Source organism: Bos grunniens, chromosome 4 (assembly GCF_055505025.1).
Source record: "Bos grunniens cultivar Pamir isolate PY7600 chromosome 4, Bosgru_T2T1.0, whole genome shotgun sequence".
NCBI classification, from domain to species: domain Eukaryota; kingdom Metazoa; phylum Chordata; class Mammalia; order Artiodactyla; family Bovidae; genus Bos; species Bos grunniens.
The window spans coordinates 91,156,749-91,278,689 of NC_141168.1; the positions used below are offsets into that span (position 1 = coordinate 91,156,749).

Consider the following 121,941-nt stretch of genomic DNA (forward strand, 5'->3'; position numbering starts at 1 on the left):
CCTTCCCTCCCTCCTTTCCTTCCATCCTTATTTTCAATCAAATAGTGTTTAGTAAGAGAAGTTTTGAATTTGCAAATAGAGACTTTCTTCCTTCTAGTCATTTACAGTTAGTTAAAATGCTGCTAAAATTCTACCTAAAGGTATTTCTTTGAAAGTTAAATTTCTGTACTTTTTGAAAAAAATACTCAATACTTAGTATTCTTGAGCAAAAATAATGAAGCTGTTTTTTAATCTCTTTATTTTTTATGCCTAGCGTTCCTCCAGAAGCTTAGCAAAATGCTTTATAATCTAGCTGTGTAATAATCAGATCCAGAATTTTATACTCTTCATATCCCAAGCATGCAGCCCAAGGCAGTTCAGAAATGTGTGGGTATTGAGCCAAGCTCCTTGTGAAAGCAATTCTTGCTCTGTTCTTTCTTGTCATCAAATGGAGTGAAAGCAGTAGCTAGATGGAGACCTGGACAGGGGCCAGGTTGATAAGTGGGGAGGCCACTGGAGATCAGAGCCTTGCCTAATTATCATTGTAGAAGACAGAACAGATTTGTTTGGTATTTCCCCAGCCAACATTAATAGGTTTGTTTGTATCTTACCTCCACGGGCTTAAAACAACCCCAGCCTTTTTTTAATGCTGGTATATTTTCTTCTTTCTCCTTTAATACATTATCTCAATTAAATATCCTCCTATAAAGGATCTGATTAGTAAATTCACACTAATAAACTGATAATGATTTTAATAAGACCCAAATAAGTTCTTACTATCCCAGAAGGATATTACTCCTTAGAGACACTGCTTTGATTCAAAGAAATAAACAATGATAGAATTTTATGTAGGTGGAAGATGATAATTTTTACATATGATTTGGTTATAACCTAGAGAAGCACATGAAAATAATGCTTAGAATTAAAAAGATAGATTGGATAAAATAAGAGGAAGTTTTAAAAATCAATGACTTTCTTATATGCAGCTTTATACCTAACTAAAAGATATAATAAAGAGAGGGTATGGGATATTCTTTACTGAATAGCAAAAAAGAAAGCCATATACCATATCCAGAAATAATCCTCCAAAACACTTTTGTGTCCTGTGAATAAAGCTACAACAATATATTAAGAGGTAGAAAAAAAGAGTTCAATTTGAAGATTTGTACAGGAAGACTGATTTTGTCCTTTAAGAGGTTAATTCTTACTAAATTCATTTTTTAAAAAATCCTAATATATAATCCCTAACAGGATTTCTGTCTTTGATGGGTGTGGGACTTGAGGCAAAAAATCTGATTTTCATTTGGAAGAATGAGATTAACTAACAACATTCTGAAGAAAAATATAAAAAAGAAGGATTTGTCCTAAAATACCTAACTGTTGTGGTTAAAATATCAAAGTAGTACGAGAGTTGATTGACAGAGTGATAGAATAAGTAATCACCCTAGAATAGATAGAATGGATAAAGTAGATGGATAGATCATACTGAAAAGTAGTCATATTTCTATCACTGCAATCACAAGGGACTCATTCCTAAAGGTTTCTCATAATTCAGTAACTCATTTGAGATGAACACTGACTAATGGCGTTTTTATTTAGCAGTGGAGCAGAAAGAAGCCCGAAGTCCCTATCCCAATTCCCCGAGCTCACTATTATAGTGCACCCTACATTCTCTCTGCAGTCATCTGGCTGCTGAAGCCAGGTCTGTCTCCAGAGGCATCTGGACTTATAGAAGTGACACCACTGCCAGTAGATTTTAACCCCAGACTGATGAGAATTGCTGCATAAAATGTCCAGGTCCCTCATCCTTAGGGTAGACATTTCCAAGGAGTGAGGTCTACCATGACTTAGGCTTAAACTTTGCCCATAGCAGTAGAGTTTTATAAGGCATTCTTCCTTGGTCATTTTCCATTTCTCTTTTAATTCCCCATTTGCCTACCAGTGTTTCTTCAGGTTACCTCTCAAATAAACCACCTCCATTTGAATTTTGAGGAGAGAGGGAGGTGTCTTCTGGGGGAGCCCAAACTAACCAGTTGCTGTTTACAGGGCTTCACAGACCAGAGTTGTACAGGGCAGGGTCATCATTTAAGAATACACAGCACTGTGCTATAGGCACCCTGCAGCATGGGGACATAGATGGTCTATCGTTTTTTCCTACTTCTCTTTTTGCAATTACCATATTCTTCTGAGATTTTAAAGTGTAGGTATTGAATTTTCTGCTCAAATGATGCTTTGCTAATGTTTTCATATTCCTGTAATTCAAATTTATAAAGAAAAATGTACCTTCAGTTTGTGTGATTACAGTGAATTCACATATTAGTAAAAAAAGAATTATGTGATAAATGGTGCTGGGACAGTTGGTTAATTATTTGGAGGTGAAAATCAAGTTATCCCTAACCTCATATTAAAAACATGAATACCAATTGATCAATGAATTAAATGTGGTTTAAAAACACTCTAAAGCAACTAGAAAATATTGCAGAATATCTTATCTTAGGGTGGAAAGTGACTTTCTAATCATAAAAACAATGAAAGAAACTACAAAACATTGTTAGACCTTACTACATAAAATGAAACATTTGTGTATCATAATTAAGGAAAGCTAAAAGGCAAATTATAGAGTGTGAAATATTTAAGAAGTTTTGATAGGGACCTCTCTGTTGGTTCAGTGGTTAAGTGTACTGCAGGGGACATGGGTTTGATCCCTGTTCAGGGAACTGAATTCCACATGCTATGCAGTGCCTCCACAAAAAAAAGAAAAAAAGAAAATGTTTTGACAAAGGGCACTAAACACAATATTAATACTATGAACTTTAGAGACAGAAGTTGATAAATTCATTGGTGTAAGATGTCTTTACTTTCCAGTTTTGAGGCCTTGGGGAAACTAATTAAACATGATAAATCTCCATTTTCTTATCTGTTAAAGTGACATAATAACATATCTACTCATAAGGTTGTTTTGAGTTTTAAATAAGATTACCTAGATAAAGTACTTTGCAGAATGCCTAGGAAATGGCAAGAGTTCAATAAAGTCTAATTCTAAGTATTATTATCTTTATAACTGGTTTATGTCTTTTATAAATGGTGAATGTTTACAGCGTTATTTAAAAAAATAAACATGTCTAGAGAACTCATAAAAGAATAGGAACAATTTACAAAAGAAAAGATTCAAATGATTAAGTACTAAGCATTTATTCTAAGCACTTCACATGCATTAGTTATTTTAATACTTATAACAACCTTTTGAGATAGGTACTATCAGTATATTCATTTTTAAGAAATGAGGAAACTGAGGCACATAGGGGTTAAGGAACTTGATTACACATCTAGTATTACTATATTTCTATCTCAAGGAGTTTCAGTGATTATCAAAACATAATTTGAAAATTCCTTTACATGATGCAAAGTACCAAAAAGCCACTTTTAACTATTTCTATAATAATAAAATGCTTTAAATGTTTTTTGGTATAAATTGGTTAAATTATTTCCTTTTTTCCTCTCTAGACTTTGGAATAATGTAAAAATTAAATTTGGTTGAGTGACTTGGGTCATTCTTTTTGGTCTACTTTCTCCTACTCAAAAAACTGAAAATATTTGGTCTTTGTGGAGGAGGAGACTGTGTGACTAGAAATAGGAGTGGGAGGAAGACTCAATAATTAATAAAAGTTTTTTCCAATAATGATCTAAAATATAAAAAAAATATTTATGACAAAACTAATAAAATGGAAAACGGGCAACCTAAACATCAGAAAGAAATCGGAGATTATGTAAGGAAAATTAATCTACTTGATAAAAAGTGCCTCAAGTATAGGGAAGTGCTTTGTTATTTAGGTGCAGATGACAGCAAGAGGGTCTAAGGCCAGAGCTCAACAGCATCAACAAGAACTTCCTGGACTCCTTAGATACCTGTCATAGTCTACACCAAACAGGACAGCAAGGCTGAGAGTCAACATTGGAGGTGGTGGGGATGGGGTGTCATATGGGAAAGTTACCTTGATTCAACGGAAGCCTGCAAGTATACAACCAGAGAAGCTTTCCCAGAGGTCACATAGCAGAAAGACTCGGAGACTAAACTCAAATCATCAAAGCTTAGGATGTGTTGAATCAACTTAAAATGAAGAGTGAGAAATGAGAGAAAGAGATTGGATAGGTTTATACATTAAGGAAAGGGTAGAGAGTTGGAAGGACCACTATATGTGAATTCTGTGCTATACATTTTTTTCTATGTCTTATCTTTCTCTCTGCCTTGTCAGTCAGCTGTTAGCGTAATTACAAGGACCAGAGTTGAGAGTGAGCAAGGAACTCAGCCAATGAAAAGTGCCTGAAGTCAATAAATTCTTATGTTATAGGAGAGACACAGGGGCAAATGTTTCTGGCCACAACTGTAACTTGCCCAATAGCTGGCTGAGCAGTTGTAGATTTTATCTGCAGAGGTCTTGTGAGTCAGAATGAATGTCACCAGTGGGTGGGGAGCAACTTTAAAGCCCATGAGCATTAAGTATCTCATAAATATTTGGTTTCTTTTTTGCCTCATAAATATTAGGTAAAGTATTACGTTTTAGTGTCTCATGTGCCATATGAATATTTGGTATTTTGTTCTTTATATCTCTAACTGTATTTATCATTATGTCCTTCTTATTTTATCTATGTCTAATGTATCTCACAGGTTACTAACTTACAATCTATGCTTAATCCTGTGTCTCACAGCTACTTTTATACTTCCTGTTTATATTTAATAGTTCTCATGAGTTTCACTGATTCCATTTGCTTTCCTTGTCTTCCATAGAAGAATTGAATATTCTTAAATAATACACTAAACATACCTAACAAACACACCTTACAGGAATGAATCAAAGGTTATATTTAGGGAAGACAGCATTTGTGGAGATTATTTCCTCCTCAGTGTGATATGGCTCTGCAGGAGCTGGCAAAGGGTGAATAAGGTATTTCTCTTTCTTTTCTTTTTTTTTTTTTTAGTGGCAGGGCCGGCGCGCGGGGGGCCCTGCGCGAGCGCGGAAAGCGGGCGGCCCCCCAGCTGCAGCAGCGGGCCCATGGCGGAGGCCACTCTCCTTAGGAGGGCGGTGGCCATGTCGTGGCTGGACCTGGAAAGACCGCGCCCGGCTCGACTGTGGCGCGCGTCCCCAGCCCGTGCGCCTGCCGGTATTTCTCTTTCTTGTGGGTGATTCCTATATTTCTTCTCAGGTGAAATACTCTGAACTCCCTGTACCGGTTTTCGTGGATGACTTACAGATAGTGACTGAAGAAGACTCTACATAGCTTAGACTTTTGAACCATTCATTTTATAAACTGTTTTATGTTATTTCTTCTTTTATCATCATATCTTAACTGTAACTAATGAATTATTTACTTTAAGTTGATAAGTCTTAACTAGAAAAACATGGCAGAAAATCAGAGTGTCAGGGGATAGGAGGAAGTATGTTCACACAGACTTTTCATGCAAATGATTCCTAAATTATTCAAGGTAGAATTAAGACTTGCCCACAGAATTTGATAGTGAGTAATGTGTAAAGCTGGGATTCATCCAGTATCCTGGTCTGTAACTAACTCAATGCAGTTGACTTCTGTTTGTAGTTCAAGTCATGCATTTGATTTTGACCATTGAGTACTGTAAATTCCAGCTGAACTTTAATTAGTGGAGTTTTAATATAAAGGAGAAAAATCCCCACTATCATTTACAGTATCAGACTTTCTTCTTTGTTTTTCATCTTGGATCATGGAAATCACCAAAGTTTTACTGTTGTGTCTTGAGATTCTGATCTGAGGGGGTAGTGCTAATCCAGCATTTGGCAATATTTGTTTGCTCAGGCAGTTACTCTGTACTATGTTTGTCACACTAAGACAAATAAATTTAAAAAATAAATATTTAACAATTTGCAGTTCCTTATCCAGGTAATTTAATAATCATCTGGAGACTGTTATTAAGGCCAGAACCGCAAATGTCCGAAAGCATAAGTGGCAAAATACTTTCATGAAAACAGGTGCCAGTTTCATCACAGGGAATCCTGACAGAGCCAAAAGCTGCACTATCAGAGCTCCCATATGGTTTTAATTCTAAAAGCTGGCTTTAAACAAGGTTCTTTTTATTTTTAATTTTTATTAAAAACAGTTCGCTATGTTTTAAGTGGGTTTTCTACTCAAAGATTATGACAAAATATTCAAAATGATTTTTAAAGTTTAAGGATTATATTTCACAATAGTTTGATAATAAAACTGGCTTTGTAAACCTATGCAAAATAGATGTTAATAATGTGTTTATGTGATAATATATTTTAGTATTTTTATACTGAATAGTAGTTTTTCATAGGTGGAAGGAAGCTGTGTGTTTCTGGGGTGGGGGAACTACAGAGGAATAGAGATTTCAACACAAGAAAGAATAAGTAAACATAAGTATACATAAATTGCATCATGTGTAATTTAAATTCAGAGATGTCAAACAGTTTTTATCTTTGTTTCCCCTACAAAATTTAACACAGTGTTTCATATGAGGTACTGCTGGGCATTTATTGAATAAATAAATGCAGTATTTTATCTTTATTTTATCCATATTTTTACAGAGGATTTTCAGAGAAACAGGAGGTTTTCTTTGTCTTTACAGTTCTACCAAAAAAAAAGCAAATGAGCACAATCTTTCGGAATTTCTCCAACAACAGTGAGGGTGGGAGGAGGATTATCTATGAGCATAAGATGACTGGAATCTCCCCAGAACTAGAACTAGAAATTCCCTGTATTATTGTACTAGGAGAAAAATGCCAATTGTGATACTCAGATATTATTATACCCTACTCTCTTCTACTGACATTTATCTCCATTACTGATCCCCAGCAGTTTTTCTTTCTTCTTGATATTGCTTCTTGCCAATAAAATATTTGGAGGAGTGCTCATGTTCAAATAATTGGCCCATGGAGAGAGAGCTTAGGTAACTGGAGAAAGGCTCACAGAGAAGGTGGAATTGACTTGGACCTTGAAGGGAGACAGGGATCCAGATAGGTGAAGGAAAAAGAGGATTATGAGTCGGGGTGAGCATCAGTTGATCAAGATAGGGAGGTCCCACAGCTTAGGGTTTGTGATTGCAGCTTCTGCAAAATTTGGCTGAATATATATAGAGTAAGGTTATATTGTGGAGGGTCTTTACAAATAGCTGGGTTAGTTAACATTCAAAAAATCAGTAAATGTAAATAACCATATCAACAAGCTGAAAGAAAATATGATCATGTCAATAGATGAGGTAAAGACATTTGAAAAAGTCAACAACCATCATGAGGGAACTCTTTAGCAAATGTGGAACAGAAGGGAATTTCCTCAAGTTGATAAAGAGCATAAATATAAAAGTCTACAGCTCATAACTTACTTAACAGTGAAAGACAAATGCCTTCGCCCAAGAGTTGGAAACAGCAAAGTGCATATTCTCATTATTCTTATTCAATATCGTACTGAAGGTCCAAGCCAGTACAGTTGGGTAAGATAAATAAATTAAAGCCATACAAATTAGAAAGGAAGAAATATTATCTTTATTTATAGGTGACATGATTGCCTAAATGGGAAATCACAAAAAACCTAAAAAAGTGCAAAAACTAAGAAGTAAGTTTAGAAAAATCATAGGATAAAAGGTGAATGCACAAAAATCAATTGCATTTTTCTAGACTGAGAATGGAAAATTAAAATTGAAACCTAATTTAAAAAATTTTTTAAATTGAATTAAAATATAAAATGCATAGGGATAAAAGTCTACAAGCAATAAATGCTGGAGAAGGTGTGGAGAAAAGGGAACCCTCTTACACTGTTGGTGGGAATGCAAACTAGTACAGCCACTATGGAGAACAGTGTGGAGATTCCTTAAAAAACTGGAAATAGAATTGCCTTATGACCCAGCAATCCCACTGCTGGGCATACACACTGAGGAAACCAGAATTGAAAGAGACATGTGTACCCCAATGTTCATCGCAGCACTGTTTATAATAGCCAGGACATGGAAGCAACCTAGATGCCCATCAGCAGATGAATGGATAAGAAAGCTGTGGTACATATACACAATGGAGTATTACTCAGCCATTAAAAAGAATACATTTGAATCAGTTCTAATGAGGTGGATGAAACTGGAGCCTATTATACAGAGTGAAGTAAGCCAGAAAGAAAAACACCAATACAGTATACTAATGCATATATATGGAATTTAGAAAGATGGTAAAGATAACCCTGTATGTGAGACAGCAAAAGAGACACAGATGTATAGAACAGTCTTTTGGACTCTGTGGGACAGGGAGAGGGTGGGATGATTTGAGAGCATGGCATTGAAACATGTATAATATCATATATGAAATGATTCGCCAGTCCAGGTTCTATGCACGATACTGGATGCCTAGGGCTGGTGCACTGAGAGTACCCAGAGGGATGGTATGGGGAGGGAGGTGGGAGGGGGGTTCAGAATGGGGAACACGTGTACACCCGTGATGAATTCATGTTGATGTATGGCAAAACCAATACAATATTGTAACTAAGTATAAGTATAAATAAGTGTAAGTATTGTAATACTCCAACTAAGTAAATAAGTTTATAATAAAAAAATAAATAAAAAATGCATAGGGATAAGTCTAATAAAATATGTGTAGGATTTTTATTTTGAAAACTAAAAATCATTGAGAAAAATCAAAGACCATCTAAATAAGTGGAGAGATGTATATTGTTCATGTACTAGAGGAATCAAGATTGTAAAGATTTCAATTCACCCCACATTGATCTATATATTTAATAGAGTCCTGATTAAAACTTCATCAGGCTTTTTTACAGAAACTGAAAAATGTATGTTATAAAATGCATGTGGAAAACAAAGTACTAAAAATAGCCAAAGAACTTTTGATAAAGAAAAACAAAGTTGGAAAATCCATAGTGATTTCAAGATTTATACTCTAAAGCTAGAGTAATAAAATATTGGTAAAGGATATACAAATAGACAAACAAAATAGAATAGAGACTAGAAATAGAACCACATCCATGTATGGTTGACCCTAGAACAACATTTGAGTTTGAACTGCTCAGGTCCACTTATACATAGACTTTTTTCCATAGTAAATACTGTAGTGTTTCATGATGCATGGTTGGTTGAACATGCAGATACCAAATCACAGACAAGGAGGAATCGTGCACAATGAGGGCTGACTATAAATTATGCCCAAATTTTGGACTGTGCAACTGACCAGTTCCCACAACCCCTGCATTGTTTGAGAGTCTACTGCAGTCAATTGATTACTATTTTTTTTTTACAAAGATACCAAATTTATTTAAGGGATAAAGAATAGTATTTCTAAGAAGTGTTGCTAGAATAATTAGACTGAAAAAAATGAGCACTGTATTTTTTAAGAATTTAAAAATGGATTGTATATCTAAAAGTAAGACCTAAGTTTATAAAAATTCCAAAAGAAATATGATAAAACTGTTTTGACCTTTCATAGGGTGATTTCTTAGCTATGAGACCAAAAACATGAACCACAGAGTAAAAATGTAGACAAATTAGGCTTCATCAAAATATGAAATTTATTTTCTTGAAAGAGTCTGTTAAGAAAATGAAAGAAAGCAAGCCAAAATGCTGGGAGAAAACATTTGATAAACACCTATCTTAAAAAGGATTTACACCCAAAGGATATATATAAAGAAATCTTTTAACTCATTAACAAGAAGATAGCCCATTAAAAACAATAGACTGAAGGCATGAGCATACATTTTACCAAAGAAAAGATATAGGAACGGTGTGTTAATTATCTATTATCACATAATAATTTACTAAATAACTTGATTTCTTAAAATAATAATAAAAATTTGTCTCACAGCTTTTGTAGATCAAGGAGTCAGTTTAACTGGTGGTGTTTAACTGGTGTTTAACTGGCGCAGTTTAACTGGTGGTGTTTTTTTTTTTTGACTGGGGCTGCAGTTAATTGAAACCTTAACTGGGGTTTGAGGATCTGCCTTCAGAATGGCTCACATGGCTGACAAATTGGTGCTGGGTAATTTAGTGTCTGCAGGCCTGAGTTCTTTATCAGGTGGGTCTCTCCATAGGGTTTTCTCTTTAAGCTTTCTTTTTTCTTTTTTTAATTTAGCCTCTATGTCCACTATGTGGGAACTTAGTTTCACCACCAGGGATTGAACCTTTGGCATGTGCAGTGGAAATACAGTCCCTCCACAGGGTTTTCTGAATGTCCTCATTATATGGCAGCTGGCTTACCTCAAAGTCTGTTAGCTAAGAGCAATCGAGGAGGCAACAGTGGCATTTATGACTTAGCCTCAGAAGTCACGTTGAATCATTTTCATGATTTGATTCATGAAAATCAAATTTGCTACAAAGCCCTATTGAATTTAGGAGAAAAGTACATAGAGATGTGAATACCAGTATCTCAGGGTCATGTGGTGGGGGGCGACTTGGGTGCTGACCACTGCAGATAGCAAAGAAGCACTTGGAAAGAAGTTCTCCATCTTTAAACATTAGGGAAGCACAAATTAAAACCACTGAGATAGAGCAGTACACAACTACTAGAAGGGTTTTGAAAAACCTGACACTACGGCACCATTTGTTGAAGAGACTTGTCTTTCCAACATAGTGTAGTTTTGCCTCCTTTGTCATAGACTATTGAACCATAGGTGCATGGGCTTATTTCTGGGTTTTCTAGTTTTCTATCCTGTTCCTTTGGTCTATATGTCTATTTTTGTGCCAGTACCATAGTTTTGATGACTGCAGCTTTGTAGTATAGTTGGAAGTCAGGGAGCCTGATTCCTCTAGCTCCATTTTTCTCGCTAAAGAATGCTTTGACTATTTGGGGTCTTTTGTATCTCCATACAAACTTTGAGTTTTTTTGTTTTTCTAGTTCTGTGAAAAATGCCATTTGTAATTTGATAGGGATTGCATTGAATCTGTAGATTGCCTTGTGTAGTATAGTCATTTTGCTAATATTGATTCTTCCAGTTCACAAACATGGTATATCTTTCCATCTGTTTCTGTCTTCTATATCTTTCATCAGCATCTTACAGTTTTCAAAGGACAGTTCTCTTGTCTCTTAGGTAGGCTTATTCCTCGGTATTTTATTTTCTTGATGTGTTATTAAATGGAATTGCTTCTTGAATTTCTTCTGATATTTTGTTGTTTGTGTGTAGAAATGCAATAGATTTCTGTGTATTAATTTTATAACCTGCAACTTTACCAAATTCATTCATGAGTTCTAGTAGTAGTAGTAGTAGTAGCATCATTAGGATCTTCTATGTATAGTATCATGTCATATGCAAACAGTGACAGTTTAACTTCTTTTTTTTTTCCAATTTGAGTTTCCTCTACTTACTTTTCTTCTCTGATTGCTGTAGCTAGAACTTCAAAAACTATGTTGATAAAAGTGGTGAGAGTGGACATCCTTGTCTTGTTCCTAATCTTGGAATACTTTCAGCTTTTCACCATTGAGTATGATGCTAGCTGTATGTTTGTCTTTTATGGCCTTTATTATGTTGAGGTGTGTACCCTCTATGCCCATTTTGTGGAGAGTTTTTATCATCAGTAGGTGCCAAATTTTGTCAAAAGCTTTTTTAATGCATCTATTGAGATGATCATGTGGTTTTTATTCTTCAGTTTTATTGATATGGTATATCACATTGATTGAATTGGGGATGTCGAAAAATCCTTGCATCCCTGGGATGAATCCCACTTGATCATTGTATATTTTAATGTATTGTTGGATGCAGATTGCTAGTATTTTGTTGAGGATTTTTGCTTCTATGTTCATCAGTCATATTGGCCTGTAGTTTTCTTTTTATGTGGTATCTGTCTGGTTTTGGTAACAGGGTGATTGTGGCCTCATTAACATGAGTTTGGAAGTTTTCCTTCATCTGAATCTTTTTGGAATAGTTTCAGAAGGATAGATGTTAACTCTTCTTTAGATGTTTGATGAAATTTGCCTGTAAAGCCATCAGACCCTGGACTTTTATTTGTTGGGAGATTTTTAATCATGGTTTCAATTTCAGTACTTGTGATTGGTCTGTTCATATTTTCTATTTCTTTCCTGTTCAGTCTAGGGAGACTATATCTAAGAATTTGCCTATTTCTTCCAGGTTGTCCATTTTATTGGCATACAGTTGTTCATAGTAGTCTCTTATGATCTTTGGTATTTGTATGGAGTCAGTTGTAACTTCTCTTTTTTCGTTTCTAATTTTATTGATTTGAGTCCTCTCCCTTTTTTTGCTTGATGAGTCTGGCTAAAGGTTTATCAATTTGGTTTATTTTTCCAAAGAACCAGCTTTTAGTTTCATTGATCTTTTTTAAAATTAATTAATTTTTTATTGAAGGGTAATTACTTCACAGAATTTTGTTGTTTTCTGTCAATAGTTTCATTGATCTTTGTGATTGATTTCTTTGTCTTTATTTTATTTATTTCTGCTCTAATATTTATGATTTTCTTCCCTCTAGTAACTTTAGGTTCTATTTGTTCTTCTTTAGCTAGTTGTTTTAAGTGTAAAGTTAAGTTGTTTATTTGAGATTTTTCTTGTTTCTTGAGGTAAGAGTGTATTGCTATAAACTTCCCTCTTAGAACTGCTTTTTATGCATCCTGTACATTTTGGATCATTGTGCTTTTGTTTTTATTTGTCTCTAGCTATTCTTCATTTCCTCTGATTTCTTCAGTGATCCAGTTCAGTGATCCAGTGGCTGTTTAGTAGCATGTTGTTTAGCTGCCACATGTTTGTGTTTCTTAGAGGTTTTTTTTTTCTTATTTACTTTTAATCTCATAGCGTTTATTTCTAATCTGATAGCCTTGTAATCAGAAAAGATGCTTGATATGGTTTCAGTTTTCGTAAATTTACCAGGGCTTGCCTTGTGGCCCAGAATGTGGTCAGTCCTGGAGAATGTTCTGTGTGCACTTGAGAAGGATCTGCATGCAGTCTGCTGCTTTTGGATGGAATGCTCTATAAAATATCAGTTAAGTCCAACTCATCTAAAGTGTCGTTTAAGGCCTGTGTTACATGTAAAAAAATGAAATTAGATCATTCCTTAACTCCATGCACCAAAATAAGGTCAAAGTGGATTAAAGGCTTAAATGTGATACCAATAATTAAAAACTCCTAGAGGAAAACACAGGCAGAACACTCTCTGACATAAACCACAGCAACATCTTTTTTTGATCCATCTTCCAGAATAATGGAAATAAAAACAAAAATAAACAAATGGGTCCCAAGTAAACTCAAAAGCTTTTGCATAGCAAAGGAAACAATAAACAAAATGAAAAGACAACCCACAAATCGAGAGAAAATATTTGTAAATAATGTGATTGATAAAGGATTAGTCTCCAAAATTTACAAACAGCTTATGATGCTTAATAGCATCAAAACAAAGAACCCACTCACGAAATGGGCAGAAGACCTGAATAGACATTGCTCCAAAGAGGACATACAGATGACAAATAGGCACATGAAAAGATGTTCAACATCACTAGTTATTAGAGAAATGCAAATCAAAACTATGGTGAGATATCACTTTTACGCTGATCAGAATCATTAAAAAGTCCATGGACAACAAATGCTAGAGAGGGTGTTGAGAAAAGGGAACCCTCCTACACTGTTGGTGGGAATGTAAATTGGTACAACCACTATCCAGGACAGTATGGAGGTTCCTTAGAAAACTAAAACTAGAGCTACGTATGATCCTGCAATACCACTCCTGGGCATATATCCAGGGGAAAAACATGATCCAAAAGGATACATGTACCCCAGTGTTCATTACAGCACTGTGTGCAATAGCTAAGACATGGAAGCAACCTAAATGTCCATTGACAGAAAAATGGATAAAGAAGGTGTGGTACATGTATACAATGGAATATTACTCAGCCACTTAAAAGAAAAATAATGCCTTTTCAGCAACATGGGTGATGTAGAGTGTCATACCAAGTGAAGTAAGTCAGACAGAGAAGGAGAAATAGTGTATGACATCCCTTATATATTGAATCTTAAAAGAAATGATACAAATGAACTTACAAAACAGAAGGAGACAGATTTGGAAGACAAACTTAAGGTTTTTTGGGGGATGGAATAGTTAGGGACTTTGGGAAGGTCTTGTATGCACTGCAATATTTAAAATGGATAACCAACAAGGACCTATTATATAGCACATGGAACTCTGCTCAATGTTATATGCTGGCCTGGATGGAAGGAGGGTTTAGGGGAGAATGGATACATGGATACATGTACATGCAATGCTGAGTCCCTTTGCTGTTCAGCTGAAACTACCTCAGCATTATTAATAGGCTATACCAGTTCAAAATGGAAAGTTTTAAGTTTTTTTTTTAAAAAAAAGAAAGAAACACCTGACACTACAAACTCCTAACATCGACGCAGAGCAACTGAAATACTCATCTGTTGCAGCTGGGAATGTAAAGTGGTATAACCGCTTTGCAAACCAAATTGGTTGTTTCTGAAAACAACTGTACTCTAACCATTTGACCTGATAGTTCTACTCCTAAGTAAGTGTGTGTATGTATGTGTGTGTAAGGGCTGGTAGGTAAGTGATGGAGATTTTTCCTGCTGTGATTTTTCTTCACCATTTGTCTCTCTTTTATTCTTGAACCACCTACACCCATCATAAAAACTCACTGATATCTTTACCCGCCATCATTTTAAAGAATGCATTTACTTTCTCCTCATATCTTGGAAGTATGTGGGTTTTTTCATTCTATTAGCTTTTGTTTTCAAATGATTTACTGACTAATTAGGCCATTATCTACTCATTACCAGAATAGAGAGTTAAGATATATGCGTATTATTACTATCTGACTAAAGAGCTAGGAAGAAGCTTAAATTGCATATATTTCTTTGATTAATAAAGGAAATTTAAAAGCTGACATAAATAGCTACCATTCTGGTTAAACAATTTTGACTTAAAGAGCCCTACATATTTTTCTTTACCCAAATAGAGTCAATGTCATTAAAGGACAAAATAATGAAATCTTAAAGCTTAATAATTGGCCTATTCACAAATTCTCCACAGACAAAAGAGAGAACTGTGGTCTTTAAATGTTGAATAATATTCTGTATTTGTAATTTTGAAAACAATAAAAACCTTAGTCAAACCAAAGGAAGTGAGAAACTTGCCAAGTAAAAAGTAACCAATATTTGCAAAATCAATTTTAGATTAAGGTGAATATTTTTAATGCACAGTAACCTCATACATATTAAATGTATTAAAAATGAACTCAAATAGTTATAAAATATAATAAACATTGTTGAAAATGTTTTCAATACATTTTTTTTGTTTTCAGATTCTCTGGTCAGGGGAGAGGGAGTTTAAGTTACATATAACATCATTTTTGAGAAGAGTCTGATAGTATTTTGATATTTGAGAGGAAAGAAAATGGCACTGTTTCAAATTATATATATAAATGTATGCATATGTGTGTGTGTGTATACATATATATGTATTCTCTAGAGTGAGAGTCACATTTTGTTCGAATTAAGACAGACATACCTAGTACTAGTCATTGATCCCCTCTGGTTTTCCTGACCCAGGCCATAGTCTTATGTGTTATGAGCACTAATCTATGATGAAGCCTCTTTCTGGCATGAGCCAGGCATCAGACTTCTGTGTCTCCCAGGAACAGGGACTACATTTAAAAGGTCCTAAGGGTTCTCTTGAAGTCCCACTAGGCTGTTAGTTGGAGGGAGTATGCTATCCTAGCCCCCAAAGAGAGCTGAAGTGGAGATTCAAATACAGGTCCCTCAGAAATTATTTTTAACAATAACCATTTCTTCCTGTCTCTGCCTTCTCTTATATCCTACTTGGCCTGAGGGGTCCAGAGTCCCAGAATATGTTCTCAGTACCACTTTTTTTATACTTGGGTTTATCTGACTCCTATGTACATGTATATGTGTTTTCTTTCCTTTTTTTCTATTCATTGTTACTGTACAGGTTGTTTTCCCTTGCCCAAGTCAACACTAAAGCAGAAATACTACCGAACTAAGTGAAAAATTTAGAGGACTAGAGATAAATTTGAACACATGACTATAAAGCTACTTTGTTTTTTTTAAAGATGAGATAAAACTAGATCTGGGATAAGGGAGAAAGGAGTGACATAGATGTTTTTCCAGAAAAGCGTAAACAAATATGATTCCTCAAAGTAAGAGGGAGCAGAAGGGTTTTCTACTCCAGTGACCAGGGAGTGGAAGGGAAAGGATGTTATACCTAGTTGTCTTTGATAGACAGCCAACAGACCTGGATACTTGCAAGTGTCTCTGGACAAAGAGGGAAAAGAGAAATTGTATACTTTGGTGGACATGAGAATGTGAGGAGAAGATTTAGTCCTCTGACCAAGATGCAACTTCACAGACCATGTTAGGAATTTTCCAATTAGGGCTGTGGTAGAGATTCTCTGCTATCTCATATACCCACACATATATCTACATGCCTTTAACTTTTGAGCAGAATAGAGAGTGTTTGCTGTGCTTAGTCGCTCAGTTGTGTCCAACTCTTTGTGACCCCATGGAATATAGCCTGCCAGGCTCCTCTGTCCACAGGGATTCTCCAGGCAAGGAAACTGGAGTGGGTTGCCATGCCCTCCTCCAGGAGATCTTCCCAACCTAGGGATCGAACCCAGGTCGCCTGCATTGCAGGTGGATTCTTTACCATCTGATCTAACAGGGAAGCCCAAGAATACTGGAGTAAATAGCCTGTCCCTTCTCCAGGAGAACTTCCCAACCCAGGAATCAAACTGGGGTCTCCTGCATTGTAGGCAGGTTCTTTACCAGTCGAGCTACCAGGGAAGCCCAGCAAGTGTTTAAGTGACAATAACAACAACAAAAAAGAATTATAGATGGGTAACAGGAATAGGTAATAGAAATTTCTAATGTGGGCTTCCTCTACATATACTGAATATGTTAGACTTGTTTGAAAGAGTTATTGAGGTCAATTTTGTTTTTTAAACAATATGCCAGACAATATTACTTTGATTTTAACTATTAATGTAACAAATGACAGACAGATTTTAAGCACAGTCTTTTCAAAGGGGCATTTCTGAAGGGCTCAAAGAAAACAGAACATTACTGACTCACTCAGCATTTAGTAAGTAAGTACTTGGACTGAGTTTTCAGTATCAGGTACTGACCGCTGTACAAGAGAAAGTATAATTTATAACTTTTGGTTTCCTGATGCTTACTTATACTGTTTATGAAAATTGATTCTTAAACTTTGGCAGACATCAGGATTACTTAGAGAATTTGTTAAAACTGCTGGGCCATTTCAGATTCAGAAGATTTGGTGTAGAGACTAAAAATCTGCATTTCGAACAAGTTTTCATGTGACACTGATGCTATTGGTCAAGGAACTACTCTTTGAAAATCATAGACTGATAAAGATTATCCTTAATTTAACAGAATGTTAAAAAAATGTTGTTAATGCAAATTAAGATTTTCTTTAGTGGATAATTATTATTCATGACTTTAATGATGGTTAGAATGTATTTTGTAGTCGTAACAATGGAAAAATAGCATGAAGTATGACAAAGCCCAATAAAGAAAGTGTTTTCCTCTCACTATTATAGACAGACTTTTTTCCTTTTCTTTTTCTTTTCTATAGCAAACTTTAAGCAATTCACTGGAAGAAGTCTAAACAGCACTGTGCCCTAAACAATGCACCAGTCCAAATAAGTGCTGAAGGATTGCAAAGTTGAAAGTCAAGGTGCCATTTGTTTTTCTTGTGCAGCCTGACACTGCTTCTAATTACGATCAAAATATTCATATATAAATAACAAGATTAGAAGGAAATATGCCTATATTGCATTTGGGCTTATTTTGATAATATTGAAAGCATTACCACAGACATGGTTTAAAATTTTTCAGCTTTAGTTTTGTCTGGCCAAATATTTTGATAAAGTTAGAATTTAGTCTAAAAGTCATGGAATGGCAAAAACAATGGGTTTGTGAGACCAGATTTGGGGTTTTATCCAATTTTGGTGGACATCTGTAGTGACTTTTAGACTATACATAAGAATTCTCTTCAACTTAATTCTTTCCTTGTCAGCTGTATCTAGTCAGTCTCCATGTTCTCGCTAATCTTCCTCATAACAGTAGCTCTTGTTCCCTTTTGTCTACTTTTGTCTAAACCATTATTTCCTCATGAAAATTCTCCAAGCTCATTTCACTGATTCCTCTTTGTCATAATTTGAAATACTCCCCTATTTTACCTTAGACCAATGCAAACCTTCCCAATATAAACAGTTCTCATTTTGTTGGCTCCTTCTCATCTGCCATTATAAATGGCAGATCTCTCACATTCAAAAATAGTTTACTTAACCAATCTCCTCCTATTGAATACTAAAATTGTTAACCATTGTTTCATGTTTGGTATCATTTCTTGGTCATTCATTTTCTCATTGAACATAAGAGCTATGACTGTGGCACATTCTTGGATGGGATAATATCCACCCATTAAAACTATAGTTTAAATCTTGACATGGAAAAATGTTTGAAATGTTTTTGAAGAAAAAGTCTCTTTATACTATACTATTTATGACATAGTTCTTTCTTGATTACAAACGCACACACATAATATATGTCAGTGGTCAACTCTAGGTGGTTGGATTGGAAAAATATTTTAATTTTAATGTCTAGGTATTTTTGGATATTTTACAACAAATATGTGTTATATGCATAATAAGTTATAAAGGGCATAGAAAAATAAAATGAAAATATGCCTATGCGTAATAGTGATTGCTGTTAGGAAGTTAGATTTTCAATTTTTTCTCCTTTTATATACTTCAGTTTTAGTACTAAATAGTGTTTAAATTGATTATTAAATAGCATTTAAAAGTTGAATAGCATTAAAAAATCAATATTTAATATTATTATGTAGTATTTATATTTAGTATTAGAAGGGATAAAATTAATGTTTAAAGATTATATTTAATTTATGTTAGTATATGCCAAACCATGTGTAATTCCAATAATACTACTTTTCTGTGTAAAAACTTTAGAGCTTGCTTTTTCCTTGTAACCGAATTTCGAATTGCTTAACCAGGGAAGCAAGCTTTCCATAGACCATTACCTGCAGATCACTGTTTTTCATTATCCAATGCTGCATCTCAACAAGCTTTCAATGTCCTTGGATAGAATCCCCACTCTTTTCTACTTTACCATTCCTTTACCGCTCCCTGACCTTACTTTTCTGCATGTCTACACTCATCTTTTCTGCAAAGCCTAGGCCAAATGCTAATCTCCATGGACCTATGTTAGTCTAATTACAACATCTGAGTGCGCTTAATATTTTGTTTTTCATTTTTAGATTCCATTCAATTCTTTCTGTGTAGTTTTTCTGTGCATATATTAGCTTTTCAACTTTATTTATTGCATGTGTTTTTTGGTTCATAAGGACATAGTTAAACTAGTAAAACTAGTTAATTTAATAAAATCTGTTCTCACAAAGCATATCGTCAGTAATTTATGGACTGAAAAACAAATCTGTTTGTGAATCTGGCCTTGGCCGCCTATAGGCTGTGCGCATTTAGACATGATGCTTAACCTCTTGTGCCTTCATTTCCCTTGAAAAATTGACAGAAATGATATTTAGTATTGCTGAAGAATTAGTGAGATAGTTTTATAAATAGCACATTATTTATTTATACAAATTATCTGCTATAACATCAAATGTTATGGTTTAGCTGAAACAGATTGTTTTCCCTACTAGGGTTCAGTTGAGAACAGCAGTTGTTGGCTGAAGAGGAAGTTCTGAATATTTCAGTACAGGGTTTCCTTTGCCAAGATAGCTCCAGTTGTCCAGATAACAAACATGAAGTGAGATGAGATGAAGTGAGATCCTAGGTTCCTCTCCCATCTGTCACACTGGCCAACATTTAGTCCTGTAACCACATTTAGCTGCAAAGGAGTCTGGATGGTTAAGTCTCAGCTGTGTGCTCTATTCAAACTCAGGGGGTGGGTCCTTTTGCCAAGGAGGGAAGAAAAGAATGAGGCCAAATAGCACTCCTACCAAAACCAGTATTCTGAGCCTAAAAGACTGTAACCCAAAGCCAAATGAGATGAATACTCAAAAACAAGGGCCTTGTTAAACCTGATGGCCCATTTGATCTCTCCAGTGAAACGTGTCTATCTATGCTACACATGCTTCCCTAGTAGCTTAGCTGGTAACGAATCTGCCTGCAATGCAGGAGACCCTGGTTCAATTCCTGGGTTGGAAAGATCTGCTGGAGACGGGATAGGCTACCCATGCCAGTGTTCTTGGGCTTCCCTGATGCCTCAGCTGGTAAAGAATCTGTCTGCAATGCGGGAGACCTGGGTTTGATCCCTGAGTTGAGAAGATCCCCTGGAGAAGGGAAAGGCTACGCACTTCAGTATTCTGGCTTAGAGAATACTGTATAGTCCATGGGGTCACAAAGAACTAGACACGACTGAGCGACTTTCACTTTCATGCTACACATACCTTTTCCCTCAAATTCTTACAACTCTTTAAAGATAGGGAATTTGTCAACATAACTTATTTAGCTGGCAGTGTATTCCCTCATCTGCTTTACTTTATTATTTTTTATTTAAAATTTATTGGAATATAGTTGCTTTACAATGTTGTATTAGTTTTTAGTGTACAGCAAAGTGAATCAACCATGCATATACCTATGTCGTTTGGTTGCATCCAGCTTTTTGTGACCCCCTGGAGTGCAGCATGCCACACTTCCCTGTCCTTCAGTATCTCTCAGAGCTTGCTCAAATTCATGTCCATTGAGTCAATGGTACTGTCCAACCATCTCATCCTCTGTCACCTGCTTCTCCTCCTGCCCTCAATCTTTCCCAGCATCAGGGTCTTTTCCAGTGAGTCAGCTCTTCACATCAGGTGGCCAAAGTATTGGAGCTTCAGCATCAGTCCTTCCAATGAATAGTCAGGGTTTTCATTTTCTTTTAGGACTGACTGGTTTGATCTCCTTGCAGTCCAACAGACTGTCAAGAGTCTTCTCCGGGAGCACAGTTCGAATGCATCCCCTCTTTTTTGGATTTCTTTCTGATTTAGGGCTTCCCTGGTACTCAGACTTTAAAAAATCTGCCTGCAATGTGGGAGATCTTGGTTCGATCCCTGGGTCAGTAAGAACCCCTGGAGAAGGGAATGGTACCCACTGTAGTATTCTTGTCTGGAGATTCCATGGATAGAGAACCCTGGTGAGCTACAGTCCATAGGGTTGCAAAGAGCTGGACACGACTGAGTGACTAACACTTTTGCTTTTCCACAGAGCATTGAGTAGAGTTCCCTGGGTTACACAGCATCATCTCATTGGCTGTCTATTTTATGTGTGTGCCTAGTCGTTCAGTTGTGTCCAGCTGTTTGCGACCCCATGGACCATAGCTTGCCAGGCTCCTCTGTCCATGGGGATTCTCCAGGCAAGAATACTTGGTGGGGGGTTGCCATGCCCTCCTCCAGAGGATATTCCCAACCCAGGGATCAAACCCAGTTCTCCCACATTGCAGGTGGATTTTTTACCTGTCTGAGACCATCTGAGCCACCAGGAAAGCCCATGTATTTTATACATAGTATCAATAATGTATACATGTCAGTCTCAGTCTCCCAATTCATCCCATTCCTGTACCCCCAGTTGGTATCCATAGGTTTCTTCTCTACCTCTGTGACTGTATTTCTGCTTTGTAAGTAAGATCATCTATAGCATTTTTTTTCAGATTCTACATATATGTGTTAGTATATGATTTTTTTTCTCTTCCTGACTTACTTCACTGTATATGACAGTCTCCAGGTCCACCTACATGTCTATAAATGATCCATTTCTTTCCTTTATATGGCTGAGTAATATACCATTCTAGGGCTTCCTAGGTGGTGCAGTGGTAAAGAATCCACCTGCCAGTGCGGGAGATACAAGAGATGTGGATTTGATCTCTGGGTTAGGAAGATCTTGTGGAGAAGGAAATGGCAACCTGTTTCAGTATTCTTGCCTGGGAAATCTCAAAGACAGAGGAGACTATCCATGGAGTTCCAAAGAGTTGGACGTGACTGAGCGACTAAGCACACACACACACCCACACACTCAAATATTCCATTGTATATGTACCACATCTTTTTTATTCATTCCTCTGCTGATGGACACTTAGGTTGTTTCCATGTCCTGGCTATTATAAATAGAGCCTTCTCCACTAGATTAAACAAAGAAAAATCACAACCAAGGGTATTCCATAAATTTCACTTGTTTAAATGTGGCTCTGGAGAATGTGCAGTTAAAGATTATGAACATGTTATGTTTGTATCAAGGTGATGGTAGAAGCCTTTGGTTGCTAAAAAAAAAAGCCCAATTTGTTTTTTAGCTAATTTTTCAGTTCTTTGTAATTAGGATATTTCTTCTGCTCTCACCACTGGGCAGCTATGGAAGGAAAATAGATCAATGAGAATGACCTTACATCTTTATTATTGACTCTACAGTTTTCCAGTAATAGGAGCTTTTTGGAATTATATGATGTCCTCTACGGATGACAATGTATGAATGTTACTACATTTCCTTGTGTGACAGTGTGCTATTTCCTGGCAGTGCTGAGGGTCACGTAGCACACAATGATAAATAAAGAAACATTCTGTGCATTCTTAGATCTTCACATTTTTATTTTGAAACATAGAATTTCATATCGGTTAACACCTACTTTTAAACAAAATGATGCATTAATTAAATGCCTTGTCATAACTGTTATAAGCTCTGTTAGAAAAATAAACATCTCACAACAAACTACAGTATCAGCTTTTTAATAAATACATAAACCAAAGTTAGTAGTCAATCAGAATTATATGAACAGGCTCATAGTATCTAAGTGAAATTATTGTATCCCCAATTTTCTATGTCATTTAAGGCAATTTAAATTTCTGTATAATTCAAAGTCAGAAATAGTAAGAAACTTGTTTAATGACAGTTTCTTTCTTAGAACTATTTTGATTTCAAATACTTTAATTTAAAAATACACTCTATATTAAAATGTTTTCTACAGAGGCAGGAGTTGTTAAATGAAACACATAGGTATATTACTGATAATTTAAAAACATTACTAATTTTTTGCAGATTTAAAAAACTTTAATGAAGTAACTGGTAAATGTAAAATAGTTTTAAACTTATGTTAAATATATACAAAATGAATTTCTATATTAATATGTGCAAATTTATATTTTATTATAATTTAGAATTAAAATATTTTATATTCAGTATTTTAAAGAAAATCTATGTGCCATATTTGTCATTGTATGGAATTGTTATCAAAATCACATTTATCTGTGGTACAGTGTAAAGTTAGTAAAGACTTTTTTACACAAATCATACATTTCCATCCTTGATGACTGCAGTTTTTTTTTTTTTTAATTGTTGAATAGATGATTTTAACTGAAATAGGCTGTGGAGCTTAGAAACCTGATTAATAGAGATAGTTTATGAAGATAAATTTTTGTGGGAAAGTAATCCAGGTAGATAAAGGAGTAGTGTTGTTACTCTCAGGTATTTCATTGACAGCTGCCCAGATAGCTGAACAATTGTTTCATGTAAGTCAAATAATTTAAATATGCAGTTTTATGAGTCATTACATGGGCTTAAGGTGAGTTTATGAAAGCCAAAGAGAAAAATCAAACAAAAGAATAGAAAGGACATAGAAAAATAAAAATGTAAGAGGACTTTAAGGGAAAATTTCCTTACAACACTGATTGGTTGTATGATACTTTTCTTCTATCATTGACATAAGACACATAAAATGGTTCAAAATCTTAAAATTGCAAAAATTTAAATCTAAATGTGATGATTTTATGTAATATTTTTCCAGTTAATTCTGTTTAAGAGTGAGATGATCACATGAAAGTATTCTTTAGAGAGTAATAGAATAAACATTTGTTAACAAACCTGGGAGAAACTCAGTCATTCTTGTCAGTTAGGTTAGGGTTTGCTGAAGCATAAACAGAAAGTTGAAAGAGCTTTTATATAAAGGTCTGCAGGATCTAAACTCATAATCAGATGGTTAGGCTTCATGTTAAGTGGTAATGTGATTCAGATGTACTGAAAACTGACTTCACGTGTTATCGTACGTGTGTTCTTAAATATTTATATAGAAATGAATGTCTCTATACCCGTGAACATTTAGTTAAAGATGAATTAGTGTAATATTTATTTAAGTAAAATTATAAAAACTGCATCTTAGAGGCCAATAATCACAAGATATATTTCAGAGATGTTAAATTGAAAAGTAGATATCTTAGACTTAATGAAATATGAACATGTATAACCCATAATAAATTGGCCATTGAAGAATTATAAGAAAAAAGGGGAATGATCTGAAAGAATGCTAGTTTCATATTTATTTGAAAATATGTCTCAGCTTGCATTGCATTAAGTGGAGTTCTTAAGGTCAGTATAAATAAGGATAGTTGTAAATTAAATGTTAAGAGTAAATAAAATAATATAATATGCACAAGATTGAACTTCCAAGTATCTGTATTTCATTAGATACTTTTATTAAAATATATGGATCTCAAATCCCTTAAAATTGAAATAAGCTTGAACAGTTGTAAACATTTAAAATTCTCAGTTTTTAATGGGTCTTTGTTTAGGTACATAGATTCAAATGACTTTTAAAATCATTAAGAGATATTTGGAAATGAAGAACTTCATTATATTATTACAGGCAGTTATTTTTCACAATTAGGCTAATTGAACTTGAAGTTTGGGGGCAATCTCTTAGGAAAAGTGAGTAGAAAAAAAATAGGGGTAAGAAAAGGAAGGAAAAGCCATTGAGTTTAACTTATTATAAAGGTATCATAAGGAATATAATTCTATGGAGAAAAATTTTCATAATCCATCATAATTATATTTCAACATTGTATGGATGTCCATTGTCATGCATAAGAATATCTTCAATAGCGATTAAGTGTATATTCAAAATGTTTGAAATTTATTCTTTAGTGGAGTATTGCATCTGATGCATCCACTAATTTTGAGTTTTGACAAATTTGCCTCTAGAGAAATCTATTCTATGTAATCTTAGATTTTTGTATTTGTTTAAACCAAACTAAATTGAACGTTTAGGACATAATCAGAGTTTTAGTGAATTTTTGAGTCTTTCAGAGAATGTCTGTACATAAATATTAATAAATTAAAAAAAGATGCTTATAAATCCACACATATTGCAGTATAAAGATATCCCCAGAGAAGTAAAATTCATACAGTTATATTGTAGTGTATATATGGCCTATTTCTAAATCATGACGTACTTTAGGGCACAGAAATGCTGTCGTACCAAAAGAGTTGTTCAAGTTCTTAACTTCGTTAACCATTTAAAGTTTCACTACTTGTGTTTAATATCAGTGAATCTCAAAAGGCTCCTCTGGTCATATTAGTTGAAATAGGCTTTGTTTACATAAATTATTTAATCTAAGAATACCCTGTTTTCCCTTAACTTTTCATTAATTCTAACTAATCAAATATTAATTATCTCTCACAAGGAAAATATCAATTATTCAAGTAAATATAAGCTCTAAAATCTTTAAGAATTAGATCTTTAAATAAAAAAGGAAAGCACAAGACATCACAAGCATAACTGCAATCACCATCTAGCATCAAACTGCCTATCAGGAAGCTTGTCCCTTCCTATGAGAAGAGACTTGTTTCATTATAAATTAGTGCAAACTAATGAGAGTGTCCAAATATCCATCCCTTTTTTTTAAGGATTTCATTTTATTATCCTCTTTTGGATAATTCAGCCCACATAGACATTAGTTAATGAACCTTGTAATGTTTTAAAAATTCTAAATGTGTCAAAGTTTTCAGTATTTCAATGAATGGATATTTTCCACTTTTTCCTTTGGGGGCTGACAGGTATTCATTTATTTCCTTTTTTAAAAGAATGTAATGTGTGACAGGCAAGCTGCTAAAACAATTATTATGTTATCCTTGGTGATCAAAGGTATTTTACATAAGTGAGTCACAATACTGAATTATGTCAATGCCGCTGATCACTCATTCGGGGAAGGAAATACTGCTCAATTTAGCATCGTAATTGCCTGGCTTCAGGGGATGGCTGATGGAACTACTGTGTCTTTTGGTTCTGGAACAACTTATTATACATTTTTGAATCTTCTTTAGGGTGGATGGGATATAGTCTTCATCGAAATGTAGACATCTGGCACTTTGATTAACTCAAGTGCTGGAAGACAGAAAATCGGGGAAGCTGATTGTAAGAGGACATTTAAAAGGAATTTAAAACAACTTCCTTTGTTGTCATATGCAAAGCTCTGTGCTGTACACAGGACTATTTGACTTCTAGCCAATAAAATCAGAGTGAATAACTCTAAGGATATGGTAGTTGTGATGAAGTTCCTGTTAGGGAAGATAAAAGTTCATCACCTCTGTATCAAGCTCTTGGACTGAGCACTGCACGACCCCAGGGGAAATGCTGTTCACACAGCCTGTGTGAATAGACTTCTCTCTGCTGCTGCTAAGTCACTTCAGTCGTGTCCGACTCTGTGCGACCCCATAGATGGCAGCCCACCAGGCTCCCCCGTCCCTGGGATTCTCCAGGCAAGAAAACTGGAGTGGGTTGCCATTTCCTTCTCCAATGCATAAAGTGAAAAGTGAAAGTGAAGTCGCCCAATCGTGTCTGACTCTTCTCGACCCCATGGACTGCAGCCCACCAGGCTCCTCCGTCCAAGGGATTTTCCAGGCAAGAGTACTGGAGTGGGGTGCCATTGCCTTCTCCGCTAGTTAGGCCATTTTGCAGTCTGTTAGAAGCTGATTAGCAGAAAGACTGGATGCCAACCATGGACAATTCGGTTTGAATTACTTTTTTCTGCTTTGTTTTAGAATTGTCATACTCATTCACTTAAGACTTCAGTAAATCACATTTAAAAATACTTGCCAATTGACTATTTTAAAGATTCAAGAGGTAGTATGACATTGTTCAGTGAGCACTGGCCTGGCAGTAAAATAGTTCTCTTTGAGTGCTGCCACTTAGTCACTGAGGGGTTTTTGAAAAATCATTTGAACTTTCTGAGCCTCAGTTCCCCTGAATAACCACAAGCGTGAATTAGCTTATTTCTAAAGATATTGTCTATTCTTCTCTAATTGTGTATTTTTAGAATTCTGGTGAGTTGGATTGAGGGGATTCAGGGAAAGAATATCCTTAGACTGCTTCAAAGGGCAAAAGTAATATAGCTTAATTTAGTTTTAATTTGAAAAATATTACTATCTGCTTTGAATAAATATTGGAGAAATAACATTCAAAACTGTGGCACTTTGCTTGAGGCAAAGTTTCTAAATATTTTGTGAATTTCAACCTGATGATTAGACAAATGAAGTGGTAAAATAATCCATCCAGTTTACCAGGTAAGAAGATCTAAAACTCTACATCAGCAAACAATGAAGCTGTTCAGATTTTGATGTTACTTGAAGTGTCCCTTATTAAACATTGAACTTTGAAAAATATTCTAATAAAGTGACATTGTATTATTATTAGTTTTTTATGGCAGTAGTAACTTAGCACTTATTAATCCAGTCATCTGTGACATATATAAACTTATCCTGTAAGAAAGAAAACCAAAATATAAAGGCAAAGAGGAAAGACTGTTAGAATTAGTATCCATCTTGTCAAAGAAAACAAACACACATGCATAAAACTACTATTTCAAAAGCAATATCCCTCAAGATTAAGGTTTTATCTGTTTATCTCTTGAACGAATGAAACACTAATCATTTATTCATCTGTCTGGTCTTGTCTGTTCACTGCTGCCAGTTGTTGAAGTGCTTGGCAACATTAGTATAACTGCATTATTCATTTGTCTGCATGTTTGGTGCAGGGATTACGGTAGCCTTGTAGTGACACAATGCCAAAACTATCTCACAGCATTGTCTCTCTGGGAAGTGTACAAATGGTGGGTACCTGTAAAGTGTAGTCAGTGCTCTTCAGATAATCTACATTCTATGCTGATCTAAATAAGTTATATATTACAGTAAAGTGCTACAATGACACTAGTATCAAACAGTAGTAAGACACATTTTTCTCTGAAAAATTCAGCAGCAGTGTGAGTCACATGATGATGAGGATGCTTGTCAGTCTTCATTCGAGTAGACAACCAGCAACTGGCATGATCTAGCAAGTTTGTCTCCTCCTGTGACTTCTAAAATAGTAAATTTTAGGAGCAATTATTTAAAATCCAGTTTCCCATAAGGTACTTTCTTTTTTTATCATTTTAGAAGTTGCACCTGAAAGTTTCATGAGCATTTAATTTGCTAATGTCCATTTTTATTTCTTCAGGTTTTTCACGTCGGTAGGTTACTGCTCTTGTGCAAACACTTTGCAGAATCAACTTGTCCTTGATAAGGAAGAAATATTATCATTAATTAAGAGCCTAAATATTGAAAGTAGACAATAACACACTGATAGTAATTCATTTTTAGAATTCACTGACCTTTTTTGAGGCTGACACCCTGTAATCTGCCGAGGACTTAATTTTATTATTATTCCATTGTAGTATCACCTGTCTAATGATCAGGACTTTAAGCAACCCAATCAAGAATGTGACTATGAAAATGATGAAAAATATTCTCAAGTAGCTTGGACTAGAGAGGCATTCTGTAAAGAAGCAAATAATACATGGTTTAAAAAACTGGAATGAGTAAATCAAAGGATTCTAACAGTAGTATTAGAAATAAATAATGTTTATCATCTCAATTAATAGGATCAGAGATATTTGCAAATCTACATTTTCAAAACGAAGGACTTCCATTGTTGTTGATTCAAAAGTAAACTAATTATTATTACACATTTATTATTCAAGTATTTTTAACAAAAAACTCTCCTTCAGAGAATAGCCACAATTAAGGTATTCAATAAGATTATTTCTTTTCAGCTTGATTCTTGTACTAACTAGAATATTTCCAAATCCTTAACTAAATGTGATTTCAACCACGACAGAGAGAAGGACAGTTTTTGTGGTATGATGTGGATCACTAAGTGGAAAATAGGATATAAGAATTATTTAACAGCTCCATGCATTAACATATGTTTTTCTTGTTATGCTTACTCCTCATTTGTTACACATCAGTAATGGAAAATAAAGTAAACATCTGCAGAAGCTAAAATTAGTACTACTCTCATAGATGAATAAATATTTCCTTTGAAACTGTAGTGTAAGTTTTCATTATTATTACACATAGCTTCTCCAGGAAATGGGAGTGTACAGTTTGGGACAATACCCAAATCTCTTTCCTCGATTGTTATTAATTTATTTTTTACTTGTCTTTTAACTAAATCTATCATATTCTGCTTCTAAAAATACCACTTTTTGTTTTTTAAGAGCAGATAATTACTAGCTGGAAAAGGAAATGCTGTATTAAGAGGGGCAGGCTAGGTCCCTGTTTTAGCACTGGACCTTTGGCAAGCTCTAGTTGGAAAGTCTACAGCCTCTGTGGCTGCCAGAGGTATTACCCTAATCTAAGAGGAACATGGTTGCATAATACACAAGTATTCCACAGAACTCATCAGCTGCCCCACACTCACAGAGTTACCTCCCAGCCTAAAGTGCCATGTGCTTTTCTGCACATTCTCCAGACTTTGGGGACTTCATCTAACTGTCTGAAAGTCTCCTTGAGAAGGCCTTTCGGGAGGCGACCTAACAAGACTTAGAAAAGCAGTCACCCAGTCATGAGTGATTTCTGTTTGAATTCCCCCGGATGACCAAGCATGCTCTTAAACAGCCAAGAATTCAGTAAAAAGGGCAAGGGCTCATCTCCAAGTGGGAAGACTTAGAGCCAGTTTTTTGTTTTTTTTTTTTTCATCATAATATTAAGGTTCCTTGAAAGAAGTGCTAAAAGGAGACTGGAGGACAACTAATTGGAGTAGAAGCACCAAATCCAAGTGTGAGTCCCCCAGTGTTATGGTCTCATACATAGAGAGAATCCAAGATGCTCTATTAAAAGGTGTTACCTTTGGTAGTGCCCAGGTTCGTGACATGCACGCCTTTCATTTCCCTTGGCCAACTTAGAATAGTAATCAGCTAAGGGGGCGCGTGGCTTGATCTCACTTTCTGGCTTCTTTCCTAGTAGGAGTTTAGCCAGGAAAAGCAAAATAACCCTTTAAGTGTGATCAAGTGGATAGATAATAGAGGTGGTTAACAAATGCCCTTTTTCCTCTCCTTGCACCAGAGTTGTGAAGGGGAGGGGAGCCCTCTAGCTATTAATACTAATACATTTTATAAATATTTCTAATGGTTTAGGGTGGAAGACATTTTCAGGATTCAAACCTGTATGCATTTAAAAATTTTTAATTTTGGAGAACCAAAAATTTAGCTCCAGCCATGCCTCTTTTCTTAGTTTAGGTCAAGCAAGGGATTTTCCTAAGGAGCTTTAAGGGAATACATTTTGTTAGCCACACTTAGGTCAAAATAGGTTTATTTACTTAACATAATAAATTACATGTTGACAGTCAGTGCTCTATTTATTAGAAAAGGCACTTGGCTTTTGGGTGTGATTGTTGCAGCCCCATCTGGCAGCACATGGGCTCTTTTCAAATCTAAATTTATTATGGGCTAAGGTTAGTATGGATATCAGGGGAGAGGAAACAAAACTCTGGAGAAAGTTTATTCTTCTGTGCAATCTCTCTAAGACCTAGAATTATTCTTACAGGTTGGAAGAGAGACCAGAAATAATAGTAGCAGTAGGAATGTTCTCAATGAATACATAATTTCAGGCTTCATTTCGAATTCTTATATAGTTTAACATCTTAAACCTGAACAAAAGGAAGGCACTGGCATTTGGGTTCTAGTTAACTTTTGTCCAAAATGGTCTTTGAATGTAGAGTTCACATGTTTCTTTCATTCATGTATCATCTTTTAAATTTTTTTAATGTTCACTGGCTTAATTTACACAGCTCTTTGAGGTTGATATTATTTTCATTTTATAGATGAGAAAACTGAGGCTCAGGGAAATTTTGTAAGATGGTTAATACTGCTTAGCTACTATTAAGAGTATCAGTAAACATGCTTAAGCCAAGGTCTTCAGACTAAAATTTCCATACCATTTCCATTGTGCCATCTTTATATTTATTCACCGTGGAAAAAAAGCTGTGCTCTGCTCTGTTGTGTCTGACTCTCTGCAGCCCCATGGACTGTAGCCTACCAGGCTCCTCTGTCCATGGAATTTTCCAGGAAAGAGTACTGGAGCAGGTTGCCATTTCTTACTCCAGGGGATCTTCCCAACCCAGGGATGGAACCCATATCTCTTGCATCTCCTGCATTGGCTAGAAGATTCTTTACCACTAGGGCCACCTGGGAAGCTCTCATTCAACTCTAGATTATATTTGCATCAGAATGAAAATTATTGCCTTTTGAAGGAAGGAATTGCCTTTTGAAGTTATATACTTCTCAAAAGCAGATCATTACTACCTAGAATTTTTTTTTTTTTTGCATCACCTGAAACATGAAAGTAAATGTTAGTTTCACATGAGGAAGCTTATGACCGGATGCAGGTTTGGGTTGTGGAGGATAATTATGGCTCCATAGACCGGAGAGTTGATGCTTTCGAACTGTGGTGTTGGAGAAGACTCTTGAGAGTCCCTTGGACTGCAAGGAGATCCAACCAGTCCATTCTAAAGGAGATCAATCCTGGTGTTCTTTGGAAGAACTGATGCTAAAGCTGAAACTCCAATACTTTGGCCACCTCATGCAAAGAGTTAACTCATTGGAAAAGACTCTGATGCTGGGAGGGATTGGGGGCAGGAGGAGAAGGGGATGACAGAGGATGAGATGGCTGGAACGCATCACTGACTTGATGGACGTGAGTCTGAGTGAACTCTGGGAGTTGGTGATGGGCAGGGAGGCCTGGCGTGCTGCAATTCATGGGGTCTCAAAGAGCTGGACACGACTGAGCGACTGAACTGAACTGAACTGAGACCTTGTCTTTAAAGGTGAAATGGACTCTACATAGGAAACGCCTATTCTTGGCTCATGAGGTCTCTCAAGAAAATCTGTTTGGTGTAATTCCATGGAGTTGCATAGCATGTGAATTTAGCTGGGTAGTTGAGATGAGAGATCGAACAGTTTAGTCATACCATGGCAAATATCCTCAAACGGTTTTATAGAGTACCATTTCTGGGAGACTGTAAACATTGAAGCAGTTATTTCTTTTTTTTAGGATGGTTGAGCTTTTTGGGAGAACATGGTTCTCTACAGATACTTCAGGACTTTGATTATTAAACTTTTGTTTACCTGATGTTTGGTCCACATAATGCTGTTCTTTGAGAGCACATGAAGTTTTACACCGATCAAGTATAGCTTGAGACAGATTGTGAGGGTGAAGGCATTGCACACAATTCCTATAAGGGGAAATAGAAGTGAAAACGTTTAATTCTTTAAAAGGTTGTAGCTTGTAGTATTTTCTGTAAACAATAAAATGTCCAAATAGGGTACTTTTTTAGGACAGCAGACTTGTTAAACTGGGAAAGAGACCTGTGACATTTATTTGTAATCTTGGCTGAATTTAATACCAAGCAAAATTACATTCTAGCCACTTAAAATATTGTAATGTATAAAATCAACATAATGATATTTTTTGTATTGAAAATAAAATTTCTAGGAAAAGAATAAGATAGTCTTACTATAAAATCAAAAACAAAACCAGCCAGCACAGCTGTTTTAGAAAATGAATATTATGATACTACTAGAAAAATTTTGCAATGAATATACAGTTCAAATTCTGATTGAGTTGACTAGAAATACCTCCATCATTATCTTCCTAATGAGTTACATAACCTCTTATGCATAATTGTGAAAACTGGAGAATATCTTTTAAAAAATGAAAAAAACAAATTGTAAGCCAGTTATATTTTGAGTAGTTGTCTTTGAGCAGTTAATTACTGGCACAAAACAACAATGCTGCCATTATTTAATATAACCTTTTACTTATCCATCACTTCTTTCTAGAGTGCTTCATAGCTACTACTCTTTTATCTTTAAAAGAATAAAAATAAAACAATAATAACAGGTAACATTTATTCTATGATTACTGTGCACCAAGTACAAAAGTTTAGGGCTTTTTTGCATGAACATCTAATTTAATTATTTCACAGAATTATAGCACAGTATTATTATTATCTGCATTTTTGATATCATGAAACTAAGGCGCAGAGAATTTAAACAATTTTGTCCTAGATCAAAAAGCTAATTAATAGTAAGCTGGGAAGCAGCCAGCTCCTAAATCATAACATTGTACATCTTAAACTTACACAAGATTATCCATCAATTACATCTCAAGAAAGCTGGGGGGACAGCCCCACTGAATCTTTATTAACACTGAATATTATTCTTTAAAAAAAAACTTTCAAAAAAGGCAGTGAATACCTAGATAAATTCTCATGCATGATCCAAGATTGGAGTCTAAGTCTTCTAATTCCTAAATTCCTCATTCTGTTCTTTTTTAGCATGATGATAATTTGTCTGGAGAAGATCCAGCAACTTTTTGGTTAAGGTAGGCAAAACAGCAAAGATTCAACATGGCTAAATGAAGGACTGTTTTACGTAGGTTTGGAACCAGAAAACACATACCAGTTTTCACTGCAGCCTGTGTGACATGTGGGACAATGTTCACAGAAACGGCCGATGCTCCTGGGATCAGTGCACTCACACCTGCCACATACACATGTGCCTCTCCCACTACACACTTGGCCCTTTGGACTGACACAGAGCTGGGCAGATGCAGATGGGCACTGGCAGCGATCCCCTTCCCAGCCCCTGAAGCACTGGCATCTGCCGGCCTCACACTCTCCATGCCCTGCAACAAAGATACTCCGAGATCTAAGTTACCGAGATCACTGACTTTGTGAAGCATTTCCAAACATGAATTTCCCTTCCATCCCATGGAAACACACTGACAGTCAAGTGAATGGAAGCAGCATCATTTTCTATTTGTCTGACATAAACAATCCCAGGACTTAGGACTGACTATTTTTAAAGCTGTCCTATTGTAGATAATCTCCCCATGCTAATCTATTGTGCTGACAGTTGTGAATTCTGCCCTGCTGCAGTGGCTGCCCAGCTACTTGAAGGTCACTGTATATTCAGTTCTAAAGTAAAAAGACACAGATATAAAGAAGTAACAGAGGCTGAAGTAATGTTGTCTGATTTGAAATTAGAAAGAAAGGAGTATTTTATGAATAGCTTCCATAATTTTCTCTCCTAGTCGCTCATTATTGCTAAGGGCCTGGGATAACTTTGCATGTCCATTGGGCAAACTCTTCTAAGAGCTTCAGTTCTGCTAGTGCCTTGATTAAAGATGAGATCTCCAGGGAAGTTGAAATAATCCTTTCACATCTTCAGCACATTATGTAGCAGGTTAGTGGTGCATGTCTTAATAAGGTATGTTGTGAAATGTTATTAGGTGGTAAATGAGAGAAAGCAAGAGAGAAATCAGGGTGGTATGTTTGTGCATGTTGGAGTTGAGGAAGAACACTGATTATACTTAGTTAAGTAGGTTTTAGCCTGTAGAAAGTAGCCAAAATTTAATATGTTAATGTGAACTATAAATTTTCAAGAGAGGGTACATTTTCAGGGCTGTATAATGTTTTTCAAGTTTATCTGACCAAAGACTTTTCCTTCCTTCCTTTTTTCCTTCCTTTCTTCTCCCTCCCTCCTCCTTCCCTTCCTTTTCTTTGTTCCCTCAATTTCTGGCTTATGCCCTCTCTCCTTTTATTGTGGAGCATCTTACAGTGTAACTGTTCCATAGCCTCTACTGTTGGATCAGCTCAATTTGTTAACTGTAAAATTAATGATATCCAGGCCAAGCAAATGCCTGCCAGACTCAATTGTCTATATACGGGCTACATGCCTAATACTAGCCCGCTGATCTGTGAACATGTGTTATTATTTTCAAAGGACCTTAGTGAAGAAAATACTTGTCAGCCTACAGTTTGTGGTTATAATTTATATACAAATAATTCAAAGCAGATTCTCAATTTCCTCTGTAACAGTAGTTATCATAGTCATGTAGAAGGACCAATACATTGATTTTTAATATTTTACTGTTAACAGAGACTGGGATTCTCAGTGTCTCAACATTTCAGACTTCATTGAGAGCTTGACAGCTATAGAAAATGATGACCTCAGAATTCTTTCTCTTCCCTGTCCCAATCAGTTTTAGCACTGAAAAACTTAGACAATAATTATGGGTTTATTCTAAAGTCATCTATAACCCCTTCTACCTAGATGCCAAGTACAGCTGAATAAATTTTTTAGAATATAAAATATTATGTGCATAAGATATAAAGGAAATTTTCCATCCCATGTTTATGTGAAATAGGGCACATTTTTTATTTATACAAGAATAAAAACGTATTTTGTGTATGTTTATTACTTTCCATAAGCTTACTACAATGAAATATTTCATGTTATCAATAATTTAATATTTGCTTACCAAAATGCAAACATTAAAAAGGTACTTTAATAATAAAAGGATTTAGTACACTACCATAGAAAAATTAATTAATTAAATAAGTATTTTGCATTAATTTTCAAATGTTGCATATATTTTCTAGAATTTAACCTCTAGGTGGCAGTAAACTGAATTAGCCAAAACATACTTTTGATATTTTTTGTTTTAAATTATTTCATTTTAAATTTTGGTCTGTATGTGGCCTCTGGACTAATCTTGATTTTTTTATAAAACCTGTATTTTCTTGAAGAGTACTGTCCTTTGACAATTCTGTTGCTGGTATTCCAAAAATAAAGTAGACAGGTTTATATACTACAGATTTATAATGCCATCTCTAATAACACATTAAGAATTTTACAGTGAATTGAAAGTATATTTTTATAGCTAACTATCCTCTGAACAAGATGAGGGGAGTGACCATTTATGTGGATAAATCAGAGTCTTCTAGAAGAATACCCAGATTATAGAAAATCTGTCAGACATTGTCAGTAATTTCCTTTTCTGGTATATGTCTTTACAAGGTCACAGCATTCTTGAAAATAATAACTAATTTTTGGTTTTAATTTTTAAGTATTTCCTGTACAAAATAATTTAAACTATAAATATCAGAATTATGTGCAGTATATTTGTGGCTATGTCCTAATTTCACAGACTTTGAAAGTTTAAATATCAGATTCAGATTCATGGTTGGTAATTATAAAGGTGTGATTTAAAGATACTTTAACATATATGCTAGCTTAATATACAACTATATAAATAACTGCATGTACATATTTATACTCACCAGCACACAGATTTCCATGATGATATGGACAAGAAAAGTCATCCTTTTCACAGTATTTTCCATACACTTTTCCAAACTTAATTTTGTGACATAAACATTTCCCACAAATGCAAACTCCTCTACCGCTGCAAACAGGTTGATCCTTGTGTGACTTGCAACTTTCAGAAGGAAATGTATCCTCATCAATATGACATTTATTCTCATCACACTGGAAGCACTTGGCATCTAGAAAAGTTTCTTCTACACACTTTCTTTTAGGTCCTCTGCTGTCATCACACTGACAGCTGCAATTTCTGTGTATATGAATTTTAGTGGTTTCATTGAAACCAATAGGTTTGATGATTGCATAGCTCTTTCCTCCTGTGACATCACATTTTTCCATTGTAACTGTTACATTGAAAAGAACCTAAATTTGTGGGTGAGAGGGAAAAAAATACATTTATATACTTTGTTTTTATTACTAATATTATATATGTTAATGATATTTTAAGTCAATATTATACCATCTATAAGAAATTAATATTTATAAATTACACATGCATTCTTTTTTCATATGTAGACATAACATTACCTTTTAATTTCATTTTATTTCCTTATTAAGGAACTGGAGAGTTAAAGGATACAATGACTGAGACTTGCCTATCATGCGCCATTAAATGGACATGGATTCAAACCTATTTGAAAGGTATCTACTTCTAATCATTCATTTATATCCTCAGATGATTTCTTAGCAAACTTGAGAGAGAATAGACCATTTTCTAGATCCAGTCCTTAACTTGTGGAGTTACGACAAATATTTGGCATTAGAGATAGATCAAATAAACTGAAGTCAAGGGCTTCTGCTCTACTGGTTTAAAACCCTGAAATGAACAATTGTCAAATGAACAATTTTTATTTTTTTTCTCTTTTCCTAGAGCCCAAGTAAAGTTTTGGAGTTAAATTTTAGTTTACACATAATGTTAAGAGGAAAACATGGGGCTTTCCCTGATGTTACTCAAGGGAAAGAGATTTAGGACTCTCAACTTTAAAGTCCTAAGATCTCAATACAAGGTCATACATTTTTCTCAGTGGAGATGTTAGTCTGCAACTAATGATCTGGCCTGGCAGGAATTGGTTTCCCCCATGAAACTACATAATTGCTTTCTCTTGCCAAATTCTTCTCAGTTTTTTCTCCACAACACAATTGGCTTAGTGTGTGTATTTATATTTGTTAACTCATCTTATAATCTTCAGGTAATTTGGCAAACAAGGTTTATAGTTTTCTTCCATGTTAGACTGAGATATATTACAATTTAAAAATAATTTGTGCTAAGCTTTTTGGTCGGGATGGAGATAGATTAGGTAAATAGATATGGATGGATATATATATATGTGTGTATATATATATATGGAGATATATATATATATGACTATATAGAGATTTCCTCTTTCTTATGTATATAGATTATAGATATCCATCCCAACAAAAAAGCCTAACATAAATACATATACACACAAGCACAAACACACACACACAATAAGAAAGATCTAAATTTAGGTTTATATGTTATCTATATCCATGCAGAATTAGAATTAGTCTCATAATATTAAAATCAGTACAACTGAGGTCAGACTTGAAATGTTTTTTTCTCTTTAAAATATTAAGGAGTAACAGGTTGTAAGATAATGTGGTCACTGCCAAAATTAAGTAGAGCAAAACTTGGGATTTCTATAATTAAGAGGTCAAATGACTCTTCTTGACAGTCAAACTGTTTATACCACTTTGTTGAAAATGAGGGAAAAAAGGGATGTAGACAAAGAAAAAGAAGTAAGCTAAACCATTCTGCCAAAATTGATTTTGAAAGAAAGAGCTTATTCTAAGAGGGTAATCCTTTCTCAAAAAGTAATAACTGCATTATTTTTTTGGGAGCACAAAAGAAAAAGTTTCTCTATATTCAGTGTAAATAAAACATATTTTTTGTAAACTGGTATAAAATGTCTTTTGGACAAAATTCAAGGAGTGATTATGGAGAAGCCAACAGAACTTGAATTTGAAATAATTAATTTCAAATATACAGTTTGTTGGAGCAACTGTACTATCTGCAGATTCTAAACTTCCCAAGAGGGAAAAGTACATTCTAACTAGAAAGAAAGGAAGATTCTCTTTTATTCAATCTTATTAACAGAATAGTAGTATTTTTAATCTTTCAATAGCTCTTTCTGTATAGCATGATATTAAAATAATTAATAACATCATAGAACCTTAGAGATGGATGGAAGAGTGATTAGAATATTCTAGTTCAAGTTATTTATTTAAAAATGAAGCAACTGATGCCTCACTGAGGTAAATGACTCACTGAAAATCACTTTGTTCTACAAGAATTTCTTTTTAAAGTATATTTCTGTGTGTTTACTCTCTCTTGTGCAAATCCTGGGAGAATCCCTATCTTCCATTGTCCTATTTCCTCATGCTGCTATAATCTGAGTCTCTTTTCCATATTTCATTCCTTTTTAGTTAAATGATGACACTTCTTTTTATTGTTGTCCTTAACAAATTTCCCTACTTCCTAGATCGTTATATTGAGATAATATAAGTGTCCTGGGACAGTCACAAAGTGAAAGATTTTATAATTCTTAATCCTTATCAACAGCTCCATCACTCCCATTCTTCTGTATTGCTTTTACCCTCAGCTTTCACATTTACTCTGAGAATTTTCAGATTTGAAACAAAAAGGTATTAGCATAATATAAGAAGAGACACTTATTGTTCCAGAAGATGTGATTTCCTAACATATACTGGCTGTGTCATCAATAATAATAAAGTTATTATTATTAAATAAGTATTTAATATGATACATATTTATTTTAAAATAAGTACTAGAGAATTTGAGAGAACAGTCAGTGGAGTTACAACAAGTAGGAATTTTAGGAATAGACAATGAAAGTTACTTTGAAGTGTAAATGAGATTCTTAAGATCAGTAGTAAGCAAAGTTTTCAGAATGGTTTGAGTTTTCTGTGAGAAAGCATGCCAAACAAGTTAATTTACTTTAAATCGGAAAAATGCACACCCACATACTTCATCATTGCTTGTCACATTTCCGCATCCGTCTGTGCCTGGCTTTCTGGTCCCATCTGGACAAATGGCAGTAATGTTAAAGTAGATGCCTTTTACCTGGTTTTCCACCTGAACTTTCACTTCTGAAATGAGTTTCTGCAGAGATGACATTTTTTAGTTGTATACTATAGCAGTTTCAAATGTAAGCAACTAAACAAAAGTCAAGTTTATCATATCATTCTAGATTTAATTTTTTAACTAAATCAAAGAGTCTGCCTTTATAAAATCTTGATTAAAAACAGTATTTCCACATAATGACCTAGCTACATTTGAAATACATAAAAAAAATACTAAAGGATTAGATTATCTGTGTTCAAACTGCTCTATTTTTTTCACGTATTTCCATGACTGCATTTTGATCACTTCAGAGACATTTCTCACTCGGCCTGTGTTACAAAAATAATCATTTTAATCCAATAATATTTATATTTTGTGATAAAATTTGAAGAAAGCATTGAGAATACATACACAATATGATACATCATAGCACATAAATCTTAACAGCTTAAAATCTGGAACACGCTTCTGACATGTACTGCTATTAAAACAACATTTCAGTTTCAGATACTTAAGACTATCATGGAATCTAAAATGTCTTACTGATACAGAATTGAAAGGTAAATTTTGTGGAGGCCATTTCTATACTGTAGGTATAAGAAATACCTGCCAGTTATGGCCCTGTAAATTCTCCAAGAATGGCCTAGGATTTTTGCCAAATCCCTGGAGCTTGCTTATTGTTTCAGTTCTTAATACTGAAATAGGGCCTCTTACTGGGCAGAAAATCATTCACTCATTTATTCACTTATATATACAGTCATTCAAAAAACATGTATGTATTGCCAATTATGCTGATTATGTGTATCAAGCACATCCTAATTTCTTCCCATCTCAGTTCCAAAAGTTATAGCTATATTAAATATATTCTGTAGATCTGTGTGAATTTCATCTGATAAAACTTAGAGTCTACCACATGCAAAAATCCTTAACTTATTTTTGTAAACAAAAGGAAAGGGAAAAGATGAAGTATGTAAGAAAAGGAGTGAGCAACATGGTACTAAGGAAAAAGATATCCCCATGGCTTCCAATTCTTTACTTGAGTAATTTTTCTTTTTCAACTGTATAGTCAACAAAGAGATTAATAACTGATCATGGAATTATAGTAGTAAATCCTTAGAGTAAAATACTTCCTCAAATTAGTAAATTCTATTTGAATTAGGTAAGACTATATGAGTCACATTTTTTATCAACCAGAGAATCCATACATTGTAATCACTTAATTAAACAGTTTCAGGAAAAAATAGAAAACTTCTCCTGCTCAGTCATGTCTGACTCTTTGTCACCCGATGGACTGTAGCCCACCAGGCTCCTCTGTCCATGGGGATTCTCCAGGCAAGAATACTGGAGTGGGTTGCCATTTCCTTCTCCAGAGGATCTTCCCAACCTAGGGATTGAACCTACATCTCTTGTGTTGCAGGTGGATTCTTTACTACTGAGCCACCTGGGGTTCCCAGGTGGATGGTATACTAATGGTATTGATATGGTGATGATTTGACAAATCAGAAGGAAATTCTGAATACCATCAGTGTTCTTTTTGCCCTTTTGAAATCCTGTTTCCCTTAAAACCTTAAGCTAGTTATATCAGTGTTTTTTCAAGCATGATATGAAGACAAATATCTAAAATTTTGCCCAGTTTTGAGATTAAGAAATTGTTTGACAGTCTTTTTTTTTTCTTTTTTTAAAAACGAATTTATTTATTTTAGTTGGAGGCTAGTTACTTTACAATATTGTGGTTGTTTTTGCCATATATTGTCATGAATTGGCCATGGGTAAGAAGAGATGGCAAGAATACACAGAAGAACTGTACAAAAAAGATCTTCATGACCCAGATAATCACGATGGTGTGATCACTGACCTAGAGCCAGACATCCTGGAATGTGAAGTCAAGTGGGCCTTAGAAAGCATCACTACGAACAAAGCTAGTGGAGGCGACGGAATTCCAGTTGAGCTATTCCAAATCCTGAAAGATGATGCTGTGAAAGTGCTGCCCTCAATATGCCAGCAAATTTGGAAAACTCAGCAGTGGCCACAGGACTGGAAAGGTCAGTTTTCATTCCAATCTCAAAGAAAGGCAATGCCAAAGAATACTCAAACTACCGCACAATTGCACTCATCTCACATGCTAGTAAAGTCATGCTCAAAATTCTCCAAGCCAGGCTTTAGCACTATGTGAACCGTGAACTTCCTGATGTTCAAGCTGGTTTTAGAAAAGGCAGAGGAACCAGAGATCAAATTTCCAACATCTGCTGGATCATGGAAAAAGCAAGAGAGTTCCAGAAAAGCATCTATTTCTGCTTTATTGACCATGCCAAAGCCTTTGACTGTGTGGATCACAATAAACTGTGGAAAATTCATCAAGAGATGGGAATTCCAGACCACCTGATTTGCCTCTTGAGAAATTTGTATGCAGGTCAGGAAGCAACAGTTAGAACTGGACATGGAACAACAGACTGGTTCCAAATAGGAAAAGGAGTTCGTCAAGGCTGTATATTGTCACCCTGTTTATTTAACTTATATGCAGAGTACATCATGAGAAACGCTTGACTGGAAAAGGACAAGCTGGAATCAAGATTGCCGGGAGAAATATCAATAACCTCAGATATGCAGATGCTGCTGCTGCTGCTGCTAAGTCGCTTCAGTCCTATCCGACTCTGTGCGACCCCATAGACGGAAGCCCACCTGGCTCCCCCGTCCTTGGGATTCTCTAGGCAAGAACACTGGAGTGGGCCGCCATTTCCTTCTCCAATGCGTGAAAGGGAAAAGTGAAAGTGAAGTCACTCAGTCGTGTCCGACTCTTAGCGACCCCATGGACTGCAGCCTACCAGGCTCCGCCATCCATGGGATTTTCCAGGCAAGAGTAATGGAATGGGGTGCCATTGCCTTCTCCTTATGCAGATGGCACCACCCTTATGGCAGAAAGTGAAGAGAAACTAAAAACCCTCTTGATGAAAGTGAAAGTGGAGAGTGAAAAAGTTGGCTTAAAGCTCAACCTTCATAAAACGAAGATCATGGATCTGGTCCCATCAGTTCATGGGAAATAGATGGGGAAGCAGTGGAAACAGTGTCAGACTTTTTCTGGGCTCCAAAATCACTACAGATGGTGACTGCAGCCATGAAATTAAAAGACGCTTACTCCTTGGAAGGAAAGTTATGACCAACCTAGATAGCATATTCAAAAGCAGAGACATTACTTTGCCAACAAAGGTTCGTCTAGTCAAGGCTATGGTTTTTCCTGTGGTCATGTATGGATGTGAGAGTTGGACTGTGAAGAAGGCTGACTGCCAAAGAATTGATGCTTTTGAACTGTGGTGTTGGAGAAGACTCTTGAGAGTCCCTTGGACTGCAAGGAGATCCAACCAGTCCATTCTGAAGGAGATCAGCCCTGGGATTTCTTTGGAAGGACTGATGCTAAAGCTGAAACTCCAGTACTTTGGCCACCTCATGCAAAGAGTTGACTCATTGGAAAAGACTCTGATGCTGGGAGGGATTGGGGGCAGGAGGAGAAGGGGATGACAGAGGATGAGATGGCTGGATGGCATCACTGACTTGACGGACATGAGTCTGAGTGAACTCTGGGAGTTGGTGATGGACAGGGAGGCCTGGTGTGCTGCAATTCATGGGGTCGAAAAGAGTCAGACATGACTGAGCAACTGATCTGATCTGATCTGATATCAGGTATCCACCATCCTGAATCCCCTTCCCACCTCCCTCCCCAAGTTTCAGACAGTATTAAGCTTGCCTTTTAATATCTAACAGGTGCAGAGACAGACTTTATTTTTTATGAAGTGTAATTCCTTTTATTCAATATAATTTATTTTTTATTTCAGTTAAATTAAGGTTAAGTATATATTTAATATGTATAGTTTTAAATTAGTTTTTATTTAGTTTTAATTTTTATATAGTTTTAATTTTGATGGCAACGTAAAGGATAAAAAATAAAATGCAATCACATTCACCATGTACTAAATTTGTATGTAATTTTACAAAAGTCTTAAAAATGAAATGCAAAGAATTACAAAGTAGAATAAAATATTAGTTTTTTTCTTCAATGAATGAATGGTTTCTGTTGGACTGTGAAGATGAAATGAATTTTCAGAAAAAATTTTAAAGTACAGACATATAAAATTATAACAGAATCCCAGCTTAAGGATGTTCGTTAGAGTTTTTGTTGATTTTGTTAGTATTTTCAAAATTGTTTAAGGTTAATCAGAACTACAATTAGATAATGCATACAGACCTAACCTAGCAAATAAAGAACATGAAAAAAAAAAGCTATTGTTTCCTTTTCCATGGGTCTAATTTGATACATAGGAAAGTTTATCAACCTATATTTTTTCTAAGGGGTTATATGTGGGTTCATATTATGAAAAATAGGGTGACTTCAAATACTGTAAGCTCCTTTCTTATTTTGATTATCCTTGGGAGCAAACTACTGTTGTAGTTGTAATGAGTTGTACACAGGTTTGATTTTCCTAGTTAAGATGTCCCTCCAGTCCTATTAATGCTTTCTTTTTGGTAACATTGATAAAAAAAATTGTAATTAAAGATGCTTTTCCTATTTCATCCAACATAGTCTTGTTGGACATAGAACAATTACTTGCAAAACAAACAAACAAAAAACCTTGCAAGATTTGTTTTCCTTTTAAAGAAAGAAAGTTTAAACAAGTCCTTCACTTTCTATTCTGTATCCACTTCTGCCTTTTTCTTTTGTACCTGAGTTGAAAGCAGATGTTCCATGAAGAAAATGTGAAGCCTGAGATTTCTAACAATACTTGGGCTACTGTTAATACAGTTCAACTCTACTGTGTCAGGAAGGCAATAAGAGAATTTGAAGAAGTGAGAGTTTGTCAATAGCACATAAATTCAAGATAGAACAAAGCATATCTTTGAACACCATGTGAAAAAAGAAAACAGACTATATAATACAGAAGGAAGCACCTGAAAGTTAGAATTTAGGAAAACCTAGGTTCTGGTTCTGCTTCTTTTGCTTGTTAGCTGTTTGACCTTTGGTTAATTTGCTTAGCTTCTTTGAAATTCTACAAATACACAATGGGAGTACTAATACTGCCTTATAGGTTGGTTGAATGGATTGAATGAGGTCATGTATGGAAAATAACTAGTTTGTAGTGGTATTAAACGGAGAAGGCAATGGCACCCCACTCCAGTACTCTTGCCTGGAAAATCCCATGGACAGAGGAGCCTGGTAGGCTGCAGTCCATGGGGTCGCTAGGAGTCGGACACGACTGAGCGACTTAGCAGCAGCAGCAGTGGTATTAAAATAACAGTTACTGTTTTTACAGTGTCCTAAAAGAGATTATTCTATCCAGGAATGACCTAGGTTAAGAGTACAGCAAAAGAGACACTGATGTATAGAACAGTCTTATGGACTCTGTGGGAGAGGGAGAGGGTGGGAAGATTTGGGAGAATGGCAATGAAACATGTAAAATATCATGTAGGAAACGAGTTGCCAGTCCAGGTTCGATGCATGATGCTGGATGCTTGGGGCTGGTGCACTGGGACGGCCCAGAGGGATGGTATGGGGAGGGAGGAGGGAGGAGGGTTCGGGATGGGGAACACATGTATACCTGTGGCGGATTCATTTTGATATTTGGCAAAACTAATACAATTATGTAAAGTTTAAAAATAAAATAAAATTAGAGGAAAAAAAAAAAAGAGTACAGATATTTCTTTAACTTTGTATTTAGCACCTACTCTTCACAACTTGGGAACAGCGTACAACTGTCATCTCAATAAAATAGTATATCTCTTAAGGTAATTCTTTGAATCAAACTGAACAACCCAGTGATGATCTAGGACACCCTAACAAAATTCTCCTAGTAGTCTCCATATCTCAGTTCATTTTTTTCTGGAAAGTTGCTATTTAAATAACACAGTAGATTGATTATGGCACTGGAAATTATGATATTTCTTGGTAATAAAGTATATTCTATGGCTGTGACTTGGTGACTCTCAGAACATTTAATAAGGAAGGAAATTTAGTAGTCTTTAGCTCAAGAAGGCAATGGCACCCCACTCCAGTACTCTTGCCTGGAAAATCCCATGGACGGAGGAGCTGGTGGGCTGCAGTCCATGGGGTCGCTAAGAGTCGGACACGACTGAACGACTTCACTTTCACTTTCCACTTTCTTGCATTGGAGAAGGAAATGGCAACCCACTCCAGTGTTCTTGCCTGGAGAATCCCAGGGACAGGGGAGCCTGGTGGGCTGCCGTCTATGGGGTTGCACGGAGTCGGACATGACTGAAGCGACTTAGCAGCAGTAACAGCAGCTCAACCTGAATTTAGTAAACTGTGTCAAAGGACATAGTGAAACACAGAAAGCTGAAATGACTTTACCAAGGTTCTGTAACTAGTTAGTGATAGAGCCAGGGCTAACTCAGGTTCCTAATTCCTAATCTAATGTTTTTCCACCACTCCTCTCAAGATGATAGAGCATTAGTTTGTACCTTGCTATAGAAATTGGGATTAAAAGTTTATTTGAAAAAAAAAATGTGTACAATATATACATACCTGATAGGCTTCTACAACCAGATTATTGAGGTTTGCAGCCTTTGATTCTATTTCACCAGCAATGGTGCCAGGCAAGAGGGGTAGAAGGTCCTAGAAAACATACCAATAGCATTCACTAAATTACAACTATGTACAGTGGCTTAGCAATCAAGAAATATTTAAAAATCTTACAGGTATCAATGGAAGATGAGTCATTGCATGAATAAAAAAGTTAAAACACAAGAAAAAATATAAGCAACTAACTAAAGCAGCTAAAACATATATACCTGAAACGATATGTATTTGTATGTGCATGAGTGTGTGTGAGTACCCAAGTTACATGCTAACTTAAACCTTAAAGTATAGACCACAGAACCTGGTCCCAAGAGATTTTAAAATGAAAACGGTTCTGAGGGCAAATAAATTTGATAAGTTCTGCATATGGTTTCTTCTACATAGAGACTCAAAATGTATACCCCTGCAATTCAGAAATAATTTAGCATTATTATAATAATTCCACATTCTCTAACATTTACTTAATTACAAAACTGTTTTCTCATGTAACGTAAATATTTTGCAGAACTGCTTTTCCATGGAGCGGTCTTTAGGACATGCTTGTCCAGACAGGAGAAAAAAAATCAAAGTCACAAATGGAAGTTTCATTGAACAGGTGTTCTGATGGTCCATAAAAAAATGGACTCTAGGTATTCCTAGTGAGAAAATGAGAATTAGTAAAGGCTTAAAGGTTTACCGAAGTTGTAGATTAACTAAGAATAGAGAAGTAACTAGTTTTACTAGAGTGAATGCTGCATATTTATATGGAATCAGATTATGAAAAGTCTTGAAATGCATTTATATATCATTTTATCATTCACAAGTGTCACTGAGTTCTTGCTGTATGACGGCTACTACTTGAACAATAAGCTACTACAAATAATTTAGTACCTCAGGTATAAGGGAAATATATTTGTCAGACATTTTAAAAGTCCATTTATATAACTTTTATTAAGTAGCATCATATGCCACTTTGGAAACGCTAAATTATTAGGCCACATAGTTTCTACCCTTAAGGATCTTACAGGAATGTAAATGACAGTTTCAAAAAATGATGTTCCCATGAAGCAATGGTCATATATATGGACCCTAATTCGAGGGATACAGAGCAGGCATTTGGGGGCTGGGGAAATTTGTCAGGGACTGTTTCCTGGAGGAGGTGATTCATGAGTTGTGTCTTCAAGGATGAGTAAGAGTTAACAACTAATAATGGAGAAAGGCTTCCAGGGATGGGAGATAAATAGCAAGAACAGAGTTACAAAGAAAAGAAAGAGCCTGGTGAGTGTGTTCACAGGAGAATTAGAAGCACGACTGGAGGGACAAGTTTAAGGCAGACAGCTTTGGGGGATGAGGTCAGCGAGGCAAGCAGGGACCCACTAGCCTCATGTGCCATAATAAAGGCTTGATCCTCTAGATCAGAGGAAACCACTGGAGCACTTTACTCAAAGTGTGATTCAAATAGCTTATCCTGCAGCCAGGTGAAAGGTGGATTTGGGAGATGGGTTAGGAAGGTGTTACAACTCAGACAAAGGTGATTAATAAAAATGTCTGTGAGCAACCAAACTGGGTGACTGCATGGCATACACAGGACTCAGCAGAGTTTGTTACGCTTTTAGAATCCATTGATTTTTACTTTGCATGCAATTCAGTTAATAACAAACCTGGTTTTATGGTTTAACAGTCAGTAGAAATTTTCTTAAAGGAGTAGGAAGAAACTGCTAGAGCCAATATCACCATCAAGAAGTAATAAATAGCAGACAAAAAAGAGCAAAACAATAAAAAGCTGCTCAGTGAGTTGAAATTCAATTTGAAATTTAAGCTTAGAGGTTAAGAACACAGGATTTAGGCTGTTAGGAAAGTATATAACCTCCCTAAATGCATTTGTTTCCTTCATCTTTAAAGTGGGCATATTAGTAATATTATCCTTCTTGTTAAGAGTTTTAAGAGTATCAAATGAATTAATGTTAATAAACTCAGTGCTTGACAACAGTAAGTACTCAAAAAGTGGGAGCTGTTACTATTGTTAGTAAAGTGATTTGGGCATTTAATTTGAGTCCGAGCTCTACTTCTGTGGATATAACAGCTGTTTCCTTAAAACGAATTCCATGGTATGTAAATTTTGGAAAACAGGGAATTACATCTTCACTGTAGGAAAGAAATGATACAATTGCTAAGGGATGAAATGATATAATTAAAGTAGCACTTTCAGATGATAAATGTAGTAGTCAGATATTAGGGAAACTGGTGACGGGAACACCAGCTTTGTGGCAAATGCAAATGAATTCAAGTAGCTGTTGAAACCAAAAGAAAAAATAGTTTATCTGAAATATTAAAAAAAAATAAGTAAAGGACATTGTGGGTACAAGGTAAAAGCAAAGACAACAAGGGAGATGAAGATCCAGTGACCAGACGTGTAAAGAAAATTAGGGTATCACGCCATTGTAGAAATGAAGAAAAGAGAGTTTCCTGGAAAAAAGAATCTAAAAGACTGCAAGGAAAGCTTTAGCAGGATCACAGAAGTTCTATTTTGGGGGTGACAGGAGGAATCCCATGGGGTGCTGCCAGAGTGACACAGGTGTCAAATGTCTATTCTGCTTGTAGGACTCACCCGGCTGAAAAGATTCTGGACAAAACCAAAATTATTCTTATGTAGCAAGGCTTTGACTGAGTCAGCCACTTCCATGGCTCCTCTTATTCCTTTATTAGATGACCTAGACAAAATCTAGGTATGTTGGTGCTAGATTTGTTGAAAAATACTGATGCTCCCCAATCTAATCTATTATAAAGATATGCCCATGGACTAGAATAAGCAGAAATGTGGACATGGTATAGTTGGGGTGTGAACTACGTTTCACCTGATAAAAGTCTTCTCCAATATTGTCACAGTCAGTACCAAGTCTGTCTACAATGCGGGAGACCGAGGTTTGATCCCTGGGTCAGGAAGATCCTCTGGAGAAGGAAATGGCAACCCACTCCAGTACTCTTGCCTGGAAAATCCCATGGATGGAGGAGCCCAGTAGGCTACAGTCCATGGGTTCGAAAAGAGTCGGACATGACTGAGCGACTTCACTTCATTTGACTTCAGTACCAAGTACTATCAGTGCCCTCACTAGATTCTAATTTTAGGTTTGCAAACATAGAATTTGTATTTATTTATACTTAAATGTTAACTTAGGGCACTGTGTAGTATACGTTAGTTAATATAGTGTTAAATTTAGATTGTACAAAGTATAAGAACCCCAGAATCCTTACCTGGGGTTCTGAGAAGTATTCTAATTTTAACTACAGATGCAAAGATTTTAATTTTTACATTTTGGGAGTTAACATACCTTATACCAATGAAACTGTTTTCCTTGAACTGCAAAGATGACGTTAATATTGTTGTCTATTAACTTTTCTGAAAGTTGGCCTAGTGAGGGATGTTCCTGTAATGAAAAATGAGAAAATGAGATAAAGAAGGGAGTGAAATTTAGTGCATCAGTTCCATACACTTCCAAACATCTGTTATACAGAGAACTGTATGATTAACATAAAAATGTATTGGGTTGGGAAGGATTATTGTTTTACTAGAGGCATTTAAATTACTAAAAAAAATAAGGTTAACATCAAAGTATTAAGGATATTTTAAAGACAAAACTGCCATAAAAATATCAGAAGCTCAGAAAAATGAAGAGGGTTGCATTCAACATAGTACAAAGTCTTTAGTACCTTTTAGGTTAATGTTGGATTCCAAGTGACATAATTAAAAGATTATCTAATATTCAGAAACAGAGACATATTAGTGACAATCACATTCTGAGGTGAAATTCAGTAACAAGTGTTGAAATGCAAATATATTAATGTATATATGCATATGTATTTGATGGGCTTCCCAGGTGGCACTAGTGGTAAAGAACCTGCCTGCCAATGCAGGAGACACAAGAGACCCAGGTTCAGTCTCTGGGTTGGAAAGATCCCCTGGAGGAGAGCCCAGCAACCCACTTCAGTATTCTTGCCTAGAGAATTCCAGGGACAGAGGAGCCTGCTGGGCTACAGTCCATAAGGTTGCAGAGTCGGACACAACTGAAGCATCTTAGCATGCATGCGTGCAATATATATTTGCTGTGTAACATGGTGTAATACAAAGTCTATTTAAAAGAAGAAAATCCTGTATTCAAATCCTGGGTTGTCAGTTTATGATAAAAATTGTATCTAGCTGTACTAGGAATATTTTCTAATGGCAACAACTGCTTTTCAAATATTTTTGCTTTGACAAAAAATAATCAGAGTTTGCCAAGCATTCCCCCTTCTTAATTTTTAAAACCATTCATATTTTATGGAAAAATTAATCCACATGTTTTTGACCAGCTTATACTTAACACACATAAAATCAATATTTAAAAAGCAGTCCAAAATGTAAGCAGTTTTTGGAGCCTTCTTAATCTCTTTCTCCTTCTCAAGAACAGGGAAAATTATTTTTTCTCAGAAGATCATTAAGAAGGTCAGTGTATTTTTAAGCTTAAAAGAACACATTTTTTAACCCTATAAAGAACTGTTTTAAAAGAAAATTTTAAGTACCTTGAGGCCAATTTGTTAAAGTTACAAATGCTTAACAGATGTTTAAATAAACCATTGTTAACAAGAGAGTTGTGGATTAATGGCCATTGTTGAACCCTTTCCCCTTTCTCCCATGAAGCACAGTATCTTTTAAGTATTAAGTATTTTACCTTTTATGTCTTGTATTTCACTAGCAGGAATACTCCCTCTCAGCCAGCTGTCCTGGTTTGGTGACGTCACTACTTCTCAGCCTTAACTCCCCCTGTGCTGCTGCTGCTAAGTCACTTCAGTCGTGTCCGACTCTGTGCGACCCCATAGACAGAAGCCCACCAGGCTCCCCCGTCCCTGGGATTCTCCAGGCAAGAACACTGGAGTGGGTTGCCATTTCCTTCTCCAATGCAGGAAAGTGAAAAGTGAAAGTGAAGTCTCTCAGTCGTATCCAACTCTTAGCGACCCCATGGACTGCAGCCTACCAGGCTCCTCCGTCCATGGGATTTTCCAGGCAAGAGTACTGGAGTGGGGTGCCATCGCCTTCTCCATAACTCGCCCTCTATCTAACCCATTACATATTGTTTCTCTAAACGTTGAAAAAAATTAATAGAGATAACAAGAATTTCACGGCCAAAAGGGAGAAGAGAAAGCATTGTGCCAAAGCAGCGCCTAAGTAGTTAAGGGCAAAAGGATTCCTTTCACATTTTTCTTCTTCACCAACACCTTCACTGTGATTTGTGAGAAATAACTTAAAATGTCAAAAGGAAAGAGGAGGTAAGAAGGATTAAACGGAAACAGTTTTGGTTAAAGAAATAACGGTGTAGAGATGTATGAATTTTAATAATGTACCTATGTAGTGACAAAAAATAAGCATTTAAGATTCTCCATAAAAGTGAGATTCATTATAAAAAGGCATTGACTAAAGCATTACTTGAGTAATAGCAACTATTACCTAAAATGAGATTTGGGGTTTGTATCTGAACAGATGAAAGTTTCCATGCATAAATTATTAAAACTTGTAAAAAAACACTTTATACTGAACCTAATAGTGACCCACTTCACATTTATATTTTAAAAAAATGCAATTGTATTTAAAATTCAGGGCTCTCTCTGTTGAGCTGTATGAGATAGGACAAATGACCTCTCTGTGCTCAGTCTTCTCAACTATCAGTTTATAACCTGTGTTTCTTCTTTACCTAAAAATGATGATTTATATTATTTGTGAGAGGCTTCCCTGGTGGCTCAGATGGTAAGGTGTCTGCCTACAATGCGAGAGACCTGGGTTTGATTCCTGGGTCGGGGTGGGGAGTCCCCTGGAGGAGGAAATGGCGATCCACTCCAGCACTCTTGCCTGGAGGGTCCCATGGATGGAGGAGCATGATAGGCTACAGTCCATGGGGTCGCAAAGAGTCAGACACGGCTGAGTGACTTCACTTTCACTTTCCTCGTATTTTATAAATCTCTCTCCAGTTATAGCAAAATATTTTTTCTTTCTGCAAATCATACATACACCTGTGGTAGGTTGAATAATTTCTTCCCAAAACTTATGTCTACTCAGAAACTCAGAAATTAGGAAGAGGTAGGGAAGGATTTTTCTCTGGAATCTTCAAAAGGAGTGTGGCCTTGCTGACAACTTGATCCCTAACCTCTAGCCCTCAAAACTGTGGGAGAATTAATTTCTGTTGTGTTAAGCCACCAGTACTTTCTTATGGTAGTTCTAGGAAATTAATATAATGGCTTACAATTGTTTTTAACCATTGTAATTACTCTTTTAACTTGTTCATCTTCACCATAGTTTAGTTCTCCCAGTGATGTTCTTTTTCAGTAGTGTGTCCCCTGTATTACTCATAACCCGGTAAGCAGAAGTCTATTAATAGTTATTAAAATGAATGAATGAATAACTCAAAAAAAAGTTATACGATAATATAGAATTTGAAGTATTGCATATCATAATAAGATATGAAAAAATGTCTTGGTTAAGTGAAAGCACTCAATTATCTGGATTATTTTTTCATTACTTTTTATAAATCGATTTTTAGATGACAGATCATGAAAACAATCTGATAGCACAGATTTATTTAAAGATGAAGACTTATGTTTTGTCAGTCTCCATCTCTCCCATTGGCCTGTTTTTCTATCTATATGGCTGCACAGTAATAATCTCATAGGCCCGTGTTTCTCATCAGTGGCACTATTTACATTTTGTGTTGTGGTATGGGACTGTCCTGTGTGTTATAAGATACTCAGCGATGTTCCTAGCCTCTACCTATTAGATGCCAATATGTCCCTCCTCCCCTAGTTGTAACAACCAAAATACCTGTGGACATTGAAATATCTTCATGGAGGCAGGATACAAAATTGTTCTGGCTGAGAGCCATACCAGGAGCAGGGCCCTGGAAACAGACCACTTGGGGCTTCAACTCTTGGTTCTGCAACTATTAGCTCCATGACACTAGGAATCTGTCTTTACCTCTCTGTGATATAGTTTTTATATATGTAAAAGAGGTATAAATACTAGTATCTAGTATCTACTTCGCAGGGTTATGGTGGGGATTAAATGGGTTAACATGTGTTTAATTTACCATTTTCTAATTATTAAGCCCAAATTAATGATAAGTAGGGGCTCATGATTTTGGGTAGAATCCGGGAGTTGGTGATGGACAGGGAGGCCTGGCGTGCTGCGGTTCATGGTCACAAAGAGTCGGACACGACTGAGTGACTGAGCTGAACTGAACTCAGGGGCTCATGTCCTGATGTTACATTGCTTGTCATTTACCTAGACACTGCTATGTTGGGCTGTGTGACCACAGACAAGTTCCTGATTCTTTTAGTGCTTCCATCTTCTCACTTATAAAATGGAGGTAATAGCAATATCTATACTTCACTGGGATGATGGATGGTGCTCCCCAAGTGTAAAGGAGCAAATACCATAGCTGCTTAATAAAAGACAGCTTTCAGTAAAAGACATTTGGAGACCATTACTAAAGGCTAGATGCTGGGCTGTTGGATATGCTTTGACTTGCCTCATGTATTTACCTTTTGCACCTGGTTCCTGAAGTGTTTGAATTTGTGGCTCCTGTCAACATGGTGTCCATTGCATTCTTGATATCCTTAGTTAGTGAATGAGGGGCATGGACTAATTATTTTTTGTAAGCTGTTCAATGAGAATGGTAATAAAAATTTTCTGCGTTTTTAAACATGATTTAACCAAACATAATTTATTTAGAACATTATATTTCATAAATATTTTCATCAGTTTTTGTTTTTGTTGAGTTACTTTGGGAAATCATTATTTTTTCTCATTTTTAGGGGCATTAGAAGCAGTGTGAGTCTACTTTGAGCCTAGCCCAGGTGATTCTATGTGCAACTTTGCTTTCACTTTTTAGGAAAAAACAAACAAACGAACACCTAAATACTGTTCACATAAATACTTTCCCGGCTAGTTTTCTGCAAGCATGAGAAGCATTCAAATTAGGTCTACTCTAATTTTATTATTGAAGTCCTTATTGTTCACATGGCATTTACAGTTCTAAACAGATCGTAGAGTAGCAAGCTAAAATCGGGCATTTTGTTAGTTTTAAAAGCTGTGATATATATATATATATATATATATATACACATACATACACACACACACACGTACATATTATTTTAATTGAAGTGTAGTTGCTTTACAATATTATATTAGTTTCAGGTGTACAACATAGTGATTCACTGTTTCTATAGATTATAAGCAATTAGCTATAATAGCCTAGCCTACAAAATATTAGCTATATTCCCTGTGTTGTACGTTACATCTTTGTATCTTATTTTACCTAATAATTTGTACCTCTTAATCCTTTTATCTTATCTTGCCCCTCCATCATCCCTCTCCCTGCTAGTAACTACCAGTTTGTATCTGTGAGTCTGTTTCTGATTTGTTATAGTCATTCATTTGTTCTTTTTTCAGATTCAACATATGAGTGAAAATGTTCAGTATTTGTCTTTGTCTGACTCATTTTACTCAACATAATACCCTCTAGATCCATCCATGTTATTGCAAATGGCAATAGTTCATTCAAGAGTTGCATGACACTCCATTGAAATATATATATATATACCACAAACTTCATTTATCTCTTGATGGCCAGATTTCTTTCCTATCTTGACTTTTGAACACAGTGCTCCTATGAAGATTGAGGTACATAGATCTTTTTGATTTTCATTTTCTTCAGATATATATGCCTAGGAGTGGAATTGTTGGATCATATCTTAGTTCCATCTTTAATTTTTTGAGTAATCTCAGTACTGTTTTCCATAGTGGCTGTACCAATTTAAATTCCCACCAACAATGCACTATGATTCCCTTTTGTTTACATTCCTCTTCTATATTTGTTATTTGTGGGTTTTTTGATGATAGCCATTCTGACAGGTATGAGGTGATATCTCACTGTGGTTTTATTTTGCACTTCCCTAATGATTAGTGATGTTGAACATCTTTTCACATGCCTGTTGGCCATCTGTATTTCTTCTTTGGAAGAATGCCTATTGAGGTCTTTTGCCCATTTTTAAAATACATGTGTTTGTTTTTCGATATTGAGTTGTATTAACAGTTAATATATTTTGGATATTCACCCCTTGTTAGACATATCATTTGCAAACATCTCACATTTAGTAGGATGCATTTTCATTTTGTTGATGGTTTCTTTTGCTGTGTAAAAGCTTTTCAGTTTGATTAGGTTCCATTTGTTTTTATTGCTTTTGTTTCCCTTGTCTGAGGAGACAGGTCTGAAAAATAGTACGAAGATCTTTGTCAAAGACCATACTGCCTGTGTTTTCTTCTAAGAGTTTTGTGGTTTCTGGTCTTACATTTAGGTCTTTAATCCATTTGAGTTTATTTTTTAAAATGATGTGAAAAAAGAATGTTCTAGTTTTATTCTTTTGAATGTAGCTGTCAGTTTTCCCAGCACCATTTGTTGAAAAGTCTGTCTTTTCTGCACTGTATATTCTTGCCTCATTTGTCATACATTAATTGACAATATGTGCATGGGTTTATTTTTGGACTGTCTATGTATCTGATCTATATGTCTGTTTTTGTGTCAGTACATACTGTTTTGATTGCTGTAGCTTTGTGGTATAGTCTGAAGTCAGGGAGAATGATACTTCCAATTTTGTTTTTTTCTCTCAGTATTTCTTTGGCAAGTTGGGGTCTTCTGTGATTGTATATAAATTTTAGAATAATTTCTTTTAGTTATGTGAAAAATGCCATTGGTAATTGAGAATTTGCATTACATCTTTGGGTAGATGGCTTTGGGTAGTATGGCCATTTTAACAATACTAATTCTTCCAATTCAAAAGCATGGGATATCTTTCCATTTCTTTCTGTCAATTTCAATTTGCTTCATCATGTTTTATAGTTTTCAGAGCATAGGTCTTTCACCTTCTTGGTTAAGTTTATTCCTAGGTATGTTTATTCCTTTTGATGCAAATTTAAATAAAGTTGTTTTCTTGCTTTCTGTTCCTGAGAAAATATATACTAATATATTATTAGTGTATAGAAAAGTAACAGATTTTGTATATTAATCTTGTACCCTGAAATTTTACTGAATTAATTCATTAGTTTTAATAGTTTTTTGATGGAGACTTTATGGTTTTCTATATATAGCATCATGTTATCTGCATGTAGTGATATAATGATTTATGTTGATCAGAGATATTGACCGGTATTTTTTTTTTTTTTTTTGGTATTGTTTTTGTTTGAGTTTGGTTTCAGGGTAAAGGTGGCCCCATAGAATCAGTTTGGAAGTGTTTGAAAGTGAAAAACATGAAAGTGAAAGTTGCTCAGGAAATGATGTTTTCTTTTCACTTCTTGGAAATAGTTTAAGAAAGATAGATATTAACTCTTCTTTGTATGTTTGGTGGCATTCTCCTGAAGCTCTTTGGTCCTGGACTTTAGTTCGGGAGGTTTTGATTATTGATTCAGTATCAATACTAGTTAATGATCTGTTCAAATTATCTATTTCTTCCTAATTCAGTCTTAGAATATTGTGTGTTTGTAGGAAATTACCTATTTCTTCTAGTTTGTCCAATTTGTTGGTATTAACTGTTCTTAGTATTCTCTTATGATCATTTGTATTTCTGTGATTATAGCAGAACTTCTCTTTCATGTCTTATTTTATGTATTTGGGTACTCTCTTTTTTTTTTCTTAATTATCCTGGTCAACAACTTATTAATTTTATCTTTAAAAAAAAAACAGCTCTTGGTTTTGTTGTTCTTTTCTATTGTAGTTTAATAAATTAAATAAACATCAATTTATTTATTTCTGCTTTAATCTTTATTATACCCTTCCTTTTGCTGACTTTGGACTTTGTGTTTATTTTCCTAATTCCTTTAGATGGTAAGTTAGGCTGCTTATTTAAATTTTTCCTAATTTCTTGATATAGGCCTGTACTATAAACCTCCCTCTTAGAACTGCTTTTGGTATATCCCATAGATTTTAGAGTATTCTGTTTCCATTTTTATTTGTTTCAATTTATTTTCTGATTTCCTCATCAATTTCTTTATTGACCACTGATTTCTTACTAGCATATTGTTTAGTCTCCATGTCTTTGTTCTTTTCCCACTTTTCTGTCTATAAGTGATTTCTAGGTTCATGTCATTGTGGTCAGAAAAGATGCTTGATATAATTTCTATCTTCTTAAATTTGTCGAGGCATTTGGCATGTGGTCTCTGGAGAATGTTTCATGTATACTTGAGAAGATTGTGCATTCTGCTATTTTTGGATGGAATGTCCTGTAGATACCTACAACTGTCTAATGGTTCATTTAAGGCCACTGTTCCCTTATTGATTTTCTGTCTGGATGATCTCCCCAGTGATGTCATTGGGATGGTAAAGTGTCCTACTATTATTGTATTACTGTCCATTTCTTTCTTTATTTCTGTGTGTGTGTGTATTCCTATACTGGGCATATATATGTTAATAAGTGTAATCTCCTCTTGTATGGATCCCTTTATCATTATATAATATTTAATGCCCTTATTTGTCTTATGTTACAGACTTTCTTTTAAAGTCTACTTTGTCTGATACAGGTCTGCTGCCTCAGCTTTCCTTTGTTTCCATTTGTATAGAGTATCTTTTTTCAACCCCTTACTTCCAGTCTGTGTAACTGTAGCTCTCACTTGAGTGTCTTACAGCAGCATGTTAGATAGTTGTTGTTTTTTTTTTTTTTATCCAATGAGCCACCTTATGCCCTTTGATTGGAGCATTTTGCCCATAGATATTCAAAATTATTGTTTGTAGGTATGTGCTTATTGCCATTTTGTTACTTTTTTCTGGTTGTTTCTCTGTTTTGTCTTCTTGTTTTAGTCTGTTCCTTTGTAGTTTGATGATTTGCTTTAAGTAGTATGCTTGTGTTCATCTCTTTTTAGTTTTAGTCTCTTTTTAGTTTAGTATTAGACTTTAGTTCATCTCTTTTCATTTTAGCTTTTGTATACCTATTGTAGGTGTTTGATTTGTGGTCACCATGGAGTTCATATATGTTGATGTGTAACTATGTCTGCTTGTTTTAAGCTGATAGTCATTTAAGTTTAAACGTACTGTAGAAGAGCTAAATTTTTTACTATCCCCTTTCTACCTTTTGTGTTTTTGATATCATGTTTTACATTTTCATGTCTATCCCTTAACTACTTATTATAGTTTTAGTTGATTCTATAATTTTGTCTTTTAACCTTTTCACTAGCTTATTTAAGTAGTTGAACTACCATGTTGCTATATATCTGCCTTTACCAGTGGTGTTTCCCCCTTCCTATAATTTATTACTTTGTTACAGCCTTTTCTTTTTCATTTAACATGTTAAGTTTGGATAATATTGATTAACTCTCTTAGTTTGGCTTATCTGAGATGCTCTTTATGTATCCTTCAATTCTGAATGATAACTTGCTGTACAGAGTATCCTAGCTTGTAGGGTTTTTTTTTTTTTTCAGCACTTTTAAGTGTGTCATGTCACTCCCTTGTTTTATAAAACTTGCTGTAAAATCAGCTGATAGCCTTATGGGTGTTCCCTGTATGTGACTCTGTTTTTCTCTTGCTGAAAGTTCTCTCTTACCTTAAACTAAAAGTTGTAACAATATTTTAAAAAAAATTGCATATAAACTTAAAACTTTCTAGGTGCTTTTTGCCTGGGTGAAATTCCATTTACTTTGCTGATGGTGCATGTTCATAAAACCCAGAAGTGCTAACAGTCTAAACTAATCTTATCTGTTTAATTTTGAAAATTTTTTATACAGTGTTAAGCAGAGAAAAACGAAGTATGAGTCAGGAAATAGGGTGAAAGTTTTGATTATATGCTTTAGTTTAGCCATATTAGAATTAACTTTATTATTCTTATGACATATTAGTAATTTCTATGAAACTAAATAAATTAAAGGACTTCCAGGGAGTTAAATGAGAGGAGGAGTGAAAAATCACTGACCTTAAAATGATGAGGCACAAAAAGAAAAAAAAAAAGGTTCAGAGACAGAAACACCAAATCTAAGCTACTAAATACAATTAGCAGTGTGGTAGGATCTCGCCTATTTGCATCTCTCCGTGAGAACTGAGAGTCACAGCAATATTTAAAAATCTCATTAATAATGGTTCATTGTGTGACCTGTTTGCCTCTTCCAACTACTTGCTCCCTGGGCCCGTTTCATTGTTATTGGAGACTCTGGCGTTACTCTTAGTTGAGGGTGGGGGTGAATGGTTGTGAAGAGGGCTCTGAATGAGGTTGGGAATCACCCTGGAGGAGCTGGGTAGGGAAACAGGATGAAATTCTAAAGCCTCAGTATCAACAACTTGTCTTCTACACCATTAATAATTTTTATACTAACCTCTACCATTTTAGAATTAATTTTAAAACTTTAAACTGTTATAAATTATAACTGGTAAATTATAAAACTATATTACTACTCAAGTTTTTCATTCTGGCACTTAGAGAAAAAGCAGTGGAAAATGTAATTTAGTTAATACTATAACATTATTTGCCAATGGTCATATATAAAATATAACAATGTTTAAATATAAATTATTTAAAATTTTATCTCATTGTGTAATATACATAAGACCAATTATCTACTTTATTTTATTTATTCTATAAGTAAGACTGCAACTAGAAAGTAGAGTAAAATTTACACCAAGAACTTCACCACCTTATTTCTTCTAGGTATCCCTTGAGACAGTATGGCAAAGTAGTTAAGAATACATATTTATTAAAAGATTGAACTGGATTAAACCCTGATTCTGCCACTGATTAACTTTTTAGCTGTGTGTCCTCAGTCAAGTCTCTTAATTTCTTATACCCTCAGTTCTTCTGTTTATAAAAGAAAGATAGTTATGACTACCTTACCAAGTTGTTATAAAGATAAATTTCATATAGTATGCACTGTACTGTATGCAGTATACTGATACTGTATGTAGCAACAGTGATTTCAGTTAATAAAACCTCAAATCATGGTAGATGTTACTATTCTGAAATTCACATTGATCCTCATGAAATAGCTATGTGAATAAGCAGTAGAACTCTGGATGATGTAAATTAGACATATGAAATGCCTTTTATCAATTATTACCTTTTATAAATGAAAGAACCAGAGTCTTGGACCAAGAGGCCCAGATACTATTCAACATTACTGGTATTGGCTGCTGGAGATAAAACTAAGAAGCAAAATATTTTATTGCTTATCTAAACTTTATCTTTTCAAATTCCTCTATAATGGCTGAATAGGAGAGAATAGAAGTCGTTTTAATATGAGCAGATAAATGTGCTTAGAGTTAGGCTCAGGGTAGCTTTGGATAGAGGAGTTTTCAGAGCAGTAGTACATCTTGTGTGTATAAATGCACAGTCAAGGGATCAATCAAAATGCTTCCATTTCTTTTGTTTTAGGACAGTGTCCCTGGAAATGAAGGGAATAAGACTTCTTAGGAAAGGCATCCTTAAAACACAGGCCTGGGATAAATGAGGTAAAATATTCTTCGAAGGTAGTAGCAATATTGGTTTATTCAGTAGCTATCAGTGACATGTGGAAGGTATCAGTGACATGTTCATTCTTTTAAGTAGGTAAAACAGTGTTCAAGAAGACAAGTACATTTCATGATAGTTTGTCCAAATTCCTGATATATGAGTCCAAACACGGTGTAAAATTCCATCAGAATTATACTTTGTTTCTATAAGGTTATATGGCATGGAATATGTCTAAAAGTATGAGAACATTTCTTTGCCTTAAGGAATCCTTCCTAGATGAGCAGCAGCACCATCTAAAGTACAGTTGTGGAGAGCTGACTTCAGTGACTTGGCAAAAATTTAAAAGGATAATTGCAATGCAGTTTGCGAATAATGTAATTATTATTTTTCCTTAAAAGAAAGCTTCTACTTTTCTCACAATAGAATGGTTCCTCTTGTCTTCTCTCAACTCCCAGTAAATGAATTAGAACTCTATCTCAGATTAAAAGAGATTGAACAGAAGGAAAGATAATAAATGACTAAAATGGATGAATCTACTGAAGTGAAATGTGACTGTAGGAGAGAATCAACAATGAGAAAGACACTAAGGGAATAACTCCAAATCCTAGATTTTAAAATTCAAATTCTAGGTACTTTAAAAATCTTTAAATGTTGAGGTTGCTTTCAAGAATCTAAACCAACCAAGGGTTAATCTTGTTTTATGTGGTAATGCAGTTGTTCCTTTAGACTTTCAAAAAGTCTGGTAGGGCATTTAAGATTAACTAACTAAAACTATTTAAATTTCACTTATAGGAACCACACACATTTCATCATAATTTATATGCTTCTGATATTACATTTCCCAAACTGTGCATGAGGTGTCTTCAAGCACTGTGGTGCACTCACCAGGGTGCTGCAAAATATCTTAAATATTTAAGGGAAGCATAGTAATACTTGACATCTGTCAAGTATCCGTGAACTACCAGCTGGAAGTGGTTCACTGCTTTATGATTACATTTGGCTCTGTTCTTTTACATGATGTCATATCTTAGCAAAACTAAGCAGCATGAAAATCAGTATGTAACAGAAAATGAGGGTGGCTATGTCCTGTTTGATTCCAAGGCTTGGGAAGTTCCCATTATAACTAAGAATGACACAAATGATTCATCTGTATTATTGTTTTAACTGGCTACTAGGTTTTTAGAACATAAATAGTTATGTTATTTGGCCCTAACTACTCAATAAACAGAACTGTCAGGCTGTCTGTTTGTTTTGCCTATGTGTACCAGGGTAAAGATTACTAAGAGCTAGGTGCCACAATATAAGAAAGTTTGGAAGCTTTTGTTCTAACATTTGCATGCATGTATAAACAGGGATCACATCAAAAATAAATGATGCTTTATGCAATTGATTTTCTACATGTAGAATAGCTAATTCTGGGAAATACGGCTCTAGGAGATTGTATTTAAATATATGATTCAGAGGTGAAACTAACCCTCAGGAAGCTCCCTTCTCCAGGGGATCTTCACGACCCAGAAATCAAACCCAGGTCTTCAGCATTGCAGGTAGATTATTTACCATCTGAGCCATCCAGGGAAGCCCAAATACAGATAAACTTCAGAAGGAAGGAGTGAAATATAAAATATTGAAAGCCAACCTTGTTTTACTCCTTTTCCCCCCTAGTCTCTACTTAGATTCTGTTTTTCTCTGAGGATTCCTCAGGCCAAATACACTTTTCTTCATCTCTAATATGTTTTTCAATACTAACCCTGTAGAACTAGCTACAAGTAGTCAGGCAAACATATATGTATATGCTCTTTTCCTTTGAAGGTTCTTCAGTTGCCTAAAAAAGTAAGCTTTTCTATCACTTTTATTTTCATAAATTACACATTGTTTTGTAGGACATTAGAGAGTCAGCTACTAGATGTTATCCATGTATTTCAGCCTTACATTTTATTGATCAAAATTTATAGATTGCATTGTTCTGTAACTTGTCTCTCATGACTTGTCCTGACTCTGGATCATGACCCTTTAGGTAATTTCTTGGTACAGGGACAGCTGAATTTGCCAATTTAAACTTATACTAACCCAAAGAGTCATAATTACTAATAGGCTATTGTTACTCTACCATGCTTGTTGATCTGACGTAGACGTTGTTTTTCAGATGGCAGTTTCCGTCATTTGGCACCACTATGCCTGCCAATTTGCTATCGAGAGCAAGATGAGACGTCTGATCTGTCATCACCAGCAGCAATCTTTTGGCTTCTTTTCGCCATCCAATATGACTCTTAAAATAAACATGTAATTAGATCTTGTACAATCACATAGATCTTTACTGTGGTCTGTATCTCAAGTAAACATTAAATATAAGTTAACAAACATTAAGTCAGGCTAGAGTTATGTGCATAAATTCAATGCTGTTTCACAAATAGCATTAACTTTTATTTGTATATCCTCTTCCACAGCCATTAAACCACACTAGTTCCTGGCAAGAGACTTCTGGTGTTCCAACAGAGGAAGAAAAGGCCAGGTTTACAAAGTTCAGACTGCCTAATGTGATGTGAGTAGGACAACAAGCTATTTCTGGTTTTTCCTTGCAGAGTAGTGAGAGAAAAGAGCAGCCCTTTTGGAAATGATTTTCCGAGAACATAAGTTTTTCTTTCCCTTATATCTTTTCCTATTTATAAACTTTTCCTAATTTAGTCCCTCTGTCCTGAACACATACCAAAATGAGTATCATTGGTGACAAACAAGAGGTAGGAGAAGAATGTATTCTTTTATGCAATGTTTCACTCCACAAATCACAGAGAAATCATAAATTCTTGGGGAATTTTATATCTGAGCAAATACTCAATAATATGAAACTTCTTACCTCACAGACAGCTGCCTGAAGCATAGCATCAAAACCTCCTTCAGGTGTATCTATATTTCCAGAGATCTTCTGTCTGTGAACTGCTTTTTCAAACTCAGTGATGTTCTCCGTCAAAGACAGCACATGGATGTACCCATGGGGAGGCATACAGTCTAAGTTGTAGTCACTGTATGAGTAAAGAAGAAATGCAAATTGTTCTGCTGTGTGTCCTTCAAAGATCCGAAATATTACTCATGTAAAAGTGTGTGGTTGATGTGAGAAGGGAATACTTTATTTTTGCCAATAAAACTTTATTAGAGAAAAATCTATATTTTATAAAATCAGAGAAAAGCTCAATATTGCTGAATATTTCTTTGCAGGTAGGACTATAATGGCTTGGTTTCAAAACATAAAGAAGATTAAGCATGTTCCTTTAATATAGGACACCTAAGGGCTTTTATTATGCTAATATATACTATTGATTTTTAAGAGGAGATGAGAATTTTCAGTGATTTCCTATCACATTTGTTCATGGAACAACTGAAAAACACTTTGGGGAAATATTTTTAGGAATTTCGTTAAAATACTATACTTTTGTTAGATATTTTAAAATATTTTGCTAATTTTAAAGTGATTCTTGTAGAATCATTGATGAATGGTCAAAATTCATAAAAATTGTTTTGAGAATTCCATGATGTCCTCAAAGGTAAGGATTATTTCTCAGGTGCATCTGTGCTTGGGGAGAAGGTGTATGAAGCTCCATATGGAGATGCATCAGTCTTTTTCCACTACAACAGACAGCAGGGCTGTTTTGGTAAATTAGACTATACCCTGTAAAGTGATTTAGACAACGTATGGAAGTCAGAAAGAAGATGATAAAATTAAATGTTTTGTTAAGGAAGAACTGGATACATTTATATTTGCTCTTCGAAAATTCAACAGGCTAAATGTTGTGTGAGAAATTCGTATTTTAAAGGTCGGTTTTCCTTTCTTTGTAGGGCACACACTATTTATAATCAGCCTTCCAAAATGATAAGAAAAAGAACTCTTTTTAGCAAACAAATCCTCATCTTTTGACCTACCTACCCTCCATGTGCTAGCTGAGTTTTCTTTGAAATAACATTATAAGCAATGTAATTATAAACACAGTCATAATACAGTAATGGAAATGTAGGTGCAATACTGGCAAAATAAGTACTTTAAAAATGATAAGCCTTGCTTCAGCAAATTTGGAGCAATAAAAAAAAAGAAATACAGAATATTCAAAGAGGTATTTACATATATGGTAGCCTGATTATTGAATGTTTGTAATAAAAACTAAGTGAAAAAATATAAAAATAAAAGCCCCCTTCAATCTTAGAAGTTTTCAGATAGGAATGTCCTTCCTCTATAAATATTTTTATTTCTCATTTAATTAAAACAAAAACAGATAATTTAGTAAGTCCTTGATATAAAACCAAAATGAGATTTTACAAGGTTTTAAACTTGTTTAGCATTAGGAAGTCCATGTCTAGTATTAGATACCTGCATTGATTATGAATTCTTTCTGGATGGATACTAATGTATGGTGAAACTGTTTTATCAACGTATGAGCCAAATCCAAGGCGAAAGTCACGGGAGAAAAATGCCATTTTTCTAGATAAATCATTTCCAACTGAATTTAATTTTTCAATATTATTGTGCATTGATGCTGAGACATCAACCAGATAATAAAGATCCACAGGATATTTCTTCAGAGGATGAATTTTCAGCATAAAATTAGCTTCAGCTCCTAGTTCAAAGAAAGACAAACATAGTGTAGTATTCATTTTTAACATCTCAGGTTAAGCTATCAATAAATCAGTCACATTTTAGATATAGAACAGTGATCACTAATTTGTGCATAATGAAGGAAATTGGGAATATTCTGGAATAATTTTAAGGCAGTTAGAAGAACATACCAATGTTTTAGTCTCCAACTTCTACAAAGCATTTCTCATAATTCTATGGGGCAAAGATAACAGCAAACAAAGCAACTCAATATAAATGTAATAGGGAATATATTTATCACCATATGAACCTGCATTTCTAGTGTCTAGTAAAGCACAGCCCAGACATCAAGCAGCATTCTATTATGAGAGACTAGAAGAATGTGTTTGTTTGCAGGTGACTTTTAGGTTTGAAGACATCCAGAAAGGCATTCTAAGAAAATTTACCCCTTATTAGATGCAGGTGTAAATTAATTCTTTGGGGTTAAGGCATATTTATGTATGAGATGCAGAAACTCAGGTACTAAGAAGTACATTAAGCTATTCAGAATACTTACTACCTCATCATGAGTTGTTTGATAAGATTCTTCCCAACCATTATTTGTAAGAAAAAATGAGACAGTGGTCTAAAGAATGATATGCAGCAGCCACACTGAGAACCTAAGCTATGTAGGGGACTGCATTTGTCCAGTGCATAATAAGTGCTTAATAAACATATATGTTGAAGAGGGATCACAGAGGCAAAGGAACTGGATGAGAAAGTCACCATAAGGAGAATTGTTGGAGCCTCCAAAAGACAGCTGTCTTTGCATTACAGTTTTATTTAGTTCTCTGTCCATTATCATGTGATACAAAGATCTGATACCTTTCAGAATGAGTACTTCTGTGTTTAACTTTTTAAAGTACGTGGTAAAAAGTTATCAATTTAAATACAGACAATTTGTGAATTTTACTTTTTTAAACAATAAAGCAAATTCTTTGTAAGTCATTAATTATTTGTATATGGGGAATATTTTGAATGGAAAAAAATGAATAAATACCAATTCGAGTACATAATTAGTAACCTGATCTACTTATGAAAAAGAATCCTATAATTTATCAAGTCATTTTCAGTCTTAATATGCTTAAATATATAGCATATTTTAAGCATAATAATAACAAAATATAGCATAAGAATAACAACATTATAAACTTATTTAATAGTTCAAATGTTTTTCAGCCAGATTATGGAATGTATTCAAAATAGAAAGCTTTTTGGTTTATTAATATTAATTATGGGAGAAAGTGGCTTATTATTCCTAAATTTGCCTTTACATGCAGGAAAATTCTTTATTATAACATCTCTGTTTCATCAGCCTGAGTTTGGGAGGAGAAATTGGGTTTGCATAGCCCAGCCCAGTCAACTTTCTCACTCCCTGTTTTTAGGAGCTGGGCTGCCTACAGAGAGCATATATTCAGTTCTGCTTTCTAAGTATATGGTGAAAAAGCCTACCCATGGAAGTGACCTGAAGTTTGGGTAGAGAAGTTTAATTCAGGAGAATGATAGAATCAGGTAGACAGAGCTGAATTGATGAAAAATAGAAATGGAGTATATTGGGAAGTGTAGTTCATGTGTAGGAACTTGGGTTTTAATATGTGGGTCAGCATTTAATTTTTTTTTAATTTGTGTAGTTGTTTTTTAACTGTTGACTTAGGCATATGGCTGGAGGCATTAGGCACTGGCCACATGGTATTTTCACCTTGATGGATCATTGTAGTTTATGTTGGCTCTGCCTAAAGATGAATGGCTGCCTATTTTGACAGAGTCACTGAAAAATACATCAGATATTCAGTGTATTGTGTGAGTTGTTATATTGTTGGTTGGTTATCGCAGCCACAGGCAGAGTCTGTACAGAATCAACAAAAGCACAGTCCTTGGAGGCCTGAGCTATTCAGGGAGCTCCAGCCATTCAGGGGCCTTGGCTTCCCTGGTGGCTCAGACGGTAAAAGCACCTGTTTGCAATGAAGGAGACCCAGGTTCAATCCCTGGGTCGGGAAGATCCCCTGGAGAATGAAATGGCAACCCACTCCAGTATTCTTGCCTGGAAAATTCCATGGATGGAGGAACCTCGTAGGCTACAGTCCATGGGGTCGCAAAGAGCCGGACACAACTGAGCGACTTCACTTTTGCTTTTCAGCACGTATCAACTGCTTACAGCTGAGCAAGCAAATCCTAGGCTCACTAGCCTCAGTAAAGACAGCTTTTAGGAACCCTTGCCAAGTGACCAGGTTTAGAGGGTGCAGTCTGCTGTGGCTTGATTTCGGATTACATAGATGCTGGCATTAGCGCATGTACCTGGGTCAGTTGAAGACCTCAGCATGAACTGACACCTGAGTAAGACAAATTTTCACCATAGGAGAAAGGAAAATTTTTCTGTACACAGGACTTGTACTCGTTGCTGGAGAGAACAATAATTGCTACTTTAAAACTGCAAGGCACTTGAGTTTCTTAAAAGGTTTTAGCTTTAAGCAGTGAGCTTAAGGTGGGCAGCCCTAAATAGGCTAACCCCAGACCATTCTGCTTGTTAAGGAAGAAGCTGAAGGGGCCAAGCTTAGATTACCATATTTTGCTGATGAGCAAATGACACTCCATGACACTACCTTGTTACGCTCTCAAGTTGTCTTTGGATTGGATAACTGAATATGAAGCAGAAACCTTCTCTTCATATAGGCAGTAGATATAAATACCTTTTCATGGGAATATGGATACTATGTCCCTTGATAAAATCCTCATTCAGTTCATAGTGGGGTTCCATCAACACTGGGCTCAAAGGGAAAATGACATTAAAAAGGTTTTGAATATACTGAATGAGAAAGAATCAAATCTAAAAATAAAACAATATCTGTGGCTATCACCATTGTAATATAAAGTCCAGCGGAAAAGTCTTAAATGCTACTCTGAGAGAGGAGTTACATGGGGGTGGATTATTTTAGTGAGTAAGAGCTACTAACTGAAGTGATCTATCGAAAATATTTACCACAATATTTGGTATCTAGTAAATTCCCAGATGGCATTAGTGGTAAAGAACCCGCCTGCCAATGCAGGAGACATAAGAGACACTGGTTTGATCCATGGGTCTGGAAGATCTGCTGTAGGAGGGCATGGCAACCCACTCCAGTATTCTTGCATGGAGAATCCCATGGACAGAGGAGCCTCGAGGGTTACAGTCCACAGGGTCGCAAAAAGTCAGACACAATGAAGTGACTTACCACGCACACACAAATATATGGACACTAGTAATTATTACCATTATTGTTACTACTAGATTCTAAGCAACATTAGGATAAAAACTGTTTATTCATCTCTGAAGCCTCTGATTTGGTACATGCATAGCCACTCATAAATGTTCTTTAAACTATAATTGAAGAATATTTTCATACAGCATTTGAAAAGGCCCACATGTACACCATAGTAAGAAGCTGATATTTATAATTTCTTTCACATAGTTCAGGAGATCTTAAATATTAATAGTTTCTCTCTGTAGGAGGAAAAGAGTATCATCTGGCCTCCAAATATTTATGTCACCACTTACGTTAGCTACAGGAAAGCTTCATCTTTATATTTTGAGATTTTAAAGGCTCTAATCCTATTCCCGTGATTAACTTCAAAGGCAAAAAAAAAGTTTGTGACATAGAATAAGAAAGGGGACTTGGAGGAAAGTTGAGACCTACTTACAGCTATTGCCAATATTGGTTTGAATAGACCAAAGAACTAAAGTTGTTAGAATGAGTTTTAAATCACTCAACTAATAGTGTGAGCATCTCTGAAGAACTAGTTGCAATAAACATGTCTGGACACTAAGAAAAGATTCTAAAACACTAAAAAATATTCTGCATAAGATGAAACTAACAACTCGTAAGAAAATATGGAGACATGTAAAAGGAAAAAAGAGCTGCCAATTTCTATTCATTGTCTTTGGGCAGGGGAAGGAAAAGGTCCAAGAATGAGACAGGTTTGAAACATCAAGGTACAGACCCTGGCACATTTCTGGATTTCTGTAGGGGTAAAATAAGGGATATGGGCCAGGTGTTGAGGAAAAATGCATGACTCTGTATGGCCAGGTGTTGAGGAAAAATGCATGACTCTGTATGTTTTTTTTTAAGTTTTGAATTCAAGAATACCTGAAGAATCTTACATTTTAAATTAAGCTACACTAAATCAGTTTTTTCTTTAACATTATTAAATGAATCAAGTTTGAAACATTTTCTTCAGTTAGTGAAGTATAAATTATACTAATCCCTGTCATATATTACTTCTGAAGCAGAAATTGAGAATTCTCTTCTCTTCCCTACCCTCCTAAAGATTTCATCTCATTTCACTGTTCTTAGGGAAGACCAACTAGGATCAGTGGCCTATTTCTGTTATTATTTCTCCATAAGATTGATAGGTGAAAATAAGAAAAAGAGGTATAGTTTAAGAAGTATAAAGTAAAAGAAAGTGTCCTTTTAAAATCTCATTTAAAATATTTGATTTTGTGTATTTTGTACATATTCTTAATATTCTTTTAAAAGCTTAGTCAGTATATGATATAATAGAAATATCCATAAAAGCTTTTAAAAATTCTTAATAGATGCTACATAGGTCATGAGTTTTTAATCATACAAAAAATAAAGTGATTGTCTATAAATAAATCTAACAAATAAATATCAGATTAGGGAATAAACATATTTTACACATAGTATGCATTATAACAGACCCTCAACTCTTTATCTCTGTGTTAGAGTGTAAAGGAGTTTTACATCATAAGGAATGAGGTTTATACATATATCTAGAATTGGTAAAATTCCAGATACAGCTTTATATATTATGCCCCAAAGCTAGCATGTCTTTGATGCCACAGTGCATTTTTAGATGAATTTATTATACCTATTTTAATAATTATTTGCTATATATGCAGATTATAAAAATATAGTTTTTCATAGCTATAGGAAGGATAACTTATACACACTAGACAATTACAGTATTTTCATACACAAATTCATTAGTATTGACTAAAATCAAGCCCCATAATGATTTCACCAATCTCTGGGGACAAAACCTCCACATTATCTCTCAAGTCTGGCCATTTTTCTCCTGCATTGTTACCACCACTGCCATTGCTTATCTACAGCACTGAAATAATTTCTCAAGTTTTGAACTATTATTTTATAGTTTCAGGAGGATTCAGCCACCATTATGTCTACAAAAGAGAACAAACTAAATTCATGTAAGTGTATAAATTTAAATGTAACATACAAGTAGAAAAAATGCACCTTGTAATTTTCAAATCTTAAGTATTTAAAAAAGAGCAAGATATTTTTAAAGGCTATTAGTCATATTTTTGGAGGCAAACAATATATGATAAGCCTCATCTGTAAGCTGTTGAAAAATCACACACAAAATAGAGAGGTATTAATAAATTTAAGAAAAAGGTTCAAGCTTTCTAGTACTGGGAACAAAACAAATGAAAATAGCTAATGGACTAGTTACACTTAACAAACTGAAGAGATTAAAAAGAATGAGAAATAGGCAAAGTTGATTCTGGAAAGCCTAACTGGATATGATTTTTTGTGTGTGAATAATCTAATAATATATATAACCTAGTAAATCTATGACTAGAAATGTACCCTAAATAAATAGGTTGTTATATATACATGGAGAGACCGACAGATATAGATACATACATGTATAATGAGTATCATTGAATATTTGTTCCAACAAAGTGCATTCAAGTTTCATTGGGATTGTCTTACATTTATTGATTCACTTAGATTTTGTTATATTACTGGATATATACATATATATATATAAAACTGTAATTGTTATAATATTATTTTCCTTTTTAGGAACATAGAATTCTTCTGCATTTATTCATACTGGCTTTTAGGTAGCACAATGGACTCTACACATTTTTTAGAAAGTTTATTGCCAGACAGTTTATGTTTTAGGTTGCTGCTTTGAAATGATCTCTTTTAGATTACATTTAATATTTAAAAATTTTCCTTTCACAGCCTTTTAACTTTAGTGTTAGTTTTGTTTGATTTGCTTGGATTTCTGTGTAGACATATAAGATTAATTTTGCTTTATCTTTTCAATATGTTTATAGCTTATATTTGGTTTTCTTGTCTGATTGCTTTTATATAAAACTTTCAGAAGGATTTTAATGTGTATTAACAAAGTATTCTTCAATTTCATTTGGGCAGGAATGGACACTAAATTTTATTGTATGATTTCTGGCATCTTGAGATAACAATATATATTTTTATTCTTTTGGCAAACTAAGATAACAAAAAATACATTGATTTTAAGATAATCAACTACTGCAGGTTAAATCTACTTGTATGGTGACATTGTTCTTATTGTTCTTATTATCACATGAAGTTTAATTTGATTATTTAAAATGTTATTAGGGATTTGATCCTAAAGTTATGATAACTTGTAAAGATTGAGTAGCTTCTATGCCTTCTCAAAAAACCATGGGAGAATTTATGTAGCCTAGGGATAATGTGTTCCTTGAATGTTTAGGTGAACATTAAAGTGTATTTCCCATGAAAATATTTAGACCTAATGTTTTTAGGGAGAGTTTCTTTTAGAATTTTCTTAACTTCTTATATCTTTATTATATTTCTTGGGGTTCTACTTCTTGAGTCAATTTTAGTCTTCTATATTCTCCTAAGAAATTATTTTTATCATAATTTATATATTTTACCATTTTTAATGTATTGAAGTTTTTCCCCCCAATATTTTTTTATCTGGTCATAGTCTGTATAATCAGGTCATTTGCTTTGGGTCTTCTTTTTCTAATTAGCTTTGCCATTGATTTAGCTATTAGATTTATACATTCGTTTCCTTTTTAATTTCTATTTTTTATTTCATTTTGTTTTTTTCTTAATTAATTTCTTTGTTTTTGTTGTTCCTATATCTTTATCTGTATGCTTCATTTTTTTTCAATGATAAAAGCATTTAAAGTTCTGAGTTTTCCTGAGAGCAGCTTTGAACACATCCCATTATGTTCTGATGTGTGCTACTGTTATTATCATTATTATTAAATTGCCTATGAGTAGAATTTTGATTTATTCTTGGAAATAGAATTTATTTAGGAGAAGCTTTCCTTAGTTTCTCTATTATTTAATATTTGTTAATCATCTTATATTGGCTTCAAATTTTATTGCAAGGTGTTCAGAGATGTTGGCCTATAAAAACAGTTTCACTTGAAGTTCAGTTTTTTTGCATAAAATAAAATTAATTTCTAAAACTATTTCATGGACTTTGAAAATATTATTTTATATATCAAGGACTATGGACTGAACCCCGCCCCCCAAATTTATATATTAAAGCCCTGACTCACAATATGGTAATGCTTGGAGATGGAGCCTTTGGGAGTTGATTAGGTTTAGATGATGTTCTGAGGGTCGGGTCCTCATGATGGAATCAGTGGGCTTATATGTAGATGCAACAGAGTGCTCCTTTTCTATCTATCACTCTTTCCCCCTTCAGAAACTGAATCTGGCAGTGCCTTGATGGCAGACTTTCTAGGTCCTAGAACTGTGAGAAAATAAATTTCTTTTGTTTAAGCTACTTACTATATGGTATTTCGTTATGGCAGCAATAGAAGGTGACAAGTGTCATAATACCAACCTAGTTACTTTCATTTTTGTGTATCCCTTTGCAGCTAGCATTCATATGTCCATACTAGTCTGTATAATTATTTGATATGGTAATGTGCACAGTTTTAATTGGAAGCTGGGAGTATGCCTAAGGCCAAGAAAGAAATGGACTTTGTTATTCTGGTAATCAAAGAGTCTGAGAAAAATACCTTGGAATTGGGAGGGCATTTGTCGATAATGGTTATTCAAAAATTTAGTAACAGGACAAGACCACCCAAAATGAAATAATGAAGGCTTCAAGGCAACTGCATACCACTTAAAACTAAATGTATCTAATTTAGTGATGCATATCTTTGTACTTGAACTTATCTTGCCATATGCAGTTTGCTCGATGAGACTCTCTGGCACTAAAGAAAATGAATAATTTCCAGTGGCCTACTACATACGCCAAACTGTGGAATACAAATGTATGAAAGGACAAGTATTAGAGAAGTATAGGAGGAAAAGTGTGCGTAACTCTCAGGGACTAAAGCAGCTCAAGTTAATTATGATAATTATGAATTATAGTTTTGTTTTTAAAAGCTTATCACAGAGGCTCTAAGACTAATTCACATCTCTTACTAATTAATCAACTAACAAATTCAGCAAACACTTATGGAATGCTTACTACATGCCAGCACTCTGATAGGCACTGGAAAAACAGAATGGAATAAAACATGTTCTTCTTCTTATACAGAGCTGGCAGTGTCCTAGGAACACAATTATAGTATAATGTGATCAAGACTGGAAACACATAATTATAATATAGCGTGGTCAGGTTTGCAGAGAATGTCCGAGGTCACACAGCTAGCTAGCTATAGGCACAAGAAAGACTAGAATTCTGATTTCTTGATTCTGAGCCCACTGTCATTTCTACAGCAACAATACTGCCTGTCATAAAATGTTAAATATGAACAAATAAGGCTAGTCAGGAGCTTCCCAGTACTCTTGCCTGGAAAATCCCATGGATGGAGGCACCTGGAAGGCTGCAGTCCATGGGGTTGCTGAGGGTCGGACACGACTGAGCGACTTCTCTTTCACTTTTCACTTTCATGCGTTGGAGAAGGAAATGGCAACCCACTCCAGTGTTCTTGCCTGGAGAATCTCAGGGACGGCGGAGCCTGGTGGGCTGCCGTCTATGGGGTCACACAGAGTCGGACACGACTGGAGTGACTTAGCAGCAGGAGCTTCCCAGGTGACTCAGTGGTAAAGAATCTGCCTACCAATGCATGAGACACAGGAGATATGAGTTTGATCCCTTGGTCAGGAAGATCCTTTGGTGAAGGAAATGGCAACCCACTCCAGTATTCTTGCCTGGGAAATCCCATGGACAGAGGAGCCTGGTGGGCTACAGTCCATGGGGTCACAGAGTCAGACAGGACTGAGCACATATACAGCAACAAAGGCTAGATACAATTCTAACTTGAGAATAGACGTTGATATATTTGAAAATAACCGTACCTTGATGCAGCTGGATCAGCACTTCTCCTGGTGTCACCTGGGTATTAATTTCATTTTCACTTGGCATTACACGCACAGAAGGGTATTCTATTAAATCAATTGAGCAGCCTTTGTGTATTAAATTGGAAACAGTGTCACAACGTTCATTCTTTGATCCACCTGAAATGAAATCCTGTTTAAAAGAAGGAAAATCAATGATGTTTTAGTGCATATCATCCCAGTTATAACCAAAGAAAACCACATAATGAGTACTACCAAGAAACCATCTTCCAATATTGTACAAATTATATGACTGTTAAAAATAGCTGCATGTTTCCAAGAAGAATACTGGCAAATTTGTCTTAAATAAGTTTAATTTCTAAATCTTATTTTGAAAGAAAAAATGAATATTAAAAAGGAGATTTAAACCAAGTACTTTAAATATTATTAACTGATCACTGTAAAATTATACCAATTTAATTCTTTCTAAATATTTTACTTTGGAAATACTGCTCCAGAAGAAAATTTAGGCAAAATAGACCATTCAGTGTGGTTCTGCACTTAAGCTTTAATTTTCAAAGAACCCAACTGGTATGTTTACTATATTCTATTATGTTTAGAATGTGGGAGCAAGTCCTCAGAAATCACATGCCTAATGAGGTACCAAAATTCATAAAAGAATGAACTGGAAATCTATATTTCTTGGACTGAAAATTCCCTCACTTCTTATACGCATAATAGCATGTAAGTAATTCAGTAAACCAAGGAAGATGCCACAGTGAGTCTGGGAGATATAAAATTGCAGCTCAGATTCTCCTGATATTGCAACTGAATCTTGAACTTTCATTACAATTCAGCATTGGTTAGTTCATGCTAATTCCATAGCCATCCAATAAACTTGGAATTAGTTGAGCAAGCTTAAAATTTATCTTGACTGAGAAAAATTTAATATTTTTATTTTTCATGTAACCAGTTTTTCTCCCTAAGAACAGAAAATGTATTGAAAAGTATAGAAATGTAGTTTATTATATATAATGTTGGCCTGTATTATTTGGGATATTTGCTATATATATTAGATGAATATTTGCTTAGTGATCTTCCTGGGAGTGGTTATTTTGATCTGGCATTCAGTCATTCCTTCTCCAGTTCAAATGATTCAAAAAATTGCATTTCCAATCAATTATTCATTCAATCAAAAGAGTATTGATTGAATACTAACTCAAGGACAGTAGTTTTGTTAGGTACTGAGGATGCAGAATGGAACAAGACGGATAGAGTCCCTGTTTAAGTCAGCAGGCCATTAGAGAATTCAACCATTAAGTGAGTTAATGTAATTATCATTAGTTAGTTAATTAGTTCAGTCACTCAGTTGTGTCCGACTCCTTGCGACCCCATGAACTGGAGCACGCCGGGCCTCCCTGTCCATCACCAACTCCCAGAGTTCACTCAAACTCACGTCCATCAAGTTGGTGATGCCATCCAGCCATCTCATCCTCTGTTGTCCCCTTCTCCTCCTGCCCCCAATCCCTCCCAGCATCAGAGTCTTTTCCAACGAGTCAACTCTTTGCATGAGGTGGCCGAAGTACTGGAGTTTCAGTTTTAGCATCATTCCTTCCAAAGAAATCCCAGGGCTGATCTCCTTCAGAATAGACTGGTTGGATCTCCTTGCAGTCCACGGGACTCTCAAGAGTCTTCTCCAACACCATAGTTCAAAAGCATCAATTCTTTGGCGCTCAGCTTTCTTCACAGTCCAACTCTCACATCCACATACATGACTACTGGAAAAACCATAGCCTTGACTAGATGGACCTTTGTTGGCAAAGTAATGTCTCTGCTTTTGATAGGCATTAAATTTAGAGGAAGCAAAGAATGTCATAGAGTTATGGAGAAAGGAGATTATCAAGTTTAATATTACTTGAATGTGAGATCACTAATTATGAATACAGAGATCCCTAGCACTGATGCAGAATTAGATGGAATGGAAGTAGGCAGTATAAAAACATTTATATAAGGATTTTAATTTAATTCTGTCAATTTAGAATAAGGGTTGGAAAACTAGAGACAGTGAGACAAACACAACCATAGCTCGTAGATGTATGTCTTGAGTGTTAAAAAATACCTTTTACATTTTTAATATGCTATCTATTTCTGCTTTATTGACTATGCCAAAGCCTTTGACTGTGTGGATCACAATAAACTGTGGAAAATTCTTCAAGAGATGGGAATACCAGACCACCTGACCTGCCTCTTGAGAAACCTGTATGCAGGTCAGGAAGCAACAGTTAGAACCGGACATGGAACAACAGGCTGGTTCCAAATAGGAAAAGGAGTACATCAAGGCTGTATATTGTCACCCTGCTTATTTAACTTATATGCAGAGTACATCATGAGAAACGCTGGGCTGGAAGAAGCTGAAGCTGGAATCAAGATTGCTGGGAGAAATATCAGTAACCTCAGATATGCAGATGACACCACCCTTATGGCAGAAAGTGAAGAGGAACTCAAAAGCCTCTTGTTGAAAGTGAAAGAGGAGAGTGAAAAAGTTGGCTTAAAGCTCAGGATTCAGAAAACTAAGATCATGGCATCTGGTCCCATCACTTCATGGGAAATAGATGAGGAAACAGTGGAAACAGTGTCAGACTATATTTTTGGGGGCTCCAAAATCACTGCAGATGGTGACTGCAGCCATGAAATTAAAAGACGCTTACTCCTTGGAAGGAAAGTTATGACCAACCTAGATAGCATATTCAAAAGCAGAGATATTACTTTGCCAACAAAGGTCCGTCTAGTGAAGGCTATGGTTTTTCCTGTGATCATGTATGGATGTGAGAGTTGGACTGTGAAGAAGGCTGAGCACCGAAGAATTGATGCTTTTGATCTGTGGTGTTGGAGAAGACTCTTGAGAGTCCCTTGGACTGCAAGAAGATCCAACCAGTCCATTCTGAAGAAGATCAGCCCTGGGTGTTCTTTGGAAGGAATGATGCTAAAGCTGAAAGTCCAGTACTTTGGCCACCTCATGCGAAGAGTTGACTCATTGGAAAAGATTCTGATGCTGGGAGGGATTGGGGTCAGGAGGAGAAGGGGACGACACAGGATGAGACATCTGGATGGCATCACCGACTAGATGCACATGAGTTTGGGTGAACTCCGGGAGTTGGTGATGGACAGGGAGGCCTGGCGTGCTGCAATTCATGGGGTTACAAAGAGTCGGACATGACTGAGTGACTGAACTGAACTGAACTGAACTGAAAACAATAAAAAAGAAGAAGGCTGCACAACAGAGACAGTATGTGGCACAAAAATGTTTAGTATGTTACTCTTCACAGTACTGATCCTGAATTAGAGTGTGGTGCACAGTTATAATAAAAATATAATAAAAAGACAAGAAAGAATATGTTCTTTTCAATCAAAATCTCCAGGTGTCATTGGTGAATGACTTCATGGGAATAAAAACAATTGCCTTGCTGATGGCCACACACCTAGATTTTAGCCTGAAATTTAAAATGTTTAAAGCCTTAATTTCTCATTACCAAATTTATCCTATTTATTGATAAAACTTAGGGGTACAAAATGTAAGATTTAGTTCTTAAACAACTTGGAGCTACTCAAAGAAAGGTGGCATATACTGCTAGATTTATGGGGCTAGATGAGGGGATCTCATCTGTTTTTAGAGCCTGGGGAATACTGAGGGCATATAGGCCTTGGTACATGTATGCTCATTCATGCCTCCCATGACAGGCCACAGACCAAAGGCCACATGTGTTTTACAAAAGTGAAAACTGCAGGACTTCAAATTAGGAAAGTAAATATGATCCAAAAGACTCTGATTTTTCTTTTTGGCCAGAATTTTGTGTTTTATGTATATAGAATGAAAGAGAAGGGAGGGTGGTTAATTCACTGCAACTATACATCAAGCTATATCATTTGACCTTTAAATGTCAAATCATTTTGCTGAAATAGGCAAAAAAGTCTCAATTATTTTGCAGTGTCTGAATCAGCATGGCTGTTTTTACTTTACTGTAAAAACTAAGTTAGAAATACGTTGCCAATTTGACAGATTTGAAAAGGGAAGAAAAGATCAGATCGTGGCATCAAAACAAAGAATGGAATGCTGCCCCTACCCACTTGTGGCCTGCTCTCCACTTTGTATAAAAGAAAAGAATTTGAAACCACACCCTTTTAACTTTTGGTGATTTGAGTCATTTTAATGTCTTCTAATTCTTATATTTTACTTTTTTATAAGAAATACTCAAGCAAAATCATCCTCCCAACTGTCTGCATCTAAAACCTACTTGAGAATGAAACACCCAGGCTGAAGTTATTACCCTAGTTGACTTTTCATCAGTCGTTACTTTCATCCATTTAATGTAGTAATCTGGAGATATAAATAGGGAAAGGTTTTTCTTGTACTCATTTCTGAGTCTTTTCTATGCTCCAAGCATGGAAATCTTCATAGAAATGAAAAGATTCTATCATTTTCCTTTTTAACAGTGAAAGCTCTTTGTATTGGGCTGGTCAAAAAGTTTGTTTGAGTTTTTCAGTAAGCTGACATGAAAAATCTGAATGAACTTTTTGGCCAACCCAATATTATCAGATCAGATCAGATCAGTCGCTCAGTCATGTCCGACTCTTTGTGACCCCATGAATCGCAGCACGCCAGGCCTCCCTGTCCATCACCAACTCCCGGAGTTCACTGACACTCACATCCATCAAGTCAGTGATGCCATCCAGCCATCTCATCCTCTGTCGTCCCCTTCTCCTCCCGCCCCCAATCCCTCCCAGCATCAGGGTCTTTTCCAATGAGTCAACTCTTCGCGTGAGGTGGCCAAAGTACTGGAGTTTCAGCTTTAGCATCATTCCTTCCAAAGAAATCCCAATATTATAGTTTAGTTTAATTATGTTCCAAGGCTGACCTGAAAACTTCTGGCTATGCAGGCACAACCTGTGTCTGACATATCAGGCAGAAAAGACAGAGAAGCCTTTAAAACTTTCAGATATGTTTGTCTCTTTTTTCCGACAGAGATATGTCAAGTCTTTCACATATGTTAAAAGGAATATGAAACATTGAACTAGATGATATTAATACACTCTTGTCTGTTCTAAGTATTTTCCAGTTATATTTATGTAGCATGGAGAGAAAGAGAAGTCAAAATATATAAAATCACAGATTAACACGCTACACAAGAATGCAGACCATTTGATTATACTCTGTGTAAATTTTCTAGTGAACTTTTACTTTTGTCCAGCTTTGAGAGTTATAAAAACCAGGCTTACGTTATTTTTGCTTATCTTTTCTGATCACGCACAGAGAAAAAAGTGCATCTTCCTTTCTTGTCCCTCTACCCTTGCTGGCTAAGAAATAAAACCATCAGTTGCATATGTGCCTAATGGTGGGTGATCTTTCAAAAATAACCATAGCATTTTTCCTGTCAACGATACCCGGTCAGCATGTGGGGACTGGACAGCTCCTTCTGTTAATGATATGGCCAGTGACTTTTTAAAAACTAATTAATTTATTAAAGGATAATTGCTTTACAGACTTATGTTGTTTTCTGTCAAACCGCAACATGAATCAGTCATAGGCATACATATATCCCCTCTGTTTTGAACCTCCCTCCCATCTGCCTCCCCATCCCACCCCTCTAGGTTGATACAGAGCCCCTATTTGAGTTTCCCAAGCCATACAAAAAATTCCTGTTGGCTATCTATTTTACATATGGTAATATAAGTTTCCATGTTACTCTTTCCATACATCTCCCCCCCTCTTCCCCTCTCCCCATGACCATAAGTCTATTCTCTATGCCTGTTTCTCCATTGCTGCCATGTAAATAAATTCTTCAGTACCATGTAGCTGTCCAATTTTCCCAGCACCGTTTGTTGAAGAGGCTGTCTTTGCCCCATTGTATATTCTTGCCTCCTTTGTCAAAAATAAGGTACCCATAAGTGCATGGGTTTATTTCTGGGCATTCTGTCTTGCTCCATTGGTCTATATTTCTGTTTTGTGCTAGTACCATACTGTCTAGATGACTGTAGCTTTGTAGTGTAATCAGAAGTCAGGAAAGTTGATTCCTCCAGCTCCATTTTTATTTCTCAAGACTGCTTTGGCTGTTTGGGTTCTTTGTGTTTCCATCTGAATTGTAAAATTTTTTGTTCTAGTTCTTTGAAAAATGCCATTGGTAATTTGATAGGGATCACAAGAATCTGTAGACTAAGTTTGCTAAATAGTCATTTTTACAATATTGATTCTTCCTAGCCAGGAACATGGAATATATCTCCATCTGTTTATATAATTTTTTGTTTCCTTCATTAGTGTCTTATAATTTTCTGTGTACAGTTCTCTTGTCTCCTTGGGTAGATTTTTTCCCTAGATATATAATTCTTTTTGTTGCAGTGGTGAATGGGATTGACTCCTTGGTTTCTCATTCTGATTTTCCTTGACAGTATATAGAAATGCAAGTGATTTTTGTGTATTGATTTTGTATCCAGCAGCTTTGCTAAATTCATTGATTAGCTCTAGTAATTTTCTGATACTATCTTTAGGGTTTTCTATGTACAGTATCATGTCATCTGCAAATAGTGAGAGCTTTATTTCTTCTTTTCTGATCTAGATCCCTTTTATTCCTTTTTCTTCTCTGATTGCTGAAGCTAGGACTTCTAGAACAATGTTGAATAACAGTGGTGAAAGTGGACACTCTTGTCTTGTTCCTGATCTTAGGGTGAATGCTTTCAGTTTTTCACCATTGAGAATAATGTTTGCTGTAGGCTTATCATATATGGCCTTTACTATGTCGAGGTATGTTCCTTCTATGCCCATTACTTGAAGAATTTTAATGATAAATAGGTGCTGAATTTTGTCAAAGGCTTTTTCTGCATATATTGAGATGATCATATGGTTTTTATCTTTCAATTTGTTAATATGGTGTATCACACTGATTGATTTTAATATATTGAAGAATCCTTGCATTCCTGGAATAAACCCAACTTGATCATGGTGTATGAGTTTATATATAATCTCTTCAAAATTTTTCTCATACCCTTTCATTTTATCCTGTTCTTTTGGACCCCTATAATGCGAATGCTGGTGCATTTGATTTTGTCCCAGAGGTCTCCGAGACTGTCCTCAGTTCTTTTCATTCTTTTTACTTTATTCTGCTCTTCAGAAGTTATTTCCAACATTTTATCTTCCAGCTCACTAATTTGTTCTTCTGCTTCAGACAGTCTGCTATTGATTCCTTCTAGAGTATTTTTAATTTCAGTAATTGTGTTGTCTCTGTGTGTTTATTCTTTAATTCTTCTAGGTCTTTGTTAATTGAGTCTTGCATTTTCTCCATTTTGTTTTCAAGGTTTTTGATCACCTTTACTCTCATTATTCTGAATTCTTTTTCAGGTAATTTGCCTATTTCCTCTTTATTTATTTGGATTTCTGTGTTTCTAGTTTGTTCCTTCATTTGTGTAATATTTCTCTGCCTTTTCATTTTTTTTTTTTAACTAATTGTGTTTGAGGTCTCCTTTTCCCAGGCTTCAAGACTGAATTCTTTCTTCCTTTTGGTTTCTGTCCTCTTAAAGTTGGTCCAGTGGTTTGTGTAAGCTTCATATGGGGTGAGATTGTGCTGAGTTTTGTTTGTTTTTCCTCTGATGCGCAAGGCTGAGTGAGGTGGTACTCCTATCCGCTGATGATTTGGTTTGTATTTTTGTTTTGTTTGTTGTTTAGATGAGGTGTCCTGCACAAGGTGCTACTGGTGGTTGGGTGACACCTAGTCATATTTAAGCGGTTTCCTTTGTGTGAGTTCTCACTATTTGATACTCCCTAGAGTTAGTTCTTTGGTAGTCTAGGGTCTTGGAGTCAGTGCTCCCACTCCAAAGGCTCAGGTCTTGATTTCTGGCCAGGAACTAAGATTCCACAAGTGGTTTGTTATGGCATTAAGTGAGATTAAAACAAATACCCAAAACCAAAAAAACAAATTTGAACCCCAGATAAATTGCAGTTACAAAATCAGGCAAATAAAAATTAAAATAATGGAATATACACATATACATATAGACCCATAAGCAAAGTAAAAACAGTTCAACAAAGTTAAGTGCAGTAGATTGACTCAGTAAAAATAGGAAATAAAAAATTATATTTACCAGTTAAGAACAAAACTAACTAAAGCACAAACTGGAAAACAAAACTAAAGCAAGGTGCCAAGTGGGAAATAAAGCAATGAAAACAAAACTAATAAATATATTGAGAGGAAGGAAAGAAAGAAAAGAAAGAAAGAATAGATATGCAAAGTTAAACAGAGGTAGATGAAGATTTATATACATCAAAGATTAACTGCAAGGGGAAAAGTACAATAGGAAAGGCAAAGAAAGGAATAAATGTAGAAAAAATATAATAGGTTTAAAGAAATTAAAAATTATAATTATAAAAAAGAGAAAAGAAAAAAAAAGGAAAAAGAAAGAAAAAAAAAAAAGGAAAACTGTACAGAACTTCAAAAGCCCAATGTAGAGGCTGAGGTTTATGACAACAATAAAAACTGTGACTGAATAGAAACATGTGACTGAATATACACACATTAGCAAAATCAAAACAGTCCAACAAAAATAAAGTACAACAGATTGACCCAGCAAACAAAGGAAACCAAATATCTTATCTTCCAGTGTGACAGTCTTAACACAGGTTGCTTCCTCTAACGTGTTCTTAATTCAGGCGATTTTCTTAGGTCTGAATGAATTGCTTGAGTCTCACTGTAGCTCTTATAGTAACTTAAGCAATACCTGTGTGCCAAATGCTTCCCACATACAGTTTCATTTAAACTCCACCACTTGTCGTAGTTTCAGTTATTATTTCCATTTTAGAATTAGGGAATTAGAATTAGAATTTAGAATTAGAATTTTAGAATTAGGGAAAACTGAAGTTCACAGTGCATAGGTTAACATGGCCAAGGATACATAGTTGGAAACTGATGGAACTGGGATTTGAATCCCAGTTGATCTCATTTCAGAGCCTGTTTTTTTCAATATAAATATTAGGCTACCTTGTACCACATAGAAGAATATTTTGGGACATGAACAGCTAAGTCATTTCTGGGTGTTTTCTGAGATCCCCTTCTGAGGATTGGACCAATAGCAAACACCTCTGGAAGCCACTCCACCTTTCCTTCTTGGCTTACCTCCTTCCACATGACCACCTATTCCTCCTGTGAATATACAAAATCCCTCCCTTGTGGTAGGACTGACATTGCTGCTCCCATAACTGTGACTCTTCCAATTTTTCGTGCCAGTAGAGGTGTGAAATGGAGAAGGGTGCTCTCTGGAAGCTGACTGATTATGTATGGCTGGCATGTTGCACTTGGCTGACAACTGGGTTTCTGAACCATGTTTTGAAAACTCCTCTAAACTATAATCACTAAAGTTCTAAGGAACTGAAGTTAAGTTGGCACGGTCTTCACAACTGTAATAATCTTTCTTTGTGTATCCTCAGCATGTGCCTTGTGTTCAGTCATGTCAGATTCTTTGTGACCCCATGGACTGTAACGTGCCAAGCTTCTCTGTCCATGGAATTCTCCAGGCAAAAATACTGGAGTGGGTTGCCATTTCCTTCTCCAGGGCAATCATCTTCCTTAGTGCTGCAGTAAAAATCTAAAATGGAATGTTGGGTGAGGGTCAGGAAATACCAACATATCGATGAATATCAAGCATACCTGACAAGGAAAACCTGGAAGGAAACTCCAAACTTTAGGCTGTAGAGACGAGGAAAGGGAGGCTCAGAGAAAAGAGTGAATTCTACCTGGTCATTTGGATCATAGGAGGAATGAAACTGATCCTGGAAACTCTGGAATTGTCCTGTTACATTGTGTGGCTCCATGAATTCTGGCAAAGCACTGCCTAGTTTTGAGTGGCATCTTTTTTCTGACTGATAAAGCCAATAGTACATCCAGGAAGCGTTCAGGCTGTCAGTAGGGGGACTGCTTACTTATAGATATGGTTACTATTCATGAGCCCTTCCCTTGCCTTTTCCTTGATTTGCTGCATAGAAGAAAGTATTGACCATCATCCTTTGCTACTTTTCATATTTCTGTTTCCTCCTGGGGGATGCATAAGGGCAAGCAGTAACAGGAGAGATTGTAAAGATAATGATAGGTACCATTTTTTCAACTAAATCAACAAGTTGCAAAAGCTAGAGATTTCTCTTCACGCCAAACAAAAGGCCATTAAAAGTCTATTAGTTTCAATTTTCAGGAACTACATAAATAATTGTAAGTTACCTAGGAAATCTCATTAAAAACCCCAAATTAGCAGACGGCTTCTTCACTGAAACTTAATATATAAGGTAGTTTTGATTGAAAATTACCAACAAAAGAAATAACTGAAAACAACTTTAGAGCCCAACAAGGAAGGAAAACACTATAATGTTTTCCTAAAAAGTTTGTTATTGGGATATGTTTCTCTTTATTTGACTACAAAAATACTAATTTTGAAGAATAAACATTTTCTGATTATTTTGTATGCCACAGAATTTAAATGTACACAATATTGCATGAGTAGGGTCACATGTCAAACAAAAGCATCAAATTTTCCATAAGTAGCCAGTGAATTGATGTTCAGTGTTATGAAAGGGAGCAAATCACTTATCTCCAAGTATTTCAAATAAAAACAAATGAGATGGAATAATAAATTAGCTTGCTTTTCTTTAATAAGCAAGCACAAAACAATGATCCAACTTGGATATATAACCTAATGCCCCAAGCTGCAGCAAGAGTTTCACACAAAGCCTATGACCCATCAAAAGTTACTATCTGTGTTTGCCAATTCTTTCTATAGAACAGATGGAAAACATAAAATGGTTTGCACTTCATTTTAAAATTACCATAATTTTCCTAATAAAAAGGTTATACTTATAGTCAGCCAAACATGCTGTTTCCAAGCATAAAACCAAAGAACATTTTCCTGATACTCAACAATATCTTTCTTTTTTCCTGATGCATCTTCAAGGCAGAGAATATTAGGTCAATGAAATCATGCAGGAAAAGACAAAGGATCCAAAAGGGAAAGAAAGGAAAAAGGCACACCTCTTGAGCACACCATCCACATTCCGGACCCAGCGCAAGGCACTTGGTGCAGGACACTGCATTCGAAGATGCACATCTATTGTCTTCTGTAATGGAGGATAAAATGAGGCATTATGGTTTACTCTCACATTGGGAATTATGTGCAATTCTAGACCAAAGTGTATTTTGAAAACTGAAATAAGCTTACCCATAGTTATAAATATGTGACAACAAAAATATGTAATATCTTTGAGAAGAGTTAACCTGATCACTGCAATTCATATATGCCATATTTTCTGGATAGTTAGTTATCTAGCTTTATAAAATTAGGGAGAAGGAGGTGATAAAAATATGACTTTAGTCAGTCTTAGGGGTTTGGTCTGAAATTCTGTTGCAATGGTAGAGGATCCTCCAAATTTTTTAGTGTGCTAAAGTTTCACCATAGTTCATATTATCTGAACCAATGAGGTGGTTTTGGATTTAGAATTCTTCCTATAAAAATAATCATGTACAGACCTCAATCTCAACATGTAAATATGTATTGAGTCATAGTGAATGAAGTTTCTGTGAAACAATCTTAATGGACATACAGAGTAGTTCACTTGGTAATTCTGACTGCATTAATATTGATTATTTTGACTTGAAGGATATCAGAACCAGATAAAATGGCATGATTCATCATTTTAGAAGTAAAATGGCAAAAATGCATGAGTTGTTTTAGTTAATCTAATTTAATTTCTGTGACTGAACCACTTTAATATCATGACCAATTCACTTTTGCATAGATACCCACACTTTTCTATTGGGTGTTAATAACATAGTTGAGCTGGGATACTGTTTACCTTTATCCTTCTAGCCACCTACTACTTAGATCATTAAAAAGAGACTCATCACTATAAATTTAAATACCTAAAATATAATAAAGAGTGAGTCATAAGTTATTTTATCATAAGGTTTTATTGGAACAATTACATGCTTCCTATATTTCATCCTTTACTATGAAATGTAGTAAAATGTAGGGAAATCACAGCACTCTACCCATTACTTCAGACACACAGTACATATCATAGATATCTTGGTTCTAAGCAATCCAGGTGGAGTAAAAACCATATAAGCAAATAATAAAATACAGAGTGATAGGTGTAACAAAATATCACCAATGCACTACGGGAATATAGTGAGGAACTTCTCTCTCTGCTTAGAGGGGAGAGCAGGGGTCGGAGAAGAGGGCAAGTTACATAGCATGTCTCTTTGCCATCTCAATTTGTTTCTTCTCATTTGTGTTTATCTCTGTTTTAAACATGTAATAGGCATGAAAAAAAGACTGTGTGTGCCCAATCACACACATAAGTGGATAGAACCTACAAAATCTCTATCTGTCCCCGTCTAATTGGTTTCTTCTTTTCTTCTCTCGCAATTTGCCCCAATATTCTAGAATCTTCTGACTTGGAGGTGGTGTGGGATGGGCATTGGCAGTGAAGAGAGAGAGGAATACAGGAGAGTAAACACAGCAGAGAGGTGCTAACCTGGAGTGGTAGTGAGCATTCTTTCCTGTATTTTCCCAGACATCCATGAGTTAAGCTAAAAACATTTTCTCCTAGTGTCTCATTGTTCTATTACCCCTCTCTATGTCCCGTTCATCCTTTTTCCTTGACTTTATATCAGATTTTAAAATACACTATCCAAAACTTCTTCCCTGATTTAGATGCACTGGCCTAGAATTTTCTTTACTAGTCTAGAATTCCAGAGACTAAAAAAAATAACTAATATTTGGGCTCTCTTTACTATGAGTGTGGTTTCCAACTATGAAGACTCCATAACCTAAAAACTTTTCATTTGGCTTATCCTCCAAAACTGTAAAGCCTGCTTATTTCCAAAGTATTTAGGAGAGGAGTGACCTTTTTAGTTTTGTCCCCAGAATGGAAGTCAGTTTAGGTTGATAAATCAAGCACATTTGCAGACCTAACTTGACCTTTACCAACTCTTAGGTTTGACCCTTGGAAGAAAAGCTATGACCAACCTAGACAGCATATTAAGAAGCAGAGACATTCCTTTACCAACAAAGGTCTATCTAGTCAAAGCTATGGTTTTTCCAGTAGTCATGTATGGATGAGAGAGTGAGACTATAAAGAAAGCTGAGAACTGAAGAATTGATGCTTTTGAACTGTGGTGTTGGAGAAGACTCCTGAGAGTCTCTTGGACAGCAAGGAGACCCAACCAGTCAATCCTAAAGGAAATCAGTCCTGAATATTCATTGGAAGGACTGATGCTAAAAGCTGAAACGCCAATACTTTGGCCACCTGATGTGAAGAACCGACTCATTGGAAAAGACCCTGATGGTGGGAAAGATTGAAGGCAGGAAGAGAAGGGGACGACAGAGGATGAGATGGTTGGATGGCATCACCAACGCAATGGACATGAGTTTGAGTGATCTCCAGGAGTTGGTGATGGACAGGGAGGCCTGGTGTGCTGCAGTCCATGGGGTCGCAAAGAGTCAGGCACAACTGAGCGACTGAACTGAACTGAAGCTTGACACAACTGGAAGATGGAATTAAGCCTATTTCAGATCAGATTTGACCATGCATTTCATTTAATCGGTGAGACTTTTGCTCTGGCAGTGAAGACCGCAGTCTCCTAGAAGGGAAACTACAGATTCTTTGATTCTGGTCTTTGTTTCTAATAGTTGTCTGACTCTGTCTTAAGTTAACACAGTTCAAGTTCAAGTCAGGCTGTTACTTCTATAGCACATGTAGTAAATAATGAATTTATAAGCAAACATCTGTTGTCTCTGAATTTTGCTTTCTGACTGTTTTGTTTCAAAAGTTCTAATGCCAACTTCTGTTTTCAAACTTTGTCACCTAAGGATGATGACCAAGAGAGACAGAAACTTTGGTTCTATTAATATTTCCTAGGTTCCAAGGCTAACATCAGAGTCTACCTAATTACAGGAAAAATGATCCTATATATGGATATAAAGGAGGTGGGCCTTCTGGTTCTCCAGAACTGGATTAAGGCCATAAATTGAACTCCACGGGAATAGTGTCAAATATTACTGCTGCTGCTGCTGCTGCTGCTAAGTCGCTTCAGTCGTGTCCGACTCTGTGCGACCCCATAGACGGCAGCCCACCAGGCTCCCCTGTCCCTGGGATTCTCCAGGCAAGAACACTGGAGTGGGTTGCCATTTCCTTCTCCAATGCAAGAAAGTGGAAAGTGAAAGTGAAGCCGCTCAGTCATGTCCGACTGTTAGCGACCCCATGGACTACAGCCCACCAGGCTCCTAGAGAGTATCATAGTTAGACTTTAGAGAAGACGAGTCAATACACTTTGGTAAGCATAATTTTACGGATTTCCTTTTTAATTTTAAAGTATGCAAGTAAGTTAATACCTAACATAATATTATCATATTAGTTAGCAGTTGTTTATACTGAATGGTCTTGCTACTATGTGGGCTATTAGACACCAAGTGTTAGGAGTTTGTGTGTGTGTGTGATCAGTCTCCACATCTTCTCAGTTTATTCCCATCCCTGAGTCAGCATCACAGGAAGGCTGCTTTCCAGCAAAAGTCTCCTAGCAGGAGTTTGTCGGGCGTTTGGCGGGAGCAACTGTTAGTGGGTGTCGCTGTCATGTCTGGTCGTGGCAAGCAAGGCGGCAAGGCCCGCGCCAAGGCCAAGTCGCGCTCGTCTCGCGCAGGCTTGCAGTTCCCGGTGGGGCGGAAAAAAAAAAAAAAAGTCTCCTAGCAGCCTTCAGAGCTGACACCTCATTAGAGGGTGTGCTTGAGCAGTTCTTCCCCCTCCTCTATGGTAGTGGTGGCTACTTATCCAGGTATTTGTCCAGTTATGTGGTTTTAATCACCTTGTTGTTTATGTTCCAATACTCTGTTCCAATTAAGGATTTTTAATGGACTCTAATTAAATTCTTAAGCCAGTGGAAACAGAATAATAATATCATAAACCACATATCCTCAGAACTCTCTTTTGTGTCCATTTGTTTTAGGCCTAAGTGCCTTACAAACCCTATTTTATTAGAAAGTGTGCTGCCATGACAGAAATGAATAAAGGATTTAACATCATACTGTCAGTAACTGCATACATTCTGAATAAGTCAAATTCCTTGATCTATGAGCATGAGTCGGAGAAGGCAATGGCACCCTACTCCAGTACTCTTGCCTGGAAAATCCCATGGACAGAGGAGCCTGGTAGGCTGCAGTCCATGGGGTCGCGAAGAGTCGGACACGACTGAGCGACTTCCCTTTCACTTTTCACTTTCATGCATTGGAGAAGGAAATGGCAACCCACTCCAGTGTTCTTGCCTGGAGAATCCCAGGGATAGGGGAGCCTGGTGGGCTGCTGTTTATTGGGTCGCACAGAGTGGGACAACTGAAGCAACTTAGCAGCAGCAGCAGCAGCATGAGCATGAGTGGAAAGTCTTACTTTTTCTCATCATGTTACGCCTGGAGGTGACAGATGTGATGAGGTAGCATGGTTAATTGGTTACTGCGAACAAAGTACCAGATTTCCATAGCACTACCATTTAGCAGCTATGTGCCCTTAAGCTAGTTACCTAAATTCTCTGAGGCTCCATTTCTTCCACTGTAACATGGGGCTAACTTTACCTGTATCAAAATACTTATATGAGATGCATCACAAGTACAAGCATGCCAGGAATAGTGCTTGGCAAATATTAGGCACTCAATAAAGGGATTATTGTAATGTTATTATAATAAATTATATGTGTATATATATATATATATACAGATGTATATATTTATACATATATATTTATATGTTTGCGTACACACATCTGTGTAGGGTTTCCCTGGTAGCTTAGGCGGTAAAGAATCTGCCTGCAATGCAGGAGAGCCAGGTTCGATCTCTGGGTCAGGAAGATCCCCAGAGAAGGAAATGGCAATCCAGTCCAGTATTCTTGCCTGGAAAATTCCATGGACAGAGGAGCCTGGTGGGCTATAATACATGGGGTCACAGAGTCAGACACAACTGAGTGACTAATGGATACACATACATCTGTGTATATATGTTTAGTTCTGCTTTCAAAAAAAAAAAAAATGAAGGCATTGTGTGTCTTTAAGTTTGTTTAAAATGTAACTGGTTTTCTTTAAAATGAAAGTCCTGGACTTCCCTGGTGGTCCAGTGGTTAAGAATCCACCTGCCAGTGCAGAGGATATGGGTTCAATCCCTGGCCCAGGAAGATTCCACATGCCACAGGGCAACTAAGCCCATGTGCCTCAACTACTGAAGCCCATGCACTCTGGAGCCCATGCTCCCCAATAAGCCACCTCGGTGAGAAGCCCATGCACTGCAACTAGAGAGTAACCCCTGCTTGCCACAACTACAGAAAAACTGAGCAATTTAGTCAAATATATGCATATCAGTCCAATCTATTACAATACAATTTGGCATGACTCTAATTGGATTTCTGAAAATCTCTTAGAACACCTTCATTTTGTTCAAATTTTAAAAAGTGAACATTGACTTAATCTGAATAATTTTTGAATCATTTCCCAGAATTAAGTGTTTAGGATACATGTGAAGAAAGCCTCCGTAACTGTCTGTCATGAACTGTAATAAATAGTAATCATCAATAGGATAAAGTACACAAAATCAAGAAATTACATGCTCATGACACTCATTTATGTGTTTTGTTTTAAATGATATGTTTATAATATTATTTTGAGAATGTTTAATTTATAGAAGTAAAAAAGAGGAAGAATCTGGACCAGGAAAAAATAACCTAAAGACAGTAGAAATTTCAGTGTTTAACTTGGGATCTTTCCATAAATCAAATGATCAGATCAAGTGGAAGTTTAGGAAACATTTTTGTGCTCTAAACTCTAGACCACAGAATTTCAACAAAATTCAAAGGATGTCCATAGTTATCTGAAATAAGGAACAATGAAAACTAATAAAGATTATTGTACTTGTTATCTAGAATTAATCATTTTAGATTCTCCTGTTACTTTTAGATAGAATAATTTGTGAAAAATGCATAAGTGCATTTTTTCTTGATTGCATTTACTATACAAATTAAATTAAACTTGGGTAATTATATAAAACTGCTTCCTTTAAAAAAAACAAATCATATTATAATGGATATATATTCTACTTTGATAACAGTCAAAACTAGGCAAACTGAGCACACACAATAAAGTTTGTAATATAACTTCAGAGTTTCTTTGTTCTCGATGTATATCATAGTCATGTAAATGTTAGATATTTTTGAAATATATTACCTGATTACCGAAAGCTCTCACGTACATGAAATTTAATGTACTATCATTTGATATAAAAATGAAAACAAAGAAATAGATTTGTGCTCTAGTCATTTGCAATTATCTGGTTATTCCCAGTTTTGATTGAGAACTGTTTACTAAAGGCCCCTCAAAAAATATAGAGAGGGAGGAGGTGATTTATGACTCTTCCTTAGAAAATCAGGCACAGCAAACAAACCACCAAAGTCACAGTTAATTTTTTTTTTCACTGTTAAATTTTAATAAGGATTAAGTAAAGAGGCAACAGAGAAAAGATGGAAATGTGGGAAGCTCTTTGGAAAAGATGGATCTGGGTAGGGAAGCTGGGTAAAGCTTAGAAATATATTACAAGGAAGTTAGTGCCTGAGGCAGTATCTCAAAAGAGGGAGAGCAAGGAAGTAATACAGCCATTGGTATTTCTCTTTTTCCTCATTTGTTCCTTGGGAGTTCACATATATAATACAAAATTGAATTGCTCATTTGCTTAGCAAATATGTTGGTGCAAAGTCTGATCTCAGCCTAATCCCACCCAGAAGTCATAGCAAATTGATACCACAGTGTTTTTCCACCTTGAGGCAAAGGTGGTCTGACTTTTATACCCTCATACCAGTCATTCATTGGTTTCAGGCAGCCTGGAGGGCATAGGAAGGAGACAGGGTGGATTAAAGTCCCATTTATCTTTGAGCCATGTGGGTCACTTCGGTGGAAGCCAATTCTGAGAAGGTGGCATTTGGAGCCATTAACAGCCAAAACTCAAAGTAGCTAGGGATGGTGTGCTAGCCTATAAAAGGACTCTGGGTGGGGTGCCATCAATATCTCCTATAATGATGTACCCTAAATAGCGATAAATAATTAGAATAGCAGGCAGAGGACAGCTCTTTGCCTGCCTGGTTCTTTACTAACAGTATCCTAGTTTTGCTGAATATGGCATTGAGAAGATCTGGATCACCACCTTTTCCAGCCTCTCTTATGTGGTCATATGATTAGTTCTGATGACTAGGATGATGAGGCAGAAGTTGCTGAATGGGGGTTCTGTCAGAGTTCCTCAAAAAAGAGGGCTGATTCAGCTGGAAGGCCCCTTTTGCCTTATGCCTGTCTTCCTTCTTCCTGCCTAGAACATAGATGTGATGTCCCGAGCAGCAGCAGCAATCTTCAGATTTGAGGTAACCTTTCTCATGACAGCCACAGTCTGTCTGTCTCATGACAGACAGACAGATAGTAAAGTTTGCAAAAATAAAGGATCCCAAGCTGCTCATCTCTGTGGAGTTGCTCCCCTCTTTCCGGGTTGTCTCTCAGGACTGTTTCTGACATTAACAGGAAAATTCACACCAATCTTACTTAAGTCACTGTTTGTAAAGGCCACTAGCAGATAAACACAGTGCCTAAGATAATTTTTCATCTGTTTCAAAGGATAAATTAATAAGATATTCATAGCAGCATCATTTACAGTCGCCTAGATATGGAAGCAATGTAAGTGTCCATCAATGGATGAATGGATTTAGAAACTGTGTTAGTTGTTTAGTCATGTCCAACTTTTGCAGTCCCATGGACTGTATAGCCTGCCAGCCTCTTCTGTCCATGAGATTTTCCAGACAAGAATACTGGAGTGGTTGTCATTTCCTTCTCCAGGGGATTTTTCTGACCCCAGGATCGAACCTGAGTCTCCTGCACTGCAGGCAGATTCTTTACCAACTGAGCTACCAGGGAAACCTATATATATGTATAAATATTCAATTTATATATTTATATATGTTATATATATTTATATATGTTATATACATATATGGTTATATATGTAACACATCTTCTATATCTTCTGTTATATACAATGGAATATTACTCAGCCATAAAGAAGAGTAAAATTTTGCTATTTGCAACAACATGGATGAATTGAAGAGTATTATGCTAAGTGAAATAAGTCAGAGAAACATAAATACTGTATGATATAATTTATATGTGGTATATATAAAATAAAACAAACCAGTGAATACAATGAAAAGGAAAGAGACTCAGAGATATAGAGAAAAAAACTAGTAGTTACCAGTGGGGAGAAAGAAGCGGGGAAGGAGCAAGATATAGTTAGGGGAATAAGAGGTACAAATTATTATATTTAAAAAAAAAACTACAAGGATATATTGTATCACACAGGGAATATAGCCAATATTTTACAGTACCTATAAATGGAATGTAACATTTAAAATTGTAAATCACTATGTTGTATATCAGAAAATTACAATATTATACATCAACTATATATCAATGAAAAAAATAAGAGAAAGATGAGCAGAATTAATGTAAATACTCTTTTAGAAATGTTAAGCATAGCATTAAAAAAACAGATCATCTATCATAAAGAGACTGAATTTTAATGTTTTGCTTTACCTTGGAAAAGTAAACCTACTAGACTGTCAGTTCCTAGAAAACAGGTGATTATATTTGTTTTCTTTCTTTCCTCAGTGTGTGAGCCTAGCACCTGGTACACACTTAATAAACGTGTGATGAGGCATTGCAGGCAGATTCTTTACCAGCTGAGCTACCAGGGACGCCCGAATAATTGATATTCTAAATTGAGTTTATCTATTTAATTTCTGAAGTCTTTCTAGCTCTGATTATTTGCATTTTAAAATAATCTTTCTTTCGCAAACATATTTTTGCAATATAACTATGTTTACTTAATATTTCACATCTGAATGAACTTATGTTGATGTTTCCAAATGTGAAAAAAAAACATATATACCTATAGTGACAAATTTCTTTTCCTTACATTGGTCTTCTGATAATATTTCTGCTGATTTTTTTAAAAGCAAGGTTACTTTCTTTCTAAAGAACTTTGAAAATGTGATGAAATGAGTTTTGTTGTTGTTATTTAGTCACTAAGTCCTGTTTGACTCTTTGTGACCCCATACACTGCGGCCCACAAGGCTCTTCAGTCCATGATTTCCCGGGCTAGAATACTGGAGTGGATTGCCATTTCCTCCTCCGGGGATCTTCCCAATGGAATGATACTGAATTGAAATAGCACTTTTGAATGCTACCATTATCAGATGCAAAACTATCAAATTCACTTGCCTTCTTTCTCTTTTTAAAAAAATTATTTATTTATTTTTGGCTGTGCTGGTTCTTCATTGCTGTCTGGGCTTTCGCTAGTTGCAGAGAACAGGGGCTGCTCTCTAGGTGCTGTGAGCAGGCTTCTCATTGTGGCAGCTTCTCTTATTGCAGAGAAGCTCTAGGGCGCATGGGCTTCAGTTTGCAGCACATGGGCTCAGTAGTTGGGGCTCCTGGTCTCTAGAAAGTGAAAGTGAAAGCAAAAGTCACTCAGTCTGCTGCTTTGTGATCCCACGGACTATACTGTCCATGGCATTCTCTAGGCCAGAATACTGGAGTGGGTAGCCTTTCCCTTCTCTGAGGATCTTCCCAACCCAGGGACTGAATCCAGGTCTCCTGCATTGCAGGTGGATTCTTTACCTGCTGAGCCATATGGGAAGCCCAAGAATACTGGATTGGGTAGCCTATCCCTTCTCCAGTGGATCTTCCCAACCCAGGAATCAAACTGGGATCTCCTGCATTGCAGGTGGATTCTTTACCAACTGAACTATCAGGGTCTCTAGAGCGCAGGATAAGTAGTTGCTCCAAGGGATGTGGGATCTTCCTGCATCAGGGATCGAACCCGTGTACCCTGCACTGGCAGGTGGATTTTGTTTTTACCACCGAACACCAGGGAGGCCTTTATTTTATTTTTCTTATTGTTCAGATCTAAATCAAATTCCATTTTCAGCAAATGTTCTTTGCCCCTGTGAGATTGAGTAACTTCTTACTAAGCAGAACTTCCTTATAATGCAAATGTTAGGAAATAGCACTAGTATGTTTTCTTCTCATTAACTAGGTTTATTAGGCTTTTATTATATATAATCCTTGTTTCAGGGACAAATTTCAACCCTCCTTGTTACACAGCAAAAAATATCATGTGAATACAACACAGTTTTTATGCTAGCACAAAAATTTTTGGAGCATAAATGGAGAAAATAAAGCCACTTTAAACACTGGGCAGGTTAAGAAATGTTAGGGCAATACTTCACATTCCATTAGTCTGCCCTGCCCTGTTTGGGGCAATCCCAACATGAGTCAGTATTTAAAGTGTGCTGGAATGACAGAAATCAAAACCCTAATTCATGATGGAATTTACAAGAACCATTGTGAAGCCATTGATGGCACTCATTTGTGTTGAAATGGGCACAGCAAGAAGGCTAATCTGGAGGGGTCATATCAAAACTTTTATTGTGGCTCATTTATATACATTTTAACCACCTTTGCTTTGAAAAGTTCTGATTGCAGACCACTTTGGGTGATGTATAACTTACACTCTACACCAGAGTACCTTTTAACTTGAAAGCGGGAACTATTAATTACACTGGTGAAACAGGTGTAAACTGAAACTCCTTAGGCAAGCTGAGGCCTCAGGTCATCTTAAATGCACAGTTGTTTTGTGCATAGAACAAGAAATAATAACAAAACACAAGGCAATTCATGCTCAGGTGACAGAAAATGTAAAAGGAGAATTAAAACACCATGAATTATTATTAAAGGAATCTCTTCACATTGAGGAAGATCCATCAGGTTTGAAGGATAGGTAACATACAGAAATCTGGCTGAAAATTTGTTTGTTTTTTTAGATATCTTCTTTGAAATGGCAAGAAGATGAAAGACTATAAAGAATATTTGTCAATTTCATTTGAAAATGACTTTGCAGTTCATATTATTTCCTAAACAGTGAATATTCTTTTGGTGGGCTACACAGGTATCCAACATAAAACAAGATAGTTCCTGAAGAGGCTCAAATCCAGTTTTGCATTTGCTTCTTTGCCTGTGTATATCAGTTTGTCTTCTGACATTCACTCACCTGGTGAGAATTTGTGACAACGCGAGGGAAACTCAGAAAGAAAGGTGAGGGACAAAAACACAGCCTATCTCAGTATGGCTTTCCTATTTCACACTTGGAACTTGAAAAAAGATGAAAATCTCAAGATTCAAGGAGGGCTCCAGAGGCCCCTCTGAAACAAATTCTGGTTAAAGCTGCATTTGTCTAACTTGGAAAAGCAATATTAGTCATGTGCTTTGTGTCTTGTTTTAACTGGAACTTTTCCATACATTCCAACTGTCCTATTTATGAGGCACACTCCCTTTTTATAAAAGCCAAAATATTCACCGGTTTCCCACTCTGTTCCTCTAAATAATGTTTTTTAATCTAGCACACTAGAGTTCTAGGGGTTTTTCCTCTCCAACTCTTGGCATGCATGAATTTCCTTTCTCCTACCTAAAAAAAAAAAATCAAGTACTATTCATTTCTTAGTTAAGGAGGTAAAGAAAAATGCCAAAGGATAATAGGAATACATTTTTTTCATTATATCTTTTAATCTTGAAGTCATGTTGCAGGTGTGCATTTGATTAGAGCAGCAGAGAAACACTGTATTGTAAAGAATTTTGTTTTAAATAAAAAAAATAAATTAAAACTCAAAGAGTGAGCTTTAGCTCATTCAGCATTTGGTTTTCCTGTAATTACATTTCGGAGACCAAAAAGGTATCTATAATTGACTCTGCCACTTGAAAATCTGCTCTTGTATATACAATAGGATAAAATAAGGGGGAAAACTCCAAATATTTATTAAGTGATTATTCTCTCTTGGGCCCTGTACCAAACACTTCATATGTATTATCTCACTAAAAATTTATAAAAGTCTTATGGAGAAAGCACTGTTATACCCATTTTAAAGAAGAGGAACTAAGGTAAAGTCTCATTTCAAAGTCACATAACTAGAAAGCCCAGAGAACAAGTGTGAATCCAATTCTGACTACAGAGTCTTTTCTCTTAAATGTTGTCCTATATTGAATATAAGAAAACATAAAGAAAGACAATTATACCAAAGTATGATTTTAAAACCCTTGTTAATTAGTACTATTATTAATTCTTAAGTGATGACTCAATAATAATTCCCATGTAGCTGAAGACAGTTCTTTCATATTAGTAGCATGTCATTACTTTTCCTATCATCAATCCAACTCTGGAGATGAGGATGTTAGATTCTCCCCAGTAGAATTATTTTCTGTCCTCAGTGCCAAAGACTTCCCTGAGTACTTCGGTGCCCTTTTCAAAATTCATTTTATTTCTATGCACAAGGAAACTTTGAGTTTTAACACCAGAGCCTCAGCTTGAATGTCTTTCCATGTGCCTGAATCAGATTGGTTGGCACTTTTTCAGCAAAGGGGAGAGCTTCTCCTTTTACAACTGTGTTTCCCCAATCTCTTGCCAGGGGACAGTTCTGGGCTGCATTCTAATTAGGCAGAAGCACTTGAAATGGTGTTTGCAGTTGCAGTTTCCATTTGTGAATTTCCATTTCTACCCTGGAAGCCAAATCTGGAACAGGGAAGCAGGCAACTTGTTCTTGCCCTAATTGGCTATTCTCAGACCTTAGCTTCATAATTTAACTTTGCTGAGGTTTTGCTTCCTTGCTGATGAAGTAGGGAAACTGCTCCTCCTCTTAAATGCTGTATTCATCCACTATATTGTGAAAACACTTTAAAAAGTGGAGTATGAATTTAAATGATATGATTAGCAGAAAACTCTCGCTTTATAGCATGTACATTCCTGTTTGTGGGGACATTTTAAGATCAATTTATAATATGAAAGGTGTATTTTTAAAGGTCATCTAAAACCCTATATGTTAGATACATTAGTTACTCATCAGTTGGCTGTAACACAGAATCACTTATTCTTTTATATTTTAACTTTGTCAGCAAAGAAGCACAAACAAATTTTGGCTGGGATGAAACCGTTCTGTATGTTGTTTCCAGTGTTAGTTCGGCAGGTCTATACATAACTCAAAAACTGTTCAGTTGGCACTTTAAATGATATAAATTTTATCAGTAAGGTTGACTTATTGATGTAAATTTTGTCAAGTTTAAGATTAATATTGTAAATTAAATTTGATGGAGTATTATTTGTTAGATAAAGGACAATCATAGCACAATGGGGAAATAGATTCCTTTCTTGAGAATACATATAAAAATATTAAATTACTTTATGTGATTTTTAAAAAGTATGTCAGTGGCACATTATGTAAATCTTTTGGCTTACAGATCAATTTAATCAATGAATTAACTAAAGTCATTTATCCCTATACTGTATTTACCTGGCTTATATAACTTCTGTTCAGATCAAGGGGTGAATTATTGTAACGCTCCTTCAAATGGATTGAGCTCAGCTGTGAGATGATAAAATAGTTTTAAAATTCAAAAATTATTTTTTATATTTTAATTAGAATTTCTTGCAAGCCTTCAGCAGCATGAAAAACTGAAAGGAGTGGGTACTAACACCAAGTGTAAGATTAAGTATCTTAGTAATTAGTACTAATATTATTGCTTAGTATTAGTAATTAGTATTAGTTTCTACTATAGTTTGACATACACATTAGTAATAATATATTCTGTTCTCTACAGTAAAATCTCTTTTATGTTTTAGCTAAAGATGATTCTAAATACTTCAGTGTCTCTTATAATATTCATTTTACTTTTCGACTGAGGCAAAGAAAATTCTGATTTATGATTTAAAATTTTCACCTAGCTCTATCTTGTAGGAATGAAATTTAATATTTTATAGTCTTTAAATTACTGAAATGATTTCAGTTAATTGCCCAATTTACTTCCATGGGCTGGACTTTGACTAGGTACTTCTTTATACATGTGTATCAATGATCAGTGCTTCACCTCATAATCTTCAAGGTGTACTTTCCAAGGACAAGGATATTTTCTTAAAAAACCACCAAGAGTTGGGGAATTCAGGACATTTTATATTAATAGTCTAACATGAACTGTAGTACGTATTGTGCTTTGAAATTCTCACTCCATAGTCTCCATATTTCCCCAAATGGCGCAGCTATTGCTTTCGCTTTGTCAATACTCAGCTTTGTTAGAATTTATCATTCTTCAGGGGGCTTTCCTGGTGGCTCAGATGATAAAGAATATGCCTGCAAAGCAGGAGACCCAGGTTTGAGTCAGGAAGATCCCCTGGAGAAGGAAATGGCAACTCACTCCAGTATTGTTGCCTAGAGAATTCCATGATTCTTTGGGTAAATCTTCAACCAACACCTTAATCTTGCTCTTACTATTTGTAGGGTTCTCCCCCCAATTCCTCACCTCCCTGCCTCCCAAGATGTATCAACTTCTATTCTTTCCAAGCTCACAGCTCTTATTTAATATGCCCCTCCCAATCTTTGTTATCATCACCAGGCACTTTTCTAAAGTTTACAATGTGTTCATGATCTTGCTCATGATTTTCAGCTTACCCAAATCCATAAAATCACCCATATCACTCTCACTACCTCCACCTTAGACAGAATTGTTGGGAATCCCCGAGGTCCAGGACTGCAGCAGGGAATTCTCACAAGCTATTGAGGCCAATGGATCATGAAACCATGAGTGAGTTATTAGACCCAAAGACCAAAAGAAGTAAGATAAAGGACAAATTCAGGAGGAGCCAGAGGATGAGACAGAAGGCAGGCTCCTGAACCAAGAATTCTAAACATAAAGTTGAAAATACACAGAAGTAGTGTTTATGTGGAAAAGGCAATGGCAACCCACTCCAGTACTCTTGCCTGGCAAATCCCATGGACGGAGGAGCCTGATAGGCTGCAGTCCATGGGGTCGTTAGGAGTTGCACACAACTGAAGTGACTTAGCAGCAGCAGCAGCAGCAGTAGCAGTGTATATGCATCCCCTAAGCAACAACTTATATCAGCATCTGAAGCTGTTTTTGTGGGGCACTGTTCCTTCCAAATTTCTTTCTCACCTACTTATATGCAGAGTACATCATGAGAAATGCTGGACTGGAAGAAGCACAAGCTGGAATCAAGATTGCTGGGGAGAATATCAATAACCTCAGATATGCAGATGTCATCACCCTTATGGCAGAAAGTGAAGAGGAACTAAAAAGCCTCTTCATGAAGGTGAAAGAGGAGAGTGAAAAAGTTGGCCTAAAACTCAACATTCAGAAAATGAAGATCATGGCATCTGGTCCCATCACTTCATGGGAAATAGATGGGGAAGCAGTGGAAACAGTGTCAGACTTTATTTTTTTGGGCTCCAAAATCACTGCAGATGGTGACTGCAGCCATGAAATTAAAAGACACTTACTCCTTGGAAGGAAAGTTATAACCAACCTAGATAGCATATTGAAAAGCAGAGACATTACTTTGCCAACAAAGGTCCGTCTAGTCAAGGCTATGGCTTTTCCAGTGGTCATGTATGGACGTGAGAGTTGGACTGTGAAGAAAGCTGAGCACTGGAGAATTGATGCTTTTGAACTGTGATGTTGGAGAAGACTCTTGAGAGTCCCTTGGACTGCAAGGAGATCCAACCAGTCCATTCTGAAGGAGATCAGCCCTGGGATTTCTTTGGAAGGAGTGATGCTAAAGCTGGAACTCCAGTACTTCAGTCACCTCATGTGAAGAGTTGACTCATTGGAAAAGACTCTGATGCTGGGAGGGATTGGGGGCAGGAGGAGAAGGGGACGACAGAGGATGAGATGGCTGGATGGCATCACTGGCTTGATGGACGTGAGTCTGAGTGAACTCTGGGAGATGGTGATGGACAGGGAGGCCTGGCGTGCTGCGATTCATGGGGTCACAAAGAGTCGGACACGACTGAGCGACTGAACTGAACTGAACCGAACCCCTAGGCCTTGCTGATTCATCTCTTGTTGACTTTCCATCATAGTTTTTCACGTTCATTATTCTAATTCTTTCTATTCAAATCTGCAAATGCTTCTACCAAGTCCTCATACTTAAGATATGATCCAACCTTACCTTTATATTACCGAGAATACCTAAATTACGTTAACTCAAATTTTTTTTGTTCTCTTAAACAGAGACTGACTTACAGTCTTAGACAAAGACTGAAATATACACTGACTTAACAATTTCTGCTAATAACTAAAGACAGTGCAAGTAAATCACATATACCTTTAGAGTAAGAGATACACAGCCTGAATTTGCTTTATGTTGATGAACTTTATGATGGTTTCTAGGAGTACATTGTGCCTGAAAAGGTGAACCATATTTTTTGTAAAACCTAAGTAGTTGAAACCTTCAGTTAATCAAGGCTCTCCACTTTAATTCTCTGCTGAAGCACAGGAAATGTTAAAATTAAGTATTAATATTTAGAAGGGACTTCAACGTTCTCTCTTGCCATCAGGATACACTTAACCTATATCCTGTCTGATTCAGGAGAAGTCAGAAGCCCTGCAACACTAATGACCTTAGATCACCCACATCAGCCCCACATCACTATTTTGTGTTATGTACCGCACTGTTTCTAAGCTCAGCTAAACCACCTGCATGGTATCTTACTTCTCCTCCATTCCCACAGCAACTAGTACAAATGCTACTAGTTTGTATGTATACTAGTATGAGTAGGTGCTCAAACAGTACCTTTTGTTTTGATTTATTGATTGAATGGTAACTTTGAGGCTTCCTCAGATCTCTCAGTCTGAATGATGTACTTACCGAGACAGAAAAGTTTATAAATATATCTTTAAAAGATTTTCAAAAGAAAGCATCAAAATATGAATGACCATGGATTTAATTAAGGTACTACCTTTCACATGCACTGTAGGTAACCAGGGTTTTACTGTAACTGTTTCTCACCTTCTCGTGGGCAGAACTGCTGGTATTATTAAAAGATTTTTTGAGTAGAAGCAAGAGAATGGACAAAGTTTGGTCAAAAGAGGAAAAGACATTATCATCTGGGAACAGAGAGCAGAAAATTCTACTTCTCAAGGAATTTGAAACTGTAAGGATTTGGATGACATTTGTCCATTCATGAATTATTTGCTAATTGTTTAACATCTAATTGTTTAATCATGGCATTTAATCTTCTGTCTTGTAAAGTTTATAGAGTAATGGCAAAAACTAACATATCACACAAGTGTGCTATGAAAAGAACAGGCTGGGTGCAATGGTGGCAAACGATGGGAGGATGTCACCTAAAAGGGAGCCTGGGAAGATCAGTAAAAACTTCCTTCAGGAATTTGCTAGATCCTTTTATTACATGATTACATCTCTATTCTGTCTGGCTCCCAAATATATGTTATCTGTTAGAGATTACAGAGTATTGTTAAGTTGCTACAGAAAGTCAGTCCATTCAGCTGGATCAATTAATGCTGGCAAACAGCAGCATTCCATTCAGAAAAATTAAATCATCCTGCAACACCCCAGGTCTAATCTCTGAACCCATCTGTTTTTCACTCAGTTTCCCATGGACCTCATGTCTCACCCCTTTCACGTTCAACATTTGTGCTTCTGCTAAAGACTCCCAAGCTACCTGTTAAAATATATGTGCTTGTAGTTAGTTGCTCAGTCGTTTGTCTGACTCTTTCTGACCCCATGGACTGTAGCCGGCCAGGCTTCTGTCTGGAGTGGGTCGCCAGGCCCTCCACCAGGGGATCTTCCCAACCCAGGGATCAAACCCAGGTCTCCCACATTGCAAGTGTATTCTGTACCATCTGAGCCACCAGGGAAGCCCTTTTAAATATATAATCAAGTACGATTATTTTTGAATGGTAAATAGGAGCTGCTTCTTCAGCATGACCCAGGCTCCTGAGTGCCTCTCCACCCTGTCAGATCCATTTTTCAGATCCACTGAGTGTGCGGAGATAGGTCAGTTTATCTACCCCTTCTTCCCTGGGAGATTCTGCTCTGTTCCCAAACAAACAACAACCCAACTCCAAACTCTGTTCCTAGGTTTCTTTTTCACATGCAAGTGCACCTGTGGCCATTGTTTCCTTGCCTCCTAAAAAACCTTGAAATACCCAGTTTTCCACCATACTTCACCTTTGCACACCAACAGTTAAAAAGGGAGATGAATGAAAGGCCTTTTTTTTTTTTTTACCAAATATGCCATTTTTAATATCTAAATTAAGTTATATATGTTGTTGATAATGCCCTCTCAGATTCTAGAATTCCTTGCTAGTCTCCCAGTGTTCATGTAGCATCTCCTGTGATCTTTTAGATCGATGGGGGTCACTATATATCTCGGCAACATCCAATAGCCTTCTTTGTATGACCAGCTAATTCAGACTGTTCTCAGGCCACTTATTGTACAGAATCCCCCAAAACTTAGAAAGGTAAATTTGTTCTATTAAGTGTAAAGTTCTTGGTGACCCAAATTCCTTGTAGGTAAGTCATATATAGGAGGGCTGCTATGCTGGAGAGATACTACCAAAGTTTAGGTAATCCCATATTTCTTGGGATTTTTCTGGGTGTTCTGTGCTTGTCAGTAAGGGCCTCTAACAAATATCTTAAATTGGATCGACCGGTCAGTAGGTCCTCTACCACTGTGGCTGCTCCATAGGACTCAAAGGCCCAATTCTGGAGTACTCTGAAGCTTGAATTCTTTAACGTAGAGCTAAAAGCATCTACAGGCTCGCCCACCTTTTTGCGCTTCACTTTATCTGATGCTGGGAGGGATTGGGGACAGGAGGAGACGGGGACGACAGAGGATGAGATGGCTGGATGGCATCACTGACTCGATGGACGTGAGTCTGAGTGAACTCCGGGAGTTGGTGATGGACAGGGAGGCCTGGCATGCTGCAATTCATGGGGTCGCAAAGAGTCGGACACGACTGAGCGACTGATCTGATCTGATCTTATTGTGCTCTGTAGTTGCTGTGTTTTTGCAAACTGCACGTTTGTGAAACCCTGCATCAAGCAAGTTTGTCAGTACCACTTTACCAACATTTGTTCACTTTATGTCTCTGTGCAGCATTTGGCAATTCTTACAATATTTATTTTTTCATTATTATTATATTTGTTATGATGATCTGTGACCAGTGATCTTTGATGTTACTATTATAGTTGTTTTGGTGCACCATGAACCATGCCCATATAAGACAATAAAATCAGTAAATATTAAGTGTGTTCTGACTCTTCTACCGACATGCCATTCTCCTCTCTCTCTCCCTCATCTCAGGCCTCTCTATTCCTTTAGACACTACAGCAATAAAATTAGGCCAGTTAATAACTATGCAGTGGCCTCTAAGCAGTCAAGTGAAGGAAGAATCTCATGCCTCTCAATTAAAAATCAAAAGCTAAAAATGACTAAGCTGAGTAAGGAAAGGCAGGTTGAAAGCCGAGACAGGCCGAAGGCTAGGTCTTTCATGCCAAACAGTTAGCCAAGTTGTGAATAGAAGGAAAAAGTTCTTGAAGGAAATCAAATGCGCTACTCCAGTGAAGACATAAATGATAGGAAAGTGAAGCAGCCTTACTGCTGATATGAAGAGAGTTTTAATGGTCTGGATAAAAGATTAAAGCAGCCACTACATTCCCTGAGGCCTAAGCCCAGTCCAGAGCAAGGCTCTAACTCTCTTCAGTTCTTTGGAGGCAGAGAGAAGTGAAGAGGCCACAGAAAAAGTCTGAAGCTAGCAGAGGTTGGTTCATGAAGTTTAAGGAAAGACCGTCTCCATAAAATAAAAGTACAGGGTGAAGCAGCAAGTGCTCATATAGAAGCTGCAGCAAATTATCCAGAAGATTTAGCTCATTTAATAATTGATAAAAGAGGCTGCACCAAACAACAAATTTTCATCATAAACAAAACAGCCTTATATTGAGAGATGATATCATCTAGGACTTTCATAGCTAGAGAGGAGAAGTCAATGCCCGGCTCTAAAGCTTCAAAGGACAGGCTGACTCTCCTGTTATGGGCTAATGCAACTGTAACTTCAAGTTGAAGCCAATACTCATTTACTATATCTCCTGCACTTATTCCATTTTATAAGTGGAAGAACAAAGCCTGGAATAGAGCATCTTTGTTTATGATATGGTTTACTGAATATTTTTAGCTCACTTTTGTGACTGACTTCTCAAAAAAAAATTCTGTTCAAATATTACTGCTTATTGACAATATACTTAGTCACCTAAGCATTTTGATGGAGATATTCAAGATTAATTCATTTTTATGCCTCCTAACACAAGATCATTGTGCAGCCATGGAGTAAGGGAGTAAATTAAACGTTCAAGTTTTCTTTAAGGAATACATTTCTTACATGTATTTCAATAAGGCTATTGCTGACATAGATAACGATTCTTCCAAAGGAGCTGGGCAAAGTCAATAGAAAACTTCTGAAAAGGATTTACCATTCTAGATACCATCAAAAACATTTGTGATTTATGGGAAGAGGTCAAAATATCAATAACAGGAGTTTGGAAGCAGTTAATTCTAACATTCATGAATCACTTTGAGGGACTGAAGACTTCAGTGGAGGAATAACTGCAGAAATGGTGGAAATAACAAGAGAACTAGAATTAAAAGTGGAACCTGAAGGTGTAACTGAATCACTATAATCTCATGATAAAAAACTTTAACATATGAAGAGTTGCTTCTTATGGATGACCAAAGAAAGTGGTTTCTTGAGATGAAATCTACTCCTGGTGAAGATGCCATGAAGATTTTTGAAATGACAACAAAGGACATAGAATATTACATAAACTTAGTTGATAAACGAGTGGCAGAGTTTGACAGGATTGATTCCAGTTTTGAAAGAAATACTGCTGTATCTACTATCAAACTGCATTGCATGCTACAGAGAAATCCTTCATGAAATGAAGAGTCAGTTGATGCAGCAAACGTCACTGCTATCTTATTTTAAGAAACTGCTAAAACCACTCCAACCTTTAGCGACCACCACTCTGATCAGTCAGCAGACATCAGCATCCAGGCAAGACCCCATTCAGCAAAAAGATGATGATTCACTGAAGGCTCAGATAATACTTAGCATTTTTTTAGCAATAAAGTATTTTAAATTAATGTATGTAATTATTTTTTGACAGTGCTTTTGCATACTTAATGGTCTATAGAGTCGTGTAATTATAATTTTTATATGCACTGGGAAAGCCAAAAATTTGTGACTTGCTTTTGCAGTATTGGCTTTATTGAAGTGGTCTGATATCAAACTCAAAATATCTCCAAGGTATGTAATTTAGTTAAAGGGCCAAGAAAATCCAAGTTCTGTACATGGTTTTTTCTGTTTAAAAAATTAAACCCAAAGGAATTTATAGGTGCCCAATCAGTCTCTTGGACTGCAAAGAGATCCAACCAGTCCATTCTGAAGGAGATCAGCCTTGGGATTTCTTTGGAAGGAATGATGCTGAAGCTGAAACTCCAATACTCTGGCCACCTCATGCGAAGAGTTGACTCATTGGAAAAGACTCTGATGCTGGGAGGGATTGGGGGCAGGAGGAGAAGGGGACGACAGAGGATGAGATGGCTGGATGGCATCACTGACTCAATGGACGTGAGTCTGGGTGAACTCTGGGAGTTGGTGATGGACAGGGAGGCCTGGCATGCTGCGGTTCATGGGGTCACAAAGAGTCGGACACGACTGAGCGACTGAACTGAACTGAACTGAACTGAATGTAAGAGAAAATACTACCCATCTGGGTAGTATTTGAGAAGGCTGCCCTCTAGGAAAGCAGGGTATAATATCCAATTATAGGTCTAACTGACCAAACATTTCTACACCACCAAATAATTCAGTCATAAACAGCACTTGTCTTTTTTTTTTTTTAACTTCAAAATCAAAACACATTTCTAAGAGGGCAAATTTGTTCCAAAATCCCTGACATGTGATTTCTGAAAATGCCTGTAAGTTGGTTTCTACCCCAACAAGTCTACCACCAGATAATCTATCCAGCAGCCTTGTTCTCCAAGAACAATGATCTCAGGCATCAGTGCTCTGCTGACCTCCAAGTAGCCAAGGTCAGCAACATGTGCTCCCTAACAGGGGGCCCTGGGCTTTATTTTGCATCTGTGCTATGCTGTCTTCAGTAGGGCACAGGTACATACTCAGGATGCCTAATCCCTTCTAACACCCCATCTTAGTTCCATTAGATGACACCAAGTATCTGGTGGCTGGTGTGGTCTTCAAGTCTTCAAGAGGCATCAAACAAGCTATATCCTCTGAACTAAATACTGGTACCAATAATATTTAGTCCTTGTGTTTCCATTACCAACCACAGGGGTTGGGCACTGTAATTATACATATTAAGCTTCACCTTAGGGCTCTGGTTCTAGATAATGCTGGATGAAACACTCATTGAAAGGGACATTTTAAACCAAAGTTCAGGATGCCTGAAACTGACTCCCTTCTTGAGTGTATTTTTCAGTGTTATCATCTTCCAGATAAATTTTCTTGGAACTTGAGCCTTATGTATCTAGAGGGTTTTCCTTTGCAAATTATGGTTCACTTGTCCTCAGTTCACCATATAAATCAAAACCAAATGCATGAAAGACAATAATAGAGTGATACCTTGGGAGGTATGCCTTATATTAAGAAAGAGACCAGCTAGGTCTCTTTTCTGCCAATAATTCAGTTCTGCTACAATGAGTTCTTTGTTTTCAACTAGAACAGCCAATTCTACAGCAATTTCTGCACACCTCAAAACTTTCCTGTATTCTTTGTTCTACTGCAATCAGTGAATACCTTACACCATTAGGTGTAGCCAGCCTGACTTCCAAGGCTGACTTGAGTAGGTGATTAAAAAAGACATTCTCTAGTCTGGCATTTTTTAAGGACCTTCTTAAGATCCTGTAGAATTTTGAATTTTTAATATTTTCTTTGTTCAAACTCATAATATTCTGAAGCTCCTTCAGAGGATGATGGTCATCCCTCATTGTGTAAGGATGAAGCTCTTTTCCCTACCTAGTACCTGCAATAGTTACTAGGAAATTATACTGAATATATGGCCCCCGTTGAAATCAGGAAAAATGCTTCTGCCTTGAAAAATGTTTGTGGTTCAATTCTTGAAAAATGTTTGTGGTTCAATTCTAAGGATAGAACCCTGTTACCAGATGTATATTTGGAACAACATTACCTTGACTGTGGGTATATTTTACTATCAGTATATTAACTCTTTCAATCCTAAAAGGAGGCTGAGTCCAAAACATCAAAACATTCCTGACCAAAAGCCACTGCACACCTCACATAACTAATAAGTATTTGTCACATTTCTTCAGGGCTAACATATTTCTAGTCTTCTGTTCTTCTGTCTTCATTGCCAGCCTTTCCCATTTTCAGCCCTTCCAAATTCAGTGTCTCCCATGGACTATAGCTTGAAATAGCCTTTGGTCACTGTTCTGAATTTCTCATTCTATACCACATGGAGGCTGTGATTATTGGGGAAGTTCTCTAGAATAATCAAAATGTACCACTGCTGATCTGGAATGGCAGCCGACTCTGACAAATGTAACAGTATATGTAGATTAAAATGAAGCATCAACGAAAACACCTAGGAAAGAGAGCAACAACTCTTTCCAAAACAACATTAGTAATGATATTTGGCTCATTGATAAAATCAGCATGAAAGACCACTTTTTAAGACTTTGTGTGCTGTTTTAAAATATGAACTGCTAATACTTTGAATAATAGTATTCAAAATAAAAGTGTCTTTTAGAATCATCTGAAGAGTATATATCCAATAAGACCATTATACTTTAACACTGCAGTTTTAATTTAATGATCTTATGCTTATTTCCTGAACTAATTTCAGTTGGGAATCTTTTAAAATGTCAGATAAGATCATTTTAATACGTTTTTATTTAATGTTAGTAGTTTCCTCACAAGAATTTGGGCTTCCTGGTGGCTCAGTGGTAAAGACTCTGCCTGCAATGCGGGAAACCCAGGTTCAATCCCTGGGTTGGGAAGATCTGGAGGAGGGCATGGCAACCCTCTCAAGTATTCTTTTCTGGAGAATCCCATGGACAGAGGAGCCTGGCAGGCTGCAGTCCATGGGTTCTCAAAGAGTTGAACATGATTGAAGCGACTAAGCAGCAGCAGCAGTACCAGGATTGATCTTCGTCCTTATGTTGAAAGGTAGAACAGTATTTAATTAAATTATAAAATCCCAGTGGAAACCGTTTTGACTTTTAATACATTTTCCTTTGATATGTAAATTATACTAACTTACTTCCTGTAAAAACAGAAAGTCACATTAAAACTGATTTTTAAATTGAAAACTAGCACTTTTAGTCCATAAAGGCAATATGGCAGTATTTTTTGTACACATTAATTTACTTACAAATATTAAATATATATATATGCCAACTGAATAACTCAACCAAATTGGCTAATTCATGTCAGTAAAATGTTCTTTTCTATAATGTTTTAAATTAATAAAGGGAAATAAAAAGGTAAAACTAAATTAAAAATCTACATACACTAGACTCTATGATACTAATTACAAGAAAATAAATTTCAGTGTAATCTGTACACATTTTAAGAATTTTACCAAAACTACCTTGACATAAAGTAGTTCTCTTTATTCAGTGATGTATGGTGTATTCATTGTCTGTCATCCTCACCCCAGTAATATTTAATATACTAGACAGACCTGTCCTTAACTTATTTTAGGCCAGAAACCAGAGCACAAATGATGGCAGGCATAACAGGATTAAATATTTAACAGTTTAAACCCAGGCTAAGAAACTGTTAAGTAAAATAAGTTCTGTTTTCCTACATTCATAAGCATGCATTGATAATGACCTCGAAGGCTAGGTCTCAATTTAGAATTTTGAACTCTTTAAGATTTCTGGTTGGGAACTTGGCAGTGTGTTATTTCTCCAGCCCTCAATCTTCTCCTCTTTTCTCTCACTTCTAGCTTTATTCTGCATTACAAATAGCCTATAACTTACCTGCATGGATACTCAAGCCTGCATGTCCAAGTTCTATTTATTTCCCCTCTCCAAGGGATTGGCATATGGATGGCACAGTCTAAAGAAAGTAGTTTGGGGCTGTTTGGGCAGAGAATTCTAAAGATGATCTAGAAGGGAACTGAAGACTTTGGATAGACATGCCCCATGGATTCCTTGGGGAATCCAGGAATCCAGAGCAGGGCCCCAAAGGCCCATGATACAGATTCTTCTTACTCCTGGAAAATAGTCTGTAGTGATGATTTAGAGTGCAGAGTCAAACGCATGCAGGTCTGAATTCTGGCTCTATTACTTATTAAGTGAGAGATTTTGAACAAGTTACCCAGTGACTCTTTAGTTTGCTTACCTATAAGATGGCAATTATCAGAGTATATACCTCAGAGGGTTGTGGGCATTAAAGAATATATTTTCATACCACATATATAGGCGTGTGTCTTGCATACAGAATATACTTTGCAAATATTAACTATAAGCTATAGATGCTTTAAGAAAATCTGGATGAATAATGATTAAAGTTATTAGAATAGCTAGTCTTTTATTACATTTTTTTTTAGTATTTGGTTAAAATGACTACAAATTTCAGTTTCTATCATCTAAACAGTTATCAATTTAAAAATATACATTGAGGATAAGGGATGAGGGTTACTTTTCATATTTAATTAAAAACAATGAAAATAATCACAGAAATTTGAAAAACAAAACAGATTTGTAAATAGTAGATTAAAAAGTACCAAGTCTCTGTTTTGATCTTTGCTAAAGATTTGCCTATCAAGTCAAGAGACTGCTTTTCAGAGTGGACTGGGAATGCAGAAACAAACATCTTTTATAGTGTTAAACCTTTCATAATAGAACTCACTTTTAAAAGAAAAGTATATTTCTTAAAAATCAAATTCTAGTGATAATTAGAGCTAAATATGGCTTATTTGCTTACCTATCCAATTTAAAACTGATCACTATTATCCTCACCTCATTCATTGAGTCATTTACTTAAAATAATTTATTAGGGCCTGTTGCGTGCCAGGCATTGAAAACACAGAATCAACAGGAACAATTTCTCCTCTCAAGGAGGTCACAGGTTGATCAGGAGACAGGGTATGAACAAGGAGCCACAATGTTAGGCGTGGGATGTTCCGGAAGAGCTTTGCATACCATACAGAGGAGCCTGAAGACAATGGAAACTATGGAAGGTTCTGAGTAGGGAGATAAAATGTGGACAAAGGTTTGAAATAATGGAGACTGGTTAGGACACGCATAGAATTTGCCAAAAGATTTGCCTCCTGGAATGAAGGCTATTTCAGGCTTTCTCTACCGTAGTGGCATTGTATTAAAAGGAGGGGATAGATGTGATAAGCCATTATGAACAAAGAATTGATGCTAAAAACCAAAAACCTCCATTTTCCTTTAGTCATCTTAAAATCACCCACTTATTTATCATCTTGTCACCCCCTCATGACCTTTGAACTCTCTTCTTCCTAGCCATAAGTGAAAATTTGATCCCCTTTAATAGCAAAAGAGAAAAAATTCCTATTACTGTTAACATCTTAGAAATCCTAGCATATCTTTTTGCCTCCCATTTTCAAGAAGGAGCTAAACTATAAGAAAGATTGTAAAATATATTAAGTTTACCATAGAAAGAAAAACATTCAAGAAATGTAATGTTACTTTATTAGAATGGCCTACTCTGTCTTGTATATAATAGTCTGTCCAGTCATTCTCAGAACACTTTCTTCACGCTGCTTTATTTTTTCTTCATTTTACCATACACACACAAATATATATATATACATGCACATATATATACACACACATATACATGTATGTATGACATATATTCTATATTATAAATTGTAATTATATTAATATATCATGCATATATACGCATGATATATAATATGTATTTGTCCTCTTCAATTAGAATGTAAGCATCATTGTATTCTTAGTGCTTAGATAGAGCTTTCAATGTCTCAGCATTAAACTTCTGCCTGAAGAGTCACAATATCTTGCTCTTTTTGGATGACTCCCATGGAAAATACTGGTGAGCAAGAGGGCAATTCTGCCATCAGTGGGGTGGTGACCAGAAAATAAACCATCAGCATCCTGTGCATATATGAAATAGGCTTTAAAAGAAGCATGACCTTTGGACACTCAAAGATACCTGGAAATTTGCCATGAAGGAGGTGGGAACGCTAGACATCTGCATTGATACCAGATTTAACAAAGCTGACTGAACCAAAAAAATAAGGAGTGTCCCATACCATATTCCTATGTGGTTGTCCAGGAAACAAGGGTGAAGTTTCACTAAACAAGCTCTACATGTTGATCCCCTATATACCTGTTACCACTTTCAGAAATCTGTAGGCAGTCAACATAGATGTGAACTAACTGCTGATTGTCAAATAGTTATAAAACTGAAAACACTCAAATTCATAAAGACACAAAAACAGCAAAAACGTCTGCCTGAAGAAAGTGTAGCAGCAGATGCCTTGAGCCTGGCACACACCAGAAATGCCATGCTCTAAATGACCAATACTGTTAGACTGTTGGCTGTGACTAATCACTGCAAATATTTAACAGCTGAAGGGACACCTACTTTGTAAAAATGCAGGGAGGAAAAACTAATACGAATATTTTAAACAATATAGAGTATCAAGCTCTATAATAGCATGGCTCCAAGTGGCTAGGAATGTGATAAGCCCTATGTTGGTCAATTATGTGATGCCTTGCATCTTGATTTTGTTTCTTTGAACTCTTTGAACTTTCCCTTTTCCTTTCTGTCTCATAACAAGTCATACACATCTTTAACACATTGGAAATCCTTTGGGAGGTGGAGTTTCGTTCCAGATTACTCTCATAAGGCCACTTGTGTTTTCCCTTTCTTGCTCCCATATGAAAACAACCTTAGTGAGAAGCATTTAGGGTTGAGTCGGAGCATTCGAGGGCTTCCACTGAAAGTATATTTTGACCACACCCCGATTCTTGTCTTTATCCTCCTCTCTTCAGTTATTTTGTGAGGGCAACAGCATTATAGAGCATCCAGCAGTCTCCAGGGAAGGAGTCCCAGTCTCTGTTTCTAGGCTTCTGTGCTCTCACATGTGCCCTCACCTGTGGCCATCACTTCCTTGCCTCCTGGACAACCCTAAAACACCCAGATTTCCACCACAATTCCCTTTGCACACCAACAGTTGAGAAGGGATGAATGAAAGACCTTTTTCCAAATATGCCATGGGCCTCCTTACAATGCCCTCTATCTGACAGTCACACTGAAGGTATAACTTTAAGCAACATCTAGAAACTTTTTAAAAATGAATTATGAGGCAGCATAACTGAGTTAAAATCCCATCTTTTCTTCTTACTAGCTAGGTGATTTTGAATGAGTTACTTATCTCTTCTATGTTTCAGCAGTTTTCTCATTTCTTTAACAGGAATAACAAATCTACCTCTCTCACAGTGATATATTATGAAGATTAAATTAATGTCATTTAAATCATTTATATCAGTGCATAGTACAGAGAGAGAGTACCCAGTTGTTTGTGAAATTACATAAGCATTGCACTTTCTTTCCACTACATATAGAAGCCATACTTAACATGACATCTTTCGGATGCAAAAGGAAAAGTTCCATTTTTAGAGGTTAACAATTAGATCACCTACTTATTAAGCTCACTGATTGTTCAATTTAATAAAATGCAATATGCATAAGCATAAAATATTTTTTTTTCTATAGCTTCTTTTATAATCAATAAATAGCTTACAGAATATATTTCATATAGAACTGGAGAAGATACTTAGGGCCTCACAGTCCTCATGCTGGCAAAACTTCTCTAAATGTATAGACTTGGACTCCATCAGGGACTAGAGTTTTGACGACAAAGGAGGACTGAGCATAAACAATACAGGATTGGTTATGACTGTTTTCAGGTCATTCAGTGAACATATTAAAAAGACTACTTCCTTGTGTCAGTTTGGTAAGGTAAGATTCAATAATATAAAAAAATATTTTTTTATGTAAGTTCCACACTGAGACTTATCAAACCTGTGAAAAGATGTCATGTAAATAATGGAGACTGCTATACAACAGGCACTTTCAAGGAGGAAGCTTTGAGCATCTTTGCTTAATAAGTACAAACAAGAGGAAGACTGTATCACAAGGCAAATAGTTTATTACATTTTTAAAGAAAACTGGATTGTCTCTGCATATCAGGCCCCATTTATTAAAGTTTAAAGAACTTTAGATAAAAACTGTACCCTCTGACATCCATCTAGTGGTCAACAGAATGGCCCTGGGAAAAGGCATGGTGAACAAAGTAAGAAATTTAACATAAACTGTACCTGGATAAATGAAATTTAACAGGTGGGACAGAAAAGGCTCTAAACTGTTAAACACAAACCAGATTATCTCAAATACTTTGTTGCTTCAAGGAAGGATCATTCAAAATGGAGTACAGGGAAACTGAAAAGGCAATATAGTATTGCTATATCATATATATCATATACTTTTACATCTCATAAAAATATCAAATTGGAATGGAAACTGATTATCTTATTGTCTACATTAAATCCTATTTAACAATGTCCCTTTCTCTTCTAAACTATATCCTCTTACTTCCCTTGTTTTATTGTTATTAACTAATTATATTTTCAGTCCAATCAAGATTAATTAGCTTAGTACACAAATATATTCATGAATAAATAATATATCTTTAAGACTTAAACACACTTTTAAAAATACATTTTAAAAAATTATCAGCTGGTAATATTCTAAGAACTTTTTCTACCTGGTCAGTCCTCTTATTCTTTATAGAGTGTTATATATTGTTCTACCATTTGAAGATATCCTTTATTTAAAAAAAAAAGTTTACAGTATTAATTCAACTTTCATCAACTCTGAATGGCCAAAAAAAGAAAATGACCACAAAGTCAGCTTTTTAGGCAGTTGAAGTGGTGAACTGACTGTTGAATGTGGGAGAAACAGAGAAATCAACCCAACCCAGGGATCGACAGTGAAGGTGTTAGAGAAATCAAGGGCACTGCCAAAGTATTATCCTGAACTACTGGGAGACTGACATCACTTACTGAGATGAAGAAGACTGTAAAAGGAGCAAGCTTGAAGCAGAAAATGGAAAGTTTAGTTTTGAATATCGTAAGGTTATCTTTAGACCTACAGTGAAGTGAAGTGAAAGTCGCTCAGTCATGTCCAACTCTTTGTGACCCCATGGACTACATAGTCCTTGGGATTCTCCACACCAGAATACTGGAGTGGGTAGCCATTCCCTTCTCCAGGGGATCTTCCCAATCCAGGGATCAAACCCGGGTCTCCCACATTGCAGGCAGATTCTTTACCAGCTGATCTACAAGGGAAGCCCTAGACCTACAGTGGAGGTATTGAATAGGCAGTTTGCTAGACCCTTTGGAGATTAGATAAGAGGGCAGGACTGGAGCTGTCAGCATAGAAATGATATTTAAGACCCAAGACTGGATTGCTCCACCTGAGACCCAGTATATATCTAGAAAAGAACATTTGAGGGCTGAATCCTGGGCCACTCCTGTATTTGGAGGCTGGAACATGAGAAAGAAGCAACATCAGGAATGGATAAGGAGCTTAAACCAAGAGAATGTGGGTCCAGGAAGTCAAAGAGAGTGCCTCAAAGGTGGGAGTGATCAACAGTATCAACTCGCTGACCAATGACAGGTCAAGAAAAATGAAAACGATGAACTGATCATCAGATCTGACAACAGGAAGGTCACTGTAATCGTAACAGAGTGGCATAATGTCAGAGATGATAAAGAAATCCTAAATGCAGTGGTTTAATAGAGAAGGTGAGGAGAATTGGAGACAGCAAGTATGGGACAACTCTTTCAAGAATTTTTGCTATGAAGGAGACTGAGATTAAAGATGAGAGTTATTACAGCATGTATGGATATGCATATGCTATAAATGATCTAGAGGAGAAAAATGACAATTCAAGAGAGAGGGGAACAGTCTTTAAAACTGAAACTCAAGCAAAGTATACCTGCTGTGATTCAATTAGAATAAAGTAATTACATTTTTTTTCACATACATGGATACTTTAACAAATATTTTTAGTGGAGCTATATAATAGAACCACTGCAAAATAAATGCTTAAAACTGTCTTTGTCTTTGTTTGCCTCCCTCACTTCTACATTCTTCCCTTTGAAGATAGTGGATGTTCTTGTAGCCCTAAATTTCAGCCCAAAAAATTCATGTTGTGGTGATTAAATGTGTGTTTCTCCTCTAGTAGTATGTTGATTTACTGAAATATTTTAGGACAGAGTGATATGAGATATTTGCTTCAAAAGAGTCTTGTTGGGAAAAGAAAATGAGTGGGAGGAAGACATGAAAGAAGTTTGGCTTGAGTTGATAGTTGATGAAGCTGGGTTATGGACCTATGGTGATTCCTTACACCTTTCTCTTTTCTTGTGCTTGTTTGAAAATTTCCATAATATACAGTTAAAAGTTAGAAGAAACAGAGTGTCAATACCATGCTTAATCCAAAGAAATCCATTAAATGGTGAAATTTCTGATAATTTGATAATAGGTGAACAAAGTTTGAGGGCTCAGAAATTGTATGGCATTATCCAAATCATAACAGCTACTTACATGATTTGAAAATATACAGCATAAACATTGCCTTTTAATATACGTGTGTTTGTACATGCTCAGTCACTTCAGTTGTGTCCGACTCTTTGCAACCCCATGGACTGTAGCCCACCAGGCTCCTCTGTCCATAGAATTCTCCAGGCAAGAATGCTGGAGTGGTTGCTATGCCGTCCTCCAGGTCTTCCTGACCCGGGGCTAGAATTCATGTCTGCCTATATCTCCTACATTGCAGGTGGATTCTTTACCCACTGAGCCACCTGGGAAGCCCTTTTCATATATAGCATAAGCTTTTTATCAAAAAGTATCTCAGTTACTTTAAGACAGAAGCACTTTGCATGCTTATTGTGTAAATAATCTGGAAAACTGGATTTTTAAAAATTAAGCATGAGTTCTTTTAAATATCCTTTCACTTTAGGTAAGCATAAAGATTCTGAAAAGACTTATTCTATAAAATATGTTCTGAGGTAAAAATAATACTACATTTACAAAACAATGGTAATCCAGTTGATTTTTATGTAAAATAATAGTTGATTATACACAGAAGATGAAATTTCATTGTAATAGCTACCACTTTTTAAAAAGAAATGGTAATTTCTGAAATTTTTCACTCATATTGTTATATGAAAATTTAGGTTAAAATGATTTTTAGCCTTCCAAAACTAACAAATGTAGAAAAAGCAGTGTTCCTACATTAACTCTTCAAATATTAACCATTAGGTATTCTTTAGTGTTTTCTAGTTACTCATTAACCATTTTATGGTGTTATTGTTTCTCTGATTGTCGGTAATTCCCACCAACAAAAGCTGAAAAACAAACTCCAATAATTTTTTTTCTAGATCAGAATAATGTTCAGATTTTACTAATAACATCCCCCTTGCTCACTATATTCATTATATTTGGGACTTGTACGTTCTACTTCGAAAATTAAACCCAGAGTCGTGCAGCTGGTTTCTTTGGTTGTTGTTGTTTAGCTTTATTGCCCTCAACATTTCCTTGGTGTAAACTACCAAGCAGGGGAACAAGATTTCCTTTGTAACTGATACCTAAATTTCTATTCTGCCTTAAGCATCTAATTTGTACTGTGAAGACATATAATTTGAGACTTGTAGCTATATCACAAAAGTACAACAGTTTACGCTGATCTCTAATTTTCTGACTTGTCCTGGCTATAATTTAAATTTTTTGCATGTTTTTAACTGTAGTGCAAACCAGTATACATCAGAAACCTTTGTATATTGACAGAGACTGGGAAAAGGATGCCTTGTTCTGATTTCAGATAAGCATTCCCTTTTCACAACTGCAGGTGCAAGGGAGTCCATTCATAATATTTGCTTCAAATCAGCTACAGTCACTGGATGGAAATACAGCTATTAGAGGAGAACCTGACTAATCTTAACAAACACAATGAATATATTTTTAAAAACTCACTATTACTAGCATAATCTGGGGGCAAGTATGGCTTTTTCTTTTGTCTACCTACTGGGGACAAAATATACTTTGTTGACACAAGTTTTGATCATTTTACTAATGTATATGTGTGTGTGTGTGTGTATTTACAAAATCCAGAAAAATACTTTGGTACTTATTAACATAGGATGGAGTTATAGTCAGTGGGAAATTTGCAACAAATGAGTATTTCACTTGAGACAATTAATGATGTTACATTTCCCTTTGCCTTAAGTTTCACTTAAAATTAACTTACAAGCCAAAAAAACAACCACGAGTTAAAAATTAATTCTAATTGCTCTCATTTCACATAGCTGGGTAAATCTTTTGAAACAAATGTCAGACAGCTATATATGCAACCAATTGATAGCATTTTTCCATTATAGACTCTTATTTATATGGTTATGACTTGATGGTTTTAATTTCTATTTAATCATATAGAAATTTGACTATTCAAAGCATAGAGGAACAGTTTAGTCTACAAAACAATTACAAGTCTCCTTGAACAGGAGAGGTGAGAGAAAGGCTCTAATAGAATTTAAAGGTTCAGTGACCAAACACAGATAAAGTAACATTTTCTAAAAAGTATGGCAATAATCACTGCATTGGTAAAAATAAATATTTGCCTTATATTTAATGCCAGTAAGAACTTATCCTAAATTCATGATTATTGCTATTACTTACTTTGTCTTACTGTTTGTTAACAATCCAGTACTACCACCTTAAATTTGCATATAATTCAGAAGTGCCAAAACACCTTTTCATACGCTATTTGACTTGAGCTTTTCTTTGTGATTCATAAAATGAAGATGGTATCCTTTATAAAGAAGTATCCTTTCCAAATCAGGTCGTTCTGACAAAAGTGGCTTGCCTGGAATGAAAGCTGGCAATCTTGCTCTAGGCTTCTGTCTCAGAGTCTCAGTCTCAGGCATTGATCTCACTGAGGGATCATTTAGCTGGGAATTGGTTTTTGAGCTGAAAAAAACAGTGACTTAAAGCAGGAATATTCTTCATATGTGTTCAGTTCATTCAGGCTAAGCACTATGGTAGAATAAACGTATGCTGCTATCCTTTCCTTCACGGACTCAAAAACAGGACCATCACTCTCATTATACCAGTTGATTCTCAGGCTTGAATCAAATGCGAGCTAGTGGGTAGTGGACCCAAAATGCTAGAAACATGTGGAAGCATCTTCAAGGATGCCTTCAAGGAGGACACCTTCAAAAATGAAGTGGAACAGCTAAACTGGCTTCTGTAAATATCCACCACCATTCCAAACTTTCATTCTGTTACTACTGCCTCCTTGAGCAACTCATAGTGTCTCCTGATACAAGTAGTTACTGCCGTCACTCCAGGGAGGAAATGCTTGCTTGACACCTGGCCTCCCTTGGGCTGCCTGCGATGGAGAATGCTGCCACACACCCGCCCTTCTTAAGTTCTCCGCAGTTGGAGGCTGTCACCCGGCCACTTACCTGGTTGGGATGCTCTTCTTGACAGCCCAAGACCTTTGAGAAAAGGAAGAAAACAAAAGAAAACAAAACAACTTACCACTTTGGCCCAGTCCAAGAACAACTGAAAACATCCAGGCCGCCCGGAGGAACGGGACAGGACCTGGCCTGCAGTTTTGCAGGCAGACTAATGTGGCAGTAAAAAAAACCAGGGCCGAGCGGCACATAATGCAAAGCAGCCCGCACCACACCGCGCCCGCCGCCTGGCTGCTAACCGGATGCGCGCTCGCGCTCCGCGGCGCGAAGTGCCAAGTGTTGCTAGGACGTTTCCAGCAGGCCCAGCAGGCGGACCCCGCGGCTCGGAGCAAACGTTGCAGGTACGCCGGCCTGGTCACAGCTCGGCATCTCAGGGCCCCGGCGGCCCTCCCAGCTCGGCAATCTTGTGGGTCCCAAGAGCTCCGCGAGAAGCAGCTCCTCTGACGGCCAATGGCCCGAGGCGGCGACGCCAGCAAAGGCTCCGCAGCCCGCTCTGGGACAAAGAAAAGAGCTTTTGTCTCTCCCCAGCCGATGGGGCTTCTGCTGCATAAATCAGCTTAGCGAAGAGCCAAACACAATCAAACCCAAACAAAGCCCGAAGCTGGGGGAAAAACCAGCCTAATGTACATTCAGTGGGTGATGCTGCATCTGTGGGAGGGGACGTTGGCGAGGCCGAAGGGGAAAAAAGTCGATGGCGCATCAATCAGCTCGAGCTTCTTCCACAGGTGGGTAGGGAGGCCAACTTCAGTTGGTTGTAGCTTTGCAGCCTCGTCAGCTGAGCAGCGGGCAAAGTCGAAACGACAGCGTCCTGGTTAGCGAGGGAGGAAGCTTGAGGTGCCAGCAACCAGGGGAGGCGGCCCCCGAGCGCTCTAGAAGCCCCCGCCGGCGTCGGCGGACACAGTGCGAGGCATCGTAGCTCCCTGCTTGACCCGAAGTGAAGCGCACGACCGACGGAGAGCTCAGGAGGGGAGGTTCCGCGGGGGCGCAGGAGCCTGGTTTCACGGGGCGGGAGCTTCGTGCCCTGGTTCTCTTGGCCCCAGTGTGCGGCTCAGGCGTGCCGCCGTCCAGAGCCCGGACAGCTGTCGCGCTCTGGGGTGCACTCCGGAGAGGCGAAGCTGGCGAGGGGAGGGGAGGAATGGTCCTGTCCCGGCCCTCGTCTGGGGTGAGGGGGGTTGGGGCTCCTAAAGTGTGGATAGCTAGGAGCGTTAGGGCGGCGAGTTGCTAGGAAACCGCCCCACGCTACAGAGCTCCTTGCCCCGGCCGCCCGCAGGCGCGGCGGCAGCGGCTCCGGCGGCAGCAACAGCTCGAAGCAGCGTGGGCGGGACATTGGTGAGGCATGAAGTCACCACGGCCCACACTCGCTCTTTGTTTTGCTCACTCCAGCTCTTTTTCTCCCCCTTGGCTCTGATAGTTGCCATTCCCATCGTTCACAAGAGCTCCTGATGCGTAGCCGCGCAGCAGGAATCGCACAGCCAGTTCTCTTTCCCCCTCCTCCCGGAATCCTTGCACCCCAGTGCTCGCCTAGCAAGCGCGGAGACACGCTCAGCAAGAATGGCAGCTGCGCGAAAGTCCCAGCCTCTGACCCCGACGCTGCGCGCCTCTTTGTTGGGAGATACTCACTGCTCGGCCGCTACCACAGACTAAGTGGAGTCTAGAGGCCTCTCCCTGCCCCCAACACCCTCTGTTCCGATGGTGCGCGCTGCCCATTTTGCTTGCAGAATTAGTAGCTCACCCTTTGCCCCACCGCAAGATTGTCGAGCGTCTTCCCAACCCTTGGAGAGTTGGGCCGGTCCGCAGGGGCTGTACCCGGAGTTGCGGCTGAAATTTCTCACGGCTCCTTCTCTACTTGGAGCCTCAGCCCTGAGCTGGACAGCCCTGTTCTTCCTAGAGTCTCGTGGTGGCCCTGGGCTTTTGCTGGTCACAATGAATCTTTTGACCTTAAGCGTCACCTTCCGAATAAACGGAACAAAGAAGTTACAAAGGGCGGCGAAGCAGAAGACTGAGGCTAAGGAGAGGAGGTGGGAGGACCTTTCTGCCTGTTTACAGCTCAGAGATTTAGGTACAAGCCGGGAGGCGGTGTTATGCTCGGCAACTGTCAGGAAAGCCGCGCGCTTCTTTGGGTCGCATTACTACGACGTTAGGCCGAGGGAGGGAACCCAGTCCCCCTGATTGAAAACAAGGCGCTGTTTCCAATTTGAGACAGTCTGGTGGTTCTCTT

General features: G+C 36.4%; 1 protein-coding gene across 2 annotated transcripts; it reads right to left on the minus strand.

Moving 5' to 3' along the window:
- Positions 1-24,460: 24,460 nt before the first annotated feature.
- Positions 24,461-119,922, minus strand: ITGB8 (integrin subunit beta 8). Of its 2 annotated transcripts, XM_086397438.1 has the most exons (14): positions 119,788-119,922; positions 85,182-85,267; positions 74,149-74,320; positions 64,799-65,045; positions 63,296-63,461; positions 62,552-62,710; positions 49,269-49,364; positions 45,907-45,996; positions 39,282-39,416; positions 36,226-36,631; positions 33,560-33,785; positions 32,225-32,331; positions 28,430-28,593; positions 24,461-28,333 (listed from the first exon to the last, which is right to left on the minus strand). In XM_086397438.1, the coding sequence occupies exons 1-14, from the start codon at positions 119,912-119,914 to the stop codon at positions 28,211-28,213; spliced, it is 2,304 nt and encodes a 767-aa protein (XP_086253564.1). In that variant the 5' UTR covers positions 119,915-119,922; the 3' UTR covers positions 24,461-28,210. The 2 variants fall into 2 exon arrangements, with proteins under 2 accessions (XP_086253564.1, XP_086253566.1); XM_086397440.1 differs by lacking the exons at positions 74,149-74,320; positions 85,182-85,267; positions 119,788-119,922 and adding an exon at positions 67,750-70,184.
- Between the last annotated feature and the right edge of the window lie 2,019 nt (positions 119,923-121,941).

Bases quoted from the DNA above. Each gene is read 5' to 3' on its own strand.
- ITGB8 (XM_086397438.1), bottom strand. From the start codon at position 119,914: ATGTGCCGCTCGGCCCTGGTTTTTTTTACTGCCACATTAGTCTGCCTG. The intron at 39,417-45,906 runs GTATGTATATAT...TCATCTCTGCAG, and splicing joins TGGTTGTAGAAGCCTATCAG to AAACTCATTTCAGAAGTGAA. The intron at 32,332-33,559 runs GTATGTGTTTTC...TTCCCCTTATAG, and splicing joins ACAGGCTGCAGTGAAAACTG to GAATTGTGTGCAATGCCTTC.